The 139,385-nt window shown below is 60.8% G+C and overlaps 2 protein-coding genes and 1 long non-coding RNA gene across 4 annotated transcripts in view; 1 reads left to right on the top strand and 2 right to left on the bottom strand.

Annotated features, from left to right (window-relative positions):
* CTSH (cathepsin H) overlaps window positions 1-5,926 on the bottom strand; it is a 14,355-nt gene extending 8,429 nt beyond the window's left edge. The window contains exons 1-5 of one of the 2 annotated variants that reach the window (XM_047086574.1): window positions 5,797-5,926; window positions 2,445-2,476; window positions 1,758-1,863; window positions 742-812; window positions 134-238 (exon numbers count right to left, since the gene is read on the bottom strand). In XM_047086574.1, coding sequence (XP_046942530.1) covers window positions 134-238; window positions 742-812; window positions 1,758-1,863; window positions 2,445-2,476; window positions 5,797-5,887 — 405 coding nt within the window. In that variant the 5' untranslated portion in view covers window positions 5,888-5,926. The remainder of the gene's footprint in view (window positions 1-133; window positions 239-741; window positions 813-1,757; window positions 1,864-2,444; window positions 2,477-5,796) is intronic. The other variant, XM_047086573.1, reaches the window with a different exon arrangement.
* Window positions 5,927-21,876: 15,950 nt separating this feature from the next.
* Window positions 21,877-124,486, bottom strand: RASGRF1 (Ras protein specific guanine nucleotide releasing factor 1). Its single transcript, XM_047086496.1, has 27 exons — window positions 124,211-124,486; window positions 99,942-100,048; window positions 92,227-92,374; window positions 82,935-83,027; window positions 80,483-80,736; window positions 74,342-74,421; window positions 72,518-72,711; window positions 69,043-69,152; window positions 65,937-66,055; window positions 64,104-64,264; window positions 60,934-60,997; window positions 59,002-59,138; window positions 56,843-56,925; window positions 50,501-50,749; window positions 46,699-47,072; window positions 44,764-44,889; window positions 43,295-43,465; window positions 42,679-42,785; window positions 42,307-42,419; window positions 40,482-40,542; window positions 37,345-37,448; window positions 36,134-36,218; window positions 33,137-33,334; window positions 29,253-29,332; window positions 23,877-23,994; window positions 22,959-23,027; window positions 21,877-21,969 (listed from the first exon to the last, which is right to left on the bottom strand). Exons 1-27 carry the CDS (start codon window positions 124,484-124,486, stop codon window positions 21,877-21,879), a joined length of 3,774 nt encoding a protein of 1,257 aa, XP_046942452.1.
* Window positions 22,010-25,551, top strand: LOC124517223 (uncharacterized). The gene is made up of 2 exons (XR_006963386.1): window positions 22,010-22,757; window positions 22,984-25,551. It is a non-coding gene; the product is annotated as an uncharacterized LOC124517223 (long non-coding RNA).
* Window positions 124,487-139,385: the final 14,899 nt, after the last annotated feature.

Raw genomic sequence — 139,385 nt, 5'->3', positions numbered from 1 at the left:
CTCACAGCCTCCCAGAGGCGGGGGGATGGGGGACAGACACAGATCTGGGGACACCTGCCATGCTCTGGGTCCTCTGGGAATACTGTCTGCGAATGTGGCGATTTGGAGGGGAAGGGGGGGGTGCCGCGCATACCTGGTTTTTCACTGGCGAGACATACTTCCCCTTTGTGCGCCAGTCCACAAACGGTGGGTAGGGACCAGTGCCCCGCAGGTAGTTACCTCTGGTGGCTGAGCAGTTCTGCAACAGCCAAACACAATGTTTTCAGGGGAAAAGCGTGCAGTTAAAACAGAATCACTGACAGAGGAGAAAGAAACATCCCGCCCCCAGTGACTGGGTCCAAACGCTAACAGACACGTGCCTTTCAGAGCCCCGGCCGGAGAACCAGGTTCGGCAAATAAAAATGCAGTTCCTGCAGCTAAATTTGAACCTGACGTGAACGGTGAATAAGTCTGTTATTCAGCCTAAGTACGCCCTGTGCACGTTTACGCCATATTTACACCAAAAAGTTACGTGCTGTTTGCATGAAACTGAGTTTTAACTGCGCATCTGTATTTTCTGGGGCAACCCTAAGTCTGGGGTCCACAAGGCTGAGGCCACAGGTGTGGACGGAGGAACTGCTCCGAGCGGCCTCTCTGACTCCCCAAGAACCCCGGTGAGGGGGTGGGGCGGGCTCTGCTGGGAAAGGAGGGCAAAGGTCTGAGCGGAAGGAGTCCCATCTGGTGACAACACACAACACCTACCTGAGGCTCCGACCAAAGATACTTGTGTTTTATTTCGGCAAAGCTCATGTCCGAAAACTGGTTCAGTCCCACTGAAAAAGAGAAGGAAAAACAAAAAACCCAAAGAAAGAGGGGCTCCTAAGCCTCTAAGAAACAGAAAAAACAAAGAGACCCACGTTAACCTGCGTCCCAAGTCTGCAGCAGCCGGTGCCCTCACGTGTTCTGAACGTGACGTGACCTAACACGCCAAGGTCAGGCGTGCCTGTGCCTCCGAACCGCCCGGGGAGCGTCTCAGCTGTGCGCGCGTGGGCTGCGTGGCAGGGATGTGGGTGCGGTTAGTGGGGGGGGGGGGCCTGGGCACCCAGCGCCTGACACCCGGCCGGAGAGCCCGATGGCCGTCCAGGTGAAGAGCCTTCCACCGGCCGTCACCGCCGCACGGGGCGGGGAGCACTCCCATCTCCCCCACAGCCCAGTGAAGCATCAGAGGCGTCGACGAGCTCCCCCAGGACAGCACGGCCAGTGTGGGCAGAAACGAGAGCCACGCACGGCTTTCCCGTATTACGCCTGCTGCCCACACTACGGTCAGCTGGCCCTGCCGTGGTTTCTGAGGCCCTGGATATACCGTGTGCACGTGCTTCTAGTGACTTCTCGTGACGCCACCCCGGAGGGAAGGCGGACGTCCCTAGAGGCTGCTCCTGAGTGCAGAGCACCGAAGGGGGGGCTGCTGGCCAGCACTCCAAGGGCAGGGCTCAGCATCGGGACGGACCCTCGGCGGGCAGGAGCGGGCAAGAGAGGGCAGGGCTCCTACACGGTCTCCTATAGACCTCACGACCCGCGGGGGGGGGGGGGGCCCGGTACCGTCCTGCATCACAGAGACTCTCGGAGCCCAGCAGAGCCGGAATCTGGGGTCCCGGAATCGGGACGTGGCCGCACCCTAACTCCCGGCGCGCCTTCCACCCTCGGGCGCCCCTAGCGCGCGTGTGTCCGGCCCTGAGACGCGGCCCCGGGAGCCTGGCGGGAAGGCGGCCCCGCGGTACTTTTAAAGGTGTGGTTCCCAGCGTTGTGGGCACTTATCCTCCTCCAGTTGCCGACAAAGGTCTGCAGCCTGCGCTGGTACTCCTCTGAGCTGTATCTCTTTTGGTGCTAAAACAAAACACATCAGGCGTAAGTCACGGAGACGAGCGGCGGCTCGCCAGAAGGAGACGGTTGGTGTCCTAAGAGGAGGGCTGGAGCTTTCCTTTCCGCCTCGACCCTCGAGGGAGCCGTGCTAGTGGGCGGGCGCCGCTGAGGCGTCTGCTGAGGAAGTCAGGAGGTGGCCAAGCGCGGCGCTGCCTCCGGGGACCTGTGGCCGGAGCGAAGGCGAGGGGCCGAGTCCCGGAGGCCCCGGGAGAGACGGGCCACGTGCAGGTCCTCCGCGGACGCACAGCCGCTGCCGGGTCAGGTGCCTGTCACACATCACCGTCTCTCGGAAGCACCCGCACTCGTGTCCCCCAAACTGCCCCGCGGCCGGCAGGCGTCGCACGGCGATTGGGACGGAACACACACCTCGGAGGTGAACGCGCTCGCGTCGCTGAATCTTCCCCGCTTTGGCCAGCTCCCTGTCCGGAAGGCCCCGGGGGCGGGGGGCTGGAAAATCCCTCCCCGTCGCCTCAAATCGGGCACAGCAGGGCGTGAGAACAGGCAACAGAGAGGGGAAGAGCGGCGGAAAGAGGCTGGGCACTGACCTGGACCATCCATGACTTAAAGTGAACTTTCTCTGTAGAAAGGGAAAAAAAAACAAAACAGATTAGGCCCCGGGTTCCTGGCCATGATGCTGGCCCGCAGCCAGGCAGGGCACTTTAGAACTGATTTGCATCTCAGGAAACTAGGCTACATTCAAAGCACCGAAAATGGTGTTGTGTCGCACAGAATGCCAAAAAGCCCTCAAACTCTCACTGCTGCTGCGGCTGCGGGAGCGGAAACGGCCGGTGGGTGTCCTCGGGGCGGCGCCCAGATGACAGACGGGGCCCCCGGTACTCTTTTACCCCATGTGGGTGCCGGCTGTGCATCTGTGTTTATGTGGACCCCGAGGGCCAACAGGTTTCTTCTTCAAGGGACAGATAACAGATATCTCGGTCTCTGCAGGGTCCCGTGGTCTCCGTCACCGCCACCCCGCTCTGCCCCTGCCACGTGACCACGCTCCGGTAAAACGCGAGTCACAAACGCTGCCCCGCGGTGCCCGTACGCGGGGTTTTGTGTTGTCTGCAATTTCGCGTTACATTTCAGTGGCTGCGAAGGACGCTTTCCAGCTTATTGTAAATACTGGCATTTTAAAATGAGACGGCCACATCGTTCTCTCAGAGTTAGCCAGGGAATCCATGTACAACACCACGGTGGGAAAGTCGCCATCCGCAACAGAAGGGAGCGGGGCACGTGTTCACACTCGATGCCCAACCGTCCTTTCAGGCGACGAGGACGGAAAGTATGCATTTAAGTTATTTTTACTTCCTGTGACTCACACATCCCTGAACATTATACGAATGTATTCTGGATTGAATAATCATCATTAACACCCCAACTGATTAAACTATTTCAGGGGCGCCTGGGCGGCTCAGTCGGTTAAGTGTCTGACTTCGGCTCAGGTCGTGATCTCGTGGTCCACGAGTTCAAGCTCCGCGTCGGGCCCTGTGCCGACAGCTCAGAGCCTGGAGCCCGCTTCGGATTCTGTGTCTCCCTCTCTCTCTGCCCCTCCCCCGCTTGCACTCTCTCCCTCTCTCTCTCTCAAAAATAAATAAACATTAAAAAAGATTTAAAAAGTATTCCAAATATATGCTATGAAAAATAATTGTTAAACATGAAAAACAAACTTGTATCGGAAGTGCACCCCCTCATGAGATAAACAGGACTTTACTAACAACACCTGCTCGTGGATTTATAGATTCATGAGTGAATATTTCCTATTTTTTTGAACGGGTCAGCATTAATTCTAGGAATAAATCAAAGGACTAAGAAATCCTGCTAAGTAAGCAGATCTTAACTGCCGATTGCTTCTGGGAATGGAAGGCAATTTTTAGAGCAAAGGCTCTCAATTCCTCTGTTCCTAATCACATGATGCTCTACAACCCCATCAGCTGATACCTCTGTGAGGCCCTCTCTTCCATCTCTGTTTCCTTGAAGAACCAGCAACAGCCTTGAAGAAGGATTTGTTACCATCTGTCTTTGCTGCCTCTGAGGTGTTTATGACCACAAGGCCCAGACTTAGGACAAGTGAGAGGCGCTCTCTCCCGGAAGATCAGTGTTAGCAAAGAGGATGTTTGGAAGTAAAGGGGCTGGACGCTGACCCCTTATCTGTGCCCAAGTCACTGGGAATTTCTCTGTGTTCCTCCAGGGACTGCCATCCCTCCCCGTCCCTCCCCGTCCCTCCCCGCCCCTCACCCCCACCTTGAAATTCCCCCGGTTAAAGAGCACTGCTTCTCAGCGTTCTGGCTTCCCTGTGTGGGTCACACGCCTATTCAGAAACCAAGCTGTTGCCACTTTCCCTGGGAAAGAAATGCCCGTTTCTCCAGTACAAGCCGGTGAAAGGTTTCAGAGGGTTCCCAGTCCTGGTTTTAGGGCCCTGTGCAGCAGGTGGTTTCAGAAGAAGACAGACCTCAACTCAGGACCAGGGTTTGAGGCCAGATGCAGTTTAGGACAACTGACTGGCCTCTTTGCCTCTGGGCGATTTCAAAATCAGCAAGCAGGTGTGACGAGCCTGGCCTATTCCTCATTCGCTGGAGGTCAGTGGGAGAAAAAGCCAGAGATGCTCTTGGGGCTGGGCCGGAAGGACCTGCTGGTGAGCCCAGAGTCCCAGCCTCGGACAGACCCATTTCAAACCCACTGTGACTTCTGGAGGGGGCATCTTCACGTCTGCCCTGTCTGGGAGACTGTGCACGGGACAGCAAGAGCAGGGGTCAGCCAACTATGGCAAGCTGGAAAATGTTTGTTTTACACTTTCGAAGGATTGAAAAACACATACAACATTTTGTAAGACCTGAGAATCATCTGAGTTCAAATTTCAGAGTCCAGAAATAAAGGTTTGTGGGAACACAGCCCCGCTCACTCACGTACACACCGTCTACGGTTACCCTCACCAGCAGAGTTAAGTAGTCGCTACACACGGTGTGACCCACAAAGCCTAAAATATTTCCCATCTGGCCCTTACAGAAAGAACTTGCGGGGCCCGGCTCTGGAGTTAGTACGGGTGCCTGTGCGACCGTCCACACAGCCACACAGCCGGGGCAGAGCACAGCCCTGGCCCCCGGGGGAACTGGGTTCTCCTCAGCTGGGGGCTGACCTGCAGCTGGCCCCCTCGCCCCCACCCAGGTTTGCAAGACCGGGGGGGCTTTCTAGCACAAATGTGTACAGAGGAACGAGGCAAGATTCTGAGCCAACAAGATTCAGCCTCCGTGATCTCTGTCCCATCCCAAGGCTGTCCCTTGGCAATCCTCTGGGTGCAGGGCGAGTAGGGCAGCAGCAGGGAGGGCGGCAGGCTCGCAGGGAAGAGCCCTCGGCCTGGGGAGGTGCCCAGGGCCGCAGCAGCAGCAGAAGGGGTGCAAGAACAGAGTGCCCCCGGCCTAAAGGGCAGCCCTGGGGCCTGACCGTCCACCAAAGCGCTTGGAGCAGCGCCCTCAGGCTTCAGGGGCTAGAATAGGTCGCTCCTGCAAAGCCCATTCTACAGGACTCTCAGGGCAACTGTGGAGATAGATCCCCAGGAAGTTGCCAGAAAGGCTGGAAAGTCCCTGCTCATCCCCGCAGGGGCACAGCCAATCCTCTACGTCCCCCCGCGGGACGTGGAGGCAGCGGCTTCTCCGGGGCTCCAGGCCCTGCAGGCGCCTGGGCCAGTGGGGCCTTGGACGCCCAGCCCACCCGCTCCTCTGGTCACGCAAGACGCCCTCTCAGCCTCCCCCTCCTCCCGGCCCCCTCCCCTAACGCAGTTCACCCCTCCCGGGTCCTGGGGCCGGGGAGAGGCCCTGCCTCACCGCCCCCCGCCAGGTGCTCCCCACCCCCGCCCGAGCCGGCCCGGCCTGGGCCCTCTCCCGCGGCGCCCTCTCCCCGTACCTAAGGAGCTCACGTAGAGGTCGGCGGCGCCGCAGGCCGGGGGTCCCAGGAGCCCCGCGCCCGCGCAGAGCAGCGACAACACGGCCCACATCGTAGCGGCTTGACCCGCGGACTGGCTCCGAGGGCCCAGGAGCGCGGCGGAGGCGGCTCCGGGGCGGGGGCGGGGGCGGGGGCACCGGGATGGGGCGGGGCTCCAGGCGGGGGCGGGGGCGGGGGCACCGGGGGGCGGGGCTCCATGGGGAAGGGGCACCGGGGATGGGGCGGGGCGGCGGGGCGGGGCTCCAGGCGGGGGCGGGGCACCGGGGGCGGGGCTCCGGGACAGCCCCGCGCCCGATGAGGAGACGCACCTGAGGTGCGCGCTCTGCCGCCTCTTCCTCCTGGGGTGCAAGGAAGGCCTTCGCGGGCAGGGGTTGCTGCGGGGCGGTCACAGCGTGACCTCGTCTCCCTGCCCGCCCCCACCCCCGGATGCCCCTGTCTCCACCGTCCGCCCCCACCCCCCGCAGCCCCTCATCTCCTTGCCTGCCCCCCTGTCCCGCAGCCCCTCCTCTCCCCTGCCCGCCCCGCAGCCCCCCATCTCTCCCGCCCGCCCGCGCCCCCTGAACTCCCATCTCTGGTCCTCATTAACCACGTTGGAATGAACTTACAAGTCATATATAGTCTTCCTTCTTTCTGCAGATTTCCCAAATACAGAAAATGGCCCTGAAGCTGCTAATAGGACTTGTTTTGTGAGGCACCCCTCCGCCCCCGCCCACGTTGGGGGCCATGTTCTTCACCTTTGTACTCGCCAGAGGTTGTTCACCCCCCACCCACACTCCCATTTTATGGATGGGGAAACCGAGGCCCCAGAGTTTGTGGTAACTGTCCCAGGAAGCGTGTGTTGGGAATCTGAACCCAGGTTTGATGTACTGCAGTCTGTCATTCTCCATTTTTGCAGCCAGAGGCAATTTGGGGTGTGGTCAGGGCCTGTGGGGCCGTTCTGTCTCAGCTCCCACCTCTCTCCCCAGGGCTTTTCTCTCCCAAAGTTCTCAGCCCAGGCTGTGCTCTGAGGCCCCAGGGGAGCATGTTGGGGGGGGGGGGGATGAGGGTTGTCTCCTAGGATCTGGCTGGTGGGTAGGGGCCCGGGAACGTGCACGGAAGGGGCCTAAGGGTGATCTCTTGCGGCGTGTGGACACCGACTCTGCAGGAGAACCGGCATCGGTGCCCGCAGACTGTCCGGGCAGGTAAAGCGGATCTTTGTCAGTTTGTGACTTTGCTCCCGTCTGGAGGTCCCTCTGGTGCACTTTGAGGCCAAGATCTCGGATAATGCCCTGCAGTGAGGTTTGGTAAGTCCCCGGCCTCGGGAGGACGCACGGCTGGCCTCTCCCGCAGCAGGAAACACCGCACCTGCCCACCCCAGGCGCCTCTGACCTCTGACCCCAGACCTGCCCCCTGGGCTGGGGCCCCGGTGACCCTGTGGTGTGGATCAGGAGGGTGTGAGATGCAGTGAGGAAGGCGGTGGCTTGGTCAGCTGGGGACCGGTGTCTGAGGATTCACGGTGTGAGCCGGGCAAGTGGTTTGCACCATAAAAGTGACTCGCCCCAGATATGGGCTCAGTCGCGTGCCCTGTGTCCTTTGCTGCCCGCACTCGTTTTCATGGCGGGTTTGTCTGCACGTCTGGCTCCCGCTGGGAATCACCTCTGGGACGGCCTCTCCGTGCTTCCGGTCCTCTGTACCTCTACAGAGGTGGCACTGGCAGCACAGCCCTGCTGGGCCCTCAGGCGGCGGCCAGAAAGTTCCGTCCTGGGTTATTTGTTCAGACACAGTTCAGGCACTGCTGCGAAGGGACTTTGCAGACGAAATCAAGGCTTTCAGCCAGCTGACGTTAACGGATTGTCCAAGGGCCCCAGGACAATCACGTGGGCCCTTCAAAGAAGAAGAGGAAGAGGCAGAGAGATGCGCCCGAGGAGGTCAGAGAGCTTGAATCCCAAGAGAGACGGCCCACCGTCGCTGGCTTTGAGTGGCAGACTCCAGAAAGTGCGAATGACCCAGCCGACAGCCACCCCATGGGGCTCCTGAGTTTGCTGTGGGCGGGGGGGGGGGGCAGGTTCATTCTCAGGGCCTCCAGAAAGGAAGACCGTGTGGGTGACCCCTTGATGTTGGCCATGTGGGATGGGGAACAGGGGAGCCCGTCACCTCCACATGGACTTCTGACCTTGAGAACTATGAGATGATGTCTGTGTTGTCCTGAGCCCCTACCTGTGCCGGTGATTCGTCACGCAGCAGGAGGAAACTCACCCAGCAGGTGAGACGTTCAGATTAACTGGTGCCTCTGGTGGCAGGTGGTGGGCACGTTCTCAGGTTCCCAGGCATGCAGAGGCTGGCACTCGTTTGCGCTTCTGGGGTCTGGGGGCTAAGAGAGGAGTCGTTACCTCCTTTATGGATGTGTTAGACCCAGTTCCGAGGGCTTTACGTGAACAAACTTTCTCATCCTCGCTATTGATCCCCATTTTACAGATGAAATGATCGAGGCACTTAAGCGATCGCCTAAGGCCACACAGATAAGTGATGGAGCTGGGGTTCGAACCGCTGGCCGGCTGAACCCACAATTCTACGAAGTAGATATGGTCGCCTCGGGAGCAGGTCAATGACAGCAAGCCCCAGGCCTGTCCTCCTTTCTAATTAGCCATCAGCAGGGGTCGGGCACCAACCAAACCGCAGCTCCTGATTCCTCGGGGATCACCCGCAGCCTGCCCCACCTCCCCGGCTGTGGTCACCTGTCAGAGTCCACCTCTTAGCAGACAAGCTGAGGGCTCGCCAGATTCATTTTTGCACCCCGCCTCTGGCGTCTTGTGATAGTAGGAACTGCATTAACAATGTAATATGACATAGTAACTGCCACTGACGTGGATTTGCTTATTGAATGCCCATAAACCCTGTGAGGTTTGTAGGAGCATACAGGCACCCACTTCCCAGATAAAGCAGCTGAGACGTGGGGAAGTTCAGTAGGCCTGCTGGCAAGTGATGGAGCTTTTTCCACAGCTACGTGCTGACTTTGTGTAGCGGGAAGATAGTGCGTTGGTTAAGTGGTCGGGTGGACGACTGTCTGTAGAGGGTCCTGTATGGTAGAGTGGATAGAAGGAGCAATGGCTGGCTGGAGGGAGGGAAGGAGGGAAGGAAAGGAGGGAGGGAGGGAGGGGATGGAAGTATGGAAGGATGCATGGATGGTTGGATGGATGGATGAATGGATGGATGGTTGACTGGATGAATGGATAGATGAGTGCATAGAAGGAAGGAAGGAAGGAAGGAAGGAGATAGATGGATGGTTGGATGCATGGATGGTTGGATGGATGGATGAATGGATGGATGGTTGACTGGATGAATGGATAGATGAGTGCATAGAAGGAAGGAAGGAAGAAAGGAAGGAAGGAAGGAAGGAAGGATGGGAGGGAGGGAGGAGATGGATGGATGGTTGGATGGATGGATGGTTGGATGGATGAATGGATGGATGGTTGATTGGATGGATGGATAGATGAGTGGATGGAAGGAAGGATGGATGGATGGATGGATGGATGGATAGATGAGTGGATAGAAGGAAGGATGGATGGATGGATGGATGGGAACGAGGGAGGAGATGGATGGATGGTTGGATGGATGGATGGTTGGATGGATGGATAGATGAGTGGATGGAAGGAAGGATGGATGGATGGATGGATGGATCGATGGATGGATGGGAGAGAGGAAGGGAGGGAGGGAGGAAGGAGACGGGTGGATGGTGGATAGATACAGAGGTGAGTGACTGAAGAGCTTGTCAAACGGGAAAGGTAAGGAATGCAGGAGGGAGTAAGTCTGCATCCGGGAGATTCATAGGAACTCGGGTCTTGTGCTGGTTCTGTCATCCACCAGGAGACACTCTGTCAACTTGGTCCCTTCCTGTGCTGTGGATCAGAGAAGTTGTCCTGGAGATGTCCTCCAACTACGAGAGAGGCCACAAGTTAGTGTCCCGAGGAGTTGGCGAGCACCCTTGGTGAAGATGCTGCATCTGCAGCCAGAAGAAGGGCGAAGGCTTCCAGAAAAGTCCGGAAGCCGCGTTTCATCAAGGCCGCCAGGACTGGGACGAAGGCAGTATGTCATGTACAAGGGGAGAGTTAGAATCCGTCATTATTTTAGTTATTAAAATTTGACACTTTGTTCACGGGTTTTTTTTTTCTTTTTGCATTAATATTTGATTTTTAAAAACATTGCCCTAAAATATTATTTATCTTGGTTACTCCAATTTTTGGCGCTCGGTTACATTTTGTGCCTGAGGGGTATGTGTCGCTTCATTCGCCCTCATCTTGGCCCCTTGAGGGAACCAGCAGTTTCTGGAATCTTCCGCAAGCCCCCACACTTCTGTGCAACTTACTCCTGCTTAGTTCGTTTTGCTCTTGCGTCTGGGGGAGGCAGGAGCTGGGGGGCCAGAGCCCAGAGCATGTCTGCCTCGACTCATCTCTCCTCCAGAGCCCCCTTCAGTCTCCTGTTGTGCACAGATTCTCACCGTCGACCCTGTCACGCAAGACCTCCCGTGATACGTCCGTCCGCCCGCACCGCGCTCGGCACCATGCACAGGCGAGCTCCCCGTCCCGCACGTCCCCCAGCTCCCTCCCTGCTCTCCTGGCTTGTCCTCTCTCCCCTGCAGAAACTTCCCCTTCCAGAACAACTGAGCGATTTTCAGCCGGTTTGCACCTGTTTGGCTGTTAGTCTGAAGGGTCAGTGCCCAAGCCGTCCTGGTGGCTAAATATTTTGAAAGTCGGGTTTCCTGTATCTTGCCCTCCACGGTGAAATGAAGATAAAAATGCTGGGGTGTTGGAGCTCAGGCCCAGGGCCCGGCATACAGCAAGCACAGCACGAGTGCAGCCGTAGAAATAGTTGACCTCATTTATTCGGGGTCAGATGGTGACAGGCTCGGGCGTTACAGGTGACACCTGAGGGGCGTCTGGCTGAGGGGGGTTTGGAGGTGCTGTGCCCACCCCCCGATGCGGCTTGCCCTTGCCGTGAGAGGAACAAGCACGGACGTCAGGGTTTGTGGTCGGGCGCGAGGCTCATCGGGAACCAGGGGGCAGGAAGCCGCAGGTGGGGCCGTGCGGGGGCCCCCGACCCAGAAGAGGACCAGTAGCTTTGCCCTGCCCCGGCCGTGCGAGCGGGACATTCCTGACCTCCCTTCCCGGCAAGGAGGAGTGGCCTTGCCTCGTGGGGGGCGTGAGTCACTGGGCCTGAGCGTGGGCGACAGTTACGCGGCAAACACTCGCGGTCACAGGTGGCGAGATGAGGGCCGACAGGGAGCTGGCTGGGTGCCGGGACCGGCGAGACGGTAGCCGTGCTTGGTGCACCCGGGCGACCCCTGGCCAGCCTCACGGGGGGCGGGAGGGGGGCCAGGCGCCTCTCCTGCCCCTGCCTGGTCCCCGTCCCGCCAGCGGTCGCTCAGACCCTTCCTCCTCCGACACCCGGCCCCTCCTCTTCTCTCAGCCAGAAACCTGGGGTTTCTACCCCTTGGAGGTCCCGTGGGAGACACAGCCCCCCCGAGAGCTCTCTCTGGCCCGACCCCTTCCTCTTGCTCCGTTTTCTAACCACCGTGAGGTCTGTGCAGCACACGACCCACCGTTTTCGAGTGACCACGCAGAGGCAGGCCACGAACAGATCTAAACCGCTTCTGACCTCGGCCGCAGGGCTTTTCTCCCGACACCGGCGCTCGGTTTCTTTGTGTCTCTCTCTCTTTTGTTTGGACCGAAATTCAAATAAAATGAAGTGAGCCATTCGGTGGCACTTGGGAGTTCACAGGGTTATGCAACCAACCACCACGCGGGCCGAGTTTCAAAACTTTGTTATCTCCACGGAACAGCCCACGCCCATTAAGTAACCACTCCCGGCTTCCTCCACCCCAAATTCCCAGCAGCCACTAACCTGTTTTCTGCCTGCAAACATTTGCCTGCTCTGCACACTTGGCGTAAAAGGAATTCTATGCCGTGTGACCTTTACCGGGTGCCGTTTCGTAATTGCCTTCCTTGGCTTAGCGTCATGGTCCCGAGGTCCATCCGAACCGTAGCACGTATCGATCGATGCCTTTTCGGGTCACCTCTACCCCCAGCGCGGGGCTGGAACTCCCCACCCTGAGATCAAGAGCCGGCCGGGGGCCCCGATGTTTGTTTAAGGCCGAGGGACGGTCCCTGTGTGGAGACGCCACGCTTCGTCTGTTCCACCGCCCGCCCGTGGACACGTGCGTGGTCCTCGCTTCGGCGTTATCGTGGAGGCCGCTGCTGGCGACGTCCGCGCACAGGTTTCTGCGCGAACACGTGTTTTTTTTTCCCCCGGGGGTGGGGCCCTGGCAGGGGCATCACGGGGTAGCGCTGTCTGACTCCCCGAGGACCCGCCAGACCGTTTTCCCCACAGAGGCTGTGTGTCATGTTTCAGTCCCACCAGCGGTGAACGCGGGTCTGCACTTGTCTCGCAGGGACTCGTGATCTTCTGGGGGTTTGGGATGTGACCGCAGACCTCGCAGTGGGCGTGAAGCCGCGTGGCGGTTGTGATTTGCATTTCCTTCACGACTCGGTCTGTTGAGCATTGTCTCAGGTGCTCGGTGGCCGTCCGTCCGGCTTTTTTTTTTTTTTTTTTTAATTTTATTTGAGAGCGGGGAGGGGCAGAGAGAGAGGGAGAGGGAGAATCCCAAGCGGGTTCTGGGTGGGGACCCCGGGTGGGGTCTCGTGGGAGGTGGTGACACAGGTCTGCGGCATGACAAAGAGGTCACCCCGAGATGGGACAGATGAGGCCCGGGACTGGAGAGAATTAAGGAAGATTTCCCGGAGAGAAGGGCATTGCCAGAGGGTGGGGTCTGAGGAGGCAGGAAGGGGACGGCAAGGGTGGTGCTCCAGGAGGAGGGGACAGCGTGACGGGGGCCGGGAGGCGGCCCAGGGCCGAGGGCTGCAGAGCTGACATCAGACCCCGCGCTGGCAGTCACTGTACACCCGGGGCACACTGCCGTGGGACCGTCGGGGTTCCTTCCCTGTGCAGCGGGGGTGGTGGCGCCCCTGGGACTCGCACAGCGGGTCGGGCGTGGCGGGTGCTTGTAGAAGCTTCCCGTCGCTGCCGTAGCAACTTATCACGCCCTTAGGGGCTCAAAACAACACAAACCTATCTTCTCCCATCCTGGAGGTCCGTGGCTCTGGGGGACGTGGCCGATCCCCCTGGGCAGGTCTCAAGACCAGAGTCGGGGGTCCGTGGGCCTGGGCTTTTATCTAGAGGTTCTGGGGGAGAATCTTCCCCCAACTCATTCAGACTCGGGCAGAATTTACTTCCTGCAGTTGTGGGGCCAAGGGCCCCGGGTCCTTGCTGGCCGTCAGCACAAGGCCACCTGCGTCTCCGTCACCGTCTTCCAGCCAGTGGGGGCGGGGAGTCCTCCTTCTCACACTTACAACTCTCTGACTTCACCTCTGCACCGTCTCTCTGCCTCCAGCTGGAGAAAGCTCTCTACTTGTCTTCTTTTTATTCTGAGAGAGAGACAGCAGGAGCGGGGGAGGGGCAGAGAGAGAGGGAGAGAGAGCATCCCCAGGAACCCGACGCAGGGCTGGACCCCACCCTGTGGGATCATGGCCCGAGTCGGAATCCAGAGTTGGGCGTTCAGCTGACCGAGCCACCCGGCTGTCCCTGAAAGTGCTCTACCTTTAGGGACGCGTGGGATTAGGCCGGCCACGTGCTAAGGCTGATGTTCCTATTTAAAGCCTACGACCTTAAGTAACTCTGCAAAGCCCCTCTGGCCGACGTACTATTGTCACAGGACCCGGGGGTTGGGGCGTGGACGCCTTCGGGGGCACATCTGCCCGCCACCGTCCCATAACTGAGGCCAGCCAACGGCGCGGCCCGGTTGGCACATGCGGGGCTAGGGGGGGACGAGGTCACGGAAGTGAACGTGGCCGTGTCCAGGGGCCGGGCGGACCTCTGCTCGCGTGTGCCTGGTGAGGCTTGGGCGCGTCATTCCCCGGGCCCGGCTTCTGAAACCACCCTCCTGGGGGTGTTGAAACTCGACCCTGATTCAGGAGGCCCGGGGCGGACCCAGATCCCGCGTTCGTGACCAGGTCCCAGGCGATGCTGACGTTGCGGGTTTAGGGGGCACGTTTTGAATGGCAGGATGCGGTCCATTTACTCAGCAAGCAGCCCTGCGGACGGCGCTGGGCGGTGGCTGATGCAGGACCGCGTTTCCACCCTCTTGCACACTGACAACTGTGTAATGAAGGGAGAGACGCTGGCGCACTGGCCGTTCTCTGGTTTTCACGAGCGTAGAGTTTTCCAGACGCCACATCGCGTGTGACAGATCGAACGCGGAAGCAGACGCGGGAATCCAGTGTTTTTTGCTTCGGCCAGACACGAAAGAGATTTGCAAAAATGTAAAACAATGCCATTTTTCTCACTGAATTATTTTGGGGGGGGTGGAAATTCAGTGAGTTTTCATTAACAAACGAGCTCTTTATGTCTGTTGAGAAACGACAGTCAACCGAGTAAATGTGGAGGTGGAATTGGTTTTATGAAACGATTCGCGGATAGGGCCGCAAGCAGAGTGTGGTCCCCAGTGGGAGGTTTTACAGGAAGGAGGCGGGAAGTCCCCAAGGGAGGGACGGATGTCCAGGGCCTGGCAGGGGGTCACCCACATGACCCCCGCAGCGCTGGTCTGGGAATTTCAGCCGCTTATAAGGTGACATTCTTGTCTGAGAAGTAAGCAGTGAGCCCGTAAGAAAGCGAGTCGAGGGGACAGAAACGCGGAAAGGCCCCGCCCTGCCTGGACACAGAGGTGATTTTGGGCACCACTGCCCCCACTGGTAAACTGGCCCTCGTTTCGTGTCCCCAGAACCTCACCCCACAGGTGGCCTGCATCCGCTTGACAGAAAGCTGGTTGTCACTGTGCTGCAGTCGGTTTCTGTCTCTCCATCTCCCCAGTGGCTCTGGTGACAGTCTGGAGACACCCATGTCTCCCCGCCTCTGTCTCTCTGTCCCCCCACCCCCAGTGGCTCTGGTGACAGTCTGGGGACAGCCCATGTCTCCCCGCCTCTGTCTCTCTGTCCCCCCACCCCCAGTGGCTCTGGTGACAGTCTGGGGACAGCCCATGTCTCCCCGCCTCTGTCTCTCTGTCCCCCCACCCCCAGTGGCTCTGGTGACAGTCTGGGGACACCCATGTCTCCCCGCTTCTGTCTCTCTGTCCCCCCACCCCCAGTGGCTCTGGTGACAGTCTGGGGACACCCATGTCTCCCCGCCTCTGTCTCTCTGTCTCCCCACCCCCAGTGGCTCTGGTGACAGTCTGGTGACACCCATGTCTCCTCGCTTCTGTCTCTCTGTCCCCTCACCCCCAGTGGCTCTGGTGACAGTCTGGTGACACCCATGTCTCCTCGCCTCTGTCTCTCTGTCCCCCCACCCCCAGTGGCTCTGGTGACAGTCTGGTGACACCCATGTCTCCCCGCCTCTGTCTCTCTGTCCCCCCACCCCCAGTGGCTCTGGTGACAGTCTGGGGACACCCATGTCTCCCCGCCTCTGTCTCTCTGTCCCCCCACCCCCAGCGTCTCGCCCCGGGTTTCGCAGCCCGCCAGGTGCCACGTGAGCGTTAGACCCCGGGTTGTTCATTTCTCAGTTCCTTTAGCCAGGTGGAAACAGAAGGTTCGGGGAAATGTTCCTGAGTGTACATCGTTTGGACAAAACAGCACCGAGTGCCGGTGAAGGTCAGGCTTGTACCTCAACGGTGTTTCAGGTCAAATTTCGAGTTCCGTGTGATCAGGCCGTGTGACTTAGAGTACAAGGGCACCGCCGTGTTAGCGGGATGGCAAGCTCAGTGATGCTTATTACCACGGCACAGAGAGCCTTTGAGTCTAAACAAGATGACCAACGCTCGCTTGGCCTGGGGCTCATACGACGTCACTCCGTGAGATGGTGTTACCACCCAGTGAGAGCCTGTCCCGTCAGAGCCGCTCCTTTGTTACAGGAGTCCGAACAGCATGGCTGTGTTGTTAGGTTATGAGGACAAATACTTTTTGGAATAAGGCTCATCTGTCTGGAGCAAAGACAAGGGCGCATCCATATGTCGGGAGCACGGTCCCACGCGCCTTGAGCGATCCAGGGAGACAGACGTCGCAGGGGGCGGGGTCACGGTCCCCAAAAGACACCAGGGCCTGGTCCCTGGAACCCAACAGACTTGCCTGGGGCTCGGGCTCCAGGGTTAATGTGTGGGCCACTCCCTTTCTGTTGTTCAAGTCAAAACCAAAGGTGAAGTTCTCGGGAAAGGATGGAAGGGAGTCAAGCCTCGGGGGTGATGATTTGGCCTTGTTTCTGTTTTAACATGTCCGCACGTAATACGTTTGTTGCTGTCTGATGAGGTCTTATAAACTGTGGTAAGACATGTACAAACGCAGAACTTGCCATCCTAACTCTCGAGAGCTCAGTGGTTTAAGTACACGCACGCCGTCTGTAGCCGGCCCTGCCGTCTGTCCCCTGGACTCTCTTCATCTTGCGACGCTGAGGCTCTGTCCCCACCGAACACCAGCTCCCCCGCTCCCATGCCCGGCCCAGCCCCCATGCACTGAACCCCCCCAGTCCACCGACGGATCCAGCCGGGCACCCCTACACTTCCTCTTTAAGGCTGAATTGTGTGTGCAGACCGCACACGTCTATCTGTCTGTCCATCAGTGGGCACTCGGGTGGCCTGCTCCTTCTGGCTGTGTGAAGAATGCTGCTGTGAACATCGGTGCACAGCTAACCCTTGGGGAACCTGCTCTCTGCTCCCTGGGTGCGTGGCCGGAAGTAGGATGCTGATGTTACTGCTGTTTTTAAAAGAATGGACGTAATTGTTTAAACACTTCCCCGAAGTTTTAGTTTTGAATACACTCATCAGTAAGTACCATTATAGTGGCTGATCTAACACACTTATGTGGGTTTTTGGGGGAGTCCTCAACAGCTTGCAAGCATGCAGAGGGCACCTGTACTTGGGGAACGGCTGGCCCCAGGTGAGAAGCTGCCACCTGCCTGGGAACGGACTCAGGAGGTTGACACGGACCCGCGACCCCCTGCAGGTGGGTCAGGGGTGACCCCTGGTTTCTGGCTGGCACAATCGGGTGGGGTGCGGAGATCGGTCTGGTCCAGTGGAGTCGAGGTGGCCATGGGGCACCCCCATGGAGACGGCTTCTAGATGTTTGGCCGTAGGGTCTGGAGCCTAGAAGGAGGGGTGGCTGTAGCTAGAAACTCAGGGGTCATTAGCCGGGTGGGTCTCCTGTCCCCAGCTGGGTCTGGAGTTCCAGGAGGCCAGGGACGGGGTGAGATGCACATTACCTGCACAGACGGGAGCCCCATCAATACCTGGAGGGCGTGTGGGTCCGGGTGACACCGCCATAACCTTGTGGCAACAACCGGCCCCTGCTGGGAAGGAGGCCGCGGTCGTGAAGCACAGGGTGGTGGGAGTGGCTGCTGGGGCGGCCAGGCGCCCGGGCAGCTCTGTTCGCCTTGGTGAGACCCACTTACAGCACAGGACCCTCAAGGACCAGGGCAGCCTTCCTCGCGCCTACTGACCTTAACAAGCTCCCTCGTGGGCTTGGGGGCGCACAGCCCCAGGAGACCGCTTACAGCTCCGCCCACAGCCCCGCCCACAGCCCAAGAGCCCCCCATGGCCCCGCCCACGGCCCAAGAGCCCCCCCATGGCCCCGCCCACAGCCCAAGAGCCCCCATGGCCCTGCCCACGGCCCAAGAGCCCCCCCATGGCCCCGCCCACAGCCCAAGAGCCCCCCCATGGCCCCGCCCACGGCCCAAGAGCCCCCCCATGGCCCCGCCCACGGCCCAAGAGCCCCCCCATGGCCCCGCCCACGGCCCAAGAGCCCCCCCATGGCCCCGCCCACAGCCCAAGAGCCCCCCATGGCCCCGCCCACGGCCCAAGAGCCCCCCATGGCCCCGCCCACGGCCCAAGAGCCCCGTCATGGCCCCGCCCACAGCCCAAGAGCCCCCCCCCGCCATGGCCCCGTCCACGGCCCCACGGGCTCCGGGGCAACCCGCCCCCACAGCTCCTCGAGCCCACCTGCAACCCACCCGAGGCAAAGCCGTGTCCCTTCTTGAGCCAGCTCCGCTGTCACCTACCTACAAAAGGAGCCAGAGGCCGTGCCCAGCCGCACACGTGCCCGAGGCCGAAGGAAAAGTCAGTACCACTGACCCTGTCTGTACCGCGAATGCTCATGTTTTGGTCACCATGCATGCTTCCGTTAATTTTGAATTTTTACTTTTTATTTTATAAATACAAAATATTAATTAAACATAAAATAAAATAAAGTTTATTTACTTTTGAGAGAGAGAGAGAGGCAGAGCGTGAGTGGGGGAGGGGCAGAGAGAGAAGGAGACACAGAACCGGAAGCAGGCTCCAGGCTCCGAGCTGTCAGCACAGAGCCCGACGCGGGGACTCTGACGGTGAGATCACGACCTGAGCCAAGTTGGACCCTTAGCTAACTGAGCCACGCAGGTGCCCCCAATTTTGGCTTTTTAAAAGCATTAGAATGTCACCTGAATGACAGACATCTTTCGGCAGCCTCTTAAATTTGACATGGGGGTGGCGTGTGTTTCTCTGGCCTCACTTTTCCTGTCCTGGAAAAGCCCGAGAGCTGCCTGGCACCTCACCCGATCCGAAGCACGTGTGCCCGCGTTCAGGTGACTGGTGGCCTCGTGGCTTCTGTAATGGTGACATCACGGTTTTGCATTCTCCGGGTTTCAGCTCAGACGTGCCAGCCTCAGGTGGCCTGCACACCACGACGCTGCCCCCGGTATTTGCAAAAATTGCCCGCTGCCCGCCGTCCAGCAGAAGGCGGCTTTGTGGGGACAGGGACGCTGACGGCGTGGCTCATAACCGAGTCCGCAGTGGCCGGGGTGGCCTGACGCCGAGCCTCCTGTAAATGTGTCATGAAGGAACAACAGCCAGCGGTCGTCTAGTGCTTGCCGTGCGCCAGTCCCCCGGCCGATCCTCACGGGAACCTTCACTGTCGTTGTAGACCCCGTTTCACAGAAGGGGACACTGAGCCAAAGGGCAGACGTAGAAGTTGCCTAAGGCCCTACAGCAGGTGAGCCGCGAAGCGGGGAGCGGACGCTGGGCCGCCTGGCTCAGAGCGGGACATTTGGGGCCAGCCCGTGCACTCTTAGCTGCTGTCCCACGTCCACCTGTCTCCTTGACCAATCGTGATGACCCGCAGACGTCCCCTGGGGAGGGAGCAAAGTAGCCACAATGCTGCCTCCCGTCGGGAACAGAGGAAGAAACACGTTGAGCTCCGGTCTGGTGCACCCGCCGCCTCGGGGTCTGCTCGCGGTGGGGAAAAGGGCGCGGGGGTCCCCATCCTGAAGGACGCGGACACCCAGTTGTGGTTTCCTCCTTCCCTCCAGGACCTCAGAGGAGGGGACAGCACTCAGCACACGCCTGGGCCTCGGGGCCTTGGGCTGGTGGGCCGGGCCCACGGAGCCCCAGCTCGGCCTTTACACCAGACGGTAACAGCTGCTGCCGTGGCTTACCACGAGAGATCTTTCTGGGACCCCGTCATGTGCTGCCCCCACCATCAGCCGTTGCTCCCGTGCCGAGCGCTTTAGCTGTATTAGCTCATTTAATTCTATTCTGTGATGAAGTATCCCCACCCCTGTGGTTCAGTCACTTGCTGGGCCCCCCGCAGGCGAGTGGGGAAGCTGGCTGTCCAAACCAGGCCCTGTCCCTGTAGAGGTGCCCCTGCCTGGGTCACAGTATTAGTGGGATAAAAAGGGTCCGGGGGACCTGGAGAGCAGGTCCCAGAGGCCGTGGCCCTGGGAGGTTCCGGAAGTGGGTCCCGCCTTACCTCGGGCTCCATGCCTGTACCTGAGGGCAGCGTTCTGGGCCCAGGTTCCACGAGTGACCGTGAGGAGCCATCGGGGGGTGGACCTGGGGCGGGGTGCACTCCCGTTCACCTTCCTGTCGCCCTTGGAGGCGCTGGTGGGGGGGCGGGGTCATGTCCCAGCCACAGGGCGGGTCCTAGGCCTCAACTGGCCCCACCTGGAGCTGCCCTCCCCTCCGGGAATTCTTTTCTCCCGGCTTCCCACCCTCTGCTTTCCTCCGCATCACCTCCACCTCTGTGCTCATGCCAGCCGCTGCCCGGACGAGGACGCGGGCTCACGCTTCTGGGCTTTCGCTAACCTCCCTGCCTGGGGTGCGCTCCCTCCCTGCCTGCCTGGCGGGTCGCCCCTGCTCGCCGCCCCCTCCATCTCTGCGGGGCTTCTCTGAACCCTCCCCCACGTCCTCTCCTCTGCTAGCCCCGAGGCCCTTCCTGTCCCCTCCTGTGATGGCTCAAGTGGCCTGTCTCTCTAGTGACTTGAAGAAGCTGCAAATCCTCTGCTCCCGCAGCTCGATCCCCTGGTGACCCAGCGGGCCTTGGGGACGCGTGGGATCAATAGAACACTGCGGGAGCTCTGAGGCTGGGTCGCAAGTAGCCCTTCAGCTTTTTCCCAGCCTCCTGGAAGGTGGCTCTGGGACCGGGAGGAACCCAGCCACACGCAGAGGCCCGGTGTGGGTGGCGGGGGCAGGGGGACAGCCCAGCTCGGCCCCCAGCCAGCACCACCTTCCCGCCACGGAGAGCGCCGTCCCGGACCCCGCGTCCAGTCGAGCCTTCAGATGACCCCCCCCCCCCCAGCCCCAGCTGCCGTGACCGTGACCTCACGAGAGAGACTCCAGCTGGACCCCGTCGGCCCCCCAGACTCTGAAATGTAACAGAAACTGTTTCAAGCCATTAAGTTTCGGCGCGATTGTTCCGGGGCAGCGGATGACTGGACTGCAGACCGCGTGTCCCCGAGGGCAGGGCTTGTGTCCCTGTCCCTCCGGTCCCTGCCCGGGCCTCAGATTCCCCTTGAGTGCACGAATGAAACCCGTCGAGACTCACTGTTCACCCTGAGATAGAAGAAATTTATTAGCAAGAGGTAATCAGGAAACATATATTTTTACAAAAATGGAAATTTCTCTTTTCCAAACAAGCTGTAAGTGGAAATATTTTAGGACTAGGAACAGAATTCTCACACCACTAAGGTATTGCTTACAGCAGGAGCAGCCTGTGTGCCGTCCTGGGGCATCTCCCCGCCGCACGGCGTCACAGCACGTGGGGGTATTCGCGGAACGGGCGCTGCCGGACTCCTGCTGGAAGGCGCTCGGACGGGACTGCGGTGTGTGCAACACAGACACTCGCTGATTTCCTAGCTCTACGGCGTGGCGCTATTTTCACAAAGCGAACAGACTCGGAGCATCTCCACGTAAGCTGGCGGTGACCGTGAGGCGGCTACGAGACGAGTGACATTCTCTGGGTCCCCGACTTGCGGCGGATGCCGGGCAGCGGCCGGCAGAAGTCGATGCGACTCTGTGTCGTGACTCCGTTCCCCTGGGGACGCTCCGGGGCCTCGTCCGGGTTCACGGAGACCCTGGTGTGGTTCCCAGAGCAGGGAGCACGTGGGGCCTGCACAGGTGGTGCGCTGGTGTCGCGGGGCGTGGTTCTCAGCGGAGAGGACCCCCTCCGTCCAGGTTACCGGGAGACGGAGAGTTCTGACCCCTGTGATTTTGGCTGAAAAAGCTGCTTTGGAAACTGGCATCGCCGTCAGCGGGAAGATCCGTGGATGGCTGGACCTCAGGGTGCGGTCCCCGCCCGCCTCCCCCCCCCCCCCACCCCCCCCCGTTACGACGACTACATGGAACATGCTGGGAGGGCGCCCGGGGGGGGCCGCCTCAGCCCGGGGTGGGGGGAGGCCTGGGCCGCGGAAGGACAGAAGCGGGGTGGCGCCCAGGCTGGCGTCTGCACGGGCTCCGTCTCCCCGTCCGAGGGAGTGGGGGGCTGGGAAGGCTACGGACGCGGCTGGAAAGAAACAGGCGCTGCGGGGGGCGGGGGCTGGGTGGGGGGCGAAGTCTCACACGGAGCGGAGGCTCCTGTTCCGGTTCTACGGGGATCTAAGAACGAGAACGGATCTGTATTCTTGGAGAAGCACATACTAGAGAGGAGAATCCAGGAACCAGACGATTATGTACACATCACACCGCGTGTGTCCGTGGGGCGCCGGGGCCGGGCCGGGCCGGCTTCAGGTGGGGAGTTTGGGCTCCATTCGCAGGGAAGACTCATAGAGGCTCTCCTCGTCCATGACGAAGGACTGGTCCAGCAGGTACTGGGTCACCTGGCGAGAGGAAGGCGCGGGGCAAGTGGCAGGCGGTGGGGACACGGGGCCCCCGCGGGGGTGGGGCGAACGCGTCTGAGCCAGCGCTCCGTCTTCACGTGGGCCGGCTATTTTTACTGACTGCCGCCTGACGGGGATATGAAGTCATGTGTGGCCAACGTCACCCTTGGCTGAACTCTAGGTGAAGCGTTTTGGGCTCCTACTTTGGAAAAATCCCCCTAAGATGTCGGTCGTAGAACCTAGGTGGCGAGTGGGTCACGTGTTCTTTCAGCGTTTATGCCGAATACGCATCAGGCTGAGCGACATTCACCCCGAGAGGGGAAAGGGGAAACCGAGGCCGCGCTTCCGGCCTCGCACGGCTCGCTCCGGGGCGAGATCGCGGAGTGGACAGAATCACCCTTCCGTCCGCCCTCCCGCGTCACCTGCTGGATTCCTACAAGTAAAGGTGCTTCGCGGGGCAGCGCCCAAGCCGCACGGGCAGCCCCGCTTCGCCAAGTTCTCCTCAAGGCTCTTTCAGTTGTCACTTGCTTGGAACCAAAGCTTCATTATTATTATTATTAATATTACTTTGCTCCGAAACCCAGGGCAGAAGGAAAACCACACCACAAACGGCTGCACTCGGCCGGGGGACTTTCCACCGTGTGCCCTTCCCAGCTCTGAACTTTGTAACTAGGGGGCGTCACTTTCCAAAAAGATGTTGTAAACGCTGCCTCTCTTGGCTGGCAGGGGGCCGAGGCGTGACCTCCAGCCGTCCCAGGGCAGGTGAAAATCAGACGGGGAGCGGCAAGGTTAGCACCAGCCGTGGAGCGGGGAGAACTCACCGCTGGTCGGGGCAGAGGGAAGGCTTCTTGGAAAAGCTGGCGTTTGAGCGGGGCCCCGGGGGGTCAGGGGATGAGAGGGGCTGGGCGTGCAGGGAGGGGTACGGACTGACGGACGGAGCGCGTGCCCGCGTGACAGCCCGGGTGACGGGGAAGGTGCCTCCGGCTTACCTTCACCTGGTGTTCTATCTTATAGGCAGTTTGCTGGAACTGGCGAATCTCTCGGATGATGTGAGATATCTGCGAGGACGAGGACAGTTCAAGGAGACAGTTTGCTCTCTCGGGCTCCCCCAGCCCCTCCGCTCCACGGCACGGATGGGGCACCGACAGCCGAACCCGAAGTCGGTCTCTTAGCTCACACACACCGCCTCCTGAGAGCCCCCATGGAGGCACGTGGCCTCCTTCGCCCCAGCGATCTGTGTCCAGGGGACACAAGTAACAAGTCTACAGGTTGATTACGTGACAGAAAAAGCGTCATTCGGTCGGAGAGGGCAGGCTGTCCAACATCCCAAAACGGTGCCCACGTCTCAGCAAAAGCCGGGCACCTGCCACGTTCTGCGTGCCCACCGTGCGTGGGTGCCGGGGCCCCGTCCCGTCACCAGGACGGTGCTTCTGGCTTGCGGGTGACAGAGAAGCCCTCCTAGGGAGCCCCGTGTCGACCGGAAACCGCATCACACAGAACCCACGCGAGGGTGTCGTGAGAAAGGGCGGGGGAGCCACGACACCCGCCCGGCTCTCTCCTTCCACTCGGGAGGGGCCGCCTACGGATTCCGTCTGCCACTGGCTTCACGCGGCCAGCTCCACCCCTCCCCCGCGGGGTGACCTCGGGTGGGCCACGGAGCCCCGCGAGCCCCAGGCCGCTCCTCTGTGAGCGGGGGCGACCCCTCAGCGGGCTGCGTCCGAGGGAGCGCGGTGAGGCTGGCTGGGGGCCCGCCCGATGCCGTCTGCCTCTCTGCCTCTCGGGGACCCGCGGCTCTCGTCGGAGAAGCCGGCTCCAGGCTGCCGGTGCGCGTGCTCGATCGCGGGCCAGGCGGTCCCGGGGCTCGGCCCGGGTCTTGACGCCCCCCGGCCCTGCCCCGGGACACGTACCATCCTCATCTTGGAGAAGTTGACCAGGCCGTCCTCCGTGTAATTGGGTGTCCCCTCTTCGATAAAGGCCAGGTCGGTGAGGTACATCCCCAGGTAAGGGACACAGGGCGGGTCACAACTTCGAAGCAAACGGCATTAGACAAACGTTTTTCATTTGAAAACACGAGCGTCTACGGAACCAGAACACCCTGCATGCACGTGCTGGAGGCCTGGGGTTGCCAGCCGCCTCAGGGTCGGTCCTCTGGGGCGACGGGCCACGGACCAGCGGGACAGAGAGCCCTCCCCCACCCGTCCGCTCTCCGTCCCGGATGCAGGCTTTGGGCTCCACGGCCGGCCCCTCCCAGCCCCCTCGCCTGACTCCCCCGTGAAACTCTCCACCCAGCCCTGCTCTAGACCCACCCCCAGGGGACCTGCCAGCCCCCATCCCATTCTGCCAGCCATGCTACCCAGCCCCCCGGTGTCGTTCTGCTCCTTGACACTCCTCCTCTGCCTCGACCGGCCGCTTGCCCCACGGGATCGATCTCCTGCCCACCTGAGCACTGGGGTCCCGGAGCAGGAAACCCTGGCCCTTGAGGTCCCCTCCTACAAGTGGCTTCTAAGCAGGGGGCTGGGGGACAGCGTCCCTAACAAGTGACCTCTTGGGGAGGGAGCGTTTTGGGAGGACCCAGCAGTGGTAGGCCACGCCGCTCCGACTTGGGGGGCTGCTGTTACATCTTCATCACAGGGTATCGCCCTGGAGCCTCTGGGCGGGGCCCCAGAAAGGGGCCGATTTTGTGTGGGTCCGGCGGCCACCGTGCTCTGGCAGAGCTCCGGGTCGTGCCCTCAGGGGACCCCTGATGGTGCCCCGCAGCCTCCTCTCAGCGCAGCCCAGCACGCGGACACGGCCAGTCTGGCCGCGCGCACTTGCGGGGGCAGGTGACCCCCGCTCCTCGACCTCTGACCTTGTCTCCTTGAGGCCACGCGGCAACCCGCCACTCCGGAAGAAGGGGAGGCAGGGAGGTCGGTGGGGCAAGAACAGAAACCCAGCCTCTGCCCCTTGCCTGCTAGGTGTGTGACCCTTGACCCGAGGGTCAAGGCCGCCCTCACATGATGGGGCTGATTGCCCAGATAGGTCTAGGAGGTCAGGTTAGGTGATGCGCCCACGCTACATGAAGCAGCATGGATGCACGCGGGGAAAAACACATCCGGTTTCCGTCCGGCGGTCGTATGGCTTTGACGCCTTCTGACACTGGCCATCGTCCTCCCCTGTTGCTTTCTTTTTTGGACAAACGGCAACAGGTCTCAGGACGGGTGTTGGCAAATACCAGGATCCTTGCTAGAAGCGAGAAACCGCTGTTTTCACCGGGTCTGTTTATCGTGGTTCCCCGTTTACTGTTCTGACACGCTTTTCCTTCCTACTTCAATTTACCTCGGGGAAAACGTGAGTTAATTATAAGGAAGCTACGGAGAGCGGATCCCGCCGGCACATGGGCAGCAAAGCCGGGAAGGAGGTGGGCCCTGGGGGTGAGGGAGACCCCGTGGCCAGAGCTGTCTTCTGACCTGTGGGTCTTGACTCTTTCTTGGGTGGTGGAAATACGTTAAGCGATCAGCTTTTTAAAGAACGAAAACAACAACAACAACAACCCAGAAGTAGAATAAAAGAAAATATCTGAGTTGGTTGCACGGGCCAAAAGCACATGTTGTTTTGTGAAACTTCTGTTGCTGTTTGCGTGTACGTATTTGTGGGGAAAAAAAAGTGTTCTTACTGGGTTGTGATTTAAAAAAACAAACAAGACTCACGGGTCCTGCGGGACCACACGGTCTGTGACTGTCACAGGTCAGGCTTTCTGACCCCGCCCATCATCCTCCAAGTCTGGGCGGCAGGTGGGACTTAGTTGGGAGACGGAGGAGCAACTCTGTAGCCAGCGCTGGGGGGGGGGGGGGTGGTTCGCTGGCCATCGGCTTCTGAGAGGGGCTTCCCAGCTCGCCCGCTATTTCTGCTCTTGACGGTGACTAGGAACGCGGAGGGCGGGAAGGACCCCCCGTCTTGGGGGGAGGGGAGGGGGGACCGGGGCCGCAGGGAAGGAACGCGCAGAGTGTTCCCGAAGGCCGTACAGGGTCTCCGACTGCCCAGAGCGGTGGGAGGTCAGGGGTTCCTCTGATCGTGGACGTGTATCCCCTGATGCGTGTAGGACGGTGGCGGGTGGGCACGTGGAGTCACAGCCCCATTCCCGCTCTGTCCCTGGTCACCGCCTTCCGCCTTGCACGTGCACACGGCAAGTCCATCCGTGTAACCAAACCACCGGCCCGGACCGAGAGCCGTGCTGGTCAGCGTGTGGGGCTGCCGACGTGGCGCTGGGCGCCGGGGGCAGGCGTGGGGAGCACGGGGCTGTGGAGGGTCCCGGAAGGCTGCCACTGTGTGGGGACCCAGCGGGAGCGCCTGAACGAAAGGGACACACGCGGAGGGCTCCTTGTAGGCCACGCCCCTGTGACCCCTGGCCGGCTCTGAACTTCCCGTGTGGGCGCTTTCATCCCCCTCGGGCGGGGTCCGGCCTTGCCCTGGCTCCGGGCGGACGCGGGGCGGCTCCCTCTCCTCACAGACCCCTCACCTGCCCGTAACCTGCTGTTTTAGGGAAGAGACAAAAGTGCCCCGCTTCCCATTCTAAACACGGCCTCTGGTTTTCCAGGCAGCGCCTGGATGCGGGAAGCCGCCTCCTGGTGACACTGGCATCTAGGCTTGCCTGGGATTGTCTGGGGTCCCCCGCCATCTTCCAAGAAATCTGAGGACGTCATGTGGGAGGGGAGATCACGTGGTCCCAGCGGCTGAAAGCTCCGTGTGGCTGCCTGACGGGCTGGCCACCAAGGGGTCAGCCCTTCCTCCTCCGCCCTGCCCCAGCCTGGGGAGTGGCCCTCTCTCTCACACGCCTCGCTGCCCCTGCTGAGGGATCTCCTCTCCCTCCCAAGAGGGTGAGAGGGGCACTCGGGCTGGGCCACGTGGGCTGGAGCCCCAGTTTTGGCATGCGGTGCGAGAAACGAGGCGCTCAGATTTTGGGGGAAAAATTGCAGTGGGGCCAGGAGTGGGGGTGGGGGTCGCAGTCCACTCTCGTTTTGCCACCAGGGCACCCGCTGCTCTGTGGTCTCGGCAGGAGACTAGGCTCTGCTGTGTGGTCACGAGCAGAAAATACAGGTGGAAATGAGTGTGTGGCCTGGTGGCACCCCTGGGCCCCTCGCATCCACACGGATGGATTTTGTCCCCTGTGAAGGGCGGGTGGTGACGGGCTGGTGGTCAGCGAGCCGCCTGGGTCCCCCACAGCCCTCTGCTCAGGGCGGCCGCAGCCCGCGGGGAGCGTGGCCCCGCGTCTGAGCCCGAGTACAGATTTGCCAACGTGTGCTGGGTTCAGATTAGGCGGGTGAGCAATCCCAGAATTGACCCCAGCGGGGCTGGTGACCAAATGCTACTGAGGACTTGACTTCCTGGCCACGTTTTGCTGCACGGAACCGGAAGGGTGGTCTCTGGGCTCGGGGAAGGAGGAGGGCAGACGGGGGCACGCTCGGGGGCCCTGGGCAGGGGACTGGGGGTGCACAGGGCACGCGCTGTCGGTGGGCCCGGGGGATTTAAGAGTGTGGCTGAGGGGAGGGGAGTAGGACGTAGGGGTGAAGTCTCAGCCGGGAAAGGCCATTCACTAGCCTGCGTGCGGGCACGAAACCTTTTCAGTGACGGGCTACACAGGAGGCCCCGTCCGGGCAGGCCACCGGCTGTGCTCAAGACTGACCTCTCCCTTCCTTCCTGTGACCACCATCCCCCCCTGCTGAGACAAGACCCCGGGGTTCACACAGCACGGCTCTACGGTGTCTCTGGAGAAGGGGTGCACGTGGCCTCCGTGTGCATAAAGCGAGAACCCGGTTTGCATAAAGGTCTCGGCTCCTGAATGCCCGAGGTCCCCCACCCCCTTGCAGCCGGAGCAGAGGCGTCTGGGACAGGCTGACCGGAGCCCCCGGGAAAGAGGGAAGACGGGGGGGGGGTGCGGTTACCGAGACAGACCCAGGCCATGGAGGCGACGGCAGACAAGGAAGCCATGGGCGGGAGGCGGATGGAAGGGCGCCCGGCAGACGGACAGGTGGGTGAATGCGCGGTGAGGCGGCCCCCACAAGCACAGCCCACGGGCTCCGGGGGGCCCAGGCGTGACAGAGACGGCACAGATGGCGGGGCATCTGTCTGAGGACGAACACGGTGGAGATGAACGCAGCAATGGCACACGGAGGTGGCGGAGGACGGCCCGCGTGCGGCGGGAGGGAGATGAGGGCACACGGGCGGGGCGCGGGTGTGCCAAGGGCTGGACGCGGTCCCCGGGCCCCGGGGGCAGTGGCCGCGTGATTCCGCACGGCAGGCGGGAGAGGCGCCCTGGAGGGAGCCGGGACTGGGGGCGGCCCCGGGGTCTCGCCAAGGACGGCAAGGAGTCACGCAGAGGCCGCGGGCGCACAGCGAGCGAGCGAGCGGGCGGGGGTGACCCCAGAGCCCTCGCGCGTGAGCCTGTGGTCGCCGTGCACCCCAAGGGGCTGAGGCCGATGCGCTGGGAGGGCCTGGACCCTCGGGCGAACCGCAGAGCACTGGCCTTGCGGGGCGCCTGGGCCAGGGTCTGGCTCTGTCACCGCGGCCACACGGCTCTGCGACGGCCACTAGCGCCTCAGTGTCCTTGTCTGGAGGAACGGGACGGGAGGGCCCGCCTCACGGTGGCGGGCCTCCTCGGGGCGACTGCCCCTCCTGGGGACTTGGCAACGTCTGGGGGCATCTCTGGTCGTCACGACTTGGGGAAGGCACTGGCATCTGGTGGGCAGGGGCCGGGGCTGCCGCTGAACAGCCCACGTGGCACGAGACGGCCCTCAGCGTGGCGTGGTCCTGCTCTAGTGACGACCTGCCTGCCTTGCCAGCGGTCAGGCGCAACATCGGCAAATCTGTGTTCTCCGACTGCCAGATGCCGTTTGTGCAAACCGCACCTGTTCCCAGGACTAATTCTCAACGAAAACGAGAAAACGCGATCCCATTAAGTAAACGCCTTGACCTCACGACCTTCCCTGATGTCAGAAACACTGAACTGTGGGGATGTGTGTGCGTCAGCGTCGAGGCGTCTGGGGCCACGGCCATCCCGCGTGCTGAGACTCGGGCGTGCTGCCCCTCCCCTCGCCGGGAACTGCCGCGGAGACTGGGGTGGCTTTAGCAGACGGTGGAGGACAGAGCCGACCCACCCGAGAGGTCTGGGGAGCCCAGGGGCCGCGTGGGTAGACGGACGGACAGACAGACACGCGGACCTCCTGCTCCAGCCAGACGGGCGCGTGGAGGCCTCCGCAATGCGGTTCTACGATTTGAAAAATAACGGTGACAAAATGGCACACACTTACTTTTTCAGAGCTTCTCTGAGATTCTTAAATCTGCCCTCTGACGACACAAGCCTTTGGAGCTTGTCGATCAAAGCTTTTGTCTAGAAAGAATCAGAAGCATCCACTAACGCGCGGCTCGCAGGGGCCCGAGGCACCGGCCCATGGTCCACGGGCCGCCCTCGGGCTCCGGGGCCGCCCCTGCTCTGCCTCCTCGCAGGGCAGGGCGTTTCCGGGGACCGCCCCCCAACTCCTGAAGAGTCAGCCACGGACCCTTGTCCTCTCACCCTTCAGAAGCACAAGGGCGGTGATGCGGGGGATCTGAGTGCCGGTCTCGCCCCTGCAAACACGGACCCGGACACCGGGGTGGGGGTGGGACCTGGTAACTGCAAGGGGCCCTCCGGAGCAGAGCGCGGCCGTGGCCATGGCTTCACTTCCGTGGCCTTTCCTGCACCCTGAACCCCAGGGATGCGGCCAAGGGTGCGGGCACAGAACCAAACCTGTGTATCTCAGGACGCCGCACTAACGTGAGAATCAGGAGAAAAGATGGCAGGTGAACTGATCACCTAGAAGAAAAGACCGTGATGGGGAAGAGTGACCCCCAGCTGAGGGTCCCGTTTGTCTGCAGGGGGCAGACGGGAGCCACGGAGGCTGCCCAGGGTCTGGCTTTGCGGTCCTTTCCCTGCCGGCTGGGGGCCCCTTGGCCTTGGCGGTCCCTGGGTCCCTCACTTATGCAACAGCGACGTGGCTTAGCGACCCCCCCCTCTCTAGCTCCCGCCCTCAAAATCCAGGCCGTGGCGGAGAATGGGCGCTGGGGGCCAGCTGTGCGCATGTGGCCTGGAGGGGACGCTGGTCACACGGGCCGAGCACACCCCTCAGCTTTGGGCCAGATGTTCCTGAGAAATCTGCCTGCAGAAAGCGACACTGAGACTTGATTCAGATGGGAGAAGAGACCGGGGTGCGGTCCTCGAGGGGCCCATCCAGTCTGCTTCCTCCTGGATGGGGAGCCGTCACCTGGTCCTGACCAGCCCCGCTCAAAGCAGAAATGCGTGTGGACCTGGTGGCGGAGACACAGCCACGGGCCGTGATTCTGTGCCCCTGACGCAGCCGCCCTCAGGTACCGGCCCGCAGCCTGGTGCCGATGCCAACCGCGGCCCCGGGCCTCTGCTTCTCCCGTACTTTCTAGACTTCTCTCTCCAGAGCTGGGCCCGCCCCCTCCTCCTCCCCACTTGCCTGCAGAGGATTGGCCCCGAGGCAGCCGGAGACCAGATGTGGGGGCCCAGTGTCCTGGCCCTGGGGCCTCAGCAGCTCTGCACACACCCTCCGCAAGCCCACACACACCACTCCTGTTCCATGGCTGGCCTCCACTCTCACATCTGGGAAATGGGAGGGTAGGCCCCGCTGGCCACTTAGCTCCGGATGAAGTATCACCGTGCTAGCAGTCCTGAGGATACATGGGGGATATTCTGATGTGTGTGGGGGGCTGGGTAGACACTTGGGACCGATCTGTGGCTCTGAGATGGGCACGCTTAGACTCCTTCCACATCTGTGCTCCTCTGGGGTGTGCTTCCTGGACAGAAGGAGCTTTGCAGCCTGGGAGGCCCCTGGATATTCCCGCCGCCGCCGCTTACAAAGTGAGTTCCGGCTTGAAGCGGCCGGGCCAAGAGTTTCCATCCTTTGGTGCTCAATGGGACCCAGGCCCCTGGGATTCTGGGCATCTCTGCCGGGAGGGTGGAAACAAGGGAGCCCTTGGAACATGTCACTGAAACCAGAGACCGAGCAAGGGGCCGGCCTTGTTGTGTTGAGAAGGAAGGTGGTCACAGAACCTCCTGAAGGAAGATCCCATCTTCCCTCTTCACCAAACAGAATGCTTCCTGACGGCCAAGGCTGCTCCCTCCCAGAGGAGCCCCAGAGTACCGGCAGCCGAGGAGAGGTTTCTGTCCCTACTGAGACTCAACTGTCCTCCAGAGAGGAGACACGCAGATCCGGCAGTCACCTGCGCCGCCCCATGGAGGGGCGCCATCCGTCCTCTCCTGGAGGGGGACCCCCTTTCAGAGAGGCTGGGGGAGGGAAGGGGAGAACAGGGAAACGGAGCCAGAAGTCCCTGACTGAGCCTGACTGCTCGGCTCCAGCCGAGGGCTGGCCTGGACTGGACAGAATGCTTCCCTGCTTCGGGCACATTCGAGCAAATGATAACAACTACCTGCTGGGGCTGCACCTCACGCCTCTAAGACACGTGGCCGTTCCAGGGGCCTGGGGGGGGGGGGTCACAAGTATCCACGGGATACCTGCAGAGACGCAGCAATCCTTCCCGGGCCGGTGCGGGCCAGGCGCCGCGCAGACGTGCAAGCTGAGGGCTGGGCGAGGCCGCCACAGGGCGTGTGGGCCTGATGTGCTTTCCGAGGCATCGCCGATGCCCGGGTCCTGAATGACATCCGAGAACGCAGGCCTGGCCGTTAGTCTTGATCTCTAACTGCCCTCCCTGTGCACCCTCTTGAGAGAGCGGGAGACCTCGGGATGGTTAAGGCAGTTCCCTCCCAACTCTACAACAAGGGTGATGCTGAAGAATGAGGCCAAGAGTTACGGAGCCCCCACTGTGGTGGGAGCCTCCGGAGAAGACAGCACCGTTCTGACAGCCCCAGGGCAGAAGAAAGACACGGGCCTGGAATGGCCATCAGACCCGCCGACAGACCCATCTGCTCCCTGACAGGCCGAGTCGGCTCGGATGAGTTGGGGGTTCTGCAGCGGCCCGCTCAGGAATTCACAACACTGTGGCCACGAGCGGCCAGATGCGCCTGCGGCCTGAGTCCCTGTGCGTCCAGGCTCTGTTCTTTCCAGGAGCCCACTAGCAAGCTGGCACCTTCCGCTGCCCCTGTCCCAGCCCTGGCATCTCTGTGTGTTAGGAGGCAAGAGGCCTGGCGTCACGGGGAGGGGGGGCAGGAGGCACCCTGCAGTCACGCTGTCATCTGGGGCCAGAGTGATCGCACTGCAGGGAGGGCAGCATCCCAGGGCTTCCTGAGTTTGGCTGCTTTTCTACGGAGGAGGGATGTATGGACCCGATGCCTGCTCGTGGGGGCGGAATCATGACCTGTCGTTGGCGTGAGGATGGTAAGGGGGCAGGCAATAAAGAGGACAGAGAGGCGGGCACCGTATGTAAATCCAGAGGAGACAGGTGCCCCGGAGACCCTGGGCTCCACACAGCCCACCCAGTCGTAGGACCAGACGCTGTGGCCAAGTCACTGGTATCTTTGGAGGCTTACCCTGCCCTCGGTGGCACCCATCCAGCCTCCTGCACACGTGCAGGCTGGGGTCCGGGCATACACCGTGTGCACCAAGGAGGTGGCCCAAGTGCCCCACTGACCCTCCTCTTAGGGCCTCGGTGACCTCCTCGTGACCTCAGTGTAGGGAACTTCATTCCCAGGGAAGAATCATGTTCTGAGTGAATAAAGATCAAGCCCCCATTTAAGGTCACCAACTACCCATGGGTAACAGGGACCAGCGGACTCCCTGGCGGCCAGAAGGGCCAGAGAATCAGAGACCTGGGAAGGGATCTGCAAGTTCGTCCGGCCCCGTCCCGGCGACCCTGTAGATCCAGAGTGGCATCCACCCTTCTGTCCCAACCCAAGGACAAGAGTATCGGGACCAGTGATCACTCTTCCACCTTCGTCTTTGGAGTATTAATTCTCAAGTGGGAATTAAAGTCTCACGGGTCCCAGCACCACATATGCGGGCCTGATACCTGGTCTCAGGTGATACAGGAGAAGAGGTTCTCCCGGAAGAGGGCTTACAAGGAAGCGCTGGCCTCCACCCTGTCCTCTGCCCACCTCCGGATGTCCGGAGGCCAGCACTCTGGCGCCCCGGCCCCAGCCCGGCCCCAGGCAGGCGATGGCGCCGGCTTCCCGCCGCACCTGCTTGGAGACTTTGAGCCACGTCTTTTTCAGCCGGAATATTGCGCTGCGGTTCATGGACGAGGTGATCTCCAGGACGGCGTTGTAGTTGTGCAGACAGCGGCATATGTCGGCCACGGCCACCCACTTCTCGATGGCGCTCACTCTCGCGTTGATGTCCTCGTTGCGGATGATCTCTGAAGCAATCAAGTTACTGATCTTTAAGCCCATGCAATGAGACAAGAAAAAATAAGAGGCTAAGTATTGCAGAGATGATAAATCACCATTGCTTACAGATGATATGACTGCCCGTTTGAAAATCCCAAAAGGATACACTGGAAAACTACCAGGACGACTAATAGAGCTCATGAGGGTGGCTGGTTAAACATTCGACACGTAATAACGAGTTTTCCTATACACTGGCAATACCAACTAGAAAACACCATGGAAAATATTCTCAAAATTCCAATGGGAATGTGTAAACTACCTAAGAACTTAAATATCTGAGGATTTCCGAAGACGCTGCATGGAAACAATTGACAAAAGGTTATAAAAGGTTTGGATTACGAAGAACAAGATCCAATTCCCAAAGGAGAATATAAATATGCCATTTTTCTAAACTAATACGTGACTTCAACATGACTCAATAAAACACACAATGAGAGCTCTCTTGAGGGCTTGACAAAGTGATCCCACGGTTCGCCTGGAAGAAAAAGGAGGAGCCCAGCTCCGAGACCATCTCCCCCACACGGCTGGGGCTTGGAGGGGACCCATACCATGTGTCATCACTGGGCTCACATATAAAGTGGCAGAGGTCCCCCTGCCCTCAGTGAACACACACACACACACACACACACACACATGCACAAATCAGATGTGGGCGGGACCTGGGGAGTCAGGGAGCAAGAAACACACAGAGCTGGGGCAGCGGCTGACTCACCCTGTGCTTTTCTCTGAAACTTCCTATGAATTTATAATTATTAAAAAAAAGTAAAAAAAAAGACTACTTGTTATAAACAATTAAGAAAAGGACATGTGCAGGTGAATGAAAACTGTAGGCCTTTACTGCCAAGATATCTTCTCAAACATAATTTCTGAAGGATGTATGTCCAAAGGATGGCTTGTAAAACTATTTAAGAATGGAAAACCACTGAAGAGAATTAGGGAGGAACGAAAACATGAAATAGTACATATGTTGTAACTCTTGAAAACAATTCTAAAATTTACTAATTTTGAGAGAGAAAGAGAAAGAGAGAGGGATAGAGATAGAAAGAGAGAGCGGGGGAGGGGCAGAGAGAGAGGGAGACACAGAATCCGAAGCAGGTTCCAGGCTCTGAGCTGTCAGCACAGAGCCCAACGCGGGGCTCAAACTCACCAACCCCGAGATCATGACCTGAGCTGAAGTCAGACGCTTAACCAACTGAGCTGCCCAGGTGCCCCAAGTTATACTAATTTTTTAAAGGAATATCTCTGTGAAACCTTCCAGAAAATAGGGAAAAAAAAAAAAAAAAAAAGGAGTATCTTACAACGTACTCTATGAAGCCAGTATAACCTTGATACCAAAAGCAGATGCAGATGACACGAGAAGGAAAATCACACATCCACCTGTCTGCCGTGCCACGACCAGGTTAGGTCTGTCCCCGGAACGAAAGGAAGGGTGAACATTAGAGAAAAATCTGTAACCGTCGTTCACCACATCAACAGCTTAAAGGAGGTAAGCCGTGACCATCTCAATAGATGTGCACAATTTTGATAACATTCAGTACCGATCTGTGGCAAATACCGTCAGCAAACAAGAAAAGAATTTCTTTAACTTGATAAAGAAACAAACATTATCCTCGACGGGGAAAGATGAGAAGCTTTCTCTTCGGAACCAACACCAAGATTCACCATCGATGTTTGCACTCAAGTCTGCCGCACGGGGGCCGCGGGCAGCAGGGGTGCCCCCCCACTCTGCCCTCGCCCTGATCCCGGAGAGCCTGGTCAGTGCCGCTCAGTAAGACAACGGCATGGGAAGCTGCAGACCCAGCCGGGGAGAGATCTAGAAACAGCCACGGGCCGTGATGGTCACCACCACGGAGGTGCACATTCTGTGATTCTAAGAGAGATGGCCAGACGCCAGGTGGTGATGAGGGTGGCCCTCGGAGGCAGGCTGTCTTGCCGTGTGATGTTGGGGATGAAACTGACCCCCCTTGGGCCTCAGTTTCCCCATTCACAAAGTGGGAATAACAGGGGTAAATGAGACCATGCTTGCAAAGCCCTGGGCACAGTGCCTGGCATGCCGCACACGGGCAGCAAACACTGGTTTCATGCCCCACCCTTGGCTCACTTCGGTCCTGGGTGCACACGGGAGTCGGGGGGAGGACAAGGGACCGGGTTTTGCCGCCCAGGGCTGCTGCGCGTTCCCAGGACCTGCCCACCTGCTTCGCGCACTGTCTCTAACTGGACATGTGGCCTGGGTTCTGTCTGTTGCTGGGTGCCCTACGGGGGTCCTGACCCCAAGCTGCAGTGTGGCCGTGTCTCTCTTTTCCTCCCGCTGCCGCAGACCCTCCCCGATGCGGGTGTTGACCAGGGAGCCTGGCCAGGAGGTCAGGACAAGTGGAATCGTGGGCAGCTCCTTCCTCAAGGGCCTTCCCTTGGGGGGGATGACTCAGCTCAGGGGAACTTAGAGGCCAGCGCAGGTGCCCTCGGGGCTCTTTCCAGGCTGGGTGCGAGGGCCTGTGGTTCAGGGGCTGGGGCCGGGCTTCGTGCCGGGGGAGGACTTTTCCTTGCCTCCTGGACATGACTCAGGAGCCCCCAAGGCAAGGGCCCCGAGAGCCCGGCTTTCCTTAGACCAACGTGGGGTAACAGCCCCCATCCTTTAGGGCTCGTGAGGTCACGGTGCACACAAACCGCAGACGGTCAGGCGCTAGCCTCACGGGGAACCTGTCCTCCACCTGGCACCCTGAGGGGCCTGCGGAAGGAAAACCCGGGACAGAAGGGCACCACCTCCCCCCCACCCCCCTCCACCGTACTCACGTCGTTGAAATGCTTCGTGGTTTTCATGATATAAGGGGTCCGCTCGTTCTTCTCCAGCTTCATCCAGCCTTGTCCGAAGAACTCCCTGCGGGAAGGAAGGGCACCGGGCGGGTGAGGTTTGCACGGATGATGGCGTTGCTTTCTCTGCCTTTGGAGGCTCTAATTTCTCAGGGAGTAACTTTCTGTAGAGCCCCGGAGAGGACAGGACCCTGGGCTCGCGGCCTCAGTTCCCTCATCTGTGAAATGGGATCAGTGACTATTTTGTTCCCGGGGCTGTCGTGAGGCCGACACGAGGAGAGAAGTGGGAGTGAGTGCGCGGTCACGGTTGAGTCCTCTCTGCACCCTGCTTGTGACGGAGAACTCGTATCTCCACGTGTCCGTGCAGAAGCTGTCTGCAGGACAGGGACAGAGGCGCAACACGGGCCGAGTGGAAGGACAGAGGGGCCCGCGGGCCAAGCCGGCTGTGTTCCAGTACGGCGACCTCACGGGCCCCCCCCACACGGCCCCAGCCTCCCAGGGAAGCTCTGGGCTTGGCTGTGGCCGTGGGGGACCCGGGCAGGGCGCCGTGGGCAGGAGGGGAGTGAGCTGTGTTTCAGAAATCTGCTTCTCCTCCCACAGGGAGCCTGTCGGGAGTGACACTTGCTTCGCATCCGGGGGAAGAGGCGGGTTTCCACCCTCCATGCTCGCGAGCGAGGGCCTTGGGGAGTTTCAGGCGGGGCCGCCTTTCTGGAAAGCAGGGACCAGAAGCCTCTGACCCAGAGACACCAATCTCGGGAAGCTCTTCTCAGGCCCTTGGCAGGAACTCACGGCAACAGTGACTCACAAGGAGGTTTGCCCCCAGTTCAGACATAAACGTGAAAACTGAAAACCAGGGCAGGTGCAACAGACCCCACGCTCTGCTCCCGGGGGGGGGGGGGGGGAGCACACACACACTCCTTTCCCAGACCTGCAGAGTAGGAATGCGGAGTTGGAGATGCTTCTGGAAAAGCATGCACGTGTGTGCGTGTGCAGCTCACAGTAAGGTGGGCCCTTGGGGCCGGCAAAGAGGACCCTCCCTTGTGCGTGCCGACAGACACGCACATTTACACATTTCTGTTCCTCCTGCGGAGAATTCACGCGGCTCTGGAGAGCCTCCTGCACGTGTTCCCGGGGCACAGCCAAAGCCGACTCCCAGGGAGGAGGAGGGAGGGCCCGCACCCGCACCCACTCACTCGTAAGGGATCTTCTTGAAGACGAGGTGGTCCAGCAAGGTCAGCTGCTCGGCGATCTCCAGGGCTGAGTGGTTTTCAAAGGGCTCTGCCTTCACGCCTTCTGCCTGAGGGAGCAAGTCCTGAGTCAGGCCCTTCCCGATTTCTGGACACTTCCCCACTGTGACCCCTGGTGAGCAGGTGGCTGGCGTGTGCAGGGAGGGAGAGGAGGAAAGGGCAAAGGGAGCCGGGACCTCGCGGTGCCCTGAGTGTGCACCCGTGCTCCTGAGTCACCGCTTCCCCTGCAACGGGTCCACCTTGCCCCAGGGCATGAATGAGACAAGAGAGGCTCCCGAGGATCACGACTGGGTCACTGGCTGGGCCTGGGGCCAGTGACCTCCCAGCGACCCGTCTCCTCCTTCAGATTCTGTCTGGACCCATACCCGCCTCTGTAACCTTTCCTTTTAAAACTCATCAGCAGGTGTGGGCTCATAGGTGTGACAGCCTCCTGGGGCGGTGTTCCTGTCCTGGGCCCAGAAGGTGGCTGTCTGGCCTTCGTCTTGGGGTTCTCACGTCTCTGGGGGCTTCCATGGACACTGCCCTTACAGGTGCCACCACCTGGGCCCCTTGGCCATGGGAAACACTTGCGAGGGGCCCAAGGTCCCCGTGGCAGGGATTTGATAAGAGGCGGGCATGGGGAGGCCTCACGGAAGGTCTGCTGGCTCCGGGGGGGCGGTGGCAGTGGAAGGGAGGGGAGGGAGTCTGCTGGCCTTGGGAGGGGCCTGTGTCCATTGGCAGAAGAACCAGCAACAAGGATCACCCCGACCTCCAACTAGGCTGCGTGGGATGAAGGGGCCAGCTACTCTCCCCAGGGGCCCCCGGGGCTGGGCTGAGCCCCCCAGAGCTGCACTCATCACAAGGGCACGGGTCCATCCCGTTTCAAGGGGGGAAGCCATCCCTGCGAGACGGTTTCCCTCCCTCCCTCTTTCCCACTCCCTGAGCAGTGACACTGAGGGTCACACTGCCAGGTCCTTGCCAGACACTGGGACAGAAAGACCAGAGACACAGGACCAGGCAGAGTCAGAATGCAGGGAGGCAGAGGAACTCACTCTCTCGTCTGCGTGTGCATGTGTGTGTGCGTGTATGCATGTGTGCGTGCTGGGGTAGCCACGCGTCCCCCTGGCACAGTCACCCCAGGCCAGAAGCCTGTGTGCAGGAGTGTGGGGACATGAAACCATCAGGGATGACAAGTCCTCAGGAAGGCGGTGGGGACTCGGGGACAGCAGCCGTAGATGCCACCCAGGGTGGGGTGTTTTGGGGGAAGGACCCTCATGGGGGGGAGCCCCCGGCAGGCAGGTGGGCAGCCCAGCCCACTTCCGAGGGCCCAGGATAGCTGATCCGTCAGGGCTGAGGGCCAGTGGCTGGCCTCGGCTGGGGAGAGGCCTGTGGGGGTCGGCCCAGGGGCAGAGAGACTTGGCCAGAAGATTTGCTCAGCAAGTGGACCCTGCTCCCTCTTGGTCACCTAGGAAAGAAGGGGACCCTGAACCAGAGCTCAGACCTCCACCTTCCTCCACCTGTCACGGGGCCTGTCAAAGTTCCACTGCAAAAGTCCTTGGGCTCTCTGGTGAGGCCACGGGGCCTCGTCCACACAGGCTGTGCCCCCACAGGCTCTCAGGGCACTGGGAACAAGTCAGGGCGGGGCTGAGGGCGGCTCAGCGGTGCTCTGTTCCCAAGAGCTGCAGGCTGCTTGCCGAGAACAAGGGCTCTCCCGCTCCCGAAGGCAAACATTCTGGTCGGGTGGGAAACAGGACGAGTGCGGTCTAGCCCCTGCAGAGAGGCGCCAGGAAGGAGCCAGCGTCTCCCAGGGTCCACCCGGCATCCTGGCCCCAAGGGTCGATCTGGTGACTGTACATGAACAACTTCCCCGCCCGGGGGCACCAGCCGGAGTGCGCTCGGGGGGCAGGACGTGGGCCCCACGTAGGCAGGTGCTCCCCCATGGGGGGCCTCACCCATGCCCAGGGCCTGGAGTCGGGGGGGGGGGAGCAGTGGGCCCAGAGCCCCGAGTCCTGAGTCCCCACACTGAGTGCAGAAGGCACAGGAGGTCAGTCAGCCGGTTTGGGAGGTGAGGGAGCATGGGGGGGGCCGCCTCTACCTGAGGGGGGTCAAAACCAGTCTGCCTTGAGCTTCCTTGGCCACCGTGGTGGCAGGGGCCCAGGACCCTGGGGTGGCTCACGGTGGCATGCCGGGGGGCACACGGGGCACATCCCTGACCCGGAGAAGGCAGTGGGCCCGGCCAGGCCCCGGGAGCACGCGAGACCATCATTCCCCTCCACGGCGTGGAACACCGTCAGCCCCCTGTTCCTTGTGGGAAGCACCGAGCTCCCCTGGGCTCCCCCGTTTCCGGGCAGGGCGAGTTGCACCTGCCTCTCAGGGATGAGGCGGTGAGGTGTGTGAACCAGCGCCCACTTTGGAGTTCCCCCTGAGCTGACACCGTGACCTCGGGTGAGGCCCGTCGCCTCCCCCACCCTCAGCCGCCTCGTCGTGAACGCGGTGAGGATGTGAACTCGCTGCCGTAGGGAAGAGCACCTCGCGTCTCAGTCTAGCACGCACCGACCACTGCCCGACCTCTGACCTGCCCCCTCCAGGGACAGGTGAGCAGAGAAGGAGCTGAGGGGCTGGGGTGGGGGCAGAGATGAAGAGAGGAGGGGAGGGAGTGTCACGGGCCGAATTTCCTCCCTCCGAAACAGAGGTGCTGCTAACCCCTGGCATCTGGGACGCGACCTCATTTGGACACAAGGTCTTCGTAGATGTGCCCGGGGTGAGATGAGGACACAGGGTGGGGGACTGGCCCAACAGCACTGGCATCTGCAAGAGGGAGCGGTGTGGACACAGGGACAGTCGTGTGGAGGAAAGACAGGGAGGAGGCAGACACCAGAGACTCACGGCCACAAGCCGAGGACTGTGGGGCTACCAGGAGCTGGAAGAGGCGGGCAGGACCGTCCCCCGGGCCCCAGCCGCCACCTTCCTCGCGGGCTCCTGGCCCCCAGAACTCTGAGAACTGGTCTCTGCTGCCCCGAGTCATCTGCCTGTGTGCTCTGGGACGCCCGCCCTGGGGAGCCGGCACAGGACGGGACTGGGCGCCATCAAGGGGCCCGGCTCACCATCTGTGTGATCTCCTCCAGCGTGACCTGGTTGTCACCCGGGTCGTCCTGGGTCAGAGTCCTAGGGGGCGAGACGGCACGGTGAGCCCCGTGCGGCCCCTACCCCCCTCACCTCTGGGGCGCCCCACCCCATCCCCACGGGGTGAGCGCCCCCTAGATCCCACACTTTACCCGCCCCCCCCCCCCCTCTGCTCTGTGGTTCCTGTGCCGTGAGCCCACCGCCCGTTCCCATGTCACAACCTCCCCTGATGGCCTGTCCTCCAGGACTCCGTCGTCTGACCCTCCCGGCCTCCGTCAGCCCCAGGCCTCTGTGCTCTCAGCCCCCGGTGTCCTGGTGTTGGGAAGGCTGCGGGCCACCCCCGGCCAGGAGCCCGAGGGCAGGGTGATGTCTGATGTGTCCACCCCGCAGCTCTGGCCCCGGCCCCGGCCCAGGGCGGGCCTGCAGCCAGGCTCTCGCAGAGAGCCGTGGAATGACAGGATGAACGTGGGGAAGGAGCTCCAAGGCCCTGAGGACAGAGCGGGCAGGAGAGCTGCGGAGCCCTTCGGACGGAAGGACAGAGGCGGCCCGGGACGGCGGAGTGGGCATCGGGCCCTGGTGGGGAGCCAGGGTGGATCGAGTCAGGCCTAAGTGCTTTGTTCCCACCGTGACAGCGTCGTGACCGCCGGGGGCAGAGGATGACGCCAGGGACCCGCGGGCCGTGGGCAGACAGACTCGGACCGACTGGATGTCCGCCCCACAGAAGGCATTTTACGTAAACTTCTAGCCCGGGAGGCCATCGCACAGAGAACGCGTGGCCTGTGCACGTGCCATTCCCAGCAGGGCCGCCCGACGCCGGCCAGGTCTTCTCGCTGCACCCGAGGCGGAGGGGACTCTGGTCAGCGGGCTCGGGGGCCCGGCGCACTCCCGCGCAGGAGAGAGACCAAGAGCCTGGGGGCCGACTGCGCGGGTGTGGGTGACACGGTGCAGGTGTGGGGCAGGTGCGGATGCGGGTGCAGGGGCCGCTGAGGGTGAGAGAAGCCCGAAAGACGCTGTGGGACTTCGAACCCCGGGAAGCGACGGCGCGGCCCCGGGCAAGCAAGGTGGATGGTGTGGGAGGAGGAGGGCGGGGGCCTCCGGCCACAGGCAAGTGGCTGCAAGTGGGGGTCAGAGACCGAGGCCTCAGGCAGAGAAGGCAGGAAGTGGGGAGGAGGAACGGGACCCCGAGCCCCGAGCCCCGGCCCCCGGGCAGGGCCGGGGTGGACCAGGTCAGCCAGACGAGCAGCATGACGCCCACCGGCGACCTGCAGAAGCGACAGCGTGACCTCACCCCTAACCCTAACCACAGCCCTCGGAGCGCGTGCCGCTCACCCATTTTACAGGAAGGAAACGAGGCCGAGGGAGGGGTCCGTCCGAGGCCACGGCGAGTCACCGGCTTCGCCGGCTCAGACAGGCTGCCTGACTCCCGACTGCCCGGCAGGAGAGGCGGGGGGTGGGGGGGGCGGCGAGGGCAAAACTCTGTTTGACCTTGACTAAGACTTCACAGCCCCGTGCCCCCAGGGGCTGCGGTAAAAGGGAGCCCAGACCAGACAGGACGTGGCCGGTGTGGATGCGGAGCGGCCTGGCTCCGGCCACGAGGGGGTCCCGGGCCTGGCGGGAGAGGGGGGCGAGGACACACGGACCCCGGGGGGCCTGGATGCAGAAGCCGGGTGCCTCCCCCCGGCAGCCCAAGGGTGCTCCCCTGCACACCGGACGGAGGCCACCGCGCCCGGGAAGGGCCCCGCCCGGCCCCCCACGCCCCGCCGGCCGCGTGCAGGCGGTGCTCGGCCGGGGCCGCGACCGCCCTACCTGATGATGTTGGCCGCGGCCTTCCTCTCCTGGGTCAGGAGCTCGGGGTCGTGCATGACCTCCTCCAGGAAGCTGATCACCTTGCCTTTGAGCTCACTGTTGGTCTCAAAGTCCTGTGGGGGGAGACGGGCCGCGGCGCCGGCCACTGCTCTAGCGCTGCCCTGCCGTGGCCCCTGCCCAGCCCGAGCTGTGTTTCTGCCCCGTCTCCGTTTTCCCTGGCGGCTGCACCCCGGGGCCGGGACCCTGGGGTGCAGACCCACTTGGTATCCCTGCTGCAGACAGAGGTGGGGCGACCCAGGCCCCCGTCCCCTGGTGTCCTTGCTGCCCTCCCCGCTGCTCGCAGAGGCCAGTGCCGGGGCCCCCCTCCCCCACCTGAGAGTGTTTGGAGACCCAGTGGCGGAGCACGTTCAGGACCCGGTTGGTGGCCGCTCTGCGGATCACAAACTCCTTGTCTCCGTTCCGCTGGTCAGGCGGAAACCCTGGTGGCAGGCGTGGCGGAGGGTCAGAGGGGACGTGAGGACGAGACGCACAGCTTGGCTCTTGTCTGGGTTCAACAGCCACGTGTGGCTAAGCCGGGCCACTCCGTGGCTGGTGGGTGGACGGCGTGGGGGCAGGGGCAGGAAGACACCGAACAACCCGCCCGGGTTTGTGGCCAGCGAGACTGGAGCCCACGCAGTCTCAGTGGATTCAGGGCACACACCCACCTCTGCCCGGGCTGCTGGAAGCTCTGATCTCCCGGCCGCGCTCCACCTCTGCCACGGGACCAGTGCCGTGAGGGTGGGGGGCGGGTTCCCATGGGCATCGGCTTTACTGGGGCCAAGTCTCCCAGGGGGCGGGGCCAGATGGGCAGAGCCAGGGCCATCCGAGCCGGGAGCCAGGAGGGTCGACACCAGCCAAGGCCCCGGGGCGGCGAGCCGCGCACAGGCAAAGGGGGACAGCTCCCGGGGCCGTGGTGGCCACTGCTGCCCCCAGAGCCGCCCCCACGCACCTGCGCTGGCCAGGGACATCCTGCGGTACTTGTCCTTGCTTGGGGCGCCCTCGTTGGCTCCCGCCGTTGCTATGGCAAAGGCAGAGGCCGCGGACAGGGCACTGCGGCTGTTGTCCAGTTCCCGACACGAGGTCATGACCACCCCGTTGTTGTAGGAAAAGAGGGGGAACTCTGTGGAGGGAAGAAGGCCAGCCCTCAGCCTCTGCCGGTCCGGCTCTCGGCGGTTAGAAAACCAGGGTCCCCAGCCGGAGCAGCCTCGGGACGGGCGGGCTGCCTTCACTGCCCCCGAGCAGGTGCTGGTGGGGGTCCGGCTGCCGACATCCCCGGAGGAGGGGGCAGGCCACCCTCAGGGCCGGCTTGGGATGGGAAAGGCCCCGCCAGCTGCCCGGCCCTCCTCTCTGCTGCTCTGTCACCACTTAGGCTCAGCAGGGCCCAGGCCGCTGGAGGACTGTGTTGTGAGCGTTCTCACCCTCGCAGGCTATTTGGGATGAACGCGTCACCCGTCCCAAGTCTGACATCAGTCGTTCATACTGACGGGCTCGCTGGTGGGGTGTGGCGAGCCCCGTGCTCTGAGTCCTTGCCCCGCCAGCTGTGTGGCCTCGGTGAACTGCTTAACCTCTCTGGGTCTCAGTGATCTCTGGACAATAAGGCCAATAGTCCCTACTTCAAACAGCGGTCAAGGGTAGAGGAGAGAACGTGTGCAAGTCCGTGGTTTCGGGTGAAACGCTATGTGTGTGCCAGCGAAACTTGGCGCTCAGGTTTTAGCCGCGACAGCAGCAACCGTGACTCTGGAAACTCCTCCAGGTCTCGGGACAGAGCACGGAGCTCCTGCCCTCCGGGGCACGTGCTTTATCTCGAAAACTCAAAAAGCTTATTTCTGAGATGTGCACTCTGGCGAATCTGCTGGGGCCGTGGCATCCACGACCCGGCGGCTCCGAGACTCGGGGGAGGCCCGGACGGTTGGGGCGCTCGGGGCTCAGGCTCACCCCATAGCGGGGCTGGAGGCGGGAGGGGAGGCGAGGCGGGAGTGCCTCGTGGGCAGTGCCTCATGGGGGCGGGAGGCCCTCGGGATCGTGGGTCCTTGAGGCTCGGGCGGGGGCGGTCACACCTGCGGGGACTCTGCTCCCTCGTCCGGTAACTGGGCACGACCTCGATGCACGAGGCTGCCCGACCGCGACAGGACCCGGCCCACGGCTCGGCCGACACCCGAACCTGGGTCCCCCGTGAACGCACCGGTGCCGGCCCCTCCTGCCCGCCCGTGTCAGGGTGACCGTGCAGACGGGGAGGAGCAGCCCGTGTCCCCGCCCTGCAGCGGCCCCGGGGGCTGCGACACAGCGGCAGACGCTCGGGTCGTGTGTCTCGTGGAGAGGAGGCCCCCTCGCTGTGCCCGGCATGACCTGCCGTCCCCTGCCCACCTGGGCTGCTCGTGCCCCGGAAGCCGTCCGTGGCTCCGGAATGCTCAACTGTACCTGAGGGATTTTTGCTTTTGACCGACTTTGGTGTCGTTGGGGATTTGGTCGGTGACGCCTCCGTGTCCCCGTCCTCACTCTGGTCCTCGTCGTTATCCGACTCTTCCCTCACGGAGACTTCTGAGCCTGGGGAGAGGGGGGACGAGGCCGCGTTTCTCCCACAGTCATCCACCATCAGCTTCGGGCCTCCAGGCACCAAAGCGGAGCTGCGCAGGTCTGCATTTACCCACTGAGGACCTTTCCCTGCGCCAGCGGGGTCGCGGGTCTCCACCATGGCCTTCCGAGTGGGCTTCTCAGACCCTGACACCCACGGCCGGGGGCCTCACGACGGAGCTGGTGCTGACCCGGAGGTCAGGGTGGGCCCGGAGGGTCGCCCCGTTAACATGCTCCAGGGCGATGCCCCGTGGCTGGTCACGGACCACGCCGAGCATCGAGGTGCCGTGTCCCAGCCTTGTGTGTGTGCGTGTGTGTGAGCACACGTGTGTGCGTGTGAAGCATCTTGGGGACATCATCCGCCCTGCGTTGCCCAGAAGGCCCTGCTTGGCCCTGTCGTCCCACGCCTTTGTTCACTATCAAAGCGTCCCGGTTTGGTGCAAAGTTCGTCTCCCAAGACTCAGGACGCTCCAGGGTTACACACTTTGGGGAAAAGGGATGAAGTGTATTAAAGTCCAGCTGAGGAACAGCCATCGCGGTAGGTCCCCTCGCCTCTCTGGTCCTCGGTCTCCCCAGCTGCAGTGAGCGAGACCTTGGAGGGGAGGGGAGGCCCTGGAGACACCGAGTCAGCTACAGACCCTAAGAAAACGTCCACACACACACACACACACACACACACACACACACTTTGGTACGCACTTAGGTTCTGGGGTCCCTCCGTCACTGGTCAGGAATGAGATCACCTTTCAGGACTGTTTTATGTTAAGCTTCCAAATGCGAGAGGCCTGGACTCACTGAGGGTTGATGTCAGATGGTCACCCTGTCCTCTGCCCCCACAGGATGGCATCTGGGGCTTTCTAGCGGGCTGTCCCTCGGTTACAGACCTTCGGACGCACCCATCAGCCATTTACTGTATGTATCACGGTAAATGTCACTTGGTGACAGAGCCTTCCGGGAGCTTCCCTCCCCAGCTGTGTCCCTGCCGGGGCCGCTCCCTGCCTCCCCCGTCTTGATGCACAGGAGAGGAATCCGGACCACCCTCAAAGTCTTTCTCGAAGGCCCCTTCCTCAGGGCCTAGGGACCGGCCGGCCCAGGGGTGTGAGCGTGCATGCCTGTTTTATGTCAAATTTCCAAATGTGACAGGCACAAACGTGCTAACCAAGACAGCACTGGGGGCGCTGAGCTGAACCGGACCAGCCACCCAAACAGATGCCTTCCAGAATGGTCCGGAGGGCTCTAAGAGGAGGGGGCTGCCAGCCTGTGCCCCTGGTCTCTGTGCTGCCCCCACACCCAGCGTTCCAGCTGTGCTGCGCTCAGGCTGTTCCTGAGCACACAATGCTTTTCCTCGCTTAGTCCTGTCCACTGCATCCCCTTGCCTAGACCGTGCCCCTTCCTCCTGGTCAAAGTCTAGACATCGTGGGCCTTCCAGAAAGCCTTCTCTGACTCTCCAGACGGCGTCCCCAGCCCACTCCCTGTGCCCCTCGAATATCTCTCCAGCACGACACATCAGGTGCACACATCTCCGCGTGGGGTCCTGTTCCTCAGCTCGCTGTGGACCCCAGGGGACGGGAGCCGGGTCCGGTGACCCCTTCCTTACTGGGCCCTGACGGAGGCCCGGGATCCGGGACCCACCCGCAGACAGACAGACGCAGGATGAAGCCACGCCCTGGGGGTCTCTGCCTGCCTGTCTGCCTGCCTCCTGCCCAGACTCTGCCCGCCTCCAGCATCTGGCCGGGACCCCCAAGTCCCTCCCGCCCTGGGGGAGCCCGCACGCCCACTCACTCTGCTTGCTGAGAGCCGAGGGCTCTTCGGGCTTCTCGGCGGCCGTGTCGCCTTCGTCCGGAATCTTGTTGGCGAAGCCGCTGGACACGTAGAGCTTGCTGGTGTCCAGCGAGGCCTTGCTGAAGGGCGACACGGCCGAGTACAGGCTGCTGTAGCCGTTGGAGTTGCAGCTGAGGGCGGCCAGGTCCAGGGCCTTGCCACCCGTGATGATGGGGATGTTCAGGGACAGCTTCCGCCGGCGGCCGGGCGACGACGTCTTGGCGATGGACAGGGGGGGCGGCGAGGAGAACTTGCGCGTGGCGCGCGGGGACTTGGGGGGGTCGCCGTACAGAAGCTTGTTGTTCTGGCCGCTGGCAAACAAGAGCTCCAGGGACCTGGGCGGGCGGGGGACGGAAGCAGACGGTCAGAGCGGGCCCGGCTGCCTTCCCAGGCCTGGGGTCTCCCGGCCTCCGGGGCGCCCGGCACCTCTCTTCTGGGGACACTCCTCCCAGAACCACCTGCGAGGCACCGCGATGGCGGACACACCCTGGGACGTCACGATTTCAAGGGAGGAGAAGGGAGGGACAGATAGACGCCGCCGGGCCGGGGACAGTGTCGTCTCAGGGATGATGAGTCGCTGGTACAACTCCCGGTGCTCGTTTGGACGGAGGGACGGGCCTGACGCACATTCCTGACTTGTGTTTGCAGGATTTAAGCCCCCGGGAGCACCCACACCAGGATCACTGGGAGTGGAATCGAGGGTGCCAGACCCTGCCGTCCTTGGGACGGCACTCAGCTCTGGCCTGGGCTCTGGTGGCTCCCAACAACTTTGCCCCGATTCGGTGCTCAAGTCTGCCCCAGGCGAGCCCCACCCCGTGAACGTGCGTGTGCCCTCAGCCTAAAACTTCCCAGTATTTTTGTGGGGGGCACACAGCGTTGGGACATACCCTTGCTGTTCTCACTCCTTGTTCTGAGGAAAACCCTTCCTTTTCCCACTCCTTGGCTGCATGTGTCCTTTGGCTCAGGCCCCCAGAGGCGAAGCCAGTTTCGGGAGACACCCTCGGGACCCCTGACACCCGGGCCAATCCCCCGAGCAGGTGCACTTGCATGGACACGGGCCAAGGGGCGGTGTGACGAAACGGGCTGTGGACAGATATGTGCGTGTGCAAGCGTCCCGTCTCGTGGTCTGGGCAGGGGTGTGCCCTTCCATGGCACGGTGGGTCTACGGGCGCCCCTCGCACCTTCCCTCTGGTCAGCAGCAGGGTCTGAGACGAGGCGCTGTCCACCCGGGCCTGGTGACCCCTTGTGCTCTGACCTCACCCTCACACAGGTCCTGAGAGGGTTAGGGATGGAGAGGCTGAGACTCAGAGACAGGATGAGGCTCCAAACCCCGTGTCCTCTGTGCCCCACCAGGGCGTTCGGCCAGCCTTGGCGCAAACCCGGGGCAGGACGTGGAAAGCAGGTCTCCCAGCAATCCTGGTCGTGCCTCTATGCCTCAGGGCCAGGCTGGAAGCGGGTGACACACGCGTGGGACGTATCTGCTCTGTGCTCTGCACAGGACAGACCTCCGGGCCCCCAGGAATGACCTCCTCAGCTCGCAGACGTGTCCCAGCCTGGACGGGGTGGCTTGTCTGGCTTTCCCGGGGCCCCTGGAAGCTCACTGCTGGGGTTCCGGAAGTTCAGAGCGGAGAGGCGAGCCCAGCCCCGAGGGCAGGGGCAGGTGGTCAGTGAGGAGGGTGCGGGCAGCACGGGCACTGGGGACGCGGGTGCTCTCTGGGAGGTCGGCTGCCCTGGCGGCAGACGTGTGGGGTGGCGGGGGGATGGGTAGGGCCTCCAGGCCTCACAGCCCCTCCTCACGTCCTGGGCTCTCATTTGGGACCGGCTGGGCCTCCCGGTGGCCCTGGGAAGTTGGTGGGACACAGCATCTGCCCAGAGTTGAGGCTCTGGCCCCAAGTGTCACCCAGGGGGTGAGGGGCATTCAGAGGGACCTGCTGGTCCCTCCCATTTCCTGACGGGTCCCCCTGAACCAGTGAGGTCCCTCAGGGGCCCGGGTCCGGTCTCTGAACTTGGTCTACGGCAGGGCAGACCCATCACTCTGCCTCGGTTTCCCTGTGTTGCGTGAAGACTGCTAGCTACCTTCCCCACGCACCCCCTTTTGGGCCGCAGGCGCACTGGGGTCGCCCCCGGCCGCGCCCCGCCCAGTACTGCCCCGGACCGGTAACCGTTCGGCGACGTGGGAGTGGAGGTTTCCGTCCAGCTAAGAGGCCGGGTGTCCAGCAGCAGGACTGGTCTGCCTGTCAGCGAAGCCCCGTGACCGCGGTTCTGAGGCCGGCTCTTCCGACAAGTGCTGACCCTGTGACCTGGGCTGTGCCTGCCCTCAGGGTCCTCCCCCGGCAGGGACCCGGGGCTCACGGTGCCAGCGGGTGGAGCAGGGCAGGGCAGAGGAGGGAAAGGCAGGCCCCCTGCCTGCTACGCAGACTCACACAGACACGGTCACGGGCGTCCCCGACAAGCTCAGGGCCCTGGGTTCGGGCCCTCACTCAGCCCTGCACTTCTAGGGGCTCTGGGGCGAGTCTCCTGGCCTCTCTGGGTCCCGGCGGGCTGAGCTGGGGGCGGGAGGGTGGCCTGCCTTCCGCGTGCTGCGCCAGCCCAAGTGTGCCCCCTCCCTCCAGAGCAGGTCCTGGCAGGGACGGGCCGGGGGTCTCTGCCTGTCCGCCTCCTTCCGCTGCCCTGACCCTCGTTATTCTTCCCGTTCCCCTTCTTTCTGAAACGGGAAGGTGGCGAGCACTGGCTTCTCCAGAGAGGCGGCCCTGTGCTTCCAGGAGGGCAGTGCAGAGGTGCGGGCAGGGAGCAGAGAGCAACGTGTGCCCTTGAGTCTCCCCAGGGCGGGGGAGAGACAGCTGGGGGGAGGCGGTCAGCCCCTCAGGGCGGGGGAGAGACAGCTGGGGGGGGGCGGTCAGCCCCTCAGGGCGGGGGAGAGACAGCAGGGGGGGGGCCGGTCAGCCACCCAGTTCGGGGGAGAGACAGCTGGGGGGGGGCGGTCAGCCCCCCAGTTCGGGGGAGAGACAGCTGGGGGGGCGGTCAGCCCCCCAGGGTGGGGGAGAGACAGCTGGGGGGGGCCGGTCAGCCCCTCAGGGTGGGGGGGAGACAGCGGGGGGGGGGCCGGTCAGCCCCCCAGGGCGGGGGAGAGACAGCTGGGGGGGGCGGTCAGCCCCTCAGGGCCGGGGGAAACAGCTGGGGGGGGCGGTCAGCCCCCCAGTTCGGGGGAGAGACAGCTGGGGGGGGCGGTCAGCCCCCCAGGGCGGGGGAGAGACAGCTGGGGGGGGGCGGTCAGCCCCTCAGGGCGGGGGAGAGACAGCTGGGGGGGGGCGGTCAGCCCCTCAGGGCGGGGGGAGAGACAGCTGGGGGGGGCGGTCAGCCCCTCAGGGCCGGGGGGAGACAGCTGGGGGGGGCGGTCAGCCCCCCAGTTCGGGGGAGAGACAGCTGGGGGGGGCGGTCAGCCCCTCAGGGCCGGGGGGAGACAGCTGGGGGGGGCGGTCAGCCCCTCAGGGCCGGGGGGAGACAGCTGGGGGGGGCGGTCAGCCCCCCAGTTCGGGGGAGAGACAGCTGGGGGGGGCGGTCAGCCCCCCAGGGCGGGGGAGAGACAGCTGGGGCCTGGGGGGGGGGCTGGTCAGCCCCCCAGGGCGGGGGAGAGACAGCTGGGGGGGGCGGTCAGCCCCCCAGGGTGAGGGAGAGACAGACCCCCGGCCCCGGGAGGTGTCCACGTGCACCCAACAGGTCATGTCTGCGGTCCCCCCGACGTCCCCGGGGGCGGCCTACGCACCTGGCGGGGATGGCGCTGATGGGCTTTCTGTAGATGGTGATGAGCTTGTCCAGGACCACGACGGCGGTGGTGAAGACGCGGTAGGAGTGCAGGAAGGTGTTGAGGAAGTCGATGCTCAGGAAGCGCAGGTCCGTCAGCCTCTCGAGCAGCCGGCCCACGCTGGCGTAGCGGATCTGCAGCACTTTGCAGGAGTTCATGGTTTTGCTGAAGCGGATGTCCACGTCATCGCAGTACAGGGAGGCGTCCGACCTGCGGGGCGAGGGAGGACCGCGGGAGACGGGGTCTGAGCTCAGGAGCCCACCCGGCACCGTCTCCCCGACGCGCAACGGCCGAGGGCGGACGGACGGACGGGGTGCCGAAGGGCCGCGGGCCTCCTGTGCGGAGGACGACCCCCCGCAAGATGCTGCCTCCTCCGGACGGCATCCCACATGCCCGACGTCAGAAAACCCCCAGATGCACTGGACGACCCGTGGCCAGCTTACAAAGCACGTGTCGCTGAGCTCACAAGATAAAAGGGAAATCTGTTCACACAGAAACCTGTCCACCAGCGTTCACGGCTCCGCTCTTCAAACCGCCCCGGAGGGGAAACAACACGCGGTGTGCCAGCCGGTGACGGAACAAGCCAGTGGAGTCTGTCCGCACGGAGCATCCCTCGGCTGCGAGAAGGAGTGGCGTCCTGACAGGTGCTCCTGTGCGGCGGGGTCTGGACAGGCCGAGTGCACGAATCCAGAAACAAAGTCCGCGTGTTGTAGGGCTTCATTTATGGGAAGTGTGCCAGATGGCCATGTCCAGACACGGAGCACAGGTTGCTGGCCGCCAGGGGTGGGGGTGGCAGAGACCGGAGCGGCCCTCAGCACGCATGAGGTTTGCTGAGGGGTGACGGGCACATTCTGCGATGAGGCGGTACTGAAGCTCGCGCCACTTAGTGAATGCACCAAAACCCGCTAAACTGCAGGGCGGAGATGCTGACTTGTGTGTTACGTGAATTACATCTCAGTAAAAACCAAATAAGCACAAAAAAGCTAGAAGGGGGATTCCTAGAGGTCAAAACGGAGAGAAATCTGGAAACCAGCTGATGGTTTATGTGCCTTTGGGGCATCGGCTGCTCGTAGCTACCGAGCGTCTTGGGTTTCTGTGGGGAAGGGGGCCGGAGTGAGACCCCCACGAAGGCTGAGACCCTGGAAGGTGGCCTCGAAAAATCTACCCAAAATCTATCGAAGGGTGGTTCCCCGTTTTAACCCAGGCTCTGCGGGAGGGGAGCTCAGCACCCCCGAGAACACACTGCTTGCTCTCCAAGGGGCTCCGGAACGCAAGCAAGTGCCTCCGCTGTGGTCTGGGGACCCCAGACAGGGGATCCAGAGCTGTCACAGGCTGTGGTTCTCCACCAGGCCCTACGAGACCTTCACAGATGCATCCCTCCAGAAAATGAACTCACAAGTCAAAATCAGGGGCCGTACGGCCCCTAATGAGCCCCCGTGAGCCAGAGTCCACACACGTAAACAAACCACTGATCATGTCCCCAAGAGTCTGATTTTTTTCTGTCTGAAAATCCTACTTCTTTTCCTACCAGTGATCTCTCCCGGCAGCAGGCACAGGCGCTCTCCCCTCCCTTGGCTCCTGAGAGCCTCGAAGGATGAAGCCTGAACCCCAGCCTGGGGGCTTCTTAGCAGCTCTGTCTCTCAGGGCAGGTCACACCCTCCCTGACTTCCCACCCGGCTGCCTATCAAAGTATCAAGGTCAGTCCCGAGCCAGCAGCAGATGGCTGGACTTCAGGTACTTCCCTAAAAGTAAGACCCGCAGGGCTGGGCAGGTGTCCTGGACCCCTGGCTGAAGTGATTTCTGCTTGGCAGGGAACCTGAGTTGAAGCAACTCCACTCTTCTCCTGGGACCTTCCGCATCGGATCTGGAGGCAGCACGGCTCAGTCCTCGGGCAGGTGTCAGGTGCAGCCGACCAGGCCGTGGGGGCCTGAGGGCAGGGACCTGAGGTTGGGGCGGCGGGGGCCGGAGGTCAGCGGCCTCTCCCGGGGCGGTGGGAGCCAGCAGCGCCCTTGGGCGCCGAGGCCACAGGAGGGCGCTCTCTCGCTCTTGCAGTGCATTTCCATCACGACCGCCCCGGGGCAGCGGTGGTTTCCATTTCTGGACCCCGCGAATCTCTGTGCCCACACTTTCCTTTCTGTCAAGGCCGCGAGACGCCTGGGGTCAGGTGTACTGCTCGCTCCAGCAGGGACACAGCGAGTGCATTTACCGCCGGGCCTCCTAGGTTTCCTTCCTCACGTTGCGTTTGCCCTAAGTCCTTCCGCACTGGTGACCGCATCTTCTCTGGTCCCTCTTATGGGATATGATCAGAAGGGTACCTGAACGAGCAAATTCGTACGTGACGTTGCTAAAAGGATAAGCCTGGGAATCGTCGAAATGGGCTTCCACGAAAAAAAAAAATCTAAGGAAATACGAACGCAGCTCATAGAGGTTGTCACGGCCAGAACACGTCACACAACAGGGGAGGACGCGAGGCTTGGAATCAAATGACACCTGTCAGCCCTGTTTCCTGTGTGGCATCAGACCAGGTACTCGGTCTCATCAGCTGTAAAATGGAAATATCAAGATTCACCTCACAGCGCTTTTGCAAATATTTAACGAAGTCTGTGCCTCATGGGCCCAGAATGCTGTGCGGTGCCCAGCTCATTCGGGAGGTAATCGAGCGTCCCCCCCCATGGATGTCACGGGCACTCCTGGGGGCCTTTCTGTCAGGGGTGCAGACGCTGTCCTTTAAGGGCCTTCTTTGGAAATGCCCCTGGGGTTGGAAATATCCACAGGTAAGCAAACCACCTTTATTGAGTGGGGACTGCTTCTCAGGACGAGAAAACATGGGAAACCCACAGAGCCTGGAAAGGCAACGTGGTTTGGAGACCTTCCTGAAGACGCATGAAGGGGACCCTCCAAGGAAACTTTGCCGAAAGGCAGACGCTTTATAAAATCTTGGGGGGGGTTTCGCCACGACTCAGGAAAATGCATGATAGTCTAAGATGAGAAAGATTTCCTGGAAGCAAGAGAGAAGACTGCTGAGTCCAAGGAGAGAGCAGACTGGGTGCTCGGAAATCAGCCGAGCGATGCGCTCGGTCTCTCCCGGCTCAGACCGCTGCTAAGGGCTAAAGCGGCGAGAGAGGGTGTCAGGCACACGAGGGGACAGAGAGGCACCCGGCTCGGAAGGAGGGAAGACGCGGACAGGAGACCGTGTCTGCAGGTGGGAAGGGCTCAGCCTGGGGCTGGGGGGCTCCCGCACGGCTGGCCGACACCTCACGCGTCCCGGAGTGCCTAGCACAGGCCCGGCACCCTAACGGGGGCTGCCGGGCCCCTCGGGCAGCTGTTTGCTTCTAGCACTTTCTTTCTGGGCTCCTTCTGCCACTGGATGGGTAGAGAAGGCTAGAAGCCCCCTCCCTTCCCCCTTCTCCTCTGAAACTGGCCATCACTGCTGGTTACAGGGTCTCTGTTCACCCTGACTTCAGCTCCCCATCTGTAAAGTGGGCGAGTCCAGTAAAGACGCACCGATTCTGATGATGCCCTCGCAGGCCATGTGCCAGATGTCTGCCCCTGTGAGAAGGGGTCTTCAGCCCCTCCCAGCGTGAGCACGTCCTGACCTCGCACCCCACACTTCTTGGTGAGACCCCAGTGCATCTCCCCCCTTCCCGGGAGGGCGCTCACCTTGAGTCCACCCGTCCTGGAGGCCACCTGCTGGGGCCGAGCTGTAGTGCCCGGGAGTCGGGGCTGAAGCAGTGGGACCCCTCAGCTCTCTGCGTGGCTGCGGACCCCCCTCTCCCGTGTCCACCAGCAGCCACACACCAGAGGGCCCGAACTTCCTGCCTCTTTGTCCCGCAGACCCCAAGTCAGGACCCTCCTGACTCACAGTCCGATGTGGGGACCGTGCCAGAAACGCAGGCTTGTGTGGGACATACACGGGGACTGTCCCCTGGCCGCCACGGATCCCCACTCGCTTCCTGTCAGAGTGGCGGCCGGGGGAGCCCGTCCCCACCCGGGGCAGCCCTAAGAGCCACAGAGGAAATCCCGACTCCGCCTGTCCCCTCGGCCCCCATTCACGGCGCACGGCACCGTGTTGTTTACGAAAGCCCACCTGTGCTAGAAAACATGAGAAAACACACGAGGAGGGCAGGCGAACGAGCAAACAGCGTGCAACACGGTGGACACACGCTCGCTGAGGATGGAAGGACCGAGCGGGCACCAGACGCTCACGACACGGTCGGCACGAGGCACAGGAACACTCAGTGTGAACGCCTGGCCACGCCCACTCTGGCTCTCCCCCCCCCCCCCCCCCCCGGCCTGGAAACACAGGGTGCCGGACACAGCTCGCGCTCTGCTGGCCCAGGACCCCGCTGTGGGGCCACCTGGGCCGGCTTGTCGCCGACCCATCGGCAGGGAAGGCTGCTGGGGCCAGGGCAGGACGGTGACACCCCGTAAACCAGGTGCCACACCAGTGGCTCACTGTGTTCATGTGTTTTTTCATTTAGAAAATTAAAAGTAAACGTTTAGAGACAGAGCGTGAGCAGGGGAGGGGCAGAGAGAGGGAGACGCGGAATCCGAAGCAGCTCCAGGCTCCGAGCCGTCAGCACAGAGCCCGGCGCGGGGCTGGGACCCATGAGCCGCAAGATCGTGACCTGAGCCGAAGTCGGACGCTTCACTGACGGAGACCCCAGGTGCCCCCGTGTCTCACTGGGCTTAGAACAGACGCGCTGCACCGTTCGACTGGCTGTGAACGCAGCCGCCACTCCCGTGCAGGCCGCCACCTCCACGACGCGTCCTCTCCCCCCCACTCAGCCCCACGGGGTGATTCATCGTCACCAACACACATGGGCCTTCCTGCCTCTGCACCTTCGCTCATGCTGTTCCCTCCTCCCAGAGCGCCCTTCCCCGCCACCACCCTCACGGTCAGCTCTGATGTCCCCTCTCAGGGGCGTCTCGCCCACTGCGCCAGGTGACATCGCCACTAGACGTCTGGCCCCTCCAGCGCCCCCCCGACTCCGCCTCTGACTCACGGCGCTGTCTCATCACTTCCCGCGCGCGTCTCTCACTGCAGGGTGAGCACAGAGCACGTCTGATCGCCGCTGCCCCCACGTTCTCGCAGGACCGCCCACCGTGGCCGCTCCCCCTGGAGCCTGGGGGCTGTGTGCCCTCGGCACGTCCCTTCCGTTTGGACGTTCCCTTCACTCTGTCACTACTTTCACCTTCACAGGCGACACCTCGCTCGCTTCTGCAGCCTCAAGAGGCGTCCTGGGCAGACGAGTGGGCTTCCGCTCCACGTTCAGCCTTAGTTCCGCGTGATTTTAACTTGCTCGTGGACACAGCCCTCCCTTTTGTCTCGTCGCATCAGAGAGCACAGGTTGGGTCAGCAAGCTGCTGCGCTGGGCCCTCCGAGAGCGGGCTGACGGGGAACGCGGCTCAGGACGCAGGCTCAGGCACACCCGAGCTTCCCCGAGCGGGCCGTCGGAGGCGTCTACGCTCACTGTAGGACCACCACCAGCTCTCTGCACGTAAAGGATAAACACGCACCTCCTCGGACCCCCAGCAACACAAATCCAGGAGGTATCGCCATCTCCCGCTTGCGCAAAGCCCGAGCTCGGAAACGTGACGTCACCGTCCGTCGTGACACACGGAGCCGGGGCTGGGGACCGGGATGCTGCCCTCACGTTCACACCTTCCTCGGGCTCCGCTGGCCCCCGCTGTGCCGTCACGGAGCTGAACGCCACCTCCCGGGGTCGCCCGGACGCTCAGCAGACCTTGCGCGCACGACCCTGCCTGGGCTTCCCCGGCCCCGTGCGCACAGAGGCGCCTTCACGCCAGGGCTGAAGCGTGCGCCCAAGGCCCCCGGAGTGTCAGGGACCCACGGGCCGCTGCCAGGATGGGGCAGGAGGAGGGTGAGGCCAGGGGCCGGGGGAGGAGCAGGCCCAGTGGCCAGGGAGGTCGGACGGTGTGGCCTGCGGCCCCCTCGCCCCTGCACCTGCTGAGACAAACACCGTGGCCCCGCGGCCCGTGTTTCTGCAGTGTTCTCATTTCGTGATTAGAAGAAGAAAAAGAGCCACTTGAAAAAAAAAAGGCAGCACGAAGCTTCACCTGTGCCGTCGTTTAAACAGCCTGCCACGAAAATCCACGTTTTATGAAACAGAAACTAAGCCAAAGCCATCGTCCAAACAGACGTTAAGTCAAAACCAACAAGCGGGCAGACACCCCCAAACCGCACAGACGCGGCCCAGCACCCCGGGGAGGCCCAGCGGCCAGCCGTCCCGGTGCCCCTGCTGCTGCCCGGGCCGCACGCAGGCTCTGGCGGGCACTTACTTGATCATCTGCGGCACGGTGACCTTGGAATTCTCCTCAAACGCGTTCATCATGAGGCCGTTGCAGCGGATGTTGTCCACACACTGGAATCAGGGAGGCCCAGGGTCAGAGCCCGGCCGCCGCCAAGGGGGCGGCCGGCGTGCCCAGCCTGACGCGGGGTCCTCGCGCGCCTGAGGGTGTCGTCCAGGCACGGGCGGGTGGAACACAGCCTTCCTTTGCCGCGTCTGGAGGTCAGCTCCCCTTCCGTGACCTTTGGGGGATTGCCTGACCTCGCTGGGCCTCCTGCCCCTGACTTCAAAGCGGGGACAATGACTCCTACGCAGCCAGATTGTTCGCAAGAGGAGGCACCTGACCTGGAGGGTCTGTCGCTGACCTCTGGGGTCTAGCGTGAAGTGCGAGGTCAGAGCCACGGTCGTCGGGGTCCCCCTGCCGGAGGCTGGCCCCCTACGCCCCTGAGTGCGCGTGCTGTCCTGCACCCCGGGTCCTCCAACCACCCTCGGCCAATGCTCTGAGGCCGTGGGTGGTTCCGTGGCCAAGCTCCCACCTCGGGCAGGAGGTGGTTAGGCTGCCTGCACAGGGGAAGACGCACTGACCTTTCAGCCTCCGGAAAATTCAAATCCATATTCTGTTTCGAAGAAGCAGCCCCCACCCAAATGAAAACACCTTTTTCCCGGGGGAGAGGGGGCGGGGAGGACTTTCTCCCTTCTCACTGCCCCCCTCCCCGAAACCTTCACATCTTTGCCATGGGAGGGTTTCCTCTCGGTTCAGAATCTCCTGGTTTTGAGGATGTGTGCGTGGAGGGGGCTCAAAGTCACCAGGAAGTTGGGAGAGGCTGGCACAGCAGGGACGGCCCTGCCCCCTGTGCTGGGGACCAGCGTCCGGTCAAGGCTGGGCCCCCAGATCTTTGGGGGGGCTTTTATTTCTAAAAGTTTTAAATATTTATTTTTGAGAGAGAGAACAGTGTGTGAGCAGGCGAGGGGCAGAGAGAGAGGGAGACACAGAATCCGAAGCAGGCTCCAGGCTCTGAGCTGTCAGCACAGAGCCGGACGTGGGGCTCGAACCCACGAACCAGGAGATCATGACCTGAGCCGAAGTCGGAGGCTTAACTAATTGCGCCCTGGGAGGTGGGGGGGGGGTGGGACTTTCAGAGGAAGGTTCCTGTTCCCCGCACTGCCCAGCCCAGTGTCTCCACCCCGCTGCTCTTAGGCTGTCTTCAGCTCTGCCTCTACCAGCAACACCAAAACTCAGGGCGCCTGGCTGTGGACAGAGCTCCCCAGAGGCATGACGGGGCCCGGGGATGGGCTGGGGGCCCTGACGCCTGCTGGGATCAGCACTCTTTCCTAGTGTCTGGTTTCCTGGGTTTCTCTGGGGCACACTGGGCTCGCAGAAAGAGCACACATCTACCACAGGTACCCTGTCCTGCCTCGTTCTTCCGGCATTTCCGGACGGGCAGCAAGCCAGGGAGCTGGGGGAGCGGGCGGTCGGGGGCGGGGGGCCCAGCATTAAAGAGAGCGGATCCCCAGCTTTGCCGTCCGCTGCTCCCCCACCCCGCGGAGGGCAGGCCGCAGGCAGACGGCCGGGGAGGGGTTCCTGGCTGCAGGGAGGGGCTGTACTAACCCACCGCCTGTCCTGGAGCCCAGGGCGCTGACAGCCTCTTCCGGACTCCCATGTCCCGACTCCCTGTCTGACTTCCAGACAGACTCTGCCTGGTCTCACAGGAGTCCGTGGCTTGCCGGCTCTGCTCACCCCTCCCTGGAAAGCCTGCGCTTTCCCTGCCGGCTGTGCTCACGGCCCTAACGCTTGGGCAGGCCCGATGGAGGCCGAGGCGCTCTGTGTAGCTGACCCGAGGCCGTGTGGGGCCTTTGGTCTCCAGCACCCCGGGCTTAGGACGCTCAGACTTTTCTCGCTTACCAATGGCCCGCGGCATGCGCTAAAATGCACTTGCATCCGGTAAGTCTGCTGGGGCCTGGGGGCAGCTCAAAAACCTGGACTTTTAAAAACCACCGTAGCATGAGATCCAGGTGCCAAGGGTTCTCCTCCCACTCTGCCAACGTGAGGGCAGCACTGGGAGGGAACTCGTGTCTTTTCTTGGAGCACATGGAGCCCGTCCCCCCCGCTCTCCTCCCCTGCCACTCCCAGGAACAGGTGACCCTGCTCACCTGGCTGATGTCACTGGTCCACGCCGCCTTCTCCTGTCTGGACGAGGCCACCAGGATGACCGTGAAAGGCGGGGAGTCCTTGGGCTCCACCCCGATCTTAAAATCCAAGTGGTCTATGTCTTGGCTGGACCCTTTGGCTTCCGGTTGGCAAAACACAGAGTTAGCATGAGTGGGGTCTCTCTGAGTCGGGAAACCTCTGACAAGGCCCTGTCTGTCTTACCCCCTGGAGGACAGTGGTGGTGGAGGGAGTGGGCACCTGGCCACTCGCTGTATCAGACATTCTCCCCTGCACTCCCGGGGGGAGGGGAGCCCCCTCGAGACGGACAAAGCAAGGACCTGGGCTGAGAAGCAGCTTACAACACGTGGGCGGTCCGGCAACAGAGCTGTGGGCACCCCCCTGCCCTTGTCACATCTCGGGGTAGCTGAGGTCACGAGTGATAACGTCCTGGAGACCCCCCGCAGGGCGGCAGCGAGGCCAGGACGAGAACGGCCTCGGGGCCGGGCCCTCCTGCCATCCCAGGGTGGTACCAGGCGGGGCTGGATGGGGAACTTCAGATCTCGCACTTTCGCGGCCCTGACCAGACACTGAGCTCAGTGTGGACCTCCCCAAGAGCAAAGCGCCTTCTCCGCATTTTCGTTACTGTTCTCCACCTGGGAGCTTCCTTCAAGTCTTGGGAGCTGGAAGACCGAGCTCACGGTTTAGGATGCCTTCACTGTGCCCTCGTGAACCGGGGAACCACTTGGTGGAACGACGCAGAAGCCCGGCTCTGTCCTGCGGTCGCTACGCGGCCGTGGGGGGCGCCCTTCCCGCCCCAGACGCGGACGCCCCCGTGCACGTCCAGAGACCATGTGGCGTCTCTGGGGCTCCCGTCCCTTCCAGTTGGGACCCTCCAGGATTTCAGGGTTTCCTGCTGGGCACAGGGGAGCCTGTTCCGTGTGGTGACGCGGGGAGGGGATGCCGGCGGGTCCTCTGAGAAGCGGGGTGCCCGCCTGTGAGCGAGGGTGCTGAGGGGGGCTGCACAGCGCAGGGCCTCTACCGCCCTTGGCCCCGGAGGGAAAGTGGCTTTGGGGCCTGACCACTGCACTGAAGCCTGGGCTTTCCCGTGGCCCAGCCGAGGCCACGACTGGAGAAGGTTCCGCGGCCAAGGACGCTCCAGACAGACTGAGCCTATGCTTCCCGCGGGGGCTGCCTGACTCGGCTCCAGTGGACGTGCAGGGAAGGCACAGAGCCCTGCCACCGGGGCTGACCGGGGGCACGGGTCTGAGTGTGTGTGGACGAGGCTCCCGGTGCCTGGCAGACCCCCAGCCCGAGCCCCGGGCCCGGACCAGGATCCAAGGTGGCTCAGCCCTGTTCCGGCGCACCCCAGTCTGGGGAAGGGTGAAGACACAGGGTCCTGTGCCCCGGGGGGGGGGCAGTGAAGAAGGGACACGAGGACCAACCTTAGCCCAATCAAGTGACACTAGTGACCCCACCCAGTAACCGAAAACAATGACCCCGTCCTCCAGGGATGCCGGGGAGGGAAATCCCACAGAGCCCTTCCCCCACAGCCGGGCAACCCCCCTTGCGTCCCCCTCTGCTGGTGTCACGTGTCCCCGCACTTCCCACTGGAGGACAGAGCAGGCCCAGGGCCTCTCCGGCCTCTCGTGCGTGGCGCCCACGGACCTGTGCGTGGGGGTGCTCGGTGGACCCGTGCGTGGCACCTGTGGACGTGCTCGGTGGAGTGCAGTGACCCCAGACTGAACGGTGCCAACCACTCAGGGGGCCCGAAGAGTGTGGGAGGAACAGGGAAGTGGACCAAGGCCCTCCCACTGCAGGCCCGGCTTCCCTGGGTCCAAGAGCAGGACGTCCCCCGGGACACAGCGGGTCTGGGGTGGGTGAGAGTCTGTGGGGGCGGCCGTGCGCACGGGCACGTGTGCGGCCCCCAGCCCTACCTTCTTCCTCCGTGCTCTCTGGGTCCTCCAGCAAGGTGCAGTCGATGAGGGAGATGACCCCGTTCTGAAAGACAGCAGGGCCACCTCGAGTCACCAGGACACGGGCCGGTGAAGGGCCCCGGGAGTGGGGCGTGGCACGGCCATACAAGCGCGAGGCTGTGTGCGTCACGTTCCGCGCGGGCACTCTGGTTCCCACGTGGAAGGACGTGCTCTTCGCATCGGGGCCCCCACGAAGCAGATCAGGCGGGACTGTCTCGGGGGCTTTCCAGGGACGAGGGTCAAGGGCGGGTGGGGCGGGGGCTGCGGAATCCCCGATTCCGGGCTGAGACTCCACGTCTGCAACCTGGACACGGGTTTACCGGACTCCGCACACGTCTCGTTCTGATTTTACAGATGAGGAGACGAGATCGGAGACGGGGATCACGCCTGAGGTCACCCGGACCCTTAGAGCTGGGGTCACAACCTACTGGTTGCCCGTTATCGGGGGCATCTGGGTCCCTGAGAGTGGGAGCACCTCCGCGCATCGGATGCCCCGGCACCGTGGTGAACAGGGACCACAGCCGCGGGTGCAGGATGCTGACGCCCCCCTCAGAGCTGAGGTCCACTCCCCTCCCTGCCAAGTGCGGGCCGGACTCGGTCACCTGTGTCTCAGATGCTGTGCGCCTGTGGGAGCCACAGCCCCCTGCTTGCTCTGCGGGGGTCCCTGGGACCACGTGTTCTGGGGGAGCCACAGCAGGAAGGCTGGTACAGCGGGAGAGCTCGGCCTGGACTCCAGCTCGAGAGACCCCGGGCCCCACCCGCCCAGCCGGGGGCTCCGAGCCTCCTCACTCAGAAGCTGAGACCTTGGATGTGGGTAATCTGTCCCACGGGGCGGATAAGTGGGTAAGTAACGTAACAACTGATGGCGACAGAGACGCTGGCCACACATTCAATCTCCACACAGGTGTTTGCAGGGACGGCAGCCCGGGGGGCAGGGGGACCGGAGGGGGCATCGGGGCGTCCCCAATCCTGGGTTCTGCTTCTCGCTTTGCTGCTCGGTGGCCTCGGGCGAGCCCCGGGCTTGACCATCTGTAAAGCCCCATCTAGCTCTGACGTGCTCTTCCTTCTGGAAGACCTCAGGGTAGTTTCACAGCTTGACTTTGAGCCTGTGGTTCAAGGACACAGACTCTGGAGCCAGACTGCCGGCCCGGGACCAAATCCCTGCCCTGCCGCTTGCGGGCTTCTAGACGCCTCAGGTCCTTTATCCGTAAAACGGGGAAGTAACCGTATCGGCTTCGGCGGGTCGTTCCAGGAGTGGAGCGTGCGCACTTGGGGGAGTGCCTGGCCCGCGGTAACGCTTACGCAAGGGCTCGCTACCGCGAGTATCGTCACAAGTTCACGACCACGTAACTGAAAGTGACGACGACGGTTACCCGCCGAGCAGGTCCTGCGTCCCAGGCACCACGCCACGCCCTTGCTTCACGCTCACGGCATCCCCGAGGGACGCGTTTTCACCCCCATCGCGCAGATGGATTAACTGAGGCCTGGTGAGGCACCTGCTGGCAGGAGCGGGTGCTGGGACTTGACGAGCATCTCCGTGCTCCCTATGAGAAAAACTTTAAAAGCCCGAACAAACACCCCCAACCAAAATACGACAAAGGGAAAGACACGTGCTTTCGGGCAGCGTCTCCAGTTCGACCTGCCCCCGCTGACCCCCGCCTGCAGGAAACGTCCCCCCAGCCCAACAGAGATCCTCAGCCGAGACTCTGGAGCTAATGAATACGGACAGCTCTCCCTGACCCGGAGTTCGGTCGAAACTGGAGCGTTCGCCATAAGCTGACTTCCCCTCGTGCAGCCAAACGGCCGATTTATGCACGTGTCAACATAAGCGGTGCGTTCCCCGCAGCCACAGCGTCTCGTAGCGTCTCTGTGCGTTCTGGGCCAGGCATCCCGGGTCTGGAAGAGTGGCTTGTCCGAGGCTCTGGCTTAATCGAGGGCACCTTCCGGCCTTTTCTAGGCCGCCGCCGCCGCGTGTTCGGACCCGAGACCCTCCGAAGCGCGCTTCCCTGGGAGACCGCGGTTCACAGGTGCTCTGCCTCGACCGGGAAGATGCGCCCCCACCGCCAGCTGCTTGCGCCTGCAGGGCCTCTGGTGAGGATGGTCACCCCTGCTTTGCAGACAGGGAACTGAGGGAGAGACGGGCAGGGGCAGTTCTGGGCTGTTCCAGGCTCTCGTGCATGTGAGAGACTGAGTCGGGGCCAGGTCCTGAACTCGGGGCAGTGAGATAAGCAATGTGCCAAGGAGGGTGCAGGCTGACAGCAGGTGGCACCTGAGTAGCCACGAAGGACAGGAAGGCGGTCTTCCAGGGGAGAAACAAGGGGACAGTATGAGCCAAGGCCCTGTGGTCTGTGAAGGAGCAGGAGGCGTTTGAGGTGCTGATTCCCCGTCACCTTTGCCCTCTGTGACTACTTAATTGTCCCAGGGAGGCGGAGTGCAGCCCCCCACGACCACACTGTCGAGTTCCCCTCGTTTGGGGAAATTGCAGGGTCAGCACATCCGTGTGGCGGGTAAGTCTCCCCCTGGGAAAACCACCTCCGCGATCACGGCATCCCCCTGCCAGCGAGCGTTCCCCCTTGCTTTGGGGACGGGCCGATCAGCAGAGCGCGTGCCGTCTCCTGCAGGGCCGCGGGGTCCCGAGGACAGCCCTTCGTGTCTGCTCTCCTGCTGGCACGTCGTGCCTGGGGTGCCCCGCGTGCCGCTGTGCGAGCTCCTCCTGAGAGGAGGCTCTGGGCGCTGCTCCGGCCTCAGCAGGTGCCGTCCTCCACCCGGCCACTCACACGCACACACGCACACACGCACACACACTGGCAGACGCATGCACGCGCACACACGCGCACACACACGCACGCCTCTCAGCGGTTTGTCTAGACCCCCGGGCCCTCTGCCCTGGCACCAGCGGTCGGGGGCTCCTCTGGGGGTCCTGACACGCGCTCCCGTGTTCCCCATGATTTATTTCTCCAGCAGAAAACCCGGCTGTGTCCAGCTCTCTCCGACCCGCTCGTCAGACCAGCACACACGTGTGCACTCTCATGTGTCCGATCCCCGGCCCGCCGTCTGGGCCCCAGGTCAGGGTCAGCCGGGCCCCCGTGGGGGTGCCCGCCACGAGCCTCTGCAGCCCCCGCAGCCCTCACCTTGGTCAGGTGCAGTTTCCCGCCAGAGCCCCTGGTGCAGATGATGAGATGCTTGGAGAACAGGAAACACTGTCGCTCGCCCTCTTTCTTCAGGGACAGAGACCCCAGGCGGCCCCTGGTGATCTTGCCCTTCTCAGACATGGGCACCTGGATGAGGGAGCCTGTAGGTGGAGGGCAGACCCTGAGCCCACCTCCCAGAGCCACGCCCGCCGCCGGCCAGCTCTCAGGTGGGTCACGATGCCGGGACGGGGGAGTCCCAGGTCCTGGTAGCAGGTGCACCCCGGACGCGCTCTCAGCCCCGTCAGCCAGTCCCTGCAGGACCCCTCGGCCCCCTGCCGGGGCCCCGGCGAGTGGAGGAGCCTCCAGGACAGGTCCCCCGTGGCGGGAACGCAGGGCTGGGTGGGGGTGGGGGCAGCACACGTGGGGAGCCGGCTCTAGAGCAGAAGGGTCAGCACCAGGCACGGCCCCGCGGCCATGGCACACGTGAGTGCTCAGGCACAGCATGCCGGCCCCGTCCCTGACACCGTGTGCGGGAGGCCACTCCCGGGCAGGGCCATCCGGGGGAAGAAGCCACCTGCTGCCCCTGCTCCCGCCCCACACGTCCCTCCTCCCCCTCCCCCCCCCCCCCCGGGCCTTCCGTCGGTCAGGCACCTGCCCGGCACTCTTCTGCGCTCCCTCCTCGCTCAGCTCGTTACCTGTGGCTCCGAGTGCCGCTCCTTGGCGGGAAAGCCCCTCCTTTCCACCTCGTGAACTCCTATTTGTGCTTCCCTCCCAGGAAGGCCTGCCCGACTCCCCTCACCCTGCCTCCCGCCCCGTCCGGCGCTGCCTGGAGCCCCGTCCTGCGTCTGTCTCCTCAGGATCCCCTGCACTGTCCGCTCCTGGAGGGGGGACCGGCCTGCTCTCTGGGTGTCCCCGGAGCCCAGCGTTGGCCCGGCATGAACGAGGCAGGCGCCGGTGCTAGATGCGTGATGAACGAGTGAGAAACGGCTTCTGGTCCCACCCCGCCCCGCGCCTGGTTCCAGGCCCAGCACAGCCCCACGGGAGAGGAGGAAGCACTTTGCTCGGGGAACGGAGCAGATTCCTGGTCTGCGGGGACGCTGCCCGTGCCAGGAGGGGCCGTTCTTTGGCCACCGCAGCGTGGGCCCGGCGCCGCCCAACTCAGGCAGGGTGGACGGGGGAGGGGCACGGGGGTCACACGGGGCCTTAGAGTAAAACTCCAAGCTGAGGACACCTGCAGGGCCAGCTGCCCAGGCTGCAGGAGGTGTGGGCAGCTCTCCCTCTGGCCAGAGAGGCCCAGGGCCGGACGGAGGGACCTCTGATGCGGGCAAGCACGAGCCGGTCCCCACGGGACGTGGGCTCTGGATGGGACAACCCTCAGAAGCACCGAGGCCCCAACGTCCTGGCACCAGCAGCCAGCCCCCCGCCCCGCCGGCCCTCAGTGGGGCTGCACCTCCCAGGCGAGGAAAGGGAGCCACTGTGAACGTGACCGTCCCCGAGAGGCCGAGGACACGGGCACTGAGCCACACCGCCTTCCTCGGGGCTGGGAACGCTAGATTCAGGCCTGTCCGCACCTGCCCTCGTCCTCTGCTCCCTACTCTCTCCCCAGAACGTGGTGTCCGTGTTCACGGGGACACATGGCAGACCGGGCCGCCTGGGAAGGAGTGTGTTAACCTCTGGGGAAAAGGGACCCGGAGGCCAACGGTGTCTGCGTCTGCAGGTGTGGGTGCGACGTCCACAGGCCTCCAGCGGCCCCGAGACACTCAGCAGACATGCCATTTGGAGGTGTCCCTGGGGCTGCCTGGGGCGGGGGAGGGCAGGGCACAGGGGACGTACCTTGTCTCACGAAAGTCTGGCTGGTGTCCAGCAGGATTTCACAGCCTTCGATAATCATGCGCTCGATGGCTAGATTTTTCCGGATGTTCTCTGTCTCGCTCACTTCGTCATGCATTATCCTGCAGGGACAGGAAATAAGTCAGAGGCACAAGGAGGGAATGGCCAGGCCTTTGGCAGTCCTAGCAGGAAAGCCCGGCCCCTGGATTCTCTGAGCCTGCAGTCACGAAGGGGGAGAGGGCATGCATTTATCAAGTGCCCGCTGTGTGCAGGACGCTCGACAGGCACGATCTCATTTTATTCTTCTGGAAACCCACGGAGGCAAATGTTCTTATCTCAGAGAAAAGGAAATGGAGATTAGCAATTAGGAAGCAAGTGTGTCTGATCTAAAAGTCTGACCCATGTGGAACAGACGGCAGACTGTGGAGGAAGATGGGAGCATAGCAAACGTCCCTTGTTCACTGTTCTGGCCCATGTGCCCCTGCTGGCCTTATTTCCATCCACAGGACAAACCATGTTCACCTCTGCCTCAGGGCCTTTGCACTTGCTAGTCTTTCCTTTAATGCTCTTTATATGGTTGTTTCCTTAATGTTGTTTGGGTTCTGGACTTAGTTTTGGGGTGCCAGCAACCCAGCTGGCTCAGGGGAAGCCTGACTTGAGTCCACAGGCTCCGGCCCATCGGGGAGGGAAGCCGGACAAGCCGGCCATTATTCTGAGACTCTGGGTGTCTCTCTTCTTTGTCCTGCTCTGACCGCGGTGGCACCCATCCTCTCCAGGGGGTGGCGCCATTTTTACCTGCTTTTAAATAAGCTTTGCAGAAAAGGGGGCCGTGAGTTTCCGGGAGGTCAGGAAGGTGACGGGTAAGTTTGGGGAGGGGTCTGGAAAAAGCGCCCACGTACTCCAGGAGAGGCACAAAGCCCCGTTGTGTCTGATTCCACAACTAGGAAGCCAAGAGGGAAGGTCAGTGCGTGTGGTTTACAAAGTCCGAACCCAAGACAGCGGGAGGGGCGGCCCGTGGAAGCCGCACGGTGCTGAGCGGTGAGTCCACGCCTCTGTCCCGAGCCGGCCGGAGGGGAGGACCCTGGGGCGAGGACGGGGGATGATGCACTCCACGCGCTGACCCTGCGTCTGGCGCACGGCCCGCACTTCAGCAAAGGGCAGCGGTCACTGACCACAGGTCCCTGAACGCGTATTTCTATCCGTTTCTTCTTCTGGTTATCAGACGGGGCATGTGGCCGGGCCTCGGTGTCCCCGCGATGCTGTCCTCAGAGCCCAGGCCCCAGCCCTCCTCCAGGAGGGACCGGTCGGGCTGTGCTGGTGCCCCGGAAGGGATTCAGCAGCCAAGGGTAACAGGAACCTGTTTTTTTTTTTTTTTGCTGAAGGTGCGGATTCTCCTGGGAGAGGGCTGTATTTAGTGAAAAATAAGGGGTGATAACCAAGTAGCGAAACTGGTCTTGTCGTCAGATAAACGCGAGGTGCAGCTGATCGGACCGTGCCAGCCCGGGGCCGGGGTCTGCGTCCGGGCGCAGGGGGCGCTTGGGGAAGGGCCGGGGTCTGCGTCCGGGCGCAGGCTGCACACGGCTGGAGGTGGTGCCTGCTTCTCTTGTGAGCCCAGCCAGTGAGGGCAGGGCCAGTCCTGGGGAGGGGTCTGTGAGCACAGCTCAGGGGGGCTGGAAGCTCTCCTCAGGGCCCCAGGCAGGGTGGGGATGACAGGGCTGTTGCCATGGAGACAGGAAAGCTCCCTCCTGTGCGGTTAGGGCCTCGCTCGGGGCCCAGGTGCAGGTCACTGGCTGGGACAGAGGAAGAGCTGGCCAAGTGCTCAGGACGCCGGGGGAAGGGAGTCGGGGTCTCGGGCCAAACACCTCGACCTGCATGTGCCCCCTGGACCCCTGCCTGCACAGGCCGGGGTGCCCAGCAGTGACAAGGAGCCTCGCTGCCTCACGGGGGCCCCAAGGCTTCTCCTGGGGGAGGAACGTGCAGGGACAGCTCCCTGGGACTTGAAAGGACGGGGTGCCCACTCCCCAGTGGTTTTGTCTGTCTGAAGTCACGCCCTGAGGACACCCTCACCCCGCCCTGGACCAGCCCGTCCTCCCTCTGCCCGGCCGGCGGCCCCTCGTCAGCCTGGGGAAGCCTCTCAGGGCGCGAGTGGTTGATGGGGCCCAGGCAGGACGGGGGCTCCACACCCTGCGGGCCGAGCCTCCTTTGCAGGGTTCAGGGCCCCTTGGGTCTGGGCTCCACGTGGTGCAGCCCCTGGGGCTCAGCCCTCAACCCTGGCGGTCTCACCAGCCTCCTGACAGGCCCGTGTCTGAGCTGGCGACCTCTGACCCCCAGACACAAGCGCCCTGCCCCCGCCTGTGCCTGCCTCTGTGCCATCCGTCTGTCTCAGGTCCAGCCCAGCCCCAGGGAGATTCCAAGAACAGGAAGGACTCCCCTCCAAACCGCCCTCCGCAGTCTCCGTCCTGGCCACCGGCAGCCCCGGCCTCCTGTCCCTGCGGCTGCGCCTAACTCGCCAGAGACACCTGCTGGTTCCGCCTTCAAAATGCACCTGGAATCTGAGCCTCACCCCCCACCCCCACCCCCACGGCCACCACCTGCCACCGGCCACCATCATCCATCTCCTGCCTGGGTGCAGGGGGCATACGGGAGCCAAGGCATTCGGCCTGAGACCGACGCCCAGGGTCCCGGGAGAGGGGTCAGCCCGCTCCTCCGCGCTGGCCCCTTGGCTTCTGCCCGTGCAGAAGGCTGGCTCGCCGGCTTTGGAGATGGGGCGCGGCGGGGGGGGGCCAGGTGTGGGGTCGCTGACCAGAGTCTCGGGCACGTGAAGCCACGGGGCTGACACGTTTACGCTGGAGGACAGAGCCAACGGCCCCTGTGGGTGCCCTTCCCCGGACCATCCACGCCGGGCACACACGGGCCACGCCATCCTGCCCGGTGCCCGCTCAGGCGCGAGCGTCGAACCGTCAGTCTGCTCGAGGGGCTCTGCCTCCCGCTGGCGGAGGCTGAGCCCCTTCCTCCCAACCCTGACCTGACCCTGACCCCGACCCTGACCACCAGCTTTTACCACCCGGGGCTGGAAGTTCCTGCTGGGGGCGCCCAGGGCCCGGCTCACCTGGACAGCTCCTCCAGCTTGGATTTGGCATAGTCCAGGCTGTTCCGCTCCACGTGCTCATGAGGGGTGTGGGCCAGGAGCTCGTGCAGCGTCAGGATGTACCTGGGAATCTGTGGCGGGAAGGGGCAGGGGGCAGAGGCAGGAATGGGGAGACAGGGACAGGGAGACGCAGAGCAGTAGCACAGAAGGACAGAGAGAGGAGGAAAGAAGGGCCCTCAGCTGGGAGGACTCCCAGGAGCAGGGCTGGGGAGGGAACTGGTTGCACTCTGTCCCCTGCAGCGTCCCACGGAGGCTGGTGGGCTCGGGCCCCGTGGCAGGGCCTGCACCCGCCCAGAGAGCCCGCTCTGCGGCGCTGGATGGGGGGTGCGGCCAGGGTCAGGGGCCAGCTCCCCATCGCCTGCCCCAGGCAGCCCCCACGCCCTGCAGGGCCAGGCCCCCTCCTCACTGTGGCCGCACTCGGCCACATCCCCCAGGCACCACTTGGACCATGAGGTAGGTGAGGAAGGTATCCAGCGCCTGGAACACGGGGGAGGTGACCTGGAACACGGGGGAGGTGACCTGGAACACGGGGGAGGAGGGGAAAGTGTCCCGCATCTGGAACACGGGGGAGGAGGGGAAAGCGTCCCACATCTGGAACACGGGGGAGGAGGGGAAGGCGTCCAGCACCTGGAACACGGGGGAGGAGGGGAAAGCGTCCCACATCTGGAACACGGGGGAGGAGGGGAAAGCGTCCCGCATCTGGAACACGGGGGAGGAGGGGAAAGCGTCCCACATCTGGAACACGGGGGAGGAGGGGAAAGTGTCCAGCACCTGGAACACGGGGGAGGTGACCTGGAACACGGGGGAGGAGGGGAAAGTGTCCCGCATCTGGAACACGGGGGAGGACGGGAAGGCGTCCAGCACCTGGAACACGGGGGAGGTGACCTGGAACACGGGGGAGGAGGGGAAGGCGTCCAGCACCTGGAACACGGGGGAGGAGGGGAAAGTGTCCCGCATCTGGAACACGGGGGAGGAGGGGAAGGCGTCCAGCACCTGGAACACGGGGGAGGTGACCTGGAACACGGGGGAGGAGGGGAAGGCGTCCAGCACCTGGAACACGGGGGAGGTGACCTGGAACACGGGGGAGGAGGGGAAGGCGTCCAGCACCTGGAACACAGGGGAGGAGGGGAAAGCGTCCCGCATCTGGAACACGGGGGAGGAGGGGAAAGTGTCCCGCATCTGGAACACGGGGGAGGAGGGGAAAGTGTCCCGCATCTGGAACACGGGGGAGGAGGGGAAAGTGTCCCGCATCAGGAACACGGGGAAGTGACCTGGAACACGGGGGAGGAGGGGAAAGTGTCCCGCACCTGGAACACAGGGGAGGTGACCTGGAACACGGGGGAGGAGGGGAAGGCGTCCAGCACCTGGAACATGGGGGAGGAGGGGAAAGTGTCCAGCACCTGGAACACGGGGGAGGTGACCTGGAACACGGGGGAGGAGGGGACGGCGTCCAGCACCTGGAACACGGGGGAGGAGGGGACGGCGTCCAGCACCTGGAACACAGGGGAGGAGGGGACGGCGTCCAGCACCTGGAACACGGGGGAGGAGGGGACGGCGTCCAGCACCTGGAACACGGGGGAGGAGGGGATGGCGTCCAGCACCTGGAACACGGGGGAGGTGACCTGGAACACGGGGGAGGAGGGGACGGCGTCCAGCACCTGGAACACGGGGGAGGAGGGGAAAGTGTCCCGCATCTGGAACACGGGGGAGGAGGGGACGGCATCCAGCACCTGGAACACGGGGGAGGAGGGGAAGGCGTCCAGCACCTGGAACACGGGGGAGGTGACCTGGAACACGGGGGAGGAGGGAAGGCGTCCAGCACCTGGAACACGGGGGAGGTGACCTGGAACACGGGGGAGGAGGGGAAAGTGTCCCACATCTGGAACACGGGGGAGGAGGGGAAAGTGTCCCGCATCTGGAACACGGGGGAGGACGGGAAAGCGTCCCACATCTGGAACACGGGGGAGGAGGGGAAAGTGTCCAGCACCTGGAACACGGGGGAGGTGACCTGGAACACGGGGGAGGAGGGGAAGGCGTCCAGCACCTGGAACACGGGGGAGGAGGGGAAAGTGTCCCGCATCTGGAACACGGGGGAGGAGGGGAAGGCATCCAGCATCTGGAACACGGGGGAGGAGGGGAAAGTGTCCCGCATCTGGAACACGGGAGAGGAGGGGAAAGTGTCCCGCATCTGGAACACGGGGGAGGAGGGGAAGGCGTCCAGCATCTGGAACACGGGGGAGGAGGGGAAAGTGTCCCGCACCTGGAACACGGGGGAGGTGACCTGGAACACGGGGGAGGAGGGGAAGGCGTCCAGCACCTGGAACATGGGGGAGGAGGGGAAAGTGTCCAGCACCTGGAACACGGGGGAGGTGACCTGGAACACGGGGGAGGAGGGGACGGTGTCCAGCACCTGGAACACGGGGGAGGAGGGGACGGCGTCCAGCACCTGGAACACGGGGGAGGAGGGGAAAGTGTCCCGCATCTGGAACACGGGGGAGGAGGGGACGGCGTCCAGCACCTGGAACACGGGGGAGGAGGGGACGGCGTCCAGCACCTGGAACACGGGGGAGGAGGGGACGGCGTCCAGCACCTGGAACACGGGGGAGGTGACCTGGAACACGGGGGAGGAGGGGACGGCGTCCAGCACCTGGAACACGGGGGAGGTGACCTGGAACACGGGGGAGGAGGGGACGGCGTCCAGCACCTGGAACACGGGGGAGGAGGGGACGGCGTCCAGCACCTGGAACACGGGGGAGGAGGGGACGGCGTCCAGCACCTGGAACACGGGGGAGGTGACCTGGAACACGGGGGAGGAGGGGAAGGCGTCCAGCACCTGGAACACGGGGGAGGAGGGGAAAGCGTCCCACATCTGGAACACGGGGGAGGAGGGGAAGGCGTCCAGCACCTGGAACACGGGGGAGGAGGGGACGGCGTCCAGCACCTGGAACACGGGGGAGGTGACCTGGAACACGGGGGAGGATGGGAAGGCGTCCAGCACCTGGAACACGGGGGAGGAGGGGAAAGCGTCCCGCATCTGGAACACGGGGGAGGAGGGGAAAGCGTCCCACATCTGGAACACGGGGGAGGAGGGGACGGCGTCCCGCATCTGGAACACGGGGGAGGAGGGGAAAGCGTCCCGCATCTGGAACACGGGGGAGGAGGGGAAGGCGTCCAGCACCTGGAACACGGGGGAGGAGGGGAAAGTGTCCCGCATCTGGAACACGGGGGAGGAGGGGACGGCGTCCAGCACCTGGAACACGGGGGAGGAGGGGATGGCGTCCAGCACCTGGAACACGGGGGAGGTGACCTGGAACACGGGGGAGGAGGGGACGGCGTCCAGCACCTGGAACACGGGGGAGGAGGGGACGGCGTCCAGCACCTGGAACACGGGGGAGGTGACCTGGAACACGGGGGAGGAGGGCACGGCGTCCAGCACCTGGAACATGGGGTAGGTGAGGAAGGTCTCCAGCGTCCTCTCCTCGCAGTCTGGCTTGGCCTCGTAGTGCTTCAGCAGCTTGTCGAAGTCCCGGTTCTGTTTGCAGTGCGCCAGGATCTGCAGGCTATACTGGTGGTTCCGCACGAACTCCTGGTAGATGTTCAGCATGGGCAGCAGGATGTCGAACAGGTCGGCTGCGGGGAAGGCGGGCTCAGCGGGGGGCGGGGCGCCGGGGCCCGGCTCAGACCCCAGCCCGGGGGTCCCGCCTCGGGGTGCCGCCGCCCTACCCAGGGCCGGACGGAGGGGCGCCGGGGCCACCTCCGAACCGCAGACTCGTGGAGACGGCCCGTCTGGCGTGGCCCCCGTGGGCCAGAGGGCCAGCAGCGGGGGCCCCCACCCCTTCGGGACCCGCACACCCTGACGGCTCCCAGCTGGGAGGCCTGCCTGGAAGCGCTGTCTGCGGAGGGACGCGGCCTCGCCCAAGTCATGCTCGACCCGACGGCGGGCCCGGGTGGGGTGTGAAGGGGGGGGGGGCCCGCCTCAGTCTGTGACATCTCTGAATCACCCCAGCTCTGGAGTTTCTGTGGGGTCGGCCGAAGCCTCCGCTGTGACTGCCCCCTGCCCTGGCTCCCTCACCGTGTCACACGAGGGCTCCCAGGAGGCCTCCCTCCTAGCCTGTCCCACCTGTGACACGAGTGATGGCCGAGGTCACGCGGGGACTCTGTGGCAGACGTGGAAGCAGGTCTCCTGACCGCACGTTCCACGGCTTCCTGCCACACCACACACCCACCCGAGCCCGTCCCTTCCCCCACGTGTCCCTCCGTTCCCGTCTTTCCAGACCCGCTTCGGTGAGGTGGGTCCCGCGCCGGCCTCCTGCCCTCCCAGCCCCCCAAAGCCCAACCACTCTCCCTAGATCTCAACACTTGCCGGGTGGGATAGACCCGCCGAAACCGCTGCTCAACCCCGTTAAGAAAGAAAAGCATGCGTCCTGGTCATAAACTCTGGGCAGGGGCTGCTGGACGGGGCATTCCTCTGCCCAGTGGACGGCATCCTCGACTGGGAAGGACAGGAGGGGTGGCCCCCGTCTGTCCAGGCCGCTCTGATTTTGACCTTGGGGACAGTGGGGGTCTCTGACTTGAGAACACAAGAGAAAGCGCCTGCTCGGTCAGAGGCGTCCATGGCCCGAGGGCGGGGAAGCTTTGGGTCAATAATGCTACTTTCGGAAACTGGTAGTAAGGAGAAGTCGTCACTGGCAGAGATCATTACTTCTGAGCCAGCAATGGGCACCGAAGCATTACGCACCCAGCAAAAAGGATGCTTCCAGAGTAAGAAAACACTGGTGCTGTGAAGTTAGGCAAAATAAATCAATAAAAAAAAAAAAAATAAATACAACAGCAAGATTCAGAATCTAAATTCAGTATGTTTGCAATTATGTAAAATGGGGGAAAAAAACCCAAGGTCTCTGCATAGAAAAAAAATTGGAAGAAAACACACTGAAATGTTTATAGCACTTATCTTTGGAAGGAGAACGATGATTGATATTTTTAAACCTTTTCTACTTTTCTAGATTCTCGAATTTTCTCAAATGGGTACACAGATATTATTTTTAAAAGGGAAAAGTACAGAAGTACCTAAAAATACGCCGTTTCCTCCTAGAAATGCAGTTTTTGCCAACACGTGTGTTCTCTTCTCCCTCTGGGGGCTTCGGTGGGTTTCTGGGGGGGCTGCTCCAGGACGGAAGCACCACCGGCCCGGACGGCGGCCCCGGCGAGGGCCCTGGGGGGAGGTGGGCGGCCGGGGGCCCTGCGAGGGCCAGCTACTCACCCAGGACCAGCGTGGGCCAGCTGGAGATGCGGGCCTTCAGGCCCTGGTAGAAAATTTGGTGCAGGAACATGATGGTCTCGCTGAAAGGGGAAAGCGCGGGGTGAGCTCCGCCCCGGGGGGGGGGGTCCCTGCCCCTCCAGGGCGCCGCGCCCCCGCCCCAAGCCAGCCCCCCGAGGACCCTGCGGGGCTCTGGGAGCGAGCCCCTTTCTCCCCCGAGACCTCAGGGCAAACACCGTCAGCACGGACAGCGTCACCTGTGGGGCCCGGTGTGGGACGAACACCAGGACCCTTGTTAAAAAGCAACCGAGAATTTCGGCCTCAAGTGGGGGCCGCGCCCCGGGAGCCTGAACGCTGCACTGGCTCCCGGCCTCCCTGTGCCCCAAGTTCTCACCTGCTGGGAGCGCCCCCTGGGGACCCCTGGAGGAGCCCAGGGTCACACGGGGGCTCTGGTGGAGTAAAGGCCACCGAGGGATGTACAGAACAAACAGGCTGTGGCCTCAGACCCACAGGAAGCAGGGCTGCACTCTGCCTAGGCCCCTTCCCCGGCTGTGTGACCTCGAGCGAGACGCCGGACGTCTCTGATCCTCAGGTCTTTCACACAAAACGTGGAGGTGCGACGGGACGCACCTGCCACTAACGGGACTATTTCAGTGTGTGGGGGGGCACTCAGTCACCGCTCACTCTCCACCACCCTTTGGGGCAAAGTTAAGGGAGCAAAAGACCCAGTGTCCCCAAGCACCAGCTCCGTCGCCCCCTGACGTGCCGGGGGATGTGCTTGGTGCTCTCCAGGCAGCCACACCGGCCCTGGCTTCCCTCCGGCACCCCCTCCCCGCCCACGGCTCTGCAGGCAGCTGGCCCCAGAACACAGCCCAGTCTGTCCTCACAGCTTGTCTCCTCGGGGACAGACTCCTGCTTCCTCCTGCAGCCCCTCCCCCCAACCATTCCTCCCCTCCCCCTCCCCCCGGGAGAGGTGGAGGGTCTCCCCAGAGCATCTGGGGCTTGTCCTGAACCAGACGGGGAGTCCTGTAGGATGCTAAGGTCGTACACCCTATTCTTGGACCGGAAAACAGAGGCCCAGAGAGGAAGAGTTGGGGCAGCCGGAGCCTCTGAGCCCCGCTTTCCCTCTCCCCGAATGTTCTCTGTGTCTGTGCTCTCTTCTCGCCCCCGCCCCCTTGTTCTGCTGTTCCAGGCACCGGGTATTTTCCCCCAGGGGGGGCTGGTGCAGGAGCTGTCCCCTCTCCCAGCACCACGTGCCCTGGGGTCTCGCTCCGGGGTGGAGGGTGCTGAGGGGCGCAGCGATGTGGGGAGCAGAACGTGGGGTAGAGGGGCTCTGATAGGGGGGCTCTGTGACCCCAGGGGGGAGAAGGAGGGCTGGGAGGGAAGTGCAGAGACAGCGGGGGCAGGTGGGGTGGGGGAGTCGGGGACAGAGACAGACACCGCCTTCAGGCTGAACAGCAAAGCCCATGACCCCATTATTCCCACGAGACACACAGACTGGAAGGGAAACGTGGCACCGGGGGAACATATCAAGAATCCACGTGGAGGACACCTGAGTTCTCATTCCAAGCGTGGTCATTAGGGAGACCTGACTCTCATCTCCCTGAAGTCCCACGAGAATGGTCCCCCAGGTGTGGGGACACACGGATCCCCGACCAGAGACACCCTCAGGTGTGGACACACGGAACCCCGACCAGGGACATCCCCAATGTGTGTGGACACACGAACCCCCGATGAGAGACACCCCCAGCTGTGGGAACACATGGATCTCCGGCCAGGGGCCACACCCTGGTCTGAAGTCATTTTTTATTTTTAGGCAAATCCCTACAGTGACTTTTGACAGGGCTGGTTTCTGTCTCTTTGTGGCCCCTGAACTAGTCTGTTGAGTGTACAAATACCAATTCCGAGAACCTTCAGGCCACATGTGAAGACCCTTCGGGCAGTTCAAAACCAAGAGACTGACCCAAGGGTGTGTGAGACGAAGGGAAGACTGTCTGATCTGAGACAGAAGAGTGGGTGTTAGGGGACTTTCAGGGGATCTTGAGGGAGCCCGGGGGCTCTGGACTACCTGCAGTTGCCACAGCAACCCTCGGGGGAGCCACCCCCAGGCACCTCCAGCCGACAACTGCTCAGGCTGCACCGAAAAGGAAACGCACCTTCTGAAAGTCCAGTACTGCACAGACCTCTGTAGTAGCATGCTGGGAACGTCATAAGCTGGGACTATAAAAATATAGCTGACAAAGCATCCATTTTAAAAGTATACACTGTGAGGATTTCACCTGTAATCTTACTACCTAGAAATTACCATCGTTTCCCACCTGACAGGAAAACAAAGTGATCTCATTGTGCTTTGATTTGCTTTTAAAAAAAGCCTTGTTACGTTCAGCACTTTTCCTGTGTATCGGCCATCTGAATTCCTTCTTTTGGGAATGGCCTAGCCGTGTCCAATGACTCTCTTCTCTTATTAATTTTGCTTAACGTTTATTTATTTTTGAGACAGAGAGAGACACAGCATGAACGGGGGAGGGGCAGAGAGAGAGGGAGACACAGAATCGGAAACAGGCTCCAGGCTGTCAGCAGAGAGCCCGACGCGGGGCTCGAACTCACGGACCGCGAGATCGCGACCGGAGCCGAAGTCGGACGCGTAACTGACTGAGCCACCCAGGCGCCCCTCGTTGTTCTTATTTTAAAATGCTGTTACTTATATGTGTGTACGTCTTCATTTGAACTTGAAGACTGGCTTGCTATCCTGCACTGACCGGAATTACGTTGCATTTACAGAACATCTTGGGTGCACGCGGCAACTTTACGACACAAAACCTTTCCGTCCAAGGGTGGCCCACTCTCTGTTGTTGTATAGCCTGCAAGCTTAGGAGGATTTTTACATTTTTAAGTGGTCTGGAAAGAAACAAAATAGTATTTCACAGTATGGGAACATACGTGACACTCACAGTTTAGTGTCCATAAGCGAACGGAGACTTAGGGGAACGCAGCCACGTCCATTCATTCGTGGATCGCCCATGACTGCTTAGTTTCCGCACAGACCGCATGGCCCACACGGTCTAAACTATCTGTCTGGTCCTCTACAGAAAAGGTGTGCCGATCCCTGGTCCACGTGAGTAGTGTCCCTGAGCTGTGCAGCGCGTAGCTGGTACAGCTGTACGCTATGGCCCTGAACTCACCCACAGCAAGCGGGACTCAGACACGGAGTAAGTCATTATTTAGGTGTGATGGCTGCCACCGAGGGCAGCACGGGACCCTGGGGACACATAAGCAGGGCCACAAGCCGATGGTGGCAAGGGATACGGGGACGCGAGCCAAGGAAAGACATGGAGGCAGGGTGGAGACACCCGTCCAGGACACAGGGTGGGAGGCGTGTTCAAGGAAGAGGCAGTGACCTGAGCTCCCGGTACCCGGCGCCCCACCGGAGCCCAGAAGGCGTGCCTCACCCAAGGCCGATGCGAGGTAAGTGGGCGGGGCCTGGCCCCTGCACCCCCACCCTGCCCTCTGCCCATTCATGGCCAGTTCGCTGCCTCTGTCCAGCACGTCCCTCCCGCGCAGACGTGGCTCACTGATGGTGCACACGCCCCGACCCCCCAATCTCCTGACCCGGGACTGCAGGCAGCCCTGCTCACCAGTCACAGCGGCCTCGGTGACAAGCCATCTGTCACCTGGCGGGATGCCCCTGCTCACCGGCACCGCCCGTGGTGCCCGGCGACGGGGGCCGGGCGTGGCTCTCACCACGGAGAAACAGCGCCAGTCTGCAATTTGTGGTCTGGCTGAACAAACCCGCCGCACGCTTTACGTGAACGATCTCTCCTCCCTGGCGGAGAGGCACAGCGAGCCCCTCCCCGCTCTGCGGCACCCTCCCGATCGCCCACCTGCGTGCCCGGGGCGCTCTCTTCCCAAGCTCCGGCCGACGACGCTACCCAGTCAGCAGCGGGGTTCTAACGGGGCCGTGCATTTGAGTCTGAAACTCCAGCAGAAAGTGACGTGCAAAATGTCTTCTGGTAAGTGGGCGGCCTCTGCCCTTGGCCCGTGAGACACCGACCTCTGCGCTGTGGTGGGAGGCAGGGGCCCGAGGCTCACTGGTGTTTCCTACTGAAAACAGTACAGAGATACCGAGTACGTTGACCGACTCAATATTGAACCAGCCCTGCCTTCTCGGCGTAATGACGTACCGTTCTTTTTATGTAATTCTGGATTCAATCTGGAATGTTCTGTATCTGTGAGATCTGGTGGGAGAGATGCTTTGCCTGTTTTGGGTGCTAGAATGACACTGGCCTCCAGGAGGAGGGGGGACGTGCCCCCTCCGCGTTCGACGTGGGTTCCATTCTCCGCAGGGGCGTCATGGGGGGGGGTTTTACTGCGACCTCAACGTCTAACTCCCACTGAGCAACCTGAGCGGGGCTCTGTGCTGGGTGCCCTGTACGGACCTCTCACTGGACCCCCCGACACCTGTATGCTCCTCCGCCGGCCCCTGCTGACGATCAGGTCGGCGCTCTGGAGGCCTTAGGAATTGGTCAGGCTGCTGCTGTTTGGAGCAGATCAGTGAGACCTGGAAGGCGAGTGCCTGTCAGCCTGGGGCCCGCTGCCGACCGGGGGGCACAGGGCCTGCAGGGACCTTCTGGTACCGGGAGAGGAGGGGGCTCCTTCCTTCCTGTCTGTTCTCAGGTAAAGGCACCCGGCCTGATCCGTGCAGTCATTAAATGATAAAAACATAAAACCATATTTTTTTCAAACGACTTCTGAACAAAGGCTGCGAGCTGATGCGAATACTCTTGACGGAAGATTCCAGGCTAAACGGGCGCCGTTAAAGACAGGTGAAGTGTGACAAAATCACGGGAAGGTGAAGGAAGTACCAAAGCACACCCTTCTCTCAGTGATTGTGATGAACGCTCACCAAAGACTTGCAAACTGGGCCAAAACCGAGAGAGACACGGATGTAACGACGCCTCCAGGCCCGGCTGACCTGTGGGCTGCAGACCCACTTTGTGCGACTTCTCTGATAAACACGGTCTGCCCACAAAGGTATTTTCTCTTCCTGGTGACGTTCGCAACACTGTCGTCTTTTCTCTAGCTTGTTCGTTGTGAGAATACGATATGTGATACGTGTGGTGTACAAAATACACGTAGATAGACTACTTTTCCAGCAAGAATTCGGGTCAATGGCAGCCTCCTAGTAGTTAAGATTCGGGGAGTCCAAAGTCATATGTGGATTTCGGGGTGTGCGCCCCAACCCCCCGAGTTGTTCGGGGAGGTCACCTGGGGCCTCCCGGAGCCTCCAGGACAGCGAGCCACCCGCAGTTACGTGAAGCTCCCGGCCGCAGCGTGGGCCGTGACCCACGGCACCTGTCACCCTGCTGGAGAGGCAGCTCCCTGGGCTCCACCCCAGACCTCGAGATGGAGACGCGCAGGCGCTCACGGCGCGTGTCCGCGGACCGTGCCGTGCTGCCCGGGACACCCGGCAAGCCACCGCGCCTGAAAGATACCGCCGGTGGAGGGCCGGTTTCGGCCAGTGACACGGCTGCGCCGGGCGTATTTTGGGCGGGTCACACGGTGACCCGCTGTAATTCCTGGGGGGGGGGGCGGTAATCGCTTATAAACTGCGGTCTGGTTTTTTCCCCCTGTTTTTATCCCGTTTACTCAACTTTACTACCCACTGAGAAGCGCATCTAAACCATTTCTCGAGAAACTCCTCCGACCACGCGGTTGACGGCAGAAGAGCCGCTGCTGGCTCGCCCCCGGGCGCCGCCAACCCCACGCGGGCGCCAGAGTCCCCTTCCGGGAGAGACGGCCGCTGGCACGGAGCCCGGCCTCCAGGCGGTTACGGCCGCGTCTGGAGGCCGATTCGAAACGCGCTCCGTGGCCGCTCTGCCGACGTCTGCGCGGAACGATTCTTAGCCGAGGGCCCGGCGGGCGCCGTGGGGAGGCGTCCGGCGCCCCGGCAGGTGCCCGCTCGATGCCGACAGCACCCCGCCCCCAGGCTCTGTCCATCAGAGGCGTCTCCGGACGCGACGTCCCCGCGGCGCGCCTCCACCCGCCCGCGCCCCGCGCCCACGCTTTTCGGGGCGACTTCCGCCCCCGGTGACCGTGACGGGCTGACGGCGGCTCAGGGGCCCTCCGCCTCCGGGGCCGCCTCACCTGTTCAGGAAGATGCTGCTGACGTCGTCGTGCGTGATGGGCGGCTTCTTGGAGCTGGCGGCCATGCGCAGCGGCCGCAGGAAGTTGTTGACCAGGATGTGCAGCTGCTGAACGTACTCGGCCTCGGCCTCCAGCATGCTGAACACCACCTGGTTCCGCTTTCGCATGCTGTCGGCGTGCGGCGAGCGGATGTAGTCCTGGATAATGGTCTTCCACTTGCGCCTGCACAGCCAGCCGCGCAGGAAGCTCTGGACCTGGGGGGCGGCGGGGGGGGGGGGCGTCAGGGGAGGGGGTCGGCCGCGAGGGCCCCGGTGGGGGGGGGTGGGGGTCCGTCGGGGGGGGCTTTGCCGCCAGGGACCCGGCGTGGGGGGAGGCTCTTCCGCGAGGGCCCCGGTGGGGGGGGGGTTGGGGGTCCGTCGGGGGGGGGGCTTTGCCGCCAGGGACCCGGCGTGGGGGGAGGCTCTTCTGCGAGGGTCCCGGGGGGCGGGGCGGTGTTGGGGTCCGTCGGGGGGGCTCGACCGCGAGGGCCCCAGGGCAGGGGGGCTCCATCGGGGGGCAAGGCAGGGTCGGGCGCCTCCTCTCGCTGCCTCCTCCGCGGTGGGGTGTGCAGGGAGGTAAGCTGGGACCAGGGCCTGGCCTGCCCGCGAGACCCTGGGTGAGTCGCCGGTCCCGTAAGCCGCTTTCCCATCCGCGTGAAGGGGCTAAGGAGGGGGCGCCTGGACTCCACGTGTTGCCCCAGGAGCTTTGCTGGAAATGTAGGTGCCAGGCCCCGCCCCGACCTCTGCATGTTCCCCAGACCCCCAGCTCGCCTCAGAGGCAGGGGACGTGTGGCCCTGAGTCCCTGTCACGGGAGGGGCTGGGGGCAGACGCCTGCCAGGCCGTGCTGGGCCTCCCTCACTCCTCACCTCGTCCAACGACTGGCCTGGAAGCCTAGAAGCCTCAATTAACGCTCATCGGGATGGAGGGCGATTGGCAAATTGAACAGAATGTGGCAAATTGGTTAATCTGGCGCTTGGGGCCTCAGCAGGGCCTGCCTGGAGCCCTCCTCTGGCCTCTGCGGCGAGATTGGCACAGATACTTGGCGGGCATGTAGTTGGGCCACTGGGCGCAGCCGCTTTGGCAAGAGCTTGGGAGAGGACCTTGACTCATGGCCACGGAGACCACTGTTTTCCGACGCACCTGCCTCCAGGCCAGGCACCACCCGGCTCCTGCCGCAGGGTTGGGGACCTGGGGACCGCCTGCTGGGGGCCGGGCACAGGTGCTCATCAGAACCTCAGTGGAAAGGTGTGCGGACAGTCAGGATGTGGATGTGTGGCTGGGGGGCGTCTGCCCTGGAGAGGCGGCCGGCCCTCAGTCTGGACCGCCCCCTTCTAGACTCGGAGGCTCGCCTGAGGCTCCAGGAGGGTGGAGATAGAGGGAGGGAGGAGGATTTCAGCAGGCACAGAGAGATGTTCCACCCAGAATGCTTCTCCAAACGGGCAGAGAAACCCAGGGGAGCCCCAGCAAAGGGGAGCCCTGCCTGGTGGGGCTCGGCTCAGACCTGGTGGCAAAGCCCAGTGCCTGAGGGGGCCTGGCAGGTCCCGCCGACGACGCAGGAGGCCAGCTGGTGGGGACTAATGGGGCTTGCGTGGGCAGCAGTGTGTCCCGGGGACAGAGGAGGTGGCTCTGGAGCTTGGAGGCTGGGGTTTCAACGTCACCCGGAAGCAGCTGTGTGACTTGGGCAAGTGGCTTTGCCTCTCTGCGCCTCAGCTGCCCCCCATGTGAAATGCGGATGATGGCAAAACCCTAGAGGGCTCTGCGTGAAGGGTCTGACGCATAGAAAATGCTTAATGAATGTTGGCTACTTCTATTTTTGAGAAACAAAATCCAGATCGTTTAGCTTCTAAAGCACTGGCAACAAACTAAAAAGAAAAAAGACCCCCACGCCGTGTGGGTTGAAGACCCCAAACACACACACTTCCCCCTGCACCTGCCCCCACTGCTGCCCCAGGTTGTTGGTCGGCACCCTGCCCCCTGCACCTGCTCCCATGGCTTCCCCAGGCTGCTGGGTCAGTACCCAGAGCCACTGGGCGGGTCCCCATGCCATCTGGGCTCCCACAGATCACAGCAGCAGGGTCAGCTTTGGGGCCCCGTGGACTTCCAATCCGGGGTATGCTGGGGACCAAAGCCATGAGGGGAAGTCTCTGCATGGGGAGGGGACTGTGGCCTTAGGAGGCTGTCCCGTGTTGTGGGAGAAGCTCCTGGCCGACAGCCTCTCGGCCTGGGTTCCCGTCCCGGCCCCCCACCCACTCCCTCCGCTCTGGAACCTGCCCTCCCCACCTATAAATAGAGTGCATCCAGTGCAAGGCCGGGGCTGAGGAGGGGGTGGCCGGCCCTGGGGGTGGAAAGACAGTCGGTGACAGTGCCCACCCCGGGCAGGGCCGGGAAGCTCTCAAAAGAGGACAGTACACACCTTCTTAATCTTCTTGATGTCACTGTCCTCATCGTTGGGGGTGACAGTCTGGGTGGACTGGATGCGCTCGTTGTCCCTGAGCAGAGTCGCGATCTGTAAGAGACGAGGGCGCGGTGGTGAGTGGGGGCCCCCGCCCCACCAAGGGCTCCTGTCCCCTGCTCTGTGTGCGGCTGCCCACCTGCACACCCAGGCCCCAGCTCCTGGCGAGAGGCCCCCGCGCTCTCCGGGCGGCGGGCACCCCAGTGCAATGTGGCAGCTTTGGCCTCAATCTGTGATTCTCCTCCCCACAGCCCAAACCACCAGCCCCTTTATTTCTGAATTTTTGTTGTGGCAAAACAGCATAGAACAACTCTTTAAACCAGTTTCAGGCGCAGAGGTCACTGGCATGAAGCACAGTGTGCCGCCGTCCCCACCGTCCATCTCCAGGACTTTCCACCTTCCCACACTGAAACTCTGACCCCATTAAACCATGTTTCCCCCTCCTCTGGCCCCACCGTCTAGGTCCTGTCTTCCGTGAACTTGACTCCTCTAGGGACCTCCTGTCACGAGTGGACAGTGGAACCCTACAGAACTTTTGCGTCTGGCTTAGTCCACCTGCTGCGACGTCGTCAGGGTTCGTCCATGCTGCAGCAGGGGTCAGCAGACCCCTTCCTTCTCCTTCTCCTTCCTCTTTAAGGCTGGATAGGGTTCCGTGCTGTCTGCACACCGCACTTGGCAATGCACTCACGCGTAAGCGGACACTTGGGTGGTCCCCTTAGTTTTTCCGACAAAACCCTGCTGCCGTCAGAGAAAAGCAGGTGGCGGAGGCAAAGCCGGGCCGGCTGGCTGTCCCCTCCCCTGGGCAGCCCTGAAGCACTTCTCCGACCGGGAGCCTCTGTGGAAACCGCCGGCCTGGAAACACAGGACAGCCCCGCGGAAGGAACGTCCGAGCTGCCCTAAAAAGCCTCCATCCGGCCGATTTGGGGATCGTGCGTCAGCACCTCCATCCGGCCGGCCGATGTCAGCAGAGCTGCAAGAACAGAACCGAGGGGCGGGGCCCGGGACAGGGGGTGCCTCGGGGACCCAGCCCCGCCAGCCTCCTTCCCGCCACTCCGGGGCGCCTTTCACGGGGGCTGTGGACCCCCATTCAAGAGCTGGCATCCCCCGTCTCTGCCTGCCACTCTCATCAGAGTGCTCCCGGCGCTCAGCACACGCCTGCGGGCTACGTCCACGCGAGGGAATCGGACCGGCAGCCACCAAACCAACAAACGGCAGGCACAGGAACGCAGGGCGGCCGCGCAGGGGAACCTACAAACGCTCCGGGCCACAGCGCCCTCTGCAGGGCGTGTGGCTCTGTCCCGTCGAGGCCGCGAGCCGCGCCGCGGGATGAATGGGCTCTCACAACTGAGCACTTTTTGGAGCAAAACGGAGCAGTCACCCCCTCTCCACGCCCCGGTTGCTAAAATTACCCCAGCCTCTGCTTGCGGAGTGGCTGAAAATATCCGAGGAGCATTCCGGCCGGCGCGGACCCTTCTTCCTCTCGTTCCCCCTCCCCCCACCCCTCCCGGCTTGTTTTCAGCTCTCTGCAAACATCTGCACGTTGGCAGAGGCGGACTCTTTGATCCATACGCCAGAGGGCTGAGGACACGCGCACGCGCACGCACACACAGGCTCTTAGCTCAGAAACGTGGGGATGCCCGGTCAACACCCCCACCTCTGGCCCGACATTCTCGCTTCCCAGCGGCCGTCTGCACACGGTACCCTTTTCTCTGTACAGCGGTGACGTGCGTCTGCGTGTGTGCACACACGCGTGTACGTAGCCTGTTCTTAAAACTCATGGTGCTCTTCTCGGAGAGACGCTTTCCAGGACGACTCCTCGGCAGGGGCCAGGGTGAAAAATGGACGCAATTAGGTCAGGCGCTGTGTCGCTGCACAGGGGGCACTGGAAAGCCCTGGGGGGCGGACTCTGGGGAGCCGCGAGCCCAGGGACCCCGCAGAGGTCTTGGGCGGTGGCTTCTCCCTGCCAGGAGCTGGCCGCCCCAGTGGGCCCACAGAGGCAGCCTTTCTCCCCACCGGGCAGGTCCCTCTGGGGATGGCTTGCTGGGCACCCAGGGCCTACTCGGCTGACCCTCGTCAGCGATGGCCACAGAGAGCTGGCACCTTGGCTCCTACCCCAACCCGCTGGCTCGCACCCCGCTCCGGCCCGGCCGGGCTCACGCTCCCAGGGCGTCTCGCTCGCCCTGCCCACTTGCGACCCTGCGGCCTGGCTTGCTCGGCCCATCGGGGACAATCCCTCGCTTGCCACACACTCTGGGGCCCTGAGCATCGGCGCCCGCCCCACCGCGCCCCCAAGATGGGGTCTTTGGTGCAGAATGCACTTAGCGCGGCAACTGACAGCGGAATGAGCCCACGGTGTTGCTTTTTGCTAAACAGCCAAGGTTTTGCTAACGATTTCTGTATTTCTTGCTTTTCAAACAGCTGCCGCACAGCCCAGCTCTCTTCCCCTCTCGACTCCCTCTGGCCTCTTCTAAGCCACACAGGCGTCCACCTTGGTCCTCCCGGGCCAAGCCCATCAGCACGTCCTGGGGACATCTCTGTGCTGGGCTCTGGTGAGACACAGCCGGAAGTGGGTGAGTCAGATCCCCCTGGGGGCTTCCAGCCTAACAAGGGGGTCAGACGCCCCCAGAGGTCACTCACTGTCCGACAGGACAAGGTGAGAATGGAGGCGTGCAGCTCCTGCAGTCGGGGGGGGGGGTCTCACCAGGGAACTAGCAAGGGGCCATCCAAAAGAGGTTTTGAAGGACAAATCGAAGTCTGACAGGAGGGCGATGGGACGGAGCCCGTCCAGCAGAGGGGGCGGTGTGAACAAGGGCACGGGGCAGCAGGGGAGGCGAGGAGCGAGCCTGCAGGCAGGGAGGTGGGCCTGTGCGGGGAGGGGTCACACGGCACTGTCCTGCTCCCCCAGAGCGGTGTCCTCGCCGACCCGTCTCACGTGGTGGGGGTCCACGTCAAAGTCTGTTTGCAAGACTGGTTCCGAACGAATCCCTGAACCAAAGATCTCAGCGGTTTCTTCCAGAGTCAGACTCCAGGATCCGGAGTGCTCCGGGCCTATAACTGAGTGCTCCAGGCTAGTAAAATATGGCAACAGCCTCTAAACTCCTACCCTGCCCTGTAGGCCCTACGTTAGCGCTCCAAATTTACTTCCAACCATAAATGGAGGGAAGACAGCTACCGAAGCAAGGAAACGGAGCCAAGCTGAGCGTCCCAGAGATGCCCCTCTGTCGTAGAAGGTCCTCAGAGCTCTGTGGCCTGACAGGTGCTCAGGGGAGCCCAGAGACCCAGCAGAGGTACACAGCACGGTGCGAAGCTCTGTCTGGGCGTGATCTGCAGGGAAACACGGCTGCGGGGCTGGAGGGGGGAGTGCCCACGCACTATGGGGCGGGCGACGGGCTTGGTAGCTGCAGGGGAGAGGTGGGTGAGAGATCCCCGTGACCGGAAGGGCAGAGGTTGTGAGGGCAGCCGTGTCTTCTACCTGTTTGGGAGCAGTTTTCGATGGCCGTGGAAGCCCCCCCCCCCCCCCCCCCGCCGCCGCTGTGTCCAACCTTTTGCACAGTCTGTTCCGTATTTTGCACACCAGCTGCATCGGGGTTTGGGGACCGAAGGGGGAAGCAGTCGGGCAGTCGTTAGACTCTGGGTCTCCTGCTCGACGATGCAGGACTGGGCTTCTTGGTCCTCTGCCACCCGACGGTGGGCATGGTCCTGTGATGCGCCTCTGTCCCCGGAAGTGTGAGGTGTTCCCCTTCCCACGCGTGAGCCCGGGGCCCGTGGGCCGTGGCCCCGACTCTGGTGAGAGCGCAGGAGCAGGGCCCACGCTGGACCCTGGGTGCGTGAAGGAGCAGCGCTCACTGCTTGAAGCCCCCGCGATGAGGGGTTGTGGCCGCCGAGGTACTTGGGCCACCCTGACAGGGGTGTGTGGTGGCCACCGAGGGCTGCCTTCGGGCCGCTGCTGTGGACAGGGGAACCGGCTGGAACCAAGAGGTGGCCAGGAGAAGGCGAGGCCCTGCAGGACCTCGGGACGTGCGACAAAGGGCGCCGGGGTTTGTTTGGCCGTGGGAGGTCAGGGGGACCGTGGAGGCTTGGGGCCACGCAGGTGACACCGTGGTGGGTGAACGTACACCCTTCCTGCAGGCCCGGCTCCTCAGGAGGAGGAAGTTTCTGGCAGACGCAGGCCAGGCCAGGGGTCCGGAACCAGGAAGAGCCAAGTCCGAGCCGGGACTCCATCACTCGGGTGACCTTGGAGCCACCTTGGCTAAGTCCCTTCCTCTTCTGTGGGCTCAGCGTCTTCAGATCCCTCCAGCTCTCAAGTTCCAAGGCCTGTCTTCCTCCCCGGGGGGTCACTCATCACTCGCTCGGCTTCTCGGTGCCTCCGGCCTCCCTCACGGCCTACTTCCTGCAAACAGGCTGCATCCCCCTGGCCTGCAGGACGTGTGCGTGAGACACAGAGAGACCACAGCCTGAGAGCTTTACCAGGACGGCCTTTCTTTCAAAGTCCCTTCAGAAGAATGTTCTGCCCCAGAAAACTAGGGGGCAAAGGAAGCTCTGCTCCAAATGCGCACCATGTGGGGCCTCTGCTGCCTCTGACACACACACACACACACACACACACACACACACACACACACACACACGACCTGCTTGCTGCTCCCCAGCCACAGAGGGGACCCCGCCCTTTGCACCCTTGCCTTCTCTGGTGTGCAAATCCTTCTAACACCATATGCAACATGGACCCATACCCTCTTTGGATGTAAAATAACTCACTTTCTGCCTGGTTCACACCGCAAGCTCTATCACAATGCCGATTTCATGGTACCACAGTTAGATCTCAGGGGTGGACACTTCCATACCTCCAGGGCCCAGCGGAGTGTGACGCACATTTATTCACTGAGCACCTACTATGTGCCAGGTGTGAGGGAGAGTGTCAAAGGACAGCCTGGCCCTCCAAGTCCCCAGCAGGTTGGGTGTGGGGAATCAGAGACCAGGGGTGGTGAGCCAGGGGGTCCCTGGGAGGAGGTGCTGGACTGGGGGGTCCCTGGGAGGGGGTGCTGGACTGGGGGTGGTCCCTAGGAGGGGGTGCTGGACTGGGGGGCCCCTGGGAGGGGGTGCTGGACTGGGGGGGTCCCTGGGAGGGGGTGCTGGACTGGGGGGTTCCCTGGAAGGGGGTGCTGGACTGGGGGAGTTCCCTGGGAGGGGGTGCTAGACTGGGGGTGTTCCCTGGGAAGGGGTGCTGGACTGGGGGGGGTCCCTGGGAGGGGGTGCTGGACTGGGGGGTTCCCTGGAAGGGGGTGCTGGACTAGGGGGTGTTCCCTGGGAGGGGGTGCTGGACTGGGGGTGTTCCCTGGGAAGGGGTGCTGGACTGGGAGTGGTCCCTGGGAGGGGTGCTGGACTGGGGGTGTTCCCTGGGAGGGTATGCTGGACTGGGGGTGTTCCCTAGGAGGGGGTGCTGGACTGTGGGGTTCCCTGGGAGGGTTCCCTGGGAGAGTATGCTGGACTGGGGGTGTTCCCTGGGAGGGTGTGCTGGACTGGGGGTGTTCCCTGGGAGGGTATGCTGGACTGGGGGGTTCCCTGGGAGGGTGTGCTGGACTGGGGGTGTTCCCTGGGAGGGTATGCTGGACTGGGGGGTTCCCTGGGAGGGTGTGCTGGACTGGGGGTGTTCCCTGGGAGGGTATGCTGGACTGGGGGGTTCCCTGGAAGGGGGTGCTGGACTGGGGGAGTTCCCTGGGAGGGGGTGCTGGACTGGGGGTGTTCCCTGGGAGGGGGTGCTGGACTGGGGGTGTTCCCTGGGAAGGGGTGCTGGACTGGGAGTGGTCCCTGGGAGGGGATGCTGGACTGGGGGGTTCCCTGGGAGGGTTCGCTGGGAGAGTATGCTGGACTGGGGGTGTTCCCTGGGAGGGTGTGCTGGACTGGGGGTGTTCCCTGGGAGGGTATGCTGGACTGGGGGGTTCCCTGGGAGGGTTCCCTGGGAGGGTATGCTGGACTGGGGGAGTTCCCTGGGAGGGGGTGCTGGACCGGGGGGTTCCCTGGAAGGGGTTGCTGGACTGGGGGAGTTCCCTGGGAGGGGGTGCTGGACTGGGGGTGTTCCCTGGGAGGGTATGCTGGACTGGGGGGTTCCCTGGGAGGGTATGCTGGACTGGGGGTGTTCCCTGGGAGGGTGTGCTGGACTGGGGGTGTTCCCTGGGAGGGTATGCTGGACTGGGGGTGTTCCCTGGGAGGGGGTGCTGGACCGGGGGGTTCCCTGGAAGGGGTTGCTGGACTGGGGGAGTTCCCTGGGAGGGGGTGCTGGACTGGGGGTGTTCCCTGGGAGGGGGTGCTGGACTGGGGGAGTTACCTGGGAGGGGGTGCTGGACTGGGGGGTTCCCTGGGAGGGGGTGCTGGACTGGGGGTGTTCCCTGGGAGGGGGTGCTGGACTGGGGGTGTTCCCTGGGAGGGTGTGCTGGACTGGGGGGGTTCCCTGGGAGGGGGTGCTGGACTGGGGGGTTCCCTGGGAGGGGGTGCTGGACTGGGGGTGTTCCCTGGGAGGGGGTGCTGGACTGGGGGGTTCCCTGGAAGGGGTTGCTGGACTGGGGGTGTTCCCTGGGAGGGGGTGCTGGACTGGAGGTGTTCCCTGGGAGGGGGTGCTGGACTGGGGGGTTCCCTGGAAGGGGTTGCTGGACTGGGGGTGTTCCCTGGGAGGGGGTGCTGGACTGGGGGTGTTCCCTGGGAGGGGGTGCTGGACTGGGGGTGTTCCCTGGGAGGGGGTGCTGGACTGGGGGTGTTCCCTGGGAGGGGGTGCTGGACTGGGGGTGTTCCCTGGGAGGGTTCCCTGGGAGGGGGTGCTGGACTGGGGGGTTCCCTGGGAGGGGGTGCTGGACTGGGGGTGTTCCCTGGGAGGGGGTGCTGGACTGGGGGGTTCCCAGGAAGTGGTTGCTGGACTGGGGGAGTTCCCTGGGAGTCGGTGCTGGACTGGGGGGTTCCCTGGAAGGGGTTGCTGGACTGGGGGAGTTCCCTGGGAGGGGGTGCTGGACTGGGGGTGTTCCCTGGGAGGGGGTGCTGGACTGGGGGGTTCCCTGGAAGGGGTTGCTGGACTGGGGGAGTTACCTGGGAGGGGGTGCTGGACTGGGGGTGTTCCCTGGGAGTGGGTGCTGGACTGGGGGTGTTCCCTGGGAGTGGGTGCTGGACTGGGGGGGGTCCCTGGGAGGGGGTGCTGGACTGGGGGGTTCCCTGGGAGGGTTCCCTGGGAGGGGGTGCTGGACCGGGGGGGTTCCCTGGGAGGGGGTGCTGGACTGGGTAGGGTTCCATGAGGCAGGGCAGGTGGGATGACAAGGCCATTCCAACAGGATCACCAGCATGTGCCGTGGCCAAGAGGTGCCAGTCCTGGCTGACCGGAAAGGGGGCCTGGGGGAAGAGCCGAGGCCACAGCCGTGGTCAGGTGGCTGCAGGCACATGTCAGTGAGTGAGTGAGTGAGTGGCACCCGGACACCCTGCTTGTGAATCTAGTGACATTGGACTGGGGCCAGGCCTCTGGTTCCTCACAGGGTGGAGCCCCAATTCGGGGGTGTGTGCCAGGCTGGGGAGCTCCCGGGAGTGGCCTCCAGGGTGCGGCCGATCCCAGATGGAACCAGGTGCTGAGACACAGGACCAGCTCCTATCCCAGAGCCATGTGGGAAGGGGCTCCGGGCAGGGTGGACACACTGGCAAGCGGACAGGCGGTCCTGCGCCCTGGTCCCAGCTGTGTGAGCTCAGGCACGTGACTTGTCTCTGCACCTGGTTCCTTGAGTGGCTGGTCACGGAGGGACTGAGAAGGCGCCTCTGCAGGTGCCTGGTGCAGGACGGGAAGAGGAATACTGAACCTGAAACTTCGTTGAATTTCAACTTCCAAGGGCACCGGGCAGCTTGGCCGCCGAGCACCAAGGCGGAAGTGGTGACCTTCAGTCTGTGAACTTCCCAGGCAGAGCTGGCTTCGCGGGCACACGGTGGGACCCGTGCAGCTGCCATCTTGAAATTCTTAGTAATTTCCTTCTGGAATCTGTGCTTTATGGTGACATCAGATGGGACAGTGCAGCACACCCCAGGTGCTTGGGGCCTCGGCTCACGTGTGCTCCTGCCTCCCCGGGACGGGTTCTCAGCTGCCCCCTCCCCACAGCCTGGCACCCTGGGACCCATGACCATGGCTACCCTGTGCCCTGGAGGCAATGGGTGGCAGGAGCAGGGGAGACTGGAGACCCTGTGCCACCTGCAGGGGCCTGGGTGCAGGTGCAGAGGGTGTGGCCCACGGTGTCTCAGGGAGACAGCAGCCAGCGCACCAGGTGGGTGAGCCCCTAATCTGGGAACATAGTGCATCACGGTGCAGAGGCTGGGGGAGGTGGAGGCTGAAGTTGGGGGTCACCTGGGTTGGGTGGTGGGACGGGGGACGGGGGCGGACTCCCCCAGCCCTAGCCACGGCCTTGCTTATTTCCTTTGCACTGGGCCCCGGAAATTATGCAGCGGATTCTGGCTGCAAGAGTCTGTGCGTTCACGTCCCCTCCTCCGCTCCGAGTCCGCGGCTCTTGTGCGACGGGGCCAGACGGTTCCAAGTGTGCTGTGGGGTGAGGGATCAGATCCTTCTGGGGTGGGCAGACGGCTGGCAGGGTGTCTCAGGGCCGAGAGCGTCTCCCACGCTCTCACGCAAGAGGGGCTTGCTTGGGAGGCTGTGGGAGTGCAGGTTCCGATGCTGGAGGCCCCGGTTCCGCGTTTCTGACGAGAAACTGCTTTGCAGACGACACTCGGGATCAAAGCCTCGTGGGCTCAAGTCCAGCAGCAGCGCAGCCTCCAGACGGCTGCCCGACGACCCCGTGAGAGTGCTCCCCGCAACGGGCAGGGGAGGGGCTGCTGTGGTGCTGACACGGGAGCGCATGCTCCGATGACCGGGCCCGTGCCCCCGCCGAGTGCTCAGCGTGGTCCTCGGCATAGTACCCCCAATGCACTCGTGACCTCGCACCATCCGCACAACCTCGCTGGGTGCTGGCGAAAAGCCCACCTTACAGATGAAGAAACCGAGGCACAGAGCCTAGGGCGCCTGCTCCAGTTGCCCGTCTTCAGTGGCAGAGGTGGGATCTGAACCCAGATCCGACCACGCGCCCCTCCCGCGCCGCCTGCATTGCTGCGTCTACATCTGGAGACCGGCCCGCCGCCCCCCTCCCCGCCCCACCTGCAGGAGCCCAGGGTGCTCTGAGGTGCCGGTCTGGGGCCCTGGGGCCCGGACCCCCGCCGGCCCCCTCCGCGCCCAGCCAGCGGTCACCTCTGCCTTCAGCCGCTCGATCTCAACCTCCCCATCCTCGATCTGCCGCCGCAGCTGCGTGGCCACCGTCTTCTCCGTCTCCACAATCTGCAGCAGGTGCAGGTACTTCTGCATCAGCGCTTCGTGCTCCGTGGCCAGGGTCCGGTAGCTACGGACAGATGGACGCCGCAGGTTAGCCCCCAGCACCCCTAGAGATCCAGCCCCAGGGGGGGCCTCCCCCCCACACTCAGGACACAGCGCCCGGGGCCCCGGCCTGGCCGCCTCCTCCCCAGCCCCCGTCTCACGCTCCAACCTCTGGGTCCGACGGGTCCCGCTCTCCCGCCAGGAGCTCTAGGCCTTTGCACGGGGCACACCTCCTGTCTGGAATCCACCTCCCCTGCCCTCCCTGTGCTAGCCCCGTCCTCTTTCCTAGGCTAGCCCCGGGTCCAGCTGAAATGCCGTCTCCAACCCGGACTATGTCCCCGCAGCCCGGGCCTCTGATGACGAACCCGGTGCTCTGGGCACGCGCCCATCCGAGGGCAGCCTTGGCTGGGAGGCTTGTGTGGGGGTGATTGGCAACAAAGCCGGAAAGTTAGTGGGGACAGGTCAGAGGGCCCCCCAAAGGATAAGCAGGGGGCGGAAGAGACAGCCCAGCATTTGTGCAGATTAACAGGCGTCACCTCACATTTGCGGAGCATCACAACTGGGGGCAGGAGGGGCGGTGGGGAGCCTGGAACACCCAAGGTCATGGGCCGGGTCACCTGCGTCTGGGCCAGCTGTCCCTGACTCCCCACAGCACAATCACGGCCATCTGCAGGTGTCAGAGCTGGGGAGAGACCCCATTCCAGGAAAGGGGTGCAGCCTCACAGGGCAGAAGGGCAGGGAACTGGAAAGCCAGACGTCGACTCCGAGGGAAGGTCTGGGGTCTCGGGTCCCCCCCCCAAGCCCCATCCCCATCTTCCCCTTCCCCTTCCTGTGCTGGGTCCCCATCTTCCCCTCCCTGCTTCCTGTGCTGGGTCCCCAGCTCCTCCCTCCCCTGGCATCCCTGCCCAAGCCCAAGTCCCATCTGGACCCCGAGTGTCCGTGCCCCAGACCCTGCCTTTCCCTCTGTAGTAGCAGCGGCCCCTGTTCCATGGGCTTTGTCCTCCACACGGAGCACGGACCAAGCCCCCTCCCACCTCTGCAGGCTTGTGGAAAGAGTGGCCTGCCCTCCCCCATCGTCCCCGCGGTCTCTCCTGCCCTCGCTCCGAGCCCAGGCCGGCCTGGGTCGGCCACCAGCGCCCACAGGACCTGGGTCCCTCTCGGGGGTCACCAGCTGGCTCCCACTTGCCCAATCGAGAGGACGCCTTTCCATCTGGCATCTTCTGATGTGACTTTCCGGCTGCCCTGGGTGTGGCTGGTCGGCGGGGTGGGTGCTGGCTGCTGTCACCGACTCAGGAGCCACACACAGGCGCTCTGAGACCGAAATGGGACAATGACAGCTTCCCCACAAGCCCCGAGAGACAGGAGGACCCCAAGAGGCCGTGGGTGGGGAACAGCTCTGCAAAACGGGCTGTGTCGGGGGTGGTGGGGCGCACCTGGTCCCCTGACGATGTCCGAGAGGGCTCCCTCAGCTGAGCCCAAAGGTGGGAGGGTGTGGGGGGGCAGGGGGCAGAGGACCTGGGGGACACCCTGATCCAGAAAGCACAGCTGCGCCCTCGCCAGCCCACCCCGTCTAAAGGTAAACTCTCTGTGAGGGGCGTCTCTGGTTTGCAGAACTATTTGATTCCAACGATTCTGGGCCTCCATTCCAAGCATGAACGTTAGCCAGAATATTTGGTTTTAAAGTTTCTCCCACTTCCCGAGAGGCTCAGTCGACTTTACTCGCAAGGGGAATCGGGCCGGGAGCACGGAGGGGCCTCCTCATTCCAGGGAGACACGATCCAGGGAGTCTTCCCACTTCGGGGCCGAACGAGATCTCATCTGCAGGACTGTCTGGGCGTCTTCTGCCTCCCTTCCTCCCTTATTCCCACCTCCCCCCACCTCCTCCAGGGACGAGGTACTGAGTATCTCTTTGTGCGGCGCCGTCCTTATGGACCCGGACTCGGGGCTGCAAGGGGGCTCGGGAAGCACGAAAGACCAACCGTCTCATTTTATAAATGAAGAAACTGAGGCCGGAGAAGGGACGGGACTCGCGCCAAACGACAGTCACTTAGCGTGGAGGCTGGAGCTAGACGAGGTCTGCAGCCCCCGACCACGCGGGTCTGCACGTGCCCGCGCGGCCGTCGGCGGCACACAGCTCCCCTCCCGACGTGTGGGTGATGCACACGTGGGTGTAACATTCCACACGCGGCTGTTCGCGCACAGCTCAGAGGTGGCCCCCCCGCCGACGCTGGGACGTCACATATGCAGGAGAGTACACAGTGTCCCTGCATGCCGCTCATACATCCCAGTGCTTATTTTTGTGTGTAGAATGTATCTGTTATGTAAACAAATAAAATATAAATAAGATACCGGCAGAAACACTTACTACCAGATATAGCTGCGGGAGGCCGTCAGGCTCCCTCTTACACACACACACATGCACACACACACACGATCTATTAGACTTGGAGCTAACTACGGCTCAGGGTCTGTAGTCTCCCCCTAGTTACACAGCAGAGAAGCAAGTCGGGCCGGGTGCATAAGCCGTCCTAAGCCCCAGGCCCATAAATCGGATGGGCTGCTACCCCTCTCCCTCAGTCAGGTTAACCGACACACGACACAGCTGGTGGGAAGATGGGGAGGGTGTCCAGGTGGGCCTGACCTAATCACTTGAACCATTTAAAAGGGAGTTTTCTCTGCTGGTCACAGAAAAGGCAGGTCAGAGATTTGGGACCGCATAATTATTATTATTATTATTATTTTTTAAACGTTTATTTATTTTTGAGACAAACAGAGACAGAGCACGAACGGGGGAGGGGCAAAGAGAGAGGGAGACACAGAATCGGAAGCAGGCTCCAGGCTCCCAGCCATCAGCCCAGAGCCCGACGCGGGGCTCGAACTCACGGACCGTGAGATCGTGACCTGAGTTGAAGTCGGACGCTTAACCGACTGAGCCACCCAGGCACCCCAAGGGACTGCATAATTAAAATTTGAGGTTTAACACGCATAGAATGGAGACGGCAGACCCTAAGTGCGAGGTCTGAGTGGTTTCGATCAGTGCGTGCCTGACCTGGGATAAAAGAACGTTCCCATCACCCGGGAAGTTCCCTCACGTCCCTTCCCAGCCACCCCCCCACCCCCAACTACTGTCCAGATTCCTTCACCACACGTTAGCTCTGCCCGTTTTAGGAGTTCACGTAACTTGGGGTGCCTGGGGGGCTCAGCTGGTTGAGCATTGACTTCGGCTCAGGTCATGATCTCACGGTTCGTGAGTTTGAGCCCCGCGTCGGGCTCTGTCCTGACAGCTCGGGGCCTGGAGCCTGCTTCTGATTCTGTGTCTCCCTCTCTTTCTGCCTCTCCCCTTCTCAAGCTCTCTGTCTCTCAAAAATAAATAAAAACATTAAAAAAATTTAGAAGCTCACATAACTGGAATCACACGGTGTGTATTATTTTGTGTCTGGCTCTGTTGCCTTTGACTTTGACGTTGATCCGTTTTGTCACGCGGATTTGTGGTGGCTTCCTTTCCATCGCGGAGCGGTATTCCGTGTCGTGGATGCTCCGGGGCGTGTCTGTATGTCTGTCTGCTGATGGACACCCCGGCTATTTCTAGTCTGGGGACCATGATGCACAAAGTCGCTAAGGACATTAGCACGCGAGACTTCTCGTGGGCACTTCTGTTCCTCCCGGACAAGTACCAGAAGGTGGCATTGCTGGCCATACAACAGGCCTGACAATTTCTAAGTTGCTAATTTTTAGGCAATGGGCTTCCAATTCTCTAAAGTGGTTGAGCCATTTCCCACGCCTGCCCGTGTGTGTGAATGATGGGGCCCCACCCTGGTCCGGCACCTGCCACCTCAGGCTGTCGTTTCTTCCAGGCTGGACTCCACACACAGCAGTGTCTCCCTGTCTCTAAAACACTTCTGTATTAATTGATTTTCTAAGTCAGCGTAATCCTGGTCATCAGAATGTACAACGAATCAGAATTCTCTAACCCTTCAACACTTAAAAACCCTGCTCTTGGTTCTAGGTCAGTGTTGGGGAGACTAACGTCCCCCGAGTCTGGCTTCTTCCCACATGAATCCGTCCTCCCCAACACTGGCAATTTCCACTCAAATCCGTAGCTGTAATCATGTCACTCCCCTGGTGTAACACCTTCCATAGCTCCCACCGTTCACAGAGTAAAAGCCAAAAACTTTGGCTGGGTGTTCAAGACTGGGTATGACTGTCCACCTTCCAACACCCGCACTCGGTCTCTTTACTGTTTCTGGAAGTCTCCTACATCAGTGTCTTGGCGATGGGGTTGGGGGCCAAAGTCCTCACAGTTAAACCCATTAGATACGACCCTAGTCCTCCAGCTCAGGTCACGTGTCACCCTATCTCCAGCTTCCTCCAACCCCTGCAAATAGAAGTAACATCTCTTTTGCGTGGTGCCTCGTGCCTACCACAGCTGTCAGGTACCAGAGCTAGTTGTGAATGTGTCTAATGTCTTCCTGACTGGACCGTGACATCCCTGGGGGACACCTGTCTGCCCAGCACCACACTCGGAACCTGACTCTACAAGTTCATGTGTGAGAACCTGGTCTCCACTGCTGGACACTCCTTGAGGACAGGGCTGGAGATGGCCTGGCCCCAAAGTCAACGTCAATGCTGTGGCCATAATAAAGGGTTTCTGGTCAGCTCACTTGTTCCAGAGCTCAAGGAAGGGCCCTGGTATCCATCCATCCACCCATATACCCACCCACCTACCCAATCACCCCTCCACCCACCCACCGTCCATCCATCCATCCATCCATCCATCTGTCCATCCATCCGTCCAATCATCCTTACATCTACCCACCTATCCATCCTTCCATCCACTCATCTATCCACCCACCCACCCACCCACCATCCACCTACCCACCATCCATCCATCCACCCATCCATCCACATATCCATCCATCCACCCATATACCCACCCACCTACCCAATCACCCCTCCACCCACCCACCGTCCATCCATCCATCCATCCATCCATCCATCCATCCGTCCAATCATCCTTACATCTACCCACCTATCCATCCTTCCATCCACTCATCTATCCACCCACCCACCCACCCACCATCCACCTACCCACCATCCATCCATCCACCCATCCATCCACATATCCATCCATCCACCCATATACCCACCCACCTACCCAATCACCCCTCCACCCACCCACCGTCCATCCATCCATCCATCCGTCCAATCATCCTTACATCTACCCACCTATCCATCCTTCCATCCACTCATCTATCCATCCACCCACCATCCATCCATCCATCCATCCATCCATGTATCCATCCATCCACCATTATACCCACCCACCTACCCATTCATCCACCCATCCACCCACCATCCATTCATCCATCCATCATCCATCCATCCATCCATCCACGTATCCATCCATCCACCCATATACCCACCCACCTACCCAATCACCCCTCCACCCACCCACCGTCCATCCATCCATCCATCCGTCCATCCACATATCCATCCATCCACCCATATACCCACCCACCTACCCAATCATCCCTCCATCCACCCACCGTCCATCCATCCATCCATCCGTCCATCCACATATCCATCCACCCACCCATATACCCACCCACCTACCCAATCATCCCTCCATCCACCCACCGTCCATCCATCCATCCATCCGTCCAATCATCCTTACATCTACCCACCTATCCATCCTTCCATCCACTCATCTATCCATCCACCCACCATCCATCCATCCACCCATATACCCACCCAGCTACCCATTCATCCAACCACCCACCGTCCATCCATCCATCCATCCATCCATCCATCCATCCGTCCAATCATCCTTACATCTACCCACCTATCCATCCTTCCATCCACTCATCTATCCATCCACCCACCATCCATCCATCCACCCATATACCCACCCAGCTACCCATTCATCCATCCACCCACCATCCATCCATCCATCCATCCATCCAATCATCCTTACATCTACCCACCTATCCATCCTTCCATCCACTCATCTATCCATCCACCCACCATCCATCCATCCATCCATCCATCCATGTATCCATCCATCCACCATTATACCCACCCACCTACCCATTCATCCACCCATCCACCCACCATCCATTCATCCATCCATCATCCATCCATCCATCCATCCACGTATCCATCCATCCACCCGTATACCCACCCACCTACCCAATCACCCCTCCACCCACCCACCGTCCATCCATCCATCCATCCGTCCATCCACATATCCATCCACCCACCCATATACCCACCCACCTACCCAATCATCCCTCCATCCACCCACCGTCCATCCATCCATCCATCCGTCCATCCGTCCATCCACATATCCATCCACCCACCCATATACCCACCCACCTACCCAATCATCCCTCCATCCACCCACCGTCCATCCATCCATCCATCCATCCGTCCATCCACATATCCATCCACCCACCCACCTACCCAATCATCCCTCCATCCACCCACCGTCCATCCATCCGTCCATCCACATATCCATCCACCCACCTACCCAATCACCCCTCCATCCACCCACCGTCCATCCATCCATCCATCCGTCCATCCACATATCCATCCACCCACCCATATACCCACCCACCTACCCAATCATCCCTCCATCCACCCACTGTCCATCCATCCATCCATCCATCCGTCCATCCACATATCCATCCACCCACCCATATACCCACCCACCTACCCAATCATCCCTCCATCCACCCACCGTCCATCCATCCATCCATCCGTCCATCCACATATCCATCCACCCACCCATATACCCACCCACCTACCCAATCATCCCTCCACCCACCATCCATCCATCCATCCTTACATCCGTCCATCCGATCATCCTTACATCTACCCACCTACCCATCCATCCACCCACCACCCACCCATCCACCCACAGCTGTCTACGGATCCACCATCACTCATACTGTAAACACATCCGCTAATCACCCATCCACCCTCCGTTCATCTTTCCCAAACTCAACATCCAATCTCCCATCCACCCTCTATCCATTCGTTCATCCCTGCCTTCTTCCAGTCCACCTTGCTGAGCACTTGCTCAGGACTCTATAAGTCTTGGGGATGTTGGATCGCTTTTGGTCTCTGCCTTCAGGACCTTGTATGTAATAGGCAGACAGACACAGAAACACACCTCTCTCTACTGAGCCATAAAAATCACCTGTTGGGAGGGGTGGATCCGGGTGTCCCTGCCCTCGGACAGTATTCAGCTCTGCCAGGGGACTGTGAGCTGTGGAGCCACACCCCAGACCACAAGCCTGTCACCTCTCCGGGACCCAAAAGATTCAGTCCAGCGTGGAGCCCCACTTTCTCTGCCGCGAACACTAGAGCCCTTTGCTTTTGTCCCCACCTGGCTCCTGGGGCACCCGAGGGAGCTACAGACCCGGGGCTTCGGGGCCCTGAGGGGCGCCCCCCACAAGAGGCCTTCCCTCACGGCTCCTTCTCCGCTCCCCTCCTTTCCGCGCCCTCCCACTCCAGGGCCTCGGTTTGTTCCAGACGGGGTCGCTGGGCTCAGCCCCTTCTGCCAGGACCGCGGGGTGGGCGAGACATACCTGGCATGAGCGATGGCTGCCACCCACTCGTCACAATCCTTGGCGTCCTCTGTCCTCAGCTCCAGGGCTTTCTGGTTCTCGTGGCTGAAGTTGACCGTGAAATAATGCTGCACCGAGAAGAAGATATCTCTGATTACCAGGTGTCCGCAGAAGCGGCCGCGTCTGCTGCTATCAGTCTGTCTCGCAAAGCGCCTGCCGCCACATCAGCCGGGCCCAGACTCATGATGTGAACAGAGCCCGTGCTTTGGATATTGTGAGAAGGAAGCGGGGCCCCCAAAGTCCCGTTTGCCAACAAACTGCAGAAAAGCCACTTTTCAACCGCCAGGTATGCTGGGAGGACGGCAGAGGAAACCCACGAGAGCATCCCCTGGGAAGTGGGTGCCCGCTGGGTGCAGCGTGCCTCGATTCACTGCACGGAAGTGTACCGAGCACTCTTCTGGTGCTGGGGTTACAGCGGTGGACAGACAGGAGCGGCCCCGGGAAGCACCTCTGTCGGGTGTAGGGGACTTTGGAGGCGGGTCAAGCTCGCGGCCCGTCCCTGGGCTCCTGGGAAGCGGAGGAACCAACGGCGGACGCATGTCTGTTACGTTGTTGGACAAGCTAAAGTGCGTGAACCCCCAGAACAATGCCCGGGACCCTCGCGAGCACAACTGCCACAGCCACACTCACTGCTGTATGGAGGTGACAAGGGGCTGTCGGGGCAGAGAAAGCCACCCCTTGATCAGTCCAGAGACAGCAGGAGGGCTGCCCAGCGCTGGGGCTCTGGTCCAGGAGTGACGGTCGCTAGACGCGGAGTGCGGGGGCGGCACAGACGTCTGCGCCTGGCGTGCTGGGGCGGGAGGGGCGGCAGGAACAGGGATGCTGGAGGCAAGGGGGGCAGGCGGCAGGGTCCGGGTGGCGGTGCCCAGCAGGGGGGCGGGCTGGGAGGACGTGGCCAGGATGACACTCAGGTCTTTGGCTGGAGCGACTAGAGGTGGGGGGGGCCACAGAGGGGGAGGGGCAGGATAAGGGGCAGGTTTGGGGGGTCGGGGTCGGGGAGGGGGAGGGACCCGCAACCGAGGTGCGGTGCGTGAACTATTTTTAGCCTCTGCTGACATTTCCTATATTTCTGTTAAGGGTCAGTCTGGGTGGCAGCCAGGGTGTGCCTGTGCATGCGTGCTTGTGCGCGTGCGTGTGTGTGTGTGTGTGCGTGTTGTTGCACACTCCATGTCTCTCACTTGTTTCCTAGGAAACAGACAACTGGGGCTGTGGAAGGAACTGTCAGCTGCAGCCTCGAATAACTGAATTCGGAAGGGTGGGCACGCCCCCACCTGCCCCCAGGGAGAAGCAGGTGAAGAAGGAAGGCAGCCGCGGGTGGTTCTCGAGAGACGGTGAGCACCCCCAGGTTGTCCCCCCACGATCTCACGGAGTCCCACACTCACCAAGGGGGGTGAACCTGAGGCACAGAGAACTCAAGCCACTTGCTCAAGGCCACACAGCTGGAAAGCAGAGAAGCCAGGAGGACACATAAGCTGGGGCCTGGTGCTGGGTGTAGAGACGGAAAAGCTACGGAGCTTACAGGCGGGTGAGACTCGGGTCCTAACTCAGAAACAGGGGACAGACAGGGTGGGTCTCCTTGGGTCCCCAGGGGGGGATGTCCTGGAGCTGGATGGGCCCGCTGATGGGACCAGGCCCTGTTCCCAGGGCAAGAGTGGTCTCCTTCCCTGCCAAGCCGCTGGGGGGCGGGGGTTGTGGACCTGCCCGGGGAGGGGCCGGGTTGGCAAAGCCCCGGGAGCCGGGCCCCCAGAGCTGCGGGCAGTGAGGGGTTTGGCTGAGGCCCCTCTCCCTTGACAGAGGCCTCTTCCCGATCGGCCCAGCTTAGGGAACACTCGGCCGCTTGCCAGCCTGGGTACCGTGACCCCCGCCACCCCCCTCAGCAGGGAATTAGCCGCGAGGAAGCTCCCGGGCCTGAACCCAGGCCACCACAGACACCTCTGGAGCCATGCGATGCTCAACTCTCTGCCCCCCGGAGAAGGGTCTGTCCCCAGAGGCTTCCTCCCCACGCCGTCCGGTCACCTCCACAGCGAGGGGCTAGCGCACCCCTCGTGTACTCCGCCTCTGTGAGGCCTCGCCTCTGTCGCCCCTGCTCCGGGTGAAGCCGCGTGGCCGTGGCCAGTCTCCTAACACGGCTCCCACGCGTCTCGTCTTCGGAGACCCTGTCTAGACCCTGAGTGACCGAGCAGCGGCCGGTGGAGGGCTGGGCGTGGGGGCCTCAGGGGCGGGCACAGCCCAGAATCTTCACCGTGTCTCCTAACAAGCAGGCCCGGGGCGCCTTCGGGGCAGAGGCCGGAGGGCCTGCTGCGCGGGCAGCCTGGGGAGCCTCAGCTGGAGGAGGGAGAGCCAGCGGAGAGCAGGGCCTCCCTGGACCACAGACCCCGAGGTAAAGCACACCGCCCCCATGTCACAGGGAGCGGGGCTTGCCCGAGGCCCCCTCCGGGACACGGCTGCTCTCGGCCGGCGATGCTTCTGCGGCCCCGGCTGCAGAGTAAGTGGCCCAGGGGACGGGAGAGCAGTGCGGTCCCATGTGCCCGCCAGCCTTCCCCCCGACGTTGGCTTACGTGGCCACGTGCAGCAGCCAGTGCTCACCAGGGGACGGTAAACTTGCTCCCAGCCACCTGAGCCATCACCAGTCCTGACTCTGGGCGGCTCGGGAACCGGACTGGGCTCCACGTGGGGCCTGGGGGGCGGGGGACACAGACAAGGATGGGGACAGAGTGGAGACAGCGATGGAGGGAGACGGAGAAGGGAGGCAGGGACAGAGACACAAAGCGGACAGAGGCAGTAAAATCCGCTGGGAAAGAACGGAGCCCCCACGCTGGTGAGCTCCAGGTTCCGGGAAGATGCTAGCAAGAAAGGAATCTGGAGAACTGAGCAAGGCTGAACGAGGGCCTAGGTCGCGCGCAGACAGACCCAGTAAACCGCCGGCCGTGTGGTGCCGGGAAGGCGGCCGGTCCCAGGCCGGTGCGGCCAAGGTGGCCCGTGGGTGTGCAGGCGCCTGCGACACGGTGACCGCCCTCCCTCGGAGGGGCTGCGGTGGGAGGTGTGATGTGGCTCCCGCAGGGGGGCGCCGGGCCGCAGTCCAGGGCTCCCCCGTCATCCGGCATTCTCTCCACGATTGGGAGGGGCACGCCCCAAGTTAAGGGACAAGTGGCCTCCTGGGAGAGAACGGGCACCGGACGTGGAGTCTGACCCACCGTGCGGCTCGGGGCCGCTGGGCCCCTTCCTCTGTCCTGCTCGGGCTCTCATCCGCGATGGGGGGCGGGGTGCTGGGTGGACGAGCTGGGCCGTCTGTGTCTCTGAGTTCCGTGATCTCCCTGTACACCTGCACCATCTATGTCTCTGTCCTCATGGACGTGTGCCTGCCCATCTGCTGGGTGGAGGGGAGGGGGGCACAGCCCGGCTGGAGGTGAGTGCTCTGTATCTTTCCTGGAGCTCAGGACAGGCCTGGGCCGGCTCCCGGTCTCCCCGTACAGCCCGTGGGAGGCCCTGGGGAGGCTCTGGCCTGGCGCCCTTCTGTCCCGCTCAGGTGTGTGGCCCGGGTGTGGCCTGGGGGCCTAGGCGTGGCCCCGTGTCTGCCAGGACACACACAGAGCTCCAGGTACTTGTCTGGATCTCAGTCTGGCCGGGGTGGGGGTGTCTGCTAGGCCCCCGTCCTTCTGTCACTGAGGATCACGTCCCCCTGAGGCCCCTCCTTCCAGGGGGTCTCACGCCCGACTGACTCACGGGCCGTGCACTGCTCAAAGCCGGGGCCGGGGTTGGCTACCTTCCTCTGGGTACTCCAGAGACCCACACAGAGTCTGGTACCGAGTAAGTGCTGACGAATGGCTGAGGAAGGAAAGGATGAACAGACACCTGAAAGCGACATCCCGCTCCAGGGCTCTGATGATGTCTGCACAAGGCACCCTGCGGTCTGTGGTCCTTGTCCCCTTACTCTTATTAATATTCACGATAGGGGCGCCCGGGTGGCTCAGTTGGGTGAACATCCATCCGACTTCGGCTCAGGTCATGATCTCACAGTCCGCGAGTTTGAGCCCAGCGTCAGAGCCTGGAGCTCTGAGCCTGGAGCTTGCTTCAGATTCTGTGTCTCCCTCTCTCTGCCCCTCCCCTGCTCATGCTCTGTCTCTCTCCCTCTCTCTCTCTCTCCTCTCAAAAATAAACATCAAAAAAATTTAAAAAACTATTCCCGATAATACCGCCAATATGCCCCCTGAGCACTTGCTCTGTGCCAGCCATTCTGCCCGGCGTGGCTGCATTTCTCAGGGGTCCGGGCCCTGGTGGGGAAGGCAAGACCCCGGGATGGGCACTGTGGGTGGTACAACTGTCCCTGTGCCCGCCTACTTCCCACTCTTCTCCACCTCCCCTGCCAGCATGGAGGGATGGGGCCGCTTCTCCAGGGGAAGCAGACCTCACAGCAGCAGCAAGGTTGGGAGAAGAGATCTCGGTGATGGGGTGAGAACAGCCGAAGTTAGGAATGCCCGGGGGTTTTTGAAGTGAGGGGAGGCCGTGGCCCCCGCTCCACTGAACCCAGCAGGTAGGCTTGATGTGTTCTGCCCCGACGTGTTCTGCCCCCACGCCCCCACCACAGATCTGTGCCCAGTCTCCACGGGGGTGTCCCCCGGACGTGTGGCTCTGGTGGCCGGGGGGCTTGCAGCTCTGGGCCCCACAGGACTGAAACAATCGGAGAGACGTTCCTGGCAGGCCACCTCCCCAGGGCACCGTGCAGACAACAGACTGACACCCACCCCGGGCTTCGGTGACCACCCTTTCAGGATGAGGAGAGAGCACTTTTGCCTAATACATGGAAACCAACCCGGAGAGCCAGGCAAAATGAGGACACAGAGGAATATGTTCCCAAAGAAAGAACAAGATGAAACTCCAGTAAAAAAAACTTCGTGAGACTAAGACAGCTAATTTACCCGATAGAGGGCTCAAAGTAACAGTCCCGGAGAGGCTCACTGATCTTGGGGAAGAGCGGAGGGACACAGCGAGAGCCTCAACAGAGAGAAAACACAAGAAGGCACCAAACAGGAGTCACGGAGGGAAGGATACAGTAACTCTGGACAACACACGAGGGGTTCAACAACACGGCGGACGAAGTCAGAAGACAGGACCGGTCATCTGGAAGCCAGGCACACACTGGAAAAGAGCAGCAGGAAGATTGCTCAGGGACCCAGGGGATAACACGCGGGGGACAGTGTTTGGGTAGTAAGGCGCCCGGAAGAAGAGAGAAAGGGACAGAAAAGTCATTTGAAGAAATAACGGCTGTGAACGACCCTGACCTGGGGGAGGAAACACACATCTGGGTCCGGGAAGCCCAGAGAGTCCGAAGGAAGGTGACCAAAGGAGCCCCATACCGGGACACACTATGACAGAAACATCAGAAGTTAAAGAGAAAGAGGGTCCTCAAAGCAGCAAGAAAAATCAGCTTCTTACGTACAAGGGAAACCTCACAAGACTATGAACAGATTTTTCAGCAGAAACTTCGCAGGCCAGCGGGAGTGGCGGGGTATAGTCGACGTGCCGAGGGAAAAACCTTCCGCCAAGGACACGCCAGCCGGCAAGGTCGTCATTCAGAACTGAGGGGAGAGAACGTTCTCCACACTGGCAGAAGCCACAGGGGCTCACCGCCACGGAACTGGCCGAGCAAGAGGCACTCGGGGGACTTCTTTGGGCTGAAAAGCAAGGGCGCTAGCGGGGAATGAGAGCACACGTGGGAGCGCAAATCTCACGGTAAAGCTGGACGTGTAGTAAAGACAGAGGCTCAATCCCTTACAAAGCTGGAATGAAGGTTAAAGGCAAAAGCAGTAAAAATAACTACAACCACAACAACGAGGGAAGGGGTAAAAATAAAAAAGATGTGAAACGTGACATGAAAAGCCTAACACGTGGGGGAGAGGGTGTAAAAATGTTAAGTTTTAGGATGTGTTCAAACTTAAATTGCTAGCTACTTAAACTAGACTGGGGTGCACACACACACACACACACACACACACACACGGGCACACCTCATTTCACTGTGCTCTGCTTACTGCATTTTGCGCTTTTGCATACTACAGGTCTGCGACAAGCCCACATCAGACAAGTCCATCGGTGGTGCCATTCTCCCAACGGCATTTGCTCACCTTGGGTCTCTGTGTCACCTGTTAGTCATTCTCGCGGTATTTCAAGTTCTTTCGCTACTATTAATTTTATTACGGGGATCTGCGATTATGACTCACCGAAAGCTCAGGAGAGAGTTAACGTTGGTTAGAAATACTTTAAAATTTATGTAAGTACATTGTTTTCTCAGACATCGTGCTATCGCACATGTCCGAGAAATAATAAACTACAGGACGGCGTGGACGTAACCTTAACATGCCCTGGAAAACCAAAAAATGCATTTGACTCGCTTTATCGCAACATTCACTTTATCGCCACGGTCCGGAACCGCACACGCAGTATCTCCAAGGTGTGTCTGTAGGCTGATGTGTGTAGGTCACATGGTAACCACATAACATAACACTGTAGAAAGGCATCAGACCACAAGGGAAGGGAGCAAGAAGAGAAGAAGGAACAGAGAGGAAATATGAGATGTGCAGAAAATAATGAACAAAATGGCAACAAGCACATACCTATCTGTAAGTACCACAAATAAAAATGGACTAAATTCTCCAATCAGAGGACACAGAGTGGCTGAATCAATTTAAAAAAACAAACAAACAAGACCCACCTATGTGCTCTCTATAACGTGTAAGGACAGACAGATGTAAGGACACACAGACTGGAAACAAAGGGATGGAAAGAGATGCTTCACGCAAATGGAAACCAAAAGAAAGCTGGGGTAGCTACACTTACCTAAGACAGAAGAAACTTGGAAACAAAGCCCATAATTACGGACACGGATGGGCATTACTGATGATAAACGGGTCAAACCAGCAAGAAGAGACAACGTTTTAAATATTTATGTACGCAACATACGCTTCATAAACACATGAAGCAGATACTAGAGACTGAAAAAGAGAAATGCGCAGCAATGCAGTTAACAGTAGGGGACATGAACACCCCACTTGCATCAACGGATACACCATCCAGAGAGAAAATCAACAAGGAAACAGTGGCCTTAAAGGACACATTAGACCAAATGGATCTGATAGCTCTACACAGAACAGTCCGTCCCCAAACAGCAGAACACACATTCTGGTCAAGTGCACATAGAACATTCTCCAGGAGAGACCATATGTTAGGCCACAAAACAAGTGTCAATGAATTCAAGACTGAAATCACGTCAAGCATCTTCTCAGACCACAATGGTACGAAACTGGAAATCGCTTGCAAAAAGAAAACGGGAAAAAACCACAAACGTGTGGAGATTAAACACAATGCTGAACGGCAAATGTTTCAATGAAGAAATTAAAAAAAACAAACCAACCCTTGAGGTGAATAGAAGCGAAAATGCAACATATCAGAATCTACAGGATCCAGCAAAAGCAGTTTTGGGAGGGAAGCTCGTAGCGATGCAAGAAATAAGAAAAAGCTCAAGTAAACAATCTAACTTTACACGTAAAGGAGCTAGAAAAAGAGTAACAAAACCCAGCAGTTGTAGGAAGAAGGAAATAAAGATCAGAGCAGAAATAAATGAAATTGAGACTAAAAAAACAATAGCAAAGATCCATGAAAAGAAGAGTTGGTTCTTTGAAAACACAAATAAGACTGATCAACGTTTAACTAGACTCAGTCAGAACAAAGGAGAGAGGACTCAAATAAAATCAGGAACTTTCGAAAGAGGGAAGTTACAACTGATACCAAAGAAATACGAGGGATCATAAGAGACTACTATGAACGATTATACACCAACAAATCAACAACTTAGAAAATTGTGTAAATTACGAGAAACATAGTCTTCTAAGACTGAATCATGAAGAAACAGAAAATCTGAATGGGTCAGTTACAGGAAGGAGATTGAATCAGGGATCAAAACCCCCCAACAGGCAAAAGTTGGGACCAGAAGGCTTCACTGGTGCATTCCACCAAACATTCAAAGAGGATTTAACACCTATCCTTCTCAAACTCTCACCAAAGAATCGAAGAGGCGTGAATGCTTCCAAACTCATTTTCCCAAGCCAGCATTATTACCCTGATGTCAAAAGCAGACAAGGACACCATCGAAAAAAGAAAGTCACAGGCAATATCCTTGATGAGCATACATACAAAAATCCGCAACAAAACATTAGCAAGCTGAGTGAACAACACATTGAAAGGATCACGTACTGCGACTGAGTGCGATTCATTCCAGGGATGCAAGGATGGTTTGACATCCACAAGTCAATCAGTGTGATAGACCATGGTAGCAAAATGAGGAACAGAAATTACATGATCATCTCAACAGATGTAGAAAAAACACTTGAAGAAATTCAATATCCATCTGTGATAAAAACTCTTAACAAAGCAGGGTTAGAGGGAATATATCTCCACATGACACAAGCCACATGTGGAAAACCCACAGCTAACATCATCCTCAGTGGTGAAAAACAGCTTTCCCCGAGGGTCAGGAATGAGACAGAGGTCCACTCACCACTTTTAGTCTACACGATGTTGGAAGTCTCAGCCTCAGCAACCACACAAGGAAAAGAAGTAAAAGGCATCTGAGTTGATACCGAAAAATATAAAACGTTCCCTATTTGCAGATAACATAATACTATACATAGAAAACACTAAAGACATCACCAAAACATTACTAGAACTGATAAACGAACTCAGCAGAGTCGTAGGATACAAAATCAACGTACAGAAACCTGTTGCATTTCTGCACAGCGATATTAAAACAGCAGAAAGAGAAATTAAGAAAACAACCCCATTTACAACTGCACCAAAAATAATAAAATACCCAGGAATAAACCTGACCAAAGAGGCGAAGACCCATATTCTGGAAAGTATAAAACGCTGAAGAAAAAAACTGAGGACGACACAAGGAAATGGAAAGACGTTCTGCGCTCTCGGATGGGAGACTTAATCCTGTTAAAATGTCCACATACCCAAAGCAATCTACAGATTCAATGCAATTCCTCTCAAAACCGCGATGCCATTTTTCGCAGAAACGGAACAACCAATCCTTAAATTCGTGTGGAACCACGAAAGACCACAAGTAGCCGAAGCGGTCTTGAGAAAAAGGAAGCTGGGAGCATCACATCAAACTGTATTAGAAAGCTGTGGTGAGCCCAACACTACGCTATCGGCATGAAGGCGGACACGCAGATCAATGGAACAGAAGGGAGCAGAAGGAGACCCATGCTTACGCGGTCAACTGATCTACCACAAAGGAGGCAAGAATGTGCAATGAGAAAAAGCCTCTTCACCAAACGGTGCTGGGAGAACCGGACGGCCACGTGCAAAAGAATGACACTGGACCACTGTCTTACACCACACACAAAAATAAACTCAAAATGGATTAAAGATCTACATGTGAGACCAGAAACCATAAAAATCCTAGACGAAAACGTAGTCATGAAGCTCTTGACTTCACTCTCGGCGGTGTGTTTTTGGATCTGACTCCAAAGGCAACGGGAATAAAGGCAAAAATAAATAAACGAACGGAACTTCATCACAATAAAAACCTTCTGCACAGGGGCGCCTGGGGCTCCGTCCGTTAGGCGTCAGACTCTTGATTTCGGCTCAGGTCACGATCTTGTCATTTGTGGGATCGAGTCCCCTGTGTCAGGCTCTGTGCCGACAGCACAGACCCTACTTAAGATTCCCTCTCTCCCTCTCTCTGCCCCTCCCCTGCTCATTCTCTTTCTCTCTGTTTCTCAAAAACAAAACAAAACAAAACAAAAAAGCTTCTGCACGGCAAAGGAAACCGCCAACAAAACAAAAAGGCAGCCTACGGAATGGGAGCAGATATTTGCAAATCATATATCTGATACAGGGCTGATATAAAACGTATGGAAAGAGTTCATATAACTCAATAACAAAAACCGCAACACTCCAGTTAAAAAACGGGCAGAGGACCCGGATAGACATTTCTCCAAAGACGACACACATGGCCAACAGATCCACGAAGAGACGCTCCACGTCACTCGTCAGCAGGGAAACGCAAACCAAAACCACAAGGGGATACCACCTCACACCTGTCAGAATGGCGAACATCAACAACACAGGGAACAACAGGTGTTGGCGAGGACGCGCAGAAAGGGAGCGCTCGCGCACCGCGGGTGGGAACGCAGACCGGTGCGGCCGCCGCGGAGAACGGTGTGGAGGGTCCTCGGGTTGGAAAAACAACGACCCTACCATCCGGCAACTGCACTTCCGAGTACTTATCGGAAGGAGACAGAGTCGCTGATTCCAAAACCCACCCGCACCCCCACACTCACAGCAACGTCACGGACGGTGGGCAAGACACGGAAGCCACGTCGGTGTCCGTCAAAGGATGAACGGGTAAAGAAAAGTGGAACCTAAAAAACCAACCAAGCCAAACCAAACTCCCAGAAAAGTAGAGAACGGACTGGTGGTCACCAGAGGTGCCGGGGGTGGGGTGGGGTGGGGTGGGGTGGGTGGTCTGGGGTCCAGCCCGGTTCCACCGCAGCAGCCTGGACAGCTGCGTCCCGCCGGCATGTTCCAGGAGGAGCCCGCCTCGTTGCTCGCGGGGCTGGGAAGCCATCACCTCCCTGCTGTTCTGTGATCTTCTCTCCGGTTCTCCGCCTCTATCTATTGTCCTATCCGTGCACCTCTCTGCCCCTTTCTCGCTGGGTCGGTCCCTGCCCCTTGGGTCTCCACCCTCCCCGGGTCCCTCTCCCACACCTCTCGGCCTCCTTCCGCAGGGAAGGTGAGGTCGGCTGGCCGGGGCTGCAGGAAGGAGCACCCCGCACAGCTCCCCTCTTGGTCAGTTCCTCCCTCGCAGGCTGGTGACAGGCTGCAGTCAGATCAGGGGCTCCCCGTTTCTCTCCTCCTGGTGCAGAAGTCCGGACCCACGTGCTCTGCCTCTGCCTCGCTCTCTGCCCCCTCAGCTCCTTTCTGGCTCGTTCGGGTGGGTTTGGGACAGGCTTTCCGGATCCCGGAGCAGTATGGTCTGCGGTTAGGACGCGGGCTGAGGGAGGGAGGAGGGTTCGCCGACCTGCTCTGGCTCAGGTCCCAGGATCCACGGCGTCGGTGGGACCAGCCCAGCTCACCGGAGTCTTCCAGAACCAGGACGTCCTATCCCCAACTACCCGAAAACCTCACGCGGCTGGCAGTCTAGAAGGGAGCTGGGTGTTTCTGGATAGACACTGCCAACATCAGCCTTTTCTAGGGAGGAACAGTGACCCCGGGGACCACCGGAGCTCTTAAGATGGTCCCACAGCCTCAGATGGTGTCGGATCCAAGCTCAGAGACCTCAGGTCGGCCCTGACAGCTTGAACCACCCCTGGGCCTCCCCAGAGAGACAAGGCCGAGCGGAGGCCAGAGGTGGGCCCCACAGAGTTGCAGGGTGGACGGCACACGTACTGGGGCCAGGGGCCCACTGGGACGTGACCAGGACCACATGTCAGGCACACTCAGAATGGTGCCCGACCAAGCAGGGCCACTCTGGGGCTTCTTAAAGTCTGAACTCAACCAGAATGATACGTGGGCCTCAACACGACCACAGGGCAGGACCCGCATCACACCTACCACGACGTGACCACGTGGACGGATCCCTCTACAGAACAGCAGCACCATTCTGGAATCAGCGGTGGGGACACCCCAAAGCTTTCCGGTGCGATGCAGGGCCACACGTGTGGCTTCCTGGGGACGCCGTGTGGGGAGGGGTCAGTACTCACACATTACACGTCATCGAGGATATGGGATAAACCCAGACACAAAGCTGGGGCCTCCTCTGGGAGGAGGATTCTGTACAGAATCTTAACAGGTCTCACGGGAGTTGCCGGAACAGACCCACAGGTGCCATGGAGGCGAACCTGCCACTGGACCACACTTGACCTTGTTACGGAAGCAGGCTCGATGAGCGACCCCGGGAGCGTCCAGGGCTGCAGGGAAGGGCCCAGAAGTCCACGCGGGGGCCTCCACATCCAGGACAGACCAGAGCGTCCCTAGACCTCAAGACGTGGGCACCTTGACTTGAAGGTTGCGAGGGATCCAGAAACACTCTGAGCCTCAAAGCCAGACCGTTACAACAGCTCCAGGATTCTTTCAGGGGCCTTACCACGTCCCAGGGGCTTTGCCCACCCAACGGCTCCCACTGTCTGCTGGTGGCAGGCACGTCCTGCCCAGGCACGGTGTTCCTGGGGTCCTCAGGCCCGGGTCACAAGCTTCTACCATCCAGGGCGGCTGAGCAGACAGGAGCCCCCGGCAGCTGGGGGTGGGGTGGCTGGCAGGGCCCCCGCCTCCTGCTTTCTCCACCGTCCAGGACACCCAGCAGGACGCCCAGCTGGGGGGCAGGGTGACCACTGCCCCACGCTGCCCCCGACCAAGGGGCTCCCGGAGGACAGACCTCCAGTGCCGACCATGGGAGACCTGGGCCAAGCAGGACGGAGGGTCACCCCCCCCCCCCAGATGGCAGGGCCGGGCGCGTCTGGCGGTGCTCAGAGCCAGGGGGACACCGGACAGCCTCTTCTCTTTCACGGGGACACAGGCGCCACAAGGGCACACAGGTGGAATCCATCGTGGGAAACAAAGTTCTCCCGCGTTCACTCTCTGCCTGGGGGATTCTCCATGCACGAATCCAACCCACGTGTGTTCGGTCCCCACGGGGGCCCGCACACTGGTCACCTCACGGCTATCGATGACAAACGTGAAAGGCCTTCAGAAGGCCTGCTGCTCTTCGGACCCAGAGCTTCGCTCGTCTCTTTCCTGCTCATCCTGCACTGCCAGGCGCTCCCACAATCCCTCTTCTCCCCCCCGCAAAGCCATTATCAGCTTGCGCTGTGAGGGCTTGCCTTTTTTTTTTTTTTTTAAGTTTGTTTATTTTTGAGAGAGAGAGAGGGGAAGGAGCAGAGAAAGAGAGAGAGGGAGGGACTCCCAAGCAGACTCTGCACCGTCAGCGTGGAGCCCGACCCGGGACTCAAACTCACGAACCATGAGATCATGACTTGAGCTGAAATCAAGTTGGCCGCTTAACCAACTGAGCCCCCCGGGCGCCCCTGTGATGGCTTTGTAGTGGTCTTTCCGGGAGAGCGGAGAGGCTCATTCTGGGCCCCGCACACTCAGGCCCCTCCCGAGACCTGTTAAAGCAGGACCGGGGGCAGAGGGCCCGGGCAGGGGGATGGGCTTGGGGCGGCTAGTCTCGATGTCCACCGAGTGCTGGGAACCCCGAGGGGGCAATGCCCGGGCAGAAGCACTTCCCCCGCTGCCCTCCCCTCGCCCACCGGGAGCGCAGCCCTGGGGCGGCCGTGGGCAGGTGCCCCAGCGCTCACACCCAGGGTGTCGGGTATTTGCAACGGTGACGTGGAGAGGCAGCCGAGGAGCTGTGCACAGTGACCACCAAGAGCCAGAGAGAAGGCACAGAAGGAAGCAAGTGTCTCAGAGGGAAGCGGGGACGGGGACCGGGTAGCGAGGGGGCTGGGCAGAGGCGTGTTCCCGGTCCAGGCCACAGAGGCCGCACACAGGTTTTCTCCGAGGCTACACGCGTCACCACCGCGGCTCTTCCAACAAAGTCCTTCCCTTTGCTTAAGCTGACCTGAACAAGCTCCCGTTTCCGCTAAACGATTCCTGACCAAGACATGCCCCTGGAGCTCGGCATTGTGCCTTGGCCTTGGCACGGAGCAGCCTCCATTTGCTGAATGGGTGACTGAACACATCTGTCACACATCTGTCAGCGTGGCACAGAAGCCAGGCTTATTAATTAACAGCAAAGCCACAAGGCAGGTGACACTGTGCTCCCCAGGCTTGGGCGGCGGGGCTGGCCGTAAGGGGGGGGGCACTGGCCTTTCACGACGGAAGTCCTTGGTTCTCGGGGACCACCGGAGGCCTACTCACATCGTAAAGGCCCCGCGCAGTCCTGCGACGAAGGATACTTCCTGGAACTTACGCCACCACGGTTTTCAGATTCTGAAGATCTATCAGATCGTTTTCTCTTTCACAAAACGGGAAGGTTATCGCCCACCTCACAGAGATAATGTGAGAGTTCGTGGTTCATAAAAGTGCTTAACAATGGGTTTCGAACCAATCAAATCCTTTGCAAGTCTAAGGGGGGGTCTAATCAAACTACTGGTGGCAAGTTCCCAGGAAACACACACGCGTGTGCGTTCGCGAGCTGTGCAACAGCAGCCTCCAAAACCCCCTGGAATCTGTCTGTGACTGTGACCTTCTTTGAAAATAAGGTCTTGGGGCGCCTGGGCAGCTCAGTCAGTTAAGTGTCTGACTTCGGCTCAGGTCACGGTCTCACGGTTTGGGTTCGAGCCCCACGTCAGGCTCTGCGCTGACAGCTGGGCAAAGACACACAGGGAGGAAGCCAAGTGAAGAGACGGGCAGAAGTCAGAGAGCTGAGTCTGTGGGCCAAGGAGCAGCGGGGGTTGCCAGAAGCCATCAGAAGCTGGAGGAGGTCAGGGAAGTTCTTCCCTGGGACGTCTGAGGGAGCACGGCCCCAACTTCAGACCGCTGGCCTCCAGAGGCCTGAGAGCCCACAACTGCTGTTTCAAAATAAAAAATGCCCACCCTGATCCCACCCCCCACCCCCCCGCGCAAGTGCGTACTCGAGAGGCTCGGGGGTCACGAACCCAGGGGTCGCAGCTGTGCCAAGGTCGAGGGTCACGGGGAGCGGGCGATGGCTGGCGGCCCGTGCAACACTCCACTTCCCGTCTCTTCTCATTCCTGATATTCGGCTGGTCAGCAAGGGTCTCACTCTGGAATCTCCAGACGCTGTGCCTTCCCCCGTCCCGTGCCGCGCCCTGCTTCGAGGCTTCAGCTCCGCCCACGTGGACCACCGAACGGCCCCCGTGCTCCCCCTGGCCCCGGTCTCCGTCCTGCTTGGCCAGAGCCCAGACCCACTGCTTGCCGCCTGCTTCTAGCTGAGCGACGGAGGCGCCGTCCCTGCTCAACTCTGCTGCCCTGTCCCCCAACAGGTCCTGGCTCTTCCCTCCCGCTCCTCCTTCGGGACTGTGGTCCAGCTGGCCCCGGGCCTCGGCCGGACCTCTCTGCTGGGTGCTGCTTTTCCCGGTCCAGAGGGGGCTGTGCCGGAGAACCCCGAGTGCTCTCGTGCACACGTGTGCGTGCGTGTGTGCACACGCCCCGGCCTGGATCCCCCCCCCCCCCCCGCCGCCGCATGAGGGCCGTCCATCCAGGCTCCCCCTCAGGTCCCTTCCACACCTCTCACGGTCAGACTTCCCAGGGAGGCCGCCCTGTTCCCCGGCCCCTGCAGGGAGGGGTCGCGTCCCACCCGGGCCAGGTCACCCCGGAGTGCCCTCGGCTCCCCCCCACCCCCACTGCTTCTGCAGCACAGAACTCGCTCCTCAAATGCTGCCGCCCCAGCCACGCCAGTCTCGTGCCCGCCACACGGCACACTCCCGAGCGGGCCCGCTCTCTGGAAGGACTGGCCTCCCCGGGCCGGCGCTGCTCCCGCGTCACTCCTTGGACCGACCAGCTGTCCCGCTCCTGATGCCCCGCCCCGTCCCATACGGCTCGAGAAGGGTCTGGATCCCGCCCCTGCTCCGAGGGGCCTCGGAGCTCTCCAGCTGGAATCCTCCCAGGGCCTGGTTACCGCACCGGGCTCGGCCCGGGCCCCGTGTCTGTCTCAGGCCCCATCCAGCTCCCGCCTCCCATGGGGCTTGGGCTGTGTGTCCCTGCGGCCCTCCCCGGCCGGGACTGAGGCCCGCTGCTGCCGACACCTCACGGCTCACTGCCGGCCCGGCCAGAACGGGGATGAGTGGCTACAGGGCCGGCCCCCCTCAGAGTCAGCCTTGAACTAGGCGGTGCTCAGCCCGAGGCCTGGGACCCGTGTCAGCCTCGACGAGCCTCTACTGCCGGGTGGTCTCTGTCTGAAGCTACTCCTGCCCGAGGAGCCAGGGCCACGGAGGTCCTGCGTGGCTGGTCCGGCACGAACATCTTTCAGTCCATGCCACCCCCCCCCCCCCGCAGACCCGTCCCGGCCTGGCCCTGCCACCGACCAGATCTCAGGACGTTTGCCGAATTCAGGAACAGGCTCCAGTGTGGCGTCGGCCTCCGTCAGGAACCCGGTGGGAAACTTCTTGGGGGGAAGGGCCGGCTCAGTAGCCGGGCACACGGGCCTCAGCGGGCCCCTACGGCCCCCATGCGATGTCCCACGGGTCCCTTCCTGCCCGAGCTGCCCTGCTGCCCCCCGGCTGGGCTCCCACAGACCCGGGCTCTGCTCTGCACCGGCACTGGCCCCCCTGTGCTGCCTCTGTCTACCGGAGGCGGGGGGGGGGGGCTCCTCGCGGGGGGAGGGGCTCCTTGCTGGACGGCGAGCCCCTCCAGGGCAGGCCCTTCCTTCTGTCCCGTCCTCCTGGCCCCGGGCAGCACGGGCCTGGCTCCCAGGAGGCACCAGCAACTCTGCGGAACAGAACGCCACTTCTGCTTCTAGAATTCTCTTCCTCGTTACTTCAGGGGAAACCCGGTGGCCAAAGTGCTTCTCCCGGCGCCTGCCTAGGGATGATGGTCACTGAGCATCAGGAAAAGGGGAGGCCTGGCCCGGACCTGCCCCTGCAAGTGTGAACCCACCGGGCTGAGCCCGGCTTCTGCCTCCTGCCGTTACGCCCGCCGTGAGGCGCCTGGCCTTCCCCCCACTGCTGGGGATGTGTGTGAGGGGGAACTGTGTGTCGCGGATGCTCTGGCGGCACCCAGGCAGATGGCCTGCGGGACACAGCGGCTGGAGGCAGACGGCGGGGACGCCGGAGCTCCGCCCGCAGGCACAGGAGGCCGGCACTTGCCTGCTGCCACTGGGCTGAAGCCACGTGACTGGCCTCGTCCGCTGAGCTGAGGCCAGAGAGGGTCACTCCTGGGGGGGGGGGGGCGGCCGCGGAGGCAGGTGTCAGCACGAGTCTCCATCAGCCTGGGCCCCCAGTGATCATGGCACCAGGCGCACGGGGCGTGAGAGGCACCGACAAGAGACACATGTTCCCGCGTTCACGCAGATGGCGGTTGTTACGGCAGCTGAGCGCGGCCCGTCCTGACTAGTGCACGGCCCGGAGGCCACCCCCACGTCCCGGTGAGAGGGGACGGCAGCCTGGACCAGAGCTGGGGGAGGCAGACGCCAAGTGGGTGGGTGTGAGATGTGCAGGGGGCAAGACGGACGGGGCTGGGGTGGCCAGCAGGGACGGAACGAGCTCCTGCGGGCATCGCTCCCCGTCCCCGCGCCGGGGACAGACTTGCCGAGACCTTTCCAGAAGCGCCCAGGTTCTCCGGGTGAAGAATTACCACCCATCTTAACATCCGGGCTCAGGGCCTGCTGTCATTGGCTGCAAGCCCGTCAGAGCCGCCAGGCCCCGGGGTCGCTGCTCCGCTGAGCGAGAGGCTGGTCACGCAGGCGGAACCCGAAGCCGCAGCAGCCACCGCTTACTGACGAGACCCACTGGGCTGTGCCAGCGCTTTTCAAAGAGCCACTGGTTTAAGCCTCGGAGCAGGGGGCCGAGGGAGGCTCCATCACGGCCTCCACCTCACAAGCAGGCAGGCCGGGGCTCAGGGAGCGTGACCACCCCCCAGCTACGAGGGGGCAGAACCCGCAGGAACGCTGGTCCGCGTGGCTCGAAGCCCGTGGCTACCACCTAATGCTGCCTCCCTGCCTGGGTGGGGTGGCTCGTCCTCAGTGAGCGAGCTGACGACCGGGCTCTGCATCTGAGGGGCCGTGTGCCCCTCTCTGGGGAGGGGGTGAGCATGCCCACTGCACCACAGGTGCCCACGCGGAGGCGTCTGGGCCCCTCCCGGGTCCACGTGTCCCCGGCGCTCCCGCATACACTTCAGGGGGCTGAGTCCTGTTCTTGGCTGTGTGCACATGGGCGCCGGCTCCGGGCTCCCACGGGTTCCGGGGAGACTGGACCGTGGGATGTGGATGCCTGTCTTGGCCTTGACGCTCATGGGATTCGAATTGCGAGGCTCCCACCCAAGCAGAAACAGAAGCTGCTTCGTAGAAGTCACCGGAGCGACAGTGACATATTTTCACTTGCTGCTGATTCTTTTTCTTGGCAGAGAATGGTAAACTCCACCACCGCCCCCGGCCCAGGCCTGTGTGCTGAGCGTGGCGGAGGGCTCAGGTCCCGGAGGCAGGCGGGCGAGGGGCCCGGGTCCGCCTGCCGGCTCTGCCGCACGCTCTCTGTAATCCCGAGGGAGTCCCTGATGTCTCTGAGCCTCAGTTTTGTCGTCTCGAGAATGGGTTAGCAGTGGCTGCTGAGAAGACTCAGCAGGGGCCGGACGTGAAACCGCACCCTGGTGCCCGGCACGGATCGGAGGTGCTCTGCGAACCGTGTTCCCCACTCTCCTGTGCTCACTGGTCTAGCGTCGCGAAGCGCTCGGCGACGAGGTCACCCGCGGCCGAGTCCACCTTCACTCTACGCGAGAGCTCAGGCCGCAGAGCGCTGCCTTTGGGTGAAGATGAAACTTCCTGAAGCCACTAGTAAAGATGACGTTTCACGTGGGCCCCTACTACGGACAGTGGTTAAAAGTGGGGCTGCTCCCTCTGATGAGGGCTGCGGCCCCCACTCCACTGTCCTGATGGTGGTCACCGAGGGTCCCTGCAGAAGCCCCAGGGCTCCTCAGATGGCAGGGAAGCCGTAGGTTAGGGGCCGAGGAGAGGGGCCTGTGTGTCGCGTCACAGTCACCGGGTGGACAGGAGGCTCAAACCCGACCTCCGCTCTCGGGCCTTGGCAAACGCTCCGGGCCCCGGTCCTCCTTCCACGAGGGTGCAGTGACAGAACTCTCTTGGAAGCGTCAGGAACCGAGCTGTGGGTGCGGGCACCCCGGCAAGTTGGCGTCCACGGTGCTGGCTGCCTTTGCGGAGGGGGCAGGGACAGTGGACGGGCCAGGCCGGGCACGTGTCGGTCCAGCCAGACCCTCCGAGCACCCCCTTCTAGCAGTCCAGCCCGTCGGCGCCTACCCTGCTTGCCTGGCGGCCTCTGTCTCTGTGAGTAGCCTCCCCACACTTGGGGTCACTGCACCTGCAGTCACCACACCTGGGGTCACCTCACATTTGACCCTTGACCTCCTGGGATGGACTCGCCATCATCCACCACCCCCCACCCCGGGTCTGCTCCCCTCCCGTCTCTCTCTGCTGGTGGCACCGCGTCTGCCCCAGGCTGAGGTCGGCAGTCGGGCGTCAGGTTCCACCCTATCCAGCTGGACCGCAGGTCCTGCCAGGGGCACCTCAGTGTCTGTAAACAGTCTCTGTTGTAAAGACCCGGCTGCTGCCCGGGGTTCAGCAAGCCCCCCAACTACTAGCTACGACAGCCCCATCGGCCTCTGCCCTGGCTGGCCCCGATCTCTTGCACCTGTGTTCTGCGGGGGGGGGGGGTGTCCCCTGATCTTCTGCACCTGTGTTCTGGGGGGGGTTCCCCCGATTTCCTGCACCTGCGTTCTGGGGGTGGTGTCCACTCACAAACCACCAGCCAAACACACGGTCTTTCTGCAGACCGTGACAATGGCGTGGATGGAGAAAAGCCCCGGTGTGTGGTGAGAGAAGCCTAAGGAGGTGGCTTCTACACAGAGACCTCGGAGGCAGGACTTGGTCACTGAAGGGCCTGGGCTGGGAGGTCATTCCAGGCAGAGGAAGTATCTGCTAAGGCCCTGAGGTAGGAAAGCAGAGGCTGCTGCAAGGTGTGGAGGGGCAAAATGTGGACGGTGGGGCAGGGCTGGGGGGGGGCAGAGGCTGGGTCCCGAGGGTGCCCCAGGTCATGGCTGGGAGTTCGCATTTTTTCCTAAAGGCAACGGGAGCCACTGATGGCCTCACAGGCTTGGTGCCGCGACCTGACATGCGGTTAGACCACCCTGGTGGGGGCTGTGTGTGGGGGGGGGGGTGAGGGGGACAGCATGAGCAAGGGTGTTCAGTGACCCCAGCTGCGCACGAAGCAGGGGAGGGAGAGCTCCCAACACTTGGCCGTAACTATGGGAGTGAGCCCAGGGAGGGCTCCCCACCCCACCGCGAGCTCTTTGAAGACCAACATTAAGCTTTATTTTTCTCTGTAGCCGCAGGACTGAGCCCGGGTCTGGCGCCTCGAGCCCGAATGTTTGCTACACAAATGGTAGTGTATTTTAGTGCAGCTGTGTGTCCTCTGGTCCGGTCCCATCACCCCACTGTCACCAAGCAGACGAGCAGTGACCTGGCATTTCCTTGTCCCAGTTAAGGTATAATTACCGAGCCTCTTCAACCTCGTTTCAGCTCTAGAGACGTAGGGGGGATGGAACGGGCACCCCACACAGTTAACCCTGGGGCCCCGCACCTGCCGGGTCGGGGGGGGGGCGCACCGTGGGCCCTTCTGCAGGTGCCAGCGTCCGCAGTCTGAGCCCCGGTTCTGCGTCTCAGGGGGCTGCTTCTGGCACAACCTCACCCCCTCCCTCCAGGTTTGCAGGTTTCTGATTGGTCGAGAAGCTGAATGTGCTAGAGCAACGGGAGGGCAAGCTTCGTGGCGAAGACGGTGCCGTGGCTGCGGACCGGGAGAGCCCGAGGAGTCTCAGCTCGGCCCCCGCCTTGCCGGTGGCACCGCCAGCCAGTTTCCTCATCTGTAAATCGGGCACGCTCGCAGCTTTAGGACTGTTGTCGATGTGAACGCTCCAGGCCGACCAGGAACACGTCCCGTGAGGAGCGGGAATGGGGCTCCACCTTATCTCCGGGGAAAGGCACCCGGTTGGGGGGAGGGGGGACAATCGGTGCTCTGGGCTCCCCCAACCCCCCCCCCCCGGCCTCTGGAGCCTCCGCCCACATCAGTGCTGAGGTTCCCGTGGAAGGGGTCTGTGTCCCTTCCCATCTGTCCTAAGTGAATCGGGAAGAGCCTGGGGTCCGCGGCTGGACCCCCTGTGGTTGGTGGGGCGAGGAAGGGGCTGGGGTTGGACGGGCAGGGTTGCCTGGTGAGAAGCTGAGGCCGGAAGCTGTATTTCAGAGGGCTCAGCACGAGGGTGGGGCGCTCAAGGCCAGAGCACGGCTCCCACACCAAGAGTCAGCCCGTAGGGAGGCTGATTCCAAACCCGAAGTCCAGGGCACCGGGGTTGGGAGGAGAGGAAGTCAGCACTGAGTGAGCAGGGGCAGGAGGTGACGGCGGCCGTGCCAGTCCGCCTTCATGAGGTGTGGGGTCCCAGGTCAGGGCTCCAGCACACCGGGGCTGCATGAGGTGCGGTCAGACCCGCACGGAAGCAGCCAGAGGCCAGGGCATCCCCCGAGGCCGAGCCTGGTGCTGGGGTCTGGGCCCCCAGAGCACCTGCAATCCATCCTGCTGGAGAATCTGCACCAGGCGAGTGCTCGTATTTAGGGTCTGGGGGCCGTGACCATCCAGCTTCCTAGGCCCGCGACACAGCGACAGGACCTGGACCTAGCACGCAGCAGGCCCCAGGGCACGAAGCGTTGAATTAACACGAGAGACCCCGAGTTCGGCTCTACAGGTGCTCCCTGTGCACCTACTATGTGCTCTGTTCCTGACGCATTCCTGCTTGTCCGGGGGGAAGCCACCTGCTTCGACCCAACACAAAGACATCCTGGTAACACGGCGGCTTCACAGATACCGGCCGGTCCGGTCAGCCTGGGCACCTCCGAGGCCCTGACCAGGGCACCCCACCACACGCCCAGCCGGTTCCGAGTCCGGGCTTCCTGTGGGCCCAAATGCCAGGCAGGCCCGGTGACAGGATGGCTCGGAGCCAGGCTCGCACGCTGGGGCCCCAGGGGGTGCCATGGGGCACCCAACCCCATGAGAGATACAGGTCAGCTGCTGAGACTATCGGTTTTACTCTGAAATTTAGAACCGAAACGTTAACAAATTCTTACAAACACGCACAGGCCAGAGAAGGCGAGTGGACTTTTCCCGCTCCGGAGCGGGACAGAAGGGACATCTAACGCAAGTGCCTGAGACCAAAGCACATGTCCCTAACGGAATCTGCACCCGAGCTGGGCCGCATCAGATCGTCACCTCCTAATCTTCTCACGCCACGAGCCCGCTCTCTGAACACATCTGGGGATGCCCGATCGGTGGCATTCTGGGGACACAGCCCTTAACATGTGAGCATATCATCTCTGGGTTTTGCACTCCTGTCCCGTCCAAAATCTGCTGCTAGCATGATTCGTTACCTGAGCCAAGACTGATTTGGGATCAAGACAAGATCTCCTCTTCGGGAATTCTTAGACACTGGATGAATTCTAGGTCTGATTCTGCCCTGGCTTACTCTGTGGGGATAGGTGACCCCCCACTCTCTGGTCCCGTCTGGCTATGTGTGAACTCTCTCTGAGCTGCCTTTCAGCTTTAACATTCTGTGTCTGGCCTTTCTTTATTCCCTGCCCAAGTGGGTGGAGATCCGACTACGATTTATTTAGACCCAGCTAAAACGTGTCGTGAGCATGCTTTCGTATACGTTATTTGCCCGCGTTCTAGAAATCTCAGAAGAGTAGGTGCTGTTACCTCCGTTAGCTAGATTACAAAACAGAGGCTCAGAGAAGTTGAGCGTGTGCGCTGAGGTCGTGGCGCGGAGATTCAGTCTCAGGCCTGCCTCCGGCTCCCGAGGGCTGAGAACAGAGGCTGGGAGCCTCACAGCCACTCAGCTCCCTCCACCCGCCCGTCCAGCGCTCTGCTCCGGTGTGGGGGATGCAGGTGGGCTCCAGCTGGGCCTGGGGCTGCAGGCTGCCGGCAGGCGCAGGTGGACTTGGGCTGGCAAAGGTTGGCAGTGTTCCGGAAGGCCCGTGAAGACAGCCTATCGAGGGCTGAGAGCGGCGTCTTTGGCCCAGCCTGGGTCTGGCTCTCCCAGGTGAGTCCTCCAGGCCCCGTCTGTGCTTGGAGCCCAGGAGCTGCCAGCTTTCTGCTCGGCGTTGCCATCGGCGAGCCTCCGCCTGCCGTGTGGCCTGCCGTCCCCCGAGACGGGCCCTCGGATATTCTCGTCCACATTTCCCAGTCCCCAGAAATCATCCAGCGCCAGCAGACAAGGGCAGGGGAGGAAGGGGCGTCCTGCAGACGCCGGGCTCAGACCCGTCCCCACAACACGGTGGGCCGGTTCGAGCAGGGTTTTTATTCCCAACACTCGGGCCACCTCCATCACCACTGGTCTCCATGCAGCAGTGGCTTTGAGACCCCAGTGCTCTTTTCTGAGCCTGAGCGGCCGACTGGTGGTATGACACTGGGCAAGTAAATTTCTCCCTGTGGGCCTCAGCGTCCTCCTCCAGGCAACAGCTAGCTGGTTGGAGCCCCCACGGATCTCGGGTCCCTTCCAGCGATGACATTTTAGGAACCACTATCTTTGACTTTCCCTTCCCAGAGGCATGGAAACGGAGCAGTCGCCTCTGGAGAGCGCATCGAGCTTAAAAATTGCCCTCGCTCTCGGTCGCTCCTCCCTCCCTCCACGCCAGAGGCGCACCCCCACCCCGCCCTGGCCCTCGGGCAAATCCAGGCCCGGCCCGTAGTCCTGCAGCTCGGGAAATGCGAGGGCAGCGGGACTGCGGCGGTGGCGCGGAGTCGCAGCGGGAGGGGGAGGAGAGCAGCGCCCGCCTGTCCCGCGGCCTCCGCAGCAGCCCTGGCCCTGGTCCCCGCGCGCCAGAGGGGGTTCCTGGCACACCCGGGTCTGGTGCTCGGGCCTGGGGCCGGCCGGGAGCTCATCGCGCCCGATGGCACCGAACCGACCCCAGCGGCCCGCACCCCCCAACTCGGCAGAGCTAGGGCGGGCTCTCCACTCCGAGCGGCGGTGGAGCAGGGGACCCAGGCGCTCGGACGCCTCCGTCTCGCCCTCTCCAGGCCTGGAGCAGGCTGTCGGGGCTGTCGGGGGCCGCGGGGAGGCAGTGGGGGTGGGGAGCACCATTTCTGGCTGGATGTCGGTCCTCATTCATCGTCTATCCCCGGTCCCCCGGAACCCCGTCTCCTCCCGCACCCCGTCGCCCCCCAGCGCCTCCGCGTCTCGGCCCCTGCGTCCCCGCCTCCCACGGAGCTCTCCGGGTGAAGGGCAGCCGCAGCCCGCGCCTACTCCCTGCCCGCAGTCCCTGCCCCCTCTGCCCGCCGCGGGGTCACCCGCCCGCCAGGGCCCAGCCTCCACTCGCACCGAAGGCGCCCAGAGGGGAGGGACCAAAGTTCGGGCGCCGCGGGCCGGCGGAAGGCCCCGGGGTGCCGAGGGTGGCCGCGGCGGGGGCGCTGGGAGGTCAGACGCGGCGGCGGCGGCCTCACCTGTTTCTCCAGCGGCTCCTTGGCCGAGAGCGCAGGCTTGGGGGAGGGCGCGCGGTCGCAGACGCAGCCCTCCAGCAGGTAGAGCCCCGAGGGCCGCGAGCTCGAGTCGCTCTCGAAGTAGAAGAGAAGGTTCTGCAGCAGCGCGAACCACTTGGTTTGCCATTTTGTGTTGTCCGAACTCCGCTTGCTCAGGTAGCCTTTGCGCGTGCCGTCCTTGCGCGCCAGCAGTCCCAGGGACGCGACGTGGCCATCGTTCAGCCGGATCCCCTTCTGCATGGTGCTCGGAGGCCAGCGAGACCCCACGCGCTTACATCTTCTCCGCGCGACACCCCGCGGCCCCCCGTCCGTGCGCGCGGCGCGCTGCCTCTCTCCGGCGCTCGCTCGCTCGCTCGCTCGCTCGCTCGCTCCTGGTCGCTCTCCCCTCCCCCCAAATATCTACACTCCGGGAGCTGGCGCCGGGCCGCGGCTTCTGATAGAGAGATGTACCATTCCCCGCCGGAACTTCTTCTCCGCCCCGCGGCGCCCCCGGGCCCCGGAGAGGCCGCCCGACCCTCCCCCGGCGCCGGGCAAACTGAGGGACTGGCGAGCTGCGCGCGGGCGAGGGGCAGGCGGAGTCATGTGACGCCGATCCCTCGAAGAGCCCGTGTGAGCAGCGCGGACAGAGACACGCACGCAGCCCGCCGAGGCGCAGAGCGGCGCGCAGGCTGCACCTTGGCGCCCCCTCCCCCTCCCCGGACGCGGACGCACACACAAGCACACGCGCAAACCCTGCCCCTGCCCCTGTCCCGGCGGTCTCCCCTGCTCCCCTTCGGGTGCTAAAAACCAAATCAGATCAATTTTTCGTTTAACCCCATGGAACCCCGGAGGCTTGCCATCCTGGGAGTCTGCCTCTCTGCGCCCCACCGCGGCGCACTGGCGACCCGGGGTTAAGTCCCAGTTTTCATTTTCTCTTCCAAAGGCTCCCTCCCGGTACTTTATTTTTCTAATCCGATGTGGATGGAAGAGGGTGGTGGTTGGCGAAATAGCTCTGAAGGAGCTTTCGGTCCTATTCTTTGCGTAAACGGCCGGGTCACATTCATTTCAGGGTCCAGCCGCACTCCCGGCGGCTTCCCCAGCGACCTGAGGACCGTACAGGGGGTGCGGTGGGGGAGGGGTTAGGTGAGCGCTCATTTTATTTTGTTTCATTTTGCGCGTTGCCATAATTACCGGCGCCACCCCCCTCCCCTGCGCCCCCGAGGTCTAGCTGGCGAGCCGCCGCCGGGAGTTTTCTGCAAATACCCCCCCAAAGCCTAAAGGCGGGCTTCAAACGCAGGCGCCGGGGACCATGGGAGCCTTCAAATAGCTGCGCTGGCGCAATGATACCTTAATGATAGATTTTCCGTTCTTATTTTTAGCTCCCATTCGCCTACACAGTTACACGGCATTTATCCGGGAACGTCACCGCGCCCGCATGCTGCACCGGCAGGGCGCGCGGGCCGCCGGGCGAGAGGGGCGCCGGGGCGGGGAGCGCGCACCGCCGGCTGCCGCAGAGGGACCCAGGGGGGCGCCCGGCCCGGCCCAGCGCGCTGGCGGCGGCGGCGGAGGGCGGCCGCGCGGCCCCGAAGAGGGAGGGAAGGAAGGAGGGAGGGAGGGAGGGAAGGAAGGAAGGAAGGAGGGAGGAACACCATCTTACAGCACCGAACCTGCGAGCACCCCTCCCCGCCGGCGCGCGCGCGCGCGCACACACATACACACACACACATACACACACGCACACGCTCACACGCTCACACACACGCTCACACCGCCCTGGGCTGGCGCGCAGGGAAGGGGCCCAGGAATCAGGTAGCCGCGGGGAGGAGGAGACGCCGCGCGCGGTCCTGGGCACCAGGCTCCGGCCTGCCCTCCTCCGGGCAAAGCGCTGGGGAGCGAGACCGTGTTAACCTTAACGCGCCCTCTTAGCGTCCACGCTCCCCGCGCGCGGACTCTGCAAGGAGCCCGTTCTCTTCACGAATAATAAAAACAAAAGAGGCGAGATGGCTAAGCCTCCCGGTTCAGTCTTCATTTTCCCCAGAGGGACCCTCCGCTGTGACCATCTTTGCTTCTTTCTCGCCCTCTTTGGGGAAGCAGTTTCCAGGAGTGAGGTTCTTAACCCCAGCTCTCATCTAAACTCCTTCGTTGGGCCTGTTGATACTGAGGCCCACAAAACTCCAGGGAAGGGGCAGTCTGGTCAGGGCACGCCACAGATAGGTCAAGTCGTTTAACCCTTCGGCCACCCTGTGGGGTAGGTGGCCCCACCCCCACCAGCTCTGTCGTCCAGTTGGGGAAAACGAGGAGGCTCGGAGGGCAGAGCTGGGGTTTGAACTGCGTCGTCTGTCCCCAGGGTCTGTGTACAGCCGAGGCGGTAGTCCCTGGGTTGGGGGGTGGGGCTTTTATCCTAAGATGGGGCAGGACCTCTCAGGTGGGCCAGAGCCCAGGTTGGGCCTGCAGGGCAGCCACTGTGACAGAGACCCTAAGGCACCTGAGACTGCACACAGGAATCACCTGGGGTGTGTGACTACGTGCTCTCCCGGGTGGTTTTAATGTGCAGCAAAGTGAGACACCCACCAGCATGTGGTGGACCCAGCGATTCTGTCGTGGGCACCGGAATCGCCAGGGGTCTTGTTAAAATACGGGCCCTCCTTGCGGGCAGGGTCTGAGAGCCTGCGTGTGAGTGAGCTCGCTGGTGATGTGACCCGGCTGAACCGCAGACTGCCTTTGGAGGTGTTCATTCGTTCACCCACCCATTCATTCGTTCATTCCCTCATGCACGCCTGTCCCGGCAGCGCTCACTGAGCCCCCGGCCTGGGCCGCTGGGCCGCTGGGGACGCGGGGATCCACAGACCACAGCCCCTGTGCCCTGGCATTCAGGCCTCCGGTGCTCCTCTCCCACAGCGCGCTCAGTGTGCCCCGGGGGGGGGGGGGACACCTTCCCCTGAGTCTGGGGACATGTCTCTGTAGACGAGGACGCATGAAGGAGCATTTTGGCGGGCTTGATGGCCCCACATAGAAACGGCTAGCAGATGACAGGGACTTCGGCCTGGCCAGACCCCCGAGAAGTCCTCCCGGCAGGTTTTCTACTGCACTTTGCACGAAGTCAGCTTGCGCGTTGCTTGCGATGGGTGGTCTGTGGGTCTGGCTGGTCTGTGGGTCCGCCCGGCGTCGGGCCTGGGTGCCCGAGGACTCCTGGGGCCTGCGTGCGCCCTCCGCTGTGTGCGTGGGAGCTTCTGGGTGCTGCTGTATGTGTGCGTCTGTGTGCACACACGTATGCCCTGCGAGTGGTGAGCGGGTAGGTGTAGCATTTGGAGAAGCTTTGCTCTTCTGGAACTGTGTTACAAAAACACAGCTTCCATGTCACCTAAAGGAAATGCAGAAGTAAGTATGTGGACTCGGAAGCGTTTTTGGAAATGGAGGTCTGGCCGGGAGGGTTTGCTGCTCTAGCGCTGGGGCCCGCGGGTCGGTTCTGCCAGGCACCCGCGTGCGGACACAAGGGCTTCTCGCCTTCACTCCCCAGCCGGGGGCGATAGCTGTGTTATTCTGTCTGAAGGTAGATGAAATAAGGCTCTTTGTCCAACATGAACATGGAAAATAAAAGGACAACTCTTCCACCGTTCTTTGTGTTTTTTTTTCCGCTATCTAATTTTCTTGACTTTTTTCTACGCTAATATATTTACCGAAATGGGCTTCCGCAAACACAGGCTATTTAAAATCTCCATCTCGCTCGCTCCCTTCACTTCACAGTGTGTGGGGACAAGTTTTCATATTACCGTGAATTTGATGAACAGATTCTTCATGCTTAGGCATTTCTGCTGTTTTTCCGTTCGTAGTTTTTGGAAATAACACTGCAGTTAATATCTTTGTGTATACATTTCCCTCCCTGTGGCCACATTCCTGAAAGTGGTATTTCTAGGTTAAGGAACGTGCGTTTGAAACACGGGTACATATTGTACTAGATTTCCAGGGAGGTCACTTCCTCTGCGTGGCTACCCCGGGTGGATGGGAGGCCCACGTCAGCACCCGCCTGTCACTCCTGGATGGCCGTGCTATGCACCTCTTGAAATTTGCCCATTTTGAAAGGGCAAAATGACATCCCCTTCTTGTATTAATTTTTACTTCTTTTATTGCTTTTGAGGTTAGACTTTTTTTGTAATTTTTTAATGTTTATTTTTGAGAGAGAGAGAAACAGAGTACAAGTGGGGAAGGAGCACAGAGAGAGAGACACAGAATCTGAAGCAGGCTCCAGGCTCTGAGCTGTCAGCACAGAGCCCGAGGTGGGGCTCGAGCCAATGAACCATGAGATTATGACCTGAGTTGAAGTCCAACTGAGTCAGCTTAACTGACTGACACACCCAGGCGCCCCAAGACATTTTTCAATGTTTATGATCCTTTGCACTCCTTCTTTTGTGAATTTCTTGTTAACACCTTTTTCCAGATGTGTTAATACTTTTCTTGTTGATTTGCCACAGTCCTTTATATAGGAGGGAGCTTAGCCATCAGCTATAGTGTGCGTTGCAAATAATTTCCACAGTCTGTTGATTGTCCTAATCTTGCATATATCTACTATGCCTGTATATTGTGTATGTCTTTATACAGGCTGTAAGAAATTTTACAGTCTGAACTGTATAGACAAATATTTTTCCTTATGGTTTCTGACTTTCGACTCTCCCTGTCTGCAGCCCCCCCTTCCCCCGTCCTTGTACCAATTCCTTCAACACTGAAACATATCTGTCCACACTTTCTGTTTTTATGGTTTCATTTTTTCCACTTACAATTTTTTAATGTTTATTTATTTATTTATTTTTTTTTTTTTCAACGTTTATTTATTTTGGGGACAGAGAGAGACAGAGCATGAACGGGGGAGGGGCAGAGAGAGAGGGAGACACAGAATCGGAAACGGGCTCCAGGCTCTGAGCCATCAGCCCAGAGCCTGACGCGGGGCTCGAACTCACGGACCGCGAGATCGTGACCTGGCTGAAGTCGGACGCTTAACCGACTGCGCCACCCAGGCGCCCCAATGTTTATTTATTTTTGAGAGACAGAGACACAGAGCACAAGCATCAAGATTAATTCATTACATATCAATTACATCTGAGTAAAAAAAAAGATTAATTCATTTCTCCTTTGTTACGTTCTAGAAGAGTCTCATTGAGATTTTTACTGGAATTACATTGAAAATATTTATTAATTTAGGAAGCATTAATACTTCTACTATGCTTTGTCTTCTTTTTTTTTAATTAAAAAAGTTTTTTTTTTTTTAACGTTTATTCATTTTTGAGAGACAGAGAGAGACAGAGCGTAAGCAGGGGAGGGGCAGAGAGAGAGGGAGACACAGAATCCGAAGCAGGCTCCAGGCTCCGAGCTGTCAGCGCAGAGCCCGACGTGGGGCTCGAACCCATGAGCTGTGAGATCATGACCTGAGCCGAAGTCGGACGCTCAACCGACTGAACCACCCAGGCGCCCCACGATGCTTTGCCTTCTTATTCAAGAAAAAAGTTTATTCCTCCACTCTTTGTCCTTTAAAGTTTTCTGATAGAATTGTACACGTTTTGTTATATTTGTCTTGTATACTTCCTGTCTGATTTATTTCTGGGAGTTACATTTTGTGGCTTCTAATAAACATATGATTTTTTCTATATTTTAAAAACCTGGACATTATTAGTATTTAAGAAAGCTACTGTCATTTATACATTTATTTTGTAAGCCACCACTATCCCGAATTCTTCTTGTTTTTACAATTTTAATTTATCTCTTTGGGTTTGCCAATCTGGCAGTTGGAAAACATTTACAATATTTAGGTATGCTTGTACTTCCTAGAAAACCCCCATTTAACCCTGGTGAATTTTTACATTATCATGGTTTTATTTGTCTCTTTGTGAGTCAATCCTGGTGATTTATCATTTCCAAAATCATAGACTGAACTGAACATTTACTTGCTATTCTGGTTTTCTCCGTCCGTGTTTCCCCTTTCTTAGGTACTGATTTTGTGTCTTATATTACCTGTCTTTCCCCGAAAAGGTTTTAATTTTATTATTATTGTTGTGAAGTCTTTAAATTTATTTGTTAGCTCTGTTTTTCTAGTTTGTTAGTATACACCCGTGACTTTATTAAACTCTTTCTCCTGCTTTCTTTAGATTTGTTTGTTGTTTCCCTCAACCTCTTGAGTGTGTAACTTATTTATTTTTATCATTTCTGGTTAGTATTTAAGACCATGCACTTTCTTTTAAGTGCAGATTTTTCCAGACCCAATGAGACTGCTATACAATCATATATAAAATATGTTTTCTATATGTTATACGTAAAACATATATGCTGTATAAAATAGATAACATATGTTTAAACATTAAACCTAATGTAATTATATGTGGTCTGTACTCTGTCTACATCTGAAATGTATTTCTGTCTCTCTCGTGCCCTGTACGTGGTCAGTTCTGTGACTGCCCCCCGGGCCCTGGGAAAGAGGGCACGTGCTCTGTTCGCAAGGTATCACGGTTTGATGAATGCCCAGCAGGTCAACTTCAGAAACTGTATTCTCCAGGAACAAATCTCTAATTCCAGTTTCTGTTCAGGGCAGTTGGGCACAGAAGTGGCAGATGTGTTTGGTCGCAAGCAGCAGGCCCAGGAATGCCGTGTTCACAGTCCAGTGTCCCCGTGGCAGTCCAGACCCCCCGGGACTCGCTCACGATCGGCACCAGCGGCACTGGAAGCAAATATAAAACCAGTGCCCACGTGCTGCGACGCTCCGACTTCCCAGAGTCACACACACACACACACACACACACACACCCGCCCCCGCCCTTTCCATCCCCTGAACATGGACACTGCATTCTACCTTCCAGTGAACTTGGCTTCCTGGCCCATCGAGGATGAGGGGCGGACGGTTCCCCGCTGAGGGAGCCAAGTATGTGGTTGACAGTGAGTTGGGAGAAGCATCTGTCTGTCCCCACCGAGCAGAGCACAGAGCACAGCACTACAGACAGAGGTGCACGAGTCTGTGCGGGGCACCTCCGGGTACCACTCAGCTCTTGTCTTGCAGCTCCCCGCCCTGGGGGAGGGGGTGGGAAGCAGTCCCTGGTATCAGCTCAAGGGCATCTGATTGGGTCTGGCCCAAGAGACAGGTTTGTCTGGAGGGAGCGAGAGTAGGTTGGGGGCACCTCCCTCCTGCCAGCTCTGTCTCTAGGTACCAGTGGCTGCCCTCTCCCTTGCTCCTCAGGACCGAGGGCGGTATTCATTCCCGGGAAGAGCGTTATCTCTGGTGGCTTCCCTACTCCCAGCCCTGACCTTTGGAAATCGTCCCTTTATTACGTGCTTCTCTCGAATGATCCCATTTGAATGTTCTCTCTGTTTCCTACTGGATCCTAACTGATGCAGAGCTGGTGGGAAACTGGGGAATAAGTCAGGCCAACCTCCTCATCTTTTGCTTGGGAAGTGATGCACTCAGGGCCACACAGGAAGTTCATGGCTGGCTAGAAGCAGAATTCAGGTCTCTGGGGGGCTTGCCCTGCATTGTTGCTTCCCCACTATTCTTTCTTTGGATCAAATTGTGTTACATATATAGCCTAGAATTGACTTATAAACATGGGAGAATATAAAAAAATAAGTCAAAGATTTACCACCCCCTTCACTGGAATCAGGCCCAGCTAATCTGATCTTTTGAGTCATTTTAGGGGGAGTGGGAAGGGAAGTAGGCATATGTGCTCTGCATCTCATTTTAATTCAATATTTTTCTTATCTTTATGTTCTACTTTTTGTGATGAGAAGTTACTGGAGTGAACAAATAGGACAGGGGCGTGCGTGTGCAGACTGTTGAGAAAAACTTGCAATCAGAAATGTCTGGTGCTTAAGAGAGAAGGCAAATCTTTAGCTACTTGCAGGGTTCACCTCCCCAGAATGGCACAGTTATAGAGTTCTAGAATGTTCTGGAGGAGAGGCTTTACTGAATCAGGAGGTGAGAGTAGTTGTTCCCAGGCCTTGTATTGATTCTTTGGGGTGGGCTTGTTGTGCAGTCTAAAATAAGAAAGGCCTCTAAGAAAGGGAATTCAGAGGGATTTTAAAATAAATCTATTACCGGGGCGCCTGGGTGGCGCAGTCGGTTAAGCGTCCGACTTCAGCCAGGTCACGATCTCGCGGTCTGGGAGTTCAAGCCCCGCGTCAGGCTCTGGGCTGATGGCTCAGAGCCCGGAGCCTGTTTCCGATTCTGTGTCTCCCTCTCTCTCTGCCCCTCGCCCGTTCATGCTCTGTCTCTCTCTGTCCCAAAAATAAATAAACGTTGAAAAAAAATTTTTTTATATAAAATAAATCTATTACCATTAGGCTGATTTGGTGTTTTAAGTAAAAAAAGAAAGAAAGAAAGAAAGACCAACGAAGGAATTTTTTCTTATAATTGAGGTGCCGTAAGTGGATGGTTACTTAGGAAATAACTCTGCAGGATGGCCGCGGTGGCCGGGCAGGCAGCTGGCCATTCACCAGCTGCTGGATGGGGAGGGGTCATTGGAAACTCTTGTCCTCTCTGCGGGTGGAGACGCAGGGCTCTGCACCCCTGCCCCCTCGCCTCCAGAGCAGGCGGCATACACTGCGGGGCTTCGGAAGACTAAGATGGCAGGAGTCCAGGCTGGGGTTTCATCCTAGGGAAGGTCAAAGGCCAATGGCATGGACGAATGCACGTCTTCCCTCCCACCCCGCCACCTGACACGAATTCCCTCCTCCGGTGACACTATCTCTTGCAGGAATTTCCCGCGTCCTCCGTCCACTTGGTAGGATGAAGAGTGACCCCACCCCCAGGTCCAGGCCCGACCAATCAGAACACTGTATCCCTCGGGCCTTCGTGAATGGGCCAGCGGTGGTCATGTGATCCAAGCCCGACCAATCAGAGCCAAAGAAACTCAAATCTCGGGCCGTTCTAGGGGAGCCGCGTGGTCTTTGCTGCTGGGGACGCTGGAACCACGCGGTGTGCCCCTGCCGGCGCTGGCCGCGGTCTTGCCGTCCTCAGTGAGGTGGAAGCCGACGTGAGAAAAGCAGAGATGGTGGATGGAAGCAAAGAGACTGGGTCTTGACGGTGTTGACTAACCGCATGGGTCCGGCTGGACCTCAGTCTGCCTCTCAGTTAAAGTCGCCACAGCGAATTCTCTTTTTTGTCTCAACCAGTCGGATTTTCTGGCACTTGCATCCGGAAGAACCCTGGTTAGTAGAGCTGAAAGCAAGTGTGCAGAATGGCTCTGCCTTCGGGGTGTGCCGGCTGTGGCTAAGTCTGGGGACATCACGTGCTGACGCTGTGGGCCCTGGGAGACCCCTGTCCTGCCCACCCTATTCACAGGTGGAGAAACGGAGGCCCAGGAACGGGGGGGACTCCCGGAATGGCCGGAACGCCCAGGCTCAGCGACTTCAGGGTGTCCACAGAGCTTTGCGCCAGGTGCTGTGGGGAACCAAGCGCCCTTGACCCCTGGGGAAGGATTTCAGAGCCTGGCGGTGGCCGCTTTGTCTGGCCTTTGATGACGGATATGACAGCGGTACACGAAGGGCCCCGGTGCAGGAAGCTGGGGACAGAGCTCAGAGTTGTGCCAAAACAAAATCTGCGCTTTGGGTACATCTGTATTTTGTTCTGGGTCACTGGCTGCCGTCTGCTGTCTGTCACGGAAGAAGGTTGAATCTCCTAGGAGACTCTTGCTTGCCGAGGTGAGTGGATGTCTGCCTGAGACCTGGGCCCTCCGGGTCTTACCGGGAGAGTCAGTCACAGATCCAGGCAGGAGGCGAGAGGTTTTTGCTTCAGGCTGTGAAACCCCTTTGAATCCTCTCGATGTTTCCTGGTGAGGATTCTGCCGAGGGGCCTCTTGAGTGAAAGCATGGACTTTGCCCTTTCGGGGACTGGATCCTGGCATTTCTGGGTGCAGAGCGTGGACGGGTAGGCAGAGGGGGCCTTCTGCTCCCTTGAGGGGCTAACAGTGTCGTCCCGGCTTCGTGGGCCCCTGGGGTCCTCTCCTGAAAGGCGCTGGGCTCTCATCACGTCTGGAACGTAAGGGTCTTCTTGCCCCCCCCCCCCCCCCCCCCCCGTCTTTCCCTCAGCTCGAGGGCTCTCGCCTCCGCCACCCGGCCCAGGGGCACCTCCCCCCGTGGATCCGGATCTGAGGGTTCTGCCATCTCAGCGTTGGGCTTTCCAGGTTTCTTTCTCGGTGGCCAAGTGATGGTGGCAAATCTGCGTCCAAATGAGTTGAGCCTCCCAGCTCGCAGGCCACGGGGGTACACGCGCAAGCACGTATTTCCCTAGAATGGAACTTCATTTCGATTTTGAGCCTGATTCCGATAGGACGGTAAATCCAGTTGGTTCCAGTGTTAAATGTGTGCAGCTTCACTTCCCTTTTCTTCAGTATCACGTGTACGTTCTGGGTGGCGGTGGCCTTAGGAGACCAAGCACCCGAGGGTGGGAGGCCTTCCGTGTGTCGTCATTGGCATTGACAGGCCGCCGAGCATCCGCTGGGGGGCCCTGTGTCCTGTTTGGACCGAGGTCGCCAATATACACGGTGACCACTGTGCCTCCTTCTTCCCTGACCCCAGGGCTTTTCAGATGCTGCTTTCTCTCAGCAGCTCTGTGCACCTTGGGGAAGAGACTTTGGTCTCGCATACCCCTCCCCTGCTTTGCTTCCGGGGAGTGGAGAGCCCCCCCAGCTTCCTTAGATGGCTGCCTAGACACCCTACGGGGTCAGCTCTGCCGCCCTGGCCCGTGCCGGGTGGGGCAGACACTCTGGGGAGACACCGACTCCCCAGACCCCACCTGGAAAAGAGGCACAGGCCTCCTTGGGCCCTATGATTTCCCTCAAACAGATACAGTGTTTCTGCCACTTCCTCTTGTCAGGGCGCTCTGTCCAGGAGTGTGGTGGCCACACGCCCACTGTCTGGGGACCCACCCCATCTGACTCTCGTGATCGCCACTGAATTCTCCGTGTCTTCTACCCAGGGATTATGTAATAGGAAAAAGTGTTCAGAAATATACACCAGCTTGAATAATAGTGGTGAGAGTACCTGTTGTTGCCACGTTCCTGGTCCCAGGGGGAAAGCATTCAGGCTTTCACCAGTGAGTCTAATATTAGCCGTGTGTGTGTGTGTGTGTTTAAAATATGGATGTTCTTTATCAGGTTGAGGAAGTTCCTCTTTATTCCTGGTTTTCTGAGAGATTCTGTCACACGGTCTGAAAGTGTTGAGAATTTCTTCAAATATTTTTCCGTATCGGTTGATTATAAAATGTGATTTTTCTCCTTAGTCTGTTAATATGGTGCATTATTAATGGTGCATTGTTAATATGGTTGATGGGCTTTCAAATATTGAACCAACTTTGCATCCCTGGAGGAAGCCCCATTTGGTCCTGGTGTGCAATTCTTTTTACGTATTGCTGATTTCTAGTTGTTAGTATTTTATTAAGGATTTTTGTGTCTATGTTCATGAAAGGGATTGGCCTGTAGTTTTCCCTTTTTGAACTGTATTTGTCTGATTTTGTTATCAGGGTAATACTGGTCTTATAAAGTGTCCTCTCTTCTTCTCTGGAACAGATTGTGTAGCACTGATGTTAATTCTTAGCAATTCAACACAGTACTGCAAGTTCTACATAGCTCAATAAAGCCAGAAAAGGAAATAAAAGTCATACAGATCAGAAAGGAAGGCATAAAACTGTACCTATTTGCAGATGGCACGAGGCCCACGTAGAAAATCCCAGGGAATCTACAAAGAAAAAATAGCCCTGGAAGTGAGAAGTGAGTTCGTAAAGGTTGTAGGATCCAAAACAACATGTAAAAATAATCGTATTTCTATAAAATAGTATTAAATACATAAAAACCCGAATCAGAAGTACAATACCATTCACGATAGCTAGAGAGGGAGAGACAGAGAGAGAGAGGAAGAGAGAGAGGGAGAGAGAGAGAGAGAGAGAGAGAGAGAGAAACAGGGAGGGAGAGGGAGAGAGAGAAAACATTGTATTCGTCTGTGGTGTAAATCCCGGTCTGAGTCCGACCGAGGGCCCAAGACCTGGGAGCATCAGTGTCCGAGGCCAGGAGGAGATGATTCCCTGGCTCTGGCAGAGAACGAACTCACCCTTCGTCTACCTTTTTGTCCTATTTAGTCCCTGGTGGGTTGGGTGGTGCCCAGCCCCACCGATGAGGGGGACCGTCTTTACTCCTTCTGCTGATTCAGATGCTAATCTTTCCCAGAGACACCCTCACAGACACACCCAGAAGCAGTGCTTTACCTGCTCTGCGGGCGTCCCTCAGCCCCTGTCACGTTGACACCGAAAATGAGCCAAAAGCCTATAAAATTAGCTGTAAATCACGGTCAGTTAGTTACAAGTCTAACGAGATGCGTTCAGAATGTGTGTACCTGAAACCGCAGAGGATGATGGGAGGCATCAAGCGCATCTAGGCCGCGGCGCGCTTTGCGCGTGGGCTGGAACTTTCCACCTTGTCGGCTGTCGGTTCTCCCCCAGGCTGGCACGCAGGTGTGACACAATCCCTACCAGAGTTCCAGCTGGGGTTCCTGCAGCGCAGACGAGAGGATGCTAAAACTAACTCGTGAAAGGGCCCAGACCAGCTAAGACACCTTTACAGGAGGAAGAAGAAAGCGGAAGAAATCAGTTCTGCCCAATTTCGAGACACTGGACAGCCGTGTGATGTTGGTGGACGGACAGTTACAGACCGGCAGGACAGAAGGATCCAGAAATGCACCCAAACAGGTTCAGTGAATGGATTTTTGAGAAAAGCGCAAAAGCAATTCAGCAGAAGAAGGTGACTCTTTTACAGAGTGCTGGAGCAGTTGATGGCTGTGGGCAAGAACGCAAACCTCGATTTAACCTCGCGTGTGCGTCAGAAATTAACCTGGGGCGCCTGGCGGGCTCAGTCGGTTAAGCATCCTGTTTCGGCTCAGGTCATGATCTCACGGTTGGTGGGTTCCAGCCCCGCGTCGGGCTCTGTGCTGACCGCTCGGAGCCTGGAGCCTGCTTCGGATTCTGTGACTCCCTCTCTCTCTGCCCCTCCCCTGCTTGTGCTCTGTCCCTCTCTGCCTCTGAAAAATACATAAACATTAAAAAAAAAGAGATTAACTCAAAACATGGATCATAGATGCAGATGTAAAACCATACAACTTTCAGGAGAAAACAGGGCACAGAGCTCGGTGAAGAGTTCTCAGATTCTACAACGAAAGGGCAATCTCTTAAAGAAAAATCAATACATTGGACGACATGACAGTTAAACATTACTCTGTCGACAGGATAAAGGGACAGGTTCCAAGCAGGGAGAAAATATTTGCAAACCACACAGCTGACAAACGATTCCTATCTTGAATATTACAAGAAAACCTCTCAGCACTCAGTGGTCAAGCTACAGACAACACAAGTGGAAATGCTTAGGCGCCAGGAAGGGACAGGGTGCTCAAGAGGACTTGGGGGCAGCAGACAAGCACCTGAAAAGATGGGCGACGTGGCTTGGCGTGGCTGGGCGCGGGGGCAATGCGAGGGAACGCCACGATGAGGTATTGCCACACACCCGTTACAACAGTAAAAACAAAAAAACAGTAACAATACCAAATGCTGGCAAGGATGCAGAAAAACCGGAGGTCTCCTGCACAGCTGGTGGGGGCCAAGAACGGTCCGGCTGGTCTGGAAAAGAGTTTGGCGATTTCTTACAAAATCATTTCTGTGCCCAGCACATGACCCAGAAACCACACTTCGGGGCATTGGTCCCAGTGAAATGATAACTCAGGTCCACATTAAACTCTGCACAGGGATGCTCACAGCAGCTTTATTGCGGTAACGCCGAACAGGAAATGACCAGAATGTCCTTCAGTGACAACGATCAAATTAGCTGTGACATGTTCCTACCGGAATACTGCTCAGCAGTAAGAAGTAACAAACTATCCAACGCCCAGCACCCCAGAACTTCAAGCTGAATGAACACAGATGATCTCAAAGTCGCGTACTGTACGATTCCATTCTAGAACGTTCTCAGAGTGACAAACTACAGAGGTAGAAGACGGTTTAGGGTCAGCCTGCGTTTAGGAGCGGGAGGGAAACAGGAGAAAGGTCTCTGCCGTGGGGACATAGTCCCGTCTCTTGGTCACAGTGGTGGTTACACAGATGTGCAGATGGGATACGGTAGTGGTGATGCATACACTGTAGTGTGTCAGCTCCGGGTTTTGAGTCGCGTGAGACGTAACCCTTGAGGGAAACTGGGTGAAGGACATGCTAGGACTTTAGATAACACGTTTGCAGCGTCCTGTCTATAACGATTTCGGAATAAAAAGTTTAAAATGTATGCAAATGCACAAAAAAAACAAAACAAAAACAAAAACCTGGCCCGGGTGCATCATCAGAATTGTTTCCACATCTATTGTTTATGCCTTTAGGGCCTTGGCTTTCAAAACACTGATTAGAATTTTATTTTGTAAATTCAAATTTATTACCCTTTCTTATTACAGATTACGGATGCAGCGACATGGTACCTGCTGCTCTCCGGGGAGTTAAAATTTGTTGTGTATTATGTTACAGAACCCACGCTCCTTTTTTATCATAGGTTTCTTGAAGCTGTGGCTTATTTTTAGTGATACGCGGAATGCACACAGATGAAAAAGTTAGTAGTGGCCCACTTTTCCCCACGTCCTCAGTTACCTTCAACCCCTCCATTTAGCAGGTTTCTAAAAATTAGGTTTAAACGATGTGGTGTCCCTCGCTGCCGATCCCCAGTGGTACGTGCTTCAGTCCTGAGACCCAGGATCTTGCGATGTGAGGGTATCTCCGAACCTCCCCCCGTTCAGCCCCCGGCCACTAAGGACCCTGGGGGACGAGTGTACAGAAAACAGGAGCTTGGTTTTGGGAGGCGTGCACTTAACCCTTCCGTTTTCACCCCTCCCCCAGGAGCTCTGTCTACCACAAGGGTGGCCAATTCTAGTGGCCTCTCGCCTCATGAATATGCAAATAGCATTAGCCAGCCGGGCAACCAGGCCAGTGTCCCAGGGCTCCAGCCCTTCAGCCTCTCGAGTCCTGCAGTTGAGAACCGGCTGGGGTTTTCTCCCCGTCTGTGGGGTCTGTGGCTGTGGCCCGTCCCGTTCTCTCCATCTCGTGGTCCCTCTTCAGTCCGACTGTAAACACTTTCCTGGCCCTTCCTTTACTGCACTTGTGGGTTCCACCTGC

The sequence above is a fragment of the Lynx rufus genome, unplaced genomic scaffold, assembly GCF_022079265.1.
Source record: "Lynx rufus isolate CCGP_SWC_20201006 ecotype Redwood Valley unplaced genomic scaffold, mLynRuf1.p SCAF_21, whole genome shotgun sequence".
Lineage (NCBI taxonomy): Eukaryota > Metazoa > Chordata > Mammalia > Carnivora > Felidae > Lynx > Lynx rufus.
The sequence above is the reverse complement of the archived record's forward strand: the minus strand, read 5'-3'. Positions and strand labels throughout refer to the sequence as shown.

Coding starts and splice junctions, on each gene's coding strand:
- RASGRF1 (XM_047086496.1), bottom strand. CDS start 124,486: ATGCAGAAGGGGATCCGGCTGAACGATGGCCACGTCGCGTCCCTGGGA. Junction 74,422..80,482: donor AGCAGCATCTTCCTGAACAG/GTGAGGCGGCCC, acceptor TTCCCCTTTCAG/CGAGACCATCATGTTCCTGC. Junction 72,712..74,341: donor CTGGCCCACGCTGGTCCTGG/GTGAGTAGCTGG, acceptor CCTTCCCCGCAG/CCGACCTGTTCGACATCCTG.